At 55.3% G+C, this 135800-nt stretch overlaps 6 protein-coding genes and 1 long non-coding RNA gene across 36 annotated transcripts in view; 4 read left to right on the plus strand and 3 right to left on the minus strand.

Moving 5' to 3' along the window:
* Positions 1 to 216: 216 nt before the first annotated feature.
* Positions 217 to 11669, minus strand: MTCH1 (mitochondrial carrier 1). Of its 2 annotated transcripts, XM_037410391.1 has the most exons (13): positions 11475 to 11669; positions 10628 to 10712; positions 9168 to 9274; positions 8645 to 8722; positions 8273 to 8330; positions 7776 to 7827; positions 6917 to 6976; positions 4041 to 4175; positions 3679 to 3772; positions 3276 to 3323; positions 3029 to 3096; positions 2241 to 2316; positions 217 to 1814 (listed from the first exon to the last, which is right to left on the minus strand). In XM_037410391.1, the coding sequence occupies exons 1-13, from the start codon at positions 11655 to 11657 to the stop codon at positions 1740 to 1742; spliced, it is 1119 nt and encodes a 372-aa protein (XP_037266288.1). In that variant the 5' UTR covers positions 11658 to 11669; the 3' UTR covers positions 217 to 1739. The 2 variants fall into 2 exon arrangements, with proteins under 2 accessions (XP_037266288.1, XP_037266289.1); XM_037410392.1 differs by lacking the exon at positions 4041 to 4175.
* A 120-nt stretch (positions 11670 to 11789) lies between these two features.
* On the plus strand, positions 11790 to 27488 carry FGD2 (FYVE, RhoGEF and PH domain containing 2). Of its 7 annotated transcripts, XR_005107906.1 has the most exons (20): positions 11790 to 11913; positions 13308 to 13562; positions 15533 to 15803; positions 16469 to 16549; positions 17067 to 17215; positions 17602 to 17758; positions 17888 to 18026; positions 18587 to 18645; positions 19028 to 19174; positions 19551 to 19643; positions 19968 to 20047; positions 20127 to 20157; positions 20266 to 20358; positions 20557 to 20682; positions 20882 to 21028; positions 21438 to 21581; positions 21666 to 21923; positions 24215 to 24357; positions 25919 to 26501; positions 26969 to 27485. XR_005107906.1 is itself a non-coding variant. In XM_037410673.1 (17 exons), exons 2-17 carry the CDS (start codon positions 13351 to 13353, stop codon positions 21894 to 21896), a joined length of 2160 nt encoding a protein of 719 aa, XP_037266570.1. In that variant the 5' UTR covers positions 11790 to 11913; positions 13136 to 13350; the 3' UTR covers positions 21897 to 22344. The 7 variants fall into 7 exon arrangements, 5 of the variants coding, with proteins under 5 accessions (XP_037266570.1, XP_037266571.1, XP_037266569.1 ...); XR_005107905.1 differs by having other exon boundaries at positions 25919 to 27488; XM_037410673.1 differs by lacking the exons at positions 24215 to 24357; positions 25919 to 26501; positions 26969 to 27485 and having other exon boundaries at positions 13136 to 13562; positions 21666 to 22344.
* Positions 27489 to 37103: 9615 nt separating this feature from the next.
* Positions 37104 to 40906, plus strand: LOC119158491. Its single transcript, XR_005107872.1, has 3 exons — positions 37104 to 38458; positions 39407 to 39505; positions 40008 to 40906. It is a non-coding gene; the product is annotated as an uncharacterized LOC119158491 (long non-coding RNA).
* A 10036-nt stretch (positions 40907 to 50942) lies between these two features.
* Positions 50943 to 55365, plus strand: PIM1 (Pim-1 proto-oncogene, serine/threonine kinase). The gene is made up of 6 exons (XM_037410642.1): positions 50943 to 51222; positions 51318 to 51424; positions 51521 to 51571; positions 52383 to 52749; positions 53455 to 53631; positions 53958 to 55365. Exons 1-6 carry the CDS (start codon positions 51141 to 51143, stop codon positions 54113 to 54115), a joined length of 942 nt encoding a protein of 313 aa, XP_037266539.1. The 5' UTR covers positions 50943 to 51140; the 3' UTR covers positions 54116 to 55365.
* A 6180-nt stretch (positions 55366 to 61545) lies between these two features.
* On the plus strand, positions 61546 to 82559 carry TBC1D22B (TBC1 domain family member 22B). Of its 2 annotated transcripts, none has more exons than XM_037410527.1 (13): positions 61546 to 61768; positions 66793 to 66849; positions 67793 to 68106; positions 68975 to 69154; positions 69654 to 69724; positions 70211 to 70339; positions 70898 to 70963; positions 71889 to 72003; positions 78847 to 78953; positions 79486 to 79561; positions 79870 to 79997; positions 80184 to 80335; positions 80807 to 80915. In XM_037410527.1, the coding sequence occupies exons 1-12, from the start codon at positions 61713 to 61715 to the stop codon at positions 80292 to 80294; spliced, it is 1410 nt and encodes a 469-aa protein (XP_037266424.1). In that variant the 5' UTR covers positions 61546 to 61712; the 3' UTR covers positions 80295 to 80335; positions 80807 to 80915. The 2 variants fall into 2 exon arrangements, with proteins under 2 accessions (XP_037266424.1, XP_037266423.1); XM_037410526.1 differs by having other exon boundaries at positions 61552 to 61768; positions 80240 to 80335; positions 80807 to 82559.
* Positions 82560 to 86767: 4208 nt separating this feature from the next.
* On the minus strand, positions 86768 to 121622 carry BRPF3 (bromodomain and PHD finger containing 3). 8 transcript variants are annotated; one of them, XM_037410517.1, is made up of 14 exons: positions 116162 to 116465; positions 114728 to 114898; positions 109182 to 110584; positions 107964 to 108120; positions 106376 to 106507; positions 104268 to 104396; positions 103583 to 103895; positions 102218 to 102484; positions 101549 to 102049; positions 98690 to 98783; positions 96129 to 96226; positions 94078 to 94175; positions 91896 to 92050; positions 86768 to 89161 (listed from the first exon to the last, which is right to left on the minus strand). In XM_037410517.1, exons 3-14 carry the CDS (start codon positions 110564 to 110566, stop codon positions 88978 to 88980), a joined length of 3513 nt encoding a protein of 1170 aa, XP_037266414.1. In that variant the 5' UTR covers positions 110567 to 110584; positions 114728 to 114898; positions 116162 to 116465; the 3' UTR covers positions 86768 to 88977. The 8 variants fall into 8 exon arrangements, with proteins under 8 accessions (XP_037266414.1, XP_037266413.1, XP_037266412.1 ...); XM_037410516.1 differs by having other exon boundaries at positions 114109 to 114898; XM_037410515.1 differs by lacking the exons at positions 114728 to 114898; positions 116162 to 116465 and adding an exon at positions 121548 to 121622.
* Positions 118848 to 135800, minus strand: part of MAPK13 (mitogen-activated protein kinase 13) — a 21530-nt gene continuing 4577 nt past the window's right edge. For 2 of the 15 annotated variants that reach the window (XM_037410537.1, XM_037410536.1), the window contains exons 3-13: positions 133983 to 134112; positions 133554 to 133612; positions 132338 to 132446; positions 131272 to 131301; positions 130798 to 130845; positions 129720 to 129834; positions 129268 to 129339; positions 128670 to 128749; positions 128134 to 128212; positions 126678 to 126854; positions 119559 to 122256 (exon numbers count right to left, since the gene is read on the minus strand). In XM_037410537.1, the coding sequence (XP_037266434.1) occupies positions 122114 to 122256; positions 126678 to 126854; positions 128134 to 128212; positions 128670 to 128749; positions 129268 to 129339; positions 129720 to 129834; positions 130798 to 130845; positions 131272 to 131301; positions 132338 to 132446; positions 133554 to 133612; positions 133983 to 134112 (1042 nt within the window). In that variant the 3' untranslated portion in view covers positions 119559 to 122113. Of the gene's footprint in view, positions 122257 to 126047; positions 126353 to 126677; positions 126855 to 128133; positions 128213 to 128669; positions 128750 to 129267; positions 129340 to 129719; positions 129835 to 130797; positions 130846 to 131271; positions 131302 to 132337; positions 132447 to 133553; positions 133613 to 133982; positions 134113 to 134615; positions 134748 to 135800 lie in introns of those variants that run through there. The other 13 variants (XR_005107883.1, XR_005107880.1, XR_005107882.1 and 10 more) reach the window with 13 other exon arrangements.

Consider the following 135800-nt stretch of genomic DNA (forward strand, 5'->3'; position numbering starts at 1 on the left):
TTTGCTCAGCCTCAAGCTGCTGACCTTCCATGGAGGTGAGGAAGATCAGAGGGAATCTGAGTTTGCAACAAGTGGTGTAGCCCCTGCTTTGGGGAAGAAACCAAGGGAAGTGCCCGTCTTAAATTGAAACCTTCCCTGAGAGAGGGAGCCTGTTATGCAGGGGAAAAAATAAAAAAAATAAATAAAAAAAAATAATAATAAAAAAAACACCCAACAGTTGTTTTACAGCTGTATTTTGGAGCATAGTTAAACCTTCTTTGAAATAATCTCTGGTGGTAGGGAACAGGGCCATGCATTATTTAACTTCTGTTACTGTAACTTAAACTGTATAGGAGGAAGGGAGGACAAACGGGACCAACTTCACCACACTGAAGGGAGCTGGGTGGGGACTGCCAGTCCCAGAATGTTCCAGCACCATCCTGCCAGCCCTGGCTGGGAGGTGCAGATCAAACCTCTCTGATGGAGGAAAACCCCTGGGCGATGGCAGGCTGGGGTCCCCAGAGGACCAGGATGAGATGTGACCCCAGCTGCTGCTCCGGCAGCACACGGGAACCTGCTCAAGGACCGCAAAACCTCTTCCCAGAGAGTGCAGCAACCTCTGTGCAAAACTGCTTCGTGGGGGAACCAAAACAGGAAATCTGTCTGGCTGCTGTGACAGCACAGACCGGTGCAAAAAAAAAGTCTCATCTGGGCAGCTGAGAGTAAATCCTGTCCCGCTGCCACCAGTGAGCTCTGCTGCGCTGAGCCGTGCTCCTGTGTGCACCAGGAGCCCTTCACCCCGATGTCTTACAAGCCTCTGGCCAGCTCGTTTATTCCAGACAGCAACGGACCGAGTGCCCCTCCTGCAAGTCGAACCCTTCGGGGTGTAGCTGTTATCATCAGGACGCTGCCACGCGCGGCTCCGTGTCCGTCGGTGAAGCAGCGACGCCGGGGTTCGGAAGGAGCCCGGCAGGTTCATGGTGAGGCTCGTGCGATGCAGTCACGCCAGTCGAACCCAGGACCCATCTCCCCTGAGAAACGCGTAGGGGCTGCCCGTCCAGGTTACACCCAGCAGCTCCGTCGGGTGTATCCTCAACGCAGCCTGTCCCGCAGCAAAAAGCCTTCACGGAGCAGCTGGCGCAGCGCGCAGCCCTCCCCGCGTGCGCTCTCCACACCGAGCCCATACCCGTCTCTTTGGGACTGCGCTGCTCTTTGTAGTGGGACTCTGATTCCCTTTTGTGTTTTGATAACTGTAATTTCCCTTTCGTGCCCGTGGGAGGCTGAACCCTCCCTGGTGTTCTGGTACCCTCAAAATATTAAATAAGGTTGATCTCGCCCAGGATGAGCCACCTGCCACAGCACTCCCAGCAAGGCGACCTCGGATCTCCAGCTGCTTCTCAGCTCGGGCTTTTGTCCCTGCACCTCAGGGCTGGCTCCTTCAGTACCTCGGCATTTTCTGGTTTCCTGGACTTTCCCAGTGACTCCGGAGCTACAGCCTGGACCAAAGAGACAAGACAATGCCCTCCTGCTTTCTCTGCTACGTGTCCCGGTTGAGACAGCCGTGAGGATGGAGCTTTGGTCCAGCTGGAGCCTGAAGCCAGATGTCCAGAAGCCAACTCGTTGCTGGCCTTGCTGGAGAGGAGGTGTCTTGCTCTGGCACCACAGACTTTGGATCAAAAAGAAAAAAAACAGAAATCTATCGGAACAAGCTTAGGGTTTCTTTGAGAAGTCCAAGTCGATCGCCTCTCCCTGCCGAGGAGTCAGTCGATGGGGAAGCAGGCGGCTGGCACGGGCGCTCTGCGGAAGAGCAGGCTGGAGCCACGGAACAGCTGCCCCTGAGGAGGAGAGAGCACAGGGTCAGGGCAGCCGTGCCCAGACCCGGCCAGGGGACCGCAGCTGGTTTAACAGGGACCAGCTTGTGCCGGCCGCAGGGCCTCAGCACCCTGGGCTGCTACAGAGCAGAAAGGGGTTCAGCCCCGTGGGCGCTGGGTACTCCCCCCAGGGCTGACCGATGGCGACGGGCAGAGCCACCTCGCTTTGCTGTGTGCAATGTCTTGGTTACAAGTTTTGCACACAGCAAGTTCCGGGCATGTAACGGGCAGACCAGTACTTCCATGCCTGGTACCAGTGCAGAACTGGAAGGATTGAAGTAGGTTACAAAGCGCATCGAGGATGCAGCACAAGCACTTTCTGGGCAGTGCTGGAGACCCCGGGAAGGAGCAGAGGGAGCCCAAAGCCCCGTGTGTGCCCCACCCCCTCACCTGAGCACTGAGATACCTCCAGCAATGGATCCAGGATGGAAACGCAGGAGCATAGGGCGGGAGGCCAGCGCGCAGCCTGTGTGGCAACAAGAAATAGCTGAGACGGTCTGTACAGATCTCACGTTATCCAGACGGGTAACACAAGAGCAGCAGTTAAGTGTAAGCAAGGACACGGAAACGGTGTCCACGCTGGGCTGAAGGCCAAATGACCAGCTCGTTATTTACAATGCAACAGATCATGTAATTTAATTACCCCTGGAGTGTACAAACAAGGAGCGTTACCTGGATACGTTAAGAGTGCAGGACTAGATGCTGTATCTACACCTTCAAAAGCCAACAGATATCAAGAAAATACTAGTAGCAGCGGCTTGGATCCAGTCCCCGTCCCGTAAGCGTGAATGCAGAATTCCTGCGGCGGTGGGACTGGGAAAGCAAGCTTGCTCCTGCTCCTGCCTGCACCCACCACGACGTTAACGGCTTTGCTTTCCCTCGTGCCACCCCCAGAGCCAGCGCGGTCCCTTTGACGCCTTCTGCCTCCGGTCTAGTTTGGATCAGACCGCACCACCACCACTCTCCCTATTTCTCTCCGCTTGAGCTTTTACACTGCTCTTGTCTGTGCCCTCTGATCTAAAATTATAAGCAACCTGGGACAGGGAACGAGCCAGCTCTGCAAGGTGCCATATAGTTTAGGGTTCCGTATGAAAGCTTTGCGATCGTTAGCAGAGGATTCAGACAAGGGACTGGAAGAAAGGAGGGGAAAGCCTCAGATCTCCGTGTGACGGACGTACCCACAGTTGTTCACTGCCATGAGATCTCCCACGAGAAGGAACGGGTACGTCAGCATGCTCACAGCGATCTGAAAGCACAGAAAACTGGTAGCCTGTCTAATGTTCACCGTGTCAAAGCTATTTCCAGCTTGCATGCTAGCAAAGGTTTGTCATTTGGATATCAAGTACAAACCAGCCTTTGCCCCCCGACCGTGAGCTCTCACCCCACAGGTGACAGGAAGGGGAGAAACAGCAGTTGCCTACGTACCCCCATCACGAATTTTGTGTAGCTCCGGATCACCGATGCCTGGCTGAACTGAAAGGAGAAACCAAAGGGATTTGTGGAGGAGGCAGATGACACCAGGCTGTCACTCTCACGTGGCATCCCTCCGCGCCCGAGACAGAGGGCGTGGGGCAGGGGAACAAGGCAGAAAGCAACAGCAGCAGCACTGCATCCCAGCTGAGAATCGGGGAAGACTTCTGCTATCAAAACTGATCCCCTAAACTGCAGTTGAAACACAGCCCTGAGCAGACACAGCATCTTTAGCACCTTCATGGGGCTTTATCTAAAGCCCAGTGTCCTTTCTGTATTACATTAGCTCCTGCTTCCTATAGACTCCTCCCAACTGCAGGTGCTTGGTATGGGGCCCCCATCAGGCGCTTCCACTCACGTTATCATCCACCGCGTAGGTGTTGATGAAGTGAGCCAAGAGGTTGCAGCACCAGAGGAAGATGACATCCCCCAGGATGTGAGGGACCAAACCGCTGCAATGGCAAAAAGAGGGTGTGAGGTGGAGAATGATCCCAGCGATGCTTCCTGAGGTGCCCACCCTCCCTCCACCAGCGCAGAGGAACCCCGCTCCCCCAAAACACATCTTTGCTTTTGGAAGGAAATGAAAGGGAGAAGGGGAGATTGGAGGGCAGGGCTCTCCCAGCCTTCACAACGGTTCTACGTGTGCGGCCAGGGACGGTCTGGAGTAAGAAGCTTGGATCTGCCGTTTGGGCACGGCTCTGCCAAGTCCCCTTGTTCTACCCCAAATTCCTCCTTGGTCCAACTCCTGCTCTGAAACCCAAGCAGGACGCTGATGAAGTGGTGCCATTAAGCACATCTTGCAGATGCTCTTCTGGATGCAGAATGAGCAGCTCATCTCTTTGTGGAATCTCTCTCCTAGAAATTAAAATGAGGGGTGTTGTTCCTGCAAAACCCGTTCTACTGCAAACTGGGACTAACTGGGGGCAGCACTTCAGCCCCTCCATTTTTCCCAGTCCCTGCTGCCACCTGGGAGCGCAGCTGCTTTGGTTTATGCCTCTCATCCATGCACAAGCACCTCCCAGCAGCACAAGCACCCCCAGCTTCTGCAGCTAATGGCACCAAAACATCAAGAAAACATTTCTGAGGGTTCCTCCGGTTTGTCAGTGCTTCAGCAGCATCTGCTGCACCAGTGCAGGCATCGAGCACAGGGCCTCCTCCTCTGGCTGTGCAAAAGGATCCGGGTGTGCGTTAAACCTGTTTCACCAGCAGATGTGCTCAGACAGTTGTGAAAGTGAGCCTGTTAAGAGCCACACGAGTGCTTGCTGGGCTGGGAAGAACAACCTCTGAGCACGCCAGGGCCTGAGTCACTCGTTGCTTCCCAAACATGATGCTGCCCCTTTAGAGCAGGGGACCAGTTTTGTTTCTGGGACTGCGTGCTCCCATCCAGCCAGCTTCACTTGCTTGGAGTCAGGGTTAATACTTTTTGGAGACAACCTGTGTACTGTTGAGGTCCCAGCAGCTCTGGAGATGTAGGTCTTGCGGGGCTAGGCACAGCAGAAGTCTTCAATAGAAGATCTGCTGGCTTAAAAGATGCAATACACAAAGAAATCAAAGCTCTGGTCTGCTTTGCAGTCAGCCTTTAAAAAAACAATCCTCTCTCTAACTCAAAGTCAAGTCTGAGGCAGACTCCTGAGCTGCTGGAGATACAACAGGGGCGTAATAAAGTCCAGAAACAGAGGGCTGGGCCATGGAAGCCACGCAAGTAAAACCCTACTTATCTGTTGATACACTGGCTTGTTTGTTTGATTTGCAATAAGGATCCCACCCCTCCCCCTCCTCCATCATCGAAGTTACAATGGATGCTGGGCCTGAGCTTATGAGATGCCTGGAGACCAAGAGTCTGAGTGAGCTGCAGAAAGGGACTAAAAAAAACCCGAATTCATTTGTGCTACAACTCCCACGCCTGGCGAGATGTCCAAGGAGATCTGGACTAGGAGTATTTTTAGAAAATGACAAGTCATTAAAAGCTGAAATGGCAGCAGGCAGATGAGAAAGCCTGCGTGATGTATGGTGATGCAACCCAGCAGGAGAAACCCAGCGCTGGGGAGCTGGGACGAGGCATCTTTGAGCCGACGGCACGCAGCAGCTTCAGGGCCCAGGGAGCACCTTCCTGGCCTGCTGGCAGGCAGAGGACCGCTGCAGATACGTGGGGAAGCAATAAACCCATCCCCTGCAAAGTCTTTACCTCTAGCCAGGCACACGCCCAGGGTGAGCGTGTGCCGCTGTTCCTGCTGCGCAGAGGTTCCAAGGCCACGAGCAACAAGCGCACCACAATGATTTTAAGGGAGTGGATGTGCTGGGACTGGGTTTGGAGGGCTGAGAGCGGAACAGCAGCGGTTTGGTCCTACAGATGCATTTTGTGTTCCCTTCGCAGCAGTGCGATTTCCTAGCGGGGTGGCAGAGCACGTATAACTTCAGAGCCCTCCTGAGACATTCTGGGTTGTGTTAAAGCCTTTCATGTGAACTATTAAGTTTAATTAGGCTACCGACAGTGTTTATTTTATGTGGATGGAAGGGAATGTGGCGGCTCCCTTCACTTAACTTCCTCGGGAGGTGGAGGAGAGGGAGGGCTGCCGGGCAGCCTGCTCCGGCCATGCCCCGTGTACAAGGAACATCCCAGAGGAACCTGTATTTAATGGAGGAGGCTCGGGGCTGCACAGCTCGGCAGAGAAGCTGTGGGCTGCGAAAGGAAGATGCAGTAACACTCAACTGATGGGGTCTCTGCAGACCCCTTGCCTTTTCCCCTGGGGGAAGGAGGGGGTGAGACCCCCTGCAACTGCTTGCCTCTTCCTGCTGCAGGTATGTTTCATCTGGAGGCCCAAATTTTGTGACTGCAGAGCCAAAGGCATCAGGCCTGAAAACCCCTCCTGACGTTTCAGAGCTGCCTTTACTGTTATCGACGTCACCAAGTGAGTTATCTCCCCACCGGGAGCAGAGGCAGCAGCTGGCTCTGCTTTTATACATATAAGTGAAAGAAAAGGAAGAAGCGTTAAGGGTTCAAGCAGAAACATGTCTGCTAGACTTCCACTTCAGCAACACCATGTCGCTTCACCACACTTCCTAAGAGCTGGAAAGGGGGTTTGGCTCCTCCTGGCCCAGGCAGCAATGCCGCTGACCCGGGCAGCATCACGCTCCCTCCTCACAGGCAAACCTGCTGCTGGCACGAACCACCTGCTCATTACAAGCACCCGCGGTGCTCCTCAGAGGAATGCGCTTCTTATCCAGGCCCTGGCTTTGATTTCAACAAGGGGTCTCATTGTTGCACTTGATCTTGGTGCCTGTTGCACAAACAAATGCTTTAAATGGCCCTTCACTGAAACACAAAGAAGCGTCAAGGGAAAATGAAAGGTAAGAAAAAACACGGGGTTTTCTCTGGGCTCTGCAGGTTTGATTGAAGATAAGATCTGGGGCCACCTTAATGGTCAAACTGGAGCGCTGTCAAAGGCACAGATTTAATCTGCGCTCTGGGAGCGATGAGAGAGTCCTGTGGTCAGACAAGGTTTCAGATGGGGGAGCTCAGTGCGACTCTGAGGTGGGCAGGGCAGCCAGGAGAGCCATCGGACTACGGGAGAAAGTATTTAAACAAACTCACGTACACAAAGAATCCCAGGATCCCTTCTTCCTTAAATATCCTGCCAATGGCGCTGAACACACCGCTGCCAAGAAAGGAGAAGAGCTGTAAGTGTGCCGGGGTTGCTCCATCTCTGTCCTGCGCAGCTTTGCATGCGTTCTGCAGCCACCAGCCAGCAATGCAGCGGGCAGCTCTGCTCTGCTGCTGCTTCTCAACCCACGGAGCATTGTGTCTGCACTCTGCCAGGCTGCAGGAACACCTGGGACAACACAACTTGCTGATAACTGGTTAAATGCTGAAGCTAGAACTCTGCTTGGCTTTGCATGAGCGGATACACATGCCACAGCCACGGCACGTAATATGCTTTGATTAGGCTGATTCTCAGCCCAAGAACCCTGTCCTGCCTCTGGGAACTCGCACTGGCTGTTGTTGGTTAGTTGCAATCGTGTCCAGCATGCTTTCACATGGCTGCACGTGTACTTTTGCCCTGCAGAGAGGCAGGTATTACTGGAAAAGGTTTGGAGAAAATCTTGCAGACTAGCAGGGCTGCAGCAGCACTTTCTATCACCTAGTCTGCCTCTCTGCTGACTTCCCTTTCTATTAACACCTAAAGCAAAAAGGCAGGAGAGTCACCATGTTATCAGCAGAGGTGAGTTACAGCACCAAAATCCCCATGAACACAAGCCAAAACACAGGGAGGCTGGGGACAGAGCCCAGCCCCACCATGTCCCGTCACCCACCCTCTAACCACAGCCCAGATTCACTTTTCTGTCTCCCAAACCTCCTGGGTTGCCACATCCCCCACTGCAGGGAGCACCTGGCACCGCTGACTCCTGGACTCCCGCTTCTGTGTGCCTAAACCCTTCAGCGCTGCAGCCACTCACCTGTATTTTACTTCCCGGCCCACGAACTGGACCATGCAGCGCATAGAGATCACTAGGAGGAAAGAAACACAGGGGCTGACCAACAAATCCAGTTTGGGTTGCAATGGATGTGAAGGACAATGCACCCTGACCCTTCTGCCCTCCCTTCCCTCTGCTCACATCACCACCAGTTCCTCTCAGCGGTCCTCAGTGTTGCAAGACCCATCAGAAACCAGTGCCCTCCCCCTGGCTGTGTGATGGGAAGGATCTCTGGCCCTAACCCCAGTGGGATCTCTAGGACAAGCTCGCGGATGAATGGGAAGAGCGCACCTCACTGCTCAGCTGGGTTAGTCCCTGAAGGCCAACCCAAGCATCTGCCTCCCTAAGCAAGGGCTCAGACCTGCGTCCGCTCTGCGGTTTCGTACGAAGCCGTTTGTGAGAGAAGCGCGTCAAGTCAACAAGGTTTCGGGGTGATCCTGAGCCTGGAGAGGGCTGCCAGGCAGAGGGACAGGACTCACCGTGCAGCGGGTGCGAGACAACCCGGGACACGCACTGCATCATCATCTCGTGAGATGTCTGGGAAGGAAAGGAAAAATCACACCTGTACAAGGAGCTGTGCTGCTCCACCGGCACAGATCAGGCCCTTTCTCTTAGCGTGGTGAAACCCATTTCAGGTCCCTCTTTTGAAATCTGTTCTTGAATAAACCTCTGTTCCAACAAAATATTTTATAGCTGGACACAGAGTAGCTACTGAATACCACAGCCTTTTCACCTACAGTTTCTCTTCAAATAACTTCACCCGCAGCCCACGGTTTAAGCTTCCTTTGCTCTCCAGGCACATCCCCAAGGCTGTCTCCCTGGTCACTCAATGTGCAACATCCACCTCTCACCTCCTTCACCACTTTCCTAAGGGAGGTCTTCACATCGTCCTTGTTAGAAACATGCTCCATGTCTTCCAGTGGAAAGGCCTGAGCGGAGAGAGAAGAAATATATGGTCAAAACGGATGGAGATGCTGATCCACAAACCCTCAGTGTCTGAGGACAGGAGGAAACCAAGAGCAGTTGCGCTCTAGATGGGAGGAGAAGAGAAACAGGCAAGAAGGAACATACGAGAAGGATGGAAAGTAAAACAGGAAAGGAGGGGTCACGAAACTGCTTACAAGTGATAAAAAGCAAGTGGTTGTTCAAATTAAATCAAACTTGTTCAAAAAAAACCCCAGCTTTTGGGGATATGGGCACTGTTCTCCTGTCCTAAGGATTATTCCAGGCCCTTAGGAGATGGAAAGGGATGGGTGCTTTAGCCCTCCACGTGCAGTTGTGGCTGGGCATAGGCACATGCAGACTCCCTGGCTCCCTGCGGTAACACCGGCTGACCCAGCAAGCTGATTTATGGAGAGAGAAGCCGACCTTTACCTTCTTCACGCTCCCCCTGGTGATGGTTGATAAAGTGCTTGAGATGAGGCGAGGAGTAAGACCACGGAAGAGGCCTCTTTTCCCATCCACTTCCACAATGTGTCTGGCTGGGTAAGAAAACACCAGGCTGCCGTCAGCTGGGAACTGGCCGGCTCACAGAAAGCACCCCAAACACCTCCAGCACCCCAAACACCTCCAGCGTTCAACCAAAACCACGCTGGAGCTCAGCGTGGCACGGCAGCCGCGCTGCGGGCCCCACCAAAGTGATTTATTATAACAGCGATAAATAAACTTCACATAGGATGCAAAGAATCCTTCAGTGTTCCCTGTTGTATCTGTCTAATCGGGAAGGATAGCTCCGATATTTTGGGCTGCTACTCGTCTTTTGGCTGGTTTGCTCACCTGAAAGGGCTACGAGGCAGTCTGGACTGAACCAGGGTAGGGAGGGACCTTCCCATGTGTTGTGTGGTGTCACCTCCTCCCTCCACCCCAGGGGTCGGATTCAGGCTTAATATGGATCTCTCCAACCCCAGTTCAGCTCCTGCCCCACCACCTTCTCCCAGGCAAACTTCCTTAGGTCTCCAGGCAGGAAAACAGCCAACAGATCCAATTTCTCCCTGATACAACAAGGTGGAACACAACCCACTACATGCTTGTAGCTACTCACTACTCCTGGCCCCCATCTTCTGCTGTCCCAAGTGAAGCCAGGAAGGCTCTGCACATCTCCATCACCCAACGCTCTCAACCTATTGGGAAAATGCCTCTTCTAAAGGGCAGCACCGGCGCGTTTCCTTCCCCCGGTGTCCCAGGACAGGTTTGCAGTGCTTTCCTACCGCTCCTGCACTGGCTGCCCCCACCCCACGGGCACTGGGACCAGCCCAACACTCGGCTTTCGGGACTGTGTACTCCCCTTCCCCACAGCAAAGCCGCTGTGAGAGCAACCCCCAAGGTCGCAGAGTATTCACCTGCCTCTCCTGTGCTGCTCTACCTGCAAAGAAAGAAAAATAGTACTTTTTTTTTTTTTTTCTTTCTAAATAGACCTTCCCTTTTCTTGGTATTTCTGTTCCTTTAGGGCTCCATCTACAACACAACTGAGCAGGGCAGGGAGCCAGGTTATTGCAGGGCTGTTTTAGAGAAGGAAGACGCTTTGCTATCTCCAACCCACACAGAACCCTCCACCACCAAACCTAAACCCCCGCCACCCTCTCCGCTAGGGTGTAAACCCAGAGTAACGTGTGCCACGGGAAAGGGGATGCAGCACCAACGCCAGGGCTGCCACCTCCTTGTCCCCAACAACAGGTAGGTAAATCTGATGGCCTTACAACTAGGTGTGATGGTTTATGTCTCGCCGCAGCCTCAGGACGATCCCAAGGCGGGGTGGGAGTGCTGCTGGAGGTCGGCAGCTCCCAGCCCCGGTTTTGGGCAGGACCCTGAGCAGGAGGGAAGGGACGTTCACTCACCGTAGGTGAAGAAGCCGGGCAGGTACAGGACTTTCCTTCCCAGGACGTTTCTTCCAACGGTTGGAGGTAGTGGCTCATGTCCAACCTAGAAGAGAAATCCCATGAGCAGGTCCCCGTCCCGGCATTCCCGAAGCCCCTGGGCCACACTGCCTCGAGCCCAGCATCCGTGAGCTGCCAAAGGGCCACGTTCCCCCCATCACCCCCCAATCAACTGGGGTCCCATGCCACAGGCTCCCTAGGGTACAGGGTGTCCTCAGCCCCCCCGTTTTTGGGGTCCCTACTAGAGACATTCAGAATACCCATTATACTGGGGGTTCCCATCCCTCCTTATACAGAACCCCCCATTGCAGGGGGTAGCCTCATCCCCCCTGTTTTTATGGGGTCCCCCCAGCACTTGGGGTCCCCATCCCCTGTCAGGAGGGGGTCCCAATGCCCCCACTGTAAAGGAGACCCCACTGTATAGGGGTCCTCGTCCCTTCATTCTATAGGGGTTCCTATTCCCTGCTATATAAGGAGTCCCCATTATAAAGGTATCCTCGTCCTCCGATTATACAGGCTTCCCCATTCTACAGCTGCCCTCACCTTCCCGTTACACAGCGACCCCCGTTATACAGTGGGGCCTCATCCCCCGTGACACAGGGGGCTCCCCCATTCTATAGGTGCTCCCATTGCTCAGGGGGTCCCCTGTTATATGGGGGGGAGGGTATATATGGCAATCCCTAGTGCATGGAGGTCCCCATAGGGGGTCTATATAGGAGCCCAACACCTCCCGTTATAGTGGGGTCCCGGCCCGCCGTTACAGATGGGGTTCGCGTACCCCGCCCCCCCCCCCCCCGCGGCCCCGGACCTGGACGAGCAGCTTGACGTAGAGCAGCGGGTGGCTGGCGGCGGCGAGCCCCGCTCCCAGCACCACGAACAGCCCCTCGGCACCCTCAGCCCGGGCAGCGCCCCCCGGGCCCGCCGCCGCCCGCCCCACGCCACCGCCAGGGGGCGCCAGGGCCACCGGGGGCAGCGGCGCCGCCGCCGCCATAGCCGCCCCCGCCGCCGCCACTGCGCATGCGCTAGCTCGTGCTGCGTCTGACGTCACCGCGCCGGGCGGAACCATTGCCTGAGGGGTGGGGGGGAGCGCGGGCGGAACCATGGCGGGAGGGGGGATGGAGCCACGGTGTGAGGGAGGGGACGGCGCGGCCATGACAGGCCGTGACAGGGGCAGCGCGGCCGGGCGAGGGCTGCGGCGGGGAAGGGAGGAGGCAGCGAGGCTTGGGCACCGGGCGGGATGTGGCGAGGTGGGGCCATGCCCTGTGCCTGTTCCGCTGTGGGGTCTCCTCAGAGGGTGGGCTGCAGCAGCAGGGCCGTGAGGGGCTGGCAGTGGGGGTCTGGCTGTGGGGTCTGGCAGTGGGGCGCTGGCTGTGGGGGTCTGGCAGTGAGGGGCTGGCTGTGGGGGTCTGGCTGTGGGGGGTTGGCTGTGGGGGTCTGGCAGTGGGGGTCTGGCAGTGGGGGTCTGGCTGTGGGGGTCTGGCAGTGGGGGTCTGGCAGTGGGGGTCTGGCTGTGGGGTCTGGCAGTGGGGCGCTGGCTGTGGGGGTCTGGCAGTGAGGGGCTGGCAGTGGGGGGCTGGCTGTGGGGTCTGGCAGTGGGGGTCTGGCAGTGAGGGGCTGGCAGTGGGGGGCTGGCTGTGGGGTCTGGCAGTGGGGGTCTGGCAGTGAGGGGCTGGCAGTGGGGGGCTGGCTGTGGGGTCTGGCAGTGGGGGTCTGGCAGTGGGGGTCTGGCAGTGGGGGTCTGGCTGTGGGGGGCTGGCTGTGGGGGGCTGGCAGTGAGGGGCTGGCTGTGGGGTCTGGCAGTGGGGGTCTGGCAGTGGGGGTCTGGCAGTGGGGGTCTGGCTGTGGGGGGCTGGCTGTGGGGGGCTGGCAGTGAGGGGCTGGCTGTGGGGGTCTGGCAGTGGGGGTCTGGCTGTGGGGGGCTGGCTGTGGGGGTCTGGCAGTGGGGGTCTGGCTGTGGGGGTCTGGCTGTGGGGGGTTGGCTGTGGGGGTCTGGCTGTGGGGGTCTGGCAGTGGGGGTCTGGCAGTGGGGGTCTGGCTGTGGGGGTCTGGCTGTGGGGGGTTGGCTGTGGGGGTCTGGCAGTGGGGGTCTGGCAGTGGGGGTCTGGCAGTGGGGTCTGGCAGTGGGGGGCTGGCTGTGGGGGTCTGGCAGTGGGGCGCTGGCTGTGGGGGTCTGGCAGTGGGGCGCTGGCAGTGGGGGTCTGGCTGTGGGGGGCTGGCAGTGAGGGGCTGGCAGTGGGGGGCTGGCAGTGGGGGGCTGGCAGTGGGGGGCTGGCAGTGGGGGGCTGCCCGTGAGGTGAGGGCTGGCAGCTGGGGGTGGCCGTGGGGCCTGTGGCACTAGCACACCCCTCGCCCCTTCCCTCCCTCCCCCCCAGCCCCTCCGGGCAGCAGGACCCGCACACAGCCCGTGTGGGCTCCCGGGGCGCGGAGCACGGGGGGCTGCAGCTCCCCTGTCCCCGGGCTCTTCCCCAGGCCTCCTGCCCAGCTTGGGCCCTTGCACCGTTCCCGCTGCCGCTCTGGGCTCGGCTCTGCCGCCGCTTTGGGGCACACGGCAAGGTCCCTCCAAATGAACAAACTCCGCGCGTTTTCTCAGCGTTTCTCCTACTTGCAACCTGCTGCGCTTCCTCTTTCCTCTTCCCTTGAGGCCAACCCAGAGCCGAGCTCTCCTGCCACAGAAAGGACAGCGGATGGTCTTTGCCTTGTGCAAGCCCTCATCCCCAAACAATATCCTGGGTGCCAGAAACACCTCGAAGCAGAGAGAAGAAGGGAGCCACAGCCATCGGCACCTGCCCCTGCAGCTCCTTCACACCCAGGACCCTCTCCCAGCCGGTGCCATGGAGGAAAAGGCCGATAATCACCGGAGCGTGTTGAACCTGGCAGCTATGTTTGAAGGGCAGTGGTAAGGAGGGAGGGTCCTGGGTGCTGTGGGTGCGTTAGGGCTCCGCATGGCATGGGTTTTGGAAGGAACAAACCACAGAGGTGGTTTGGAGGCTGTGGAGAAGCGGTTTGCTAGGCGGTGGTTTGCTCTTCTTTAGCACCTGGATCTGCCCCAGCGTCTTCCCCCTGCTGCAGGCGGTGAACAGAAGTGTGAAAACCTCAGCAGGCTGTGACTGACTTAGCTGGAGGTTTCTGTGCCTGGCTTAGGGTTGGGTCGTGGCATGCTGGTTGCCTCCACGCTCGGCACCTTTGCAGTCAGCCTGGCTGGCGAACGCTTTTTCTCCTTTTGCTGTGGACAAAAAGATTTTGGTTTGCAAGTATGTAGGCAGGGCTCTTCCCTGGGAATTAACTGCTTGAGCATCTGGGAGGATCCAAGCCTCAGGCACCAGCCTCGGACTGTCTAGTTGTTTGCAGTGATGTGGATCCTAGGGAGGAAAGAGTTAGGTGCCAGGGTCAGAGCAAGGGGATCTGCCTGGCCCCTGGTGTGGGAAATAATTCTGAGGCTTGGGGCAAGTTATCGTGGTCCATGCCTCAGTTTCCCCATCGGTTGAATCGGGGTACCAAATCTTGCCTTTCCTTGGGTCAGTGAGGTGCTCTTAGTGAGCTTTAATGAGGCTGGGTGGTTAGGCAGATGAGTTTTGCAGCACTTCCTAAAGATGGTCAGCCACAAGATTTCCTTCTGCTCCAGGAGCTTTGCCTGCATCTCTGCTGCATCCTTTGCCCTGGGCTTTGTGCTCTGGACCATGGTTGTCCCTATGGTCCCACAGTTGAAATTTGGCCAGTGATGTTGTTGTGTTGGAACTGTTTGCAGCATTTGATCTGGCTCCATTTCCCTGCTGCAGCATGTTTGTTGTTTACCATGAAGTGTGTGTTTGATTTAGAGGAAATAAAAGTAACGTAGAACTTTCAGAGGAAGCTGGAGAGCCTGGAACAGAAAACAGTTTAGCCCAAGTCAGTGCAAATAGAAAGGGAGAAGTTCCCTGTTGGATCTCAGCTGTGTGCTTAGGCTGCCACAGATCTGGGAGGCACTGGGAGAGACAGAAAAGCCTCTGTGTCACGGAGGGTTATGCCAGCCCCATGGACGGGAGGGGACGTGTGCGTGGCTGTGGGTGCACTCCTGAGCTCACAGATGTGTGCTTATCAGTGTGGGGATGGACCTGCATCCCTCTTCAGAGGAGTGTCTGCCCCTCAAGTCATCTCCTGTCCTCAACTTCGCAGTTTTATGGCCAGTTTCGTCCCGTTTTTCCCCTCCTCTTCATCCCACGCCTGTCTGCAGGCCACCAGTGGTTGTCTTTCCAGTTTCTGCCCAGAGCAATTTACCACAGACACCAGCTCAGATGACAGACCACTCGCTGTCATCTTCACAGCCTGCGCCCTGTGTGGCATCTTCCCCACGCCTGCTCTGGACCTGTTTTCCTTGTCTTTGCCAGAAAAGGGAAGAGAGAAAACTGCCAATAAACTACCGCTCTGCAAAACCACCTATGCAAGCCTTCCTCTTGGCTGACACCTCTTGGCTCTTTGGCTTTTAAAGCTTCATGCCCAAGGCTGCTGGCTCCCCATTTTTGCTCCACGGTGGCAGCAGGCAGAAAGCCAGAGCCGTGCCAGCACCGCAAAGGGTAGGGCTGTGCTCCGGAAAGCAAATAGCTGTGGGTGGGATAAATGGCAGAGTCGTGCTTTTCTAGAGCAGGACGGGGACTGACCACATCAACATGAGGCACTGGGAGAAGAGAGGCTGGATCCTGGCCCCTTGGAGGATGCGTGGGCTGTGGGACCCCGGTCTGTATCAGCGGGGTTGTAGCGGAGCAAAGCAGCATCGGTGCTGGGATGCTGCTGTGCCTGTTGTCTTTGCTTGAGGATGGTGGCTCTGAGCTGGGTGGCTCAGGCTGTGCTGGGGGAATGGGTGAGCTGATCATGCCGATTCCTCTCTGGCAGGGCTAGCAAATTTGCCCGGAGGGAGAAGCAGGCTCCGCACGACCAGACTGCTGCTGCAGCCAGCCAGCCTCAGCAGCTTCCAGCATCCCCTGCCAGCCAGAGCTTCTCCCAGATGGCTGCCAGGCACCAAGCAGAGCAAGAGAATGAGGAGGAGGAGGAGCAGCAGGGTCGGCGGGGGCTCAGCTTCAAATGCCTCCGTTCTTTCCGACAGAAGATCAGTGAGGACAACTGGAGGAGGCAGCAGGACCCAGGCCTCACGCCTGGCAGCAAGGTGAGCTCTGGAGGCACCTCAGGCAAGGCTGGTGGGTGCCCACGCTCAGGCAGGGAGTCACATGGGCTGGGTGGGTTTGGAGGTCTCTGCTGGCCCTGCAAGGGCTGGTGCATGTGGTGACAGAGGAGTGGCCCCTTCCCTGATGCTTCAGGCACAAATTCCCCATAGTCAGATAGACCCAAGCAGACCTTGTCTCTTCCAGCTCTGATATAACTACGTTGTGGGGGTCAGATGCACAGGTGAGCCCAGCCAGGTCCACCTCAGGGCATCCCTGGGGCTGTGCTGGCCTTTGCCATCTGCAGGCAGGTTTCTGCAGGACTGCGTTTAATTACTAGGTGCAATTATAGACCATGGGGTTAACCCACCTCACCCTGCACCGCTCCTCTGGATCTCTATCCCTGTATTGCTCTGGGAGAAACAGGCAGAGAGGAAGGGGTGACCCAGGAGGCCATGAGCCAGGCTTCCTGACAGCCCCCAAACGACTTTGTTTTCACCCTTGTTTTCACTGCATGCCTTGTAGAGGTCCTTCCCTTGCCCTCACATGGAGCAGGGTCCAGTTTGATGCTGGGCTGTGGTCTGTGAACAGCGGGGAACAGAGCTGAATCCCCTCAGGCTGGTGGGGGTCACGTCTCTGCCCATGAAATTGAGCCCTTCTCCCCTTGCAGGAACCAGAGGAAAAGAAAATCGCTCTGGAGCTGCTGGAGACAGAGCAGGCTTACGTCAACCGCCTCCACCTTCTCGACCAGGTGAGCTGCGGAGCACAGAGGCCCACGCAAGCCTGGGAAGCGATAGCCCTGCTGCCGTCTGCCCCCACCAGCACAGCTCGGCCACTCTGTGCTGACAGACCAGGCAGTACCACAGCGTAGCTCCGCACTCACCGATTTTCATGCACTCTGCAGTGGGGCTTGCACCCTGTGGCAGTGTGTGGGCTCGGTTCAGGGCACGCACAAGCCAGGGGCTGTTTGCTCAAGATATGAAGGGAATGAAGCTGTATAGATAGGAGCCACGTTGGGCTGCTGGTCTTCATGGCGAGAAGATGGGTCTGGCCTTTGCCTTTCTGATACCCCAGAGCTCCAGGGAGCACCTTTGTCCCAGCAAAGCCTTCCATTTCCCTCCTGCTTCTCCCTGGAGGCCTGGGATTTCCCTCCTGCTCAGAGTCAGGCCTTTTCCCTGGGCGATGTGCGATGTGCTGGTCTCAAAGAGGGAATGGAGGATCCTCAAGTGTTTTCCTGACCCTTTTTATTCACCCCTTCTTTCTTCCAGATATTCTATGCGGAGCTCATGAAAGAAGCCAAAAATGGGAAGACAGTCCCAGAGGAGGTGGTGAAAATGATCTTCTCCAACATCTCCTCCATCTACCAGTTCCACGCCAAGTTCTTCCTGCCGGAGCTGCAGAAGCGCATGGAGGACTGGTGAGCTGCGGAAGGGGAGGGCAGGATGCCTGGGTGGCTTTGCCAGGGTGGAGGAGCAGTGATGAATTTGGTCTCCTACCAGGACCAGATCTCAGCTCCAAGTGCCCTTGTGCTGAAAAGCACTTCCTTAAAACACTCCAGCCGAGAGCAGGGTATTTCTGAAAAGGGGGGTGACATTTCAGGTGGTTTAGGGGTGTGCCCAGGCTGGCTGCAAGCTGGAGACATTCCCGTTCTGGAGAGCAGGAAGTTGTAGGGGGACACAGCGGGTCACAACGCTAAAAACCTCTGTCCTCCACCGTGCACAAGCCGTCCCTTCGCTTTATCCCTCGCTGTCTGCCTGCCCCGCCGGACTGAGGAAGCTGGCGGTCTGTGGTTCCATCCTGCAGGAGCTGCAACCCTCGGATTGGGGATGTGATCCAGAAACTTGCGCCGTTCCTCAAGATGTACGGTGAATACATGAAGAACTTCGACAAGGCCGTGGAGCTCATCACTGTCTGGTCAGAAAAATCGCCACCCTTCCAGGAGCTCATTGCTGACATCCAGGTAACGGGCCGTGGCAGGGTGGGGGACCGCAGCAGTGCTCCCCAAAATCTGCTTGCAGGGGGGAAGCAGCGGGGGGTGGGAGCTGCCTTGGTCACTGTTTCTCTCTCCGTCTGCGGTGGCTCTCCCCAGAAGAGGAAGGTCTGTGCTAATCTAACGCTGCAGCACCACATGCTGGAACCTGTGCAGAGGATCCCACGCTACGAACTCCTGCTGAAAGAATATGTCCGAAAACTCCCACCCAAATCCCCAGACCGGGATGATGCAGAGAGTAAGGGCTCCGTCTGGCTCTCCCCGCTGTGGGGGTTGGGACAGTGGGTTCACAGGGGAAATAACAGCCCCTGACGTTGCACGTGGGCATTGGGATACCTGGATTCTCTCACCAGCTGCCCCGTGCCCTTGGATAAACCTCACAGTCTGACCCTTTTCTAGCAGGGAAGGGGGTTAATCTGCCCTTTCGGGGTCTGTGGAAGCCAGCAGGGTGGGTGGGTGGTGTTTCAGGACAAGGACAGTCCCTCCAGAGCATCCCCCAGGGAGACCTGCAGGGGCCGGGGGGCCATCAGACCCCTACAGATAACAGGCTCCCAGTCCTGCTGGGATGGAGTGGTAAACGAACTGGATTTCTGGGTCCGGGGGCCCGACTGTAGCCCACCGCCCAGTCTGGCTGGACCCAGGGGCTTGTGCCGCGTTCCAGGGCCGTTGAGGCTGTGTCCAGGGGAGGACAGCAGCCACCACAGGCGGGCCTCCCCCCCCAGGGAGAGACCCAGGGGCTGTCTTCCACAGCTCCCTAGCAAGTGTTTAACCTCCACCCTCTTTCTCTTCTTGTTGCAGAGGCCCTGGAGATGGTTTTTATGGTGGCCAAGCACTCAAACGCAGCTATCGCCGAGATGGTGAGTGCCTATCCCAGCTGGCAGTGTCTTGTGGCTCGTGGCACAGTGATTTGCCGGATTTCCTTGTGGCCTCATTGCTGTGCGACTCAGTGGACACAGCCATGCCCTGAGCAGGACAGGAGCACTGTGGGTTCAGCAGAAGAGGCTGGATTCTGTTCTTGATGACTGACCCCATCACCCTGGGAAAGTCATGTCTGCAATATCAGCCAGGATGTGACCGGCTGTTTGAGGCTGGGAGCTGCTCTCGAAGATCAGTCTGGGGTGAGAGTGCTGTGCCACCTCTCCCAGTACTCAGCAGCTGGCCTGGGAGGCGGGGATGGAGGGGACCCAGGGTTGTGGCTGCTCAGCTCCCCACACGGACAGGTCCCTCTGCCTCCCTCAGGAACGGCTGCAGAACCTCTGGGTGGTCTACCAGCGGCTGGGCCTCGAGGATGACATTGTGGATCCCTCCAACGAGCTGATCAAGGAGGGGCCGATCCAAAAAATCTCCACCCGCAACAACAGCACATCGGAGAAGTACCTGTTCCTGGTGGGAGCTGGGATGCCCAGGGAAAGGGGCAGGGGGCAGATAAGATGGGAATGGGGAGAGGGGCAGCGCAGCCTGGACGGGGTGTCGCTGGGTCATCCCTGCACAGAGGGGATGAATTCAGAGCTGGGGGATGACATCCCCTGGGTGCAGGGCACCCTGTACGGGACGTGGTTGGGAACATGCTGATCCCTGGGGGTCTGCCACGCTCCCAGAGTGCTCTGCCTCTGCGGGGGGGAGAGGGCTGGGGCAGGAGCAGTCACTCGGTAGGCTGGATTCTTCCCAAGGGCCTGCTCAGCCCCAGGGGGGTGGGGGTCCTAGGTCCCAGGGAAGCCCCCAGCCCTGAGCACCAACCAACCCTCTTCCCCTCCCTGCCCAGTTCAACAACATGCTGCTGTACTGCGTGCCCAAGGTCATCCAGGTGGGCGCTGAGTTCCAGGTCCACCTCCGCATCAACGTGGATGGCATGAAGGTCAGACAGGCACCTTGTCTTTGTGCTTCCCCCAGGCCGCGGCTTCTCCAAAACGCGCCCTGCTCTGGGTGTGATGTGGCTGCTGCCCTGCGCTTCCTCGGAAAGGAGGGAGGGGCTGGAGCCGGGGGTGGCTTTGTGGGTGAGGAGGGCTGGCTGCTATACGCTGATCTTCTTAAATAGCAGCGAAATCTTGTGCTTGTGGGATTGAAGGGACTGAAGGGCTTGTGCCTGAGGGAAGTCCCTGTCCCCCGCATCATGAAGGAGGGTCCCTGTGTGCTGGAGGTGGGTTCAGTTGCTCCACATCCTTTCTTCGGTCTCTCTCAGGTGCAGGAGCTGAATGACACACAGTTCCCTCACACCTTCCTGGTCTCGGGAAAGCAGCGGACGCTGGAGCTCCAAGCCAGGTAAGGGTGAGGGGGGAGGGTTCTGCAGACCCTCAAGGAGGAGGGACAACGGCTTATCCACCTCCCTCTTTGTACCCAGGTCTGAAGAGGAGATGAACGCCTGGATCAAGGTACCACCGAGCGCTGGGAGAGGCGGCACACCTTACTCACCCCAGCTGGATGTCCTGTGTCAGGGGCAGCCCCCACAACTGCCCCTCCAGCCCTGTCTTCCCCTCTAGGCCTTCCAAGATGCCATTGACAGGAAGGAGAAGAGGACTGAGACCTTTAAGACAGCAGTACCTGGGCTGGAGGCGGGCACCCCCGCGTTGAAGGTAACCCTCCTGCCCTCCTCGTGCCTTGTCTGCCTCCAGCACCCCCTCTGCACAGCAGCTCAGCAGAGCCCACCAACAGAGCTGGAGGGAGGCTGCGGGTGGGGAGAAGGACTGAGGAGAGGAAGGGGTGAGAGCAGAGGGGCTAAAGCCTCCTGGCCCGTGGCTAGCAGGCCCAGCAATGCAGTCTCCCACCCCCAGACAGAGGAGCTGGGCCGCCGAGCTCCACAGTGGGTGCGAGACAACCTGGTGACCATGTGCATGCGCTGCAAGGAGCCCTTCAATGCTATCATGCGCCGGAGACACCACTGTCGAGCTTGTGGATACGTGAGCTGCCTCGTCTCCCCCTCTTCCCTCCCTCCTGGCCCGCTCAGGTGCTGCTGGGGCAGGAGCTCACCTCTCCTACACCTTGGACCCCTTTCCCCGGGCTCAGGGTTGCTCCTGCCCCTTGGCTCCTCCTGGAGTTGTCTCTGGGATCCCCCAGCCCTGCGCCAGTCTCACCAGTGTCCCTGTCTGGTGGTTGTAGGTGGTGTGCGCTCGCTGCTCTGACTACAAGGCCGAGCTACAGTATGATGGGAACCGCCTGAACCGCGTGTGCCAGGAGTGTTACGTCTTCCTGACGGGCCACTTGATGCTTGAGGACCGGGAGGGGAAGCACAAAGGCATCCTGGAGGTGAGCGCTGCCCCTCTCTGCCCACCCTCCCTGGGCCCTACTCCCCTGTCCCTGTCCCTCTGAGCTCTGCCACCCACCCTGGTCCCCAGCCTCGCTGGCACAGCCTGGCTGCGCGCCTGCAGCGGGAGGGGTGGGAGTCGCTCCTGCAGCACTTGGAGGGTCCCTGCTAACTGCGGGGCTGGTGGATGAGCTGAGCGCCCTCCCTCCTGCTCTGAGCCCAGGACTGGGCATCCAGGGCTCCCCCCGCTACAGGATCTCAGCGGGACCCTCACAGGCAGGACCACCCCTCACCTGCCCCTGGTTTGGGGGGTTTTGTGGAGCAGGCGGTGAATTCCCTAAGAAAGGACCTTCACGCCCTTTCTGCTTCCCGCACTGGCTATTTAGGGATTTTGGGGGGGTTTTTTGACAGAAGGGAGCTGCAGAGGTATCAGGCAGGAGTTTGCTGTGCAGTTCCCTGCAGCTGTTGGACAAGAACGGCAAGGGGGGCATGCGGGGCTGGTTCGTGATCCCACAGGATGATCCCCTCGTGCTGTACATCTACGCGGCCCCCCAGGTAAGGCCCAGCTCAGCACCACCTGCGAGGGACATCCCGGTGTGCCCATCCCCTGCCTCTCACCGCCGTCTCTGCTCTTGGCAGGACATCCGAGCCCACGCCTCCATCCCGCTGCTGGGCTACGAGGTGAGGGACCTGCCGCAGGAGCACTCCCGCCACCTCTTCCAGCTGGCACAATCCCGGCAGCTCTACACCTTTGTGGCCGACACCGAGGAGCTGAAACGGCGCTGGATGAGGGCCATGGCGCGCTCCGCCGCAGGCATCACGGACCTGGAGGAGGCTGAGGACGTGGACTCCTGCAATGAAGCAGAATGAGGCCGTGGCCACCTCCTGGGCTGCCTGGTGGGTCAGACCTCCCCCTGCCCGTCCCGCTCACGGCTGGCTTCGGGCAGGTCCCGAACCTCTGCGTTTTGGGGTTTCCTCACGTAAAGGACAAGGTGGGGGCACATTTGCCACCGCACAGACGAACCAGATCCCCCTTCCCCTTCCTCTATGCTCTCTGCACCGGCCGGAGGCGATGGGGGTCCCCGAGCCGTGAGGTGGAGGGAGAGCCAGGGGGTTTTGGGGGGCCTGCGCCCCTGCGGCCCGGCTGTCCCCAGCGCGCTGTGCTGTGCCGTACCGCCGGCTGCCGCGCGGGGGCAGCACCGCCTCAGCCTTCCTCCCGGCCCGGCTCCGGCCGGGGGATGCCGCAGGGGGGATGCCCACCTTTGGGAAAGCATCTTCGGAGCTGGGACTGCTGCGATAAATCCTACCTGCAACCCCCCTGTGCGGTCCAAGGAGCATTTTTTTTTTTTTTTTTTTTGGGCGGGTGGGAGGGTATTTACCAGAGCGCCCTGTGGAATTGTCACTGGGGCCCCACATCGCCTTACCCATAGCCAGCCCCGGTCTGGCACCCTGCAGAGACCCAGTTTGTAGGTCACCCTCACCTGGCTCAGGGCCCCTAGTGCTGGATTTGGGATGTCCCTCTCCCAGCCTGTCACCGCTCCTGGCCTCACACTGCTGCAGTCCCACGTGTGGGGGTACCCCTTAACCACAGACACCCCCAGCCTGCGGTGCTGAGCCAGCCCACGCTCCCATCACAGACTTACCGTGCAGCCCATCCTGCTCACGAGCACCTTCCACCCTCGTATGTCTCTTGGTCACTCGTTTCCTCGGGAGGAAATGCTCTGGGACAAGGCTGGGTCACACAGGTGATGCTGCTGCACTGGTGCTGAGCAGCAATGCTGGGGCGACACGAGGGAATTCCCCTTTCCATCGTCAGCGTAATGAGCACCTCTGGTCATTTCACACAGCGCTGTGGGCTGCAGTCCCACGTTTTTCTCTCTGCATCCTCCTTAGCTCCCAAAAAATGTTGCCCAGGCAGAAGTTGCCTCTTCTGAGCCCAGCAGAGGCTGAAATGGGATGCGGGAGCCTGGTGCGTGGAGCTGCGGGAGCCCGCTATCCCAGGCAGGCAGGGAGGGCTCTCCCTAGCAGGCAGGGCTTGCTGCCTGCACCCGGATCACGCAGCGGCTCCAGCCCACCAGCCAGAAGCACAGCACCCTCGGGCAGAGCCCAGCAGCGTCACAGGCTAAACGGATCCATGGGCAGTGGGAAGCGAGTTGGAGCCAGACGCTGCAAATGGGGACAACCCGCAGGGAAGGGATGGGGGCGCAAAGGTGAATCGTAGCCATCAACACTCTGGGGGGCTTTGGGAGCCTGGAAAAAGCTGTGAGCATCATCCTCCTCTATCTACCCATCTCAGCTCATCCCAGGAAAGGGCAAACTGGCAGCTTCATCTCCTCCAACTTGAGAGACACCATCATGGAAGGGGGAGAAGAGCTAGATGTCAGGGGGAGAGCTCTGCCGAAGCAGTTGTCCCTCAGGGTGCCACCCACTTTGGGGCTGAGCCCAGAAGCAACCAGCTTCCACCCCAAACCCACCCTCACCTCCCACCACCGCCTCATGTGAAGGGGAATCCCCAGCACCCAAGGAAAAGCCGGGCAGCACAGGGTGCTGGTTGGGGAGGGGGAAAAAGCAGGCAAAGGGGAAGCCTGCGGGGCTGGAAGGCTCTGCATGGTGGCCTTCCGCCTCGGCGTCACCTCTGTGTCACTGAGGAACAAAACAAGCCTGGAGCGTGGAGCTGCCCTCAGCCTGCAGCTCATGAATGGGCCTAAGAATAGATTTCCTGTTTACTGACCAGAAATCACTTCTGGGGCAGAGGGCACCTGGGTGCTATTTTTACCACCTCCTGCCCTTCTCCTTCCCAGCCCCCAGCCACCCTCGAGCACCACTGCCCCGCTGCAGCACCCATATGTGTCGCGGGAGAGGGGTTGCTGGGGACAAGAGGTGACCGAGGGGTGATGGGGCACCAGGCAGGTTACTCAGCATCGTGCCATCCCCGAAGGCACCTGCCTGAAGGCAGCGTCACCCGGCATCCCCGAGCATCCCTAAAAGAGGCTGGTGGGAGACCCACCTCACTGGGGAGGGATGTGTGTGTGTGTGTGTGTGTGTGTGTGATTCCCCTACTCTGCTTTTCTAGTTAAATTTAAAAAAGGAGGTTTTAGCACCCCAGACGTGGTGCAAACGCACTGATGGATTTTTCTCTTCCTGTGTTTTTTTGGTCCCCTGGCTGCGTCGCGGCGATGGTCAAGCAGAGTGGTTTGGCCTCTCACTTCCCCGCGTAGAAAGTGAAACCCGGTGCAGAAGTCGCGCAGTTTCCTATTCTTGAGAATGAGGAAGGCTCCGAGGCCATTTACTGGAATCCCCCCGGCCGCAGCCCTCCCCGCAGCCTCTTCTTGTAAGCACTGACCAAAATACCCCATGAAACCCATGCGCCGCCGTGGGGGGCCGGGCCACCCCTCGTTGAGAAAACCCAGCCCACGGCAGGGGAACGGGCGCGGGGCAGCCGGCACCTTGGGAGGCGTCACTGTGCCATGCTCATCCCAAATCCCGCGCTACGGGAAGGGGGATGCGGAGAGGGTCAAGGGCATGGAGCGAGCAGAGAGGGGGCCGCCAGGGGCACGGAGGAGTAGGGGTGTGCCGTGGTTCCCCCCGGCGCCCTGCTGCGGGGCTCGGTCCGGTGTCACCTCCCCCTGCTCCCCACGCACGGGCTCGGCGGGTCCCAGGGCCAGTTCCCCCACGTGCCCCCCAAGCGCGGGGGCAGGATGGGGACCACATGGGCCTGAAGGACCGCCTGCCCCCAGCCTGCAGGGCTGCTTGGGAGCTGCTCTGTGGGGCGGGGGCTTTTGCTCTATAGGGACAGGCTCTATAGGGGGTTTCTTTACAGGGTATTCACTCCCTCTCTATAGAGACTGCTCTATGGGCGTATTCTCTTGCTAACTGCAGGTCCCTATAGGGGCTGCGCTCTGCTGTGTGAGATGGAGTTCCCTGCCCTATAGGGGCTGGTCTCTAGGGGGTTGCATCGCTGCGGCAGCTCTGTAATGCCTGGGCTTGGGTTGTGTAGGAGCTGGGCTGCATAGGGAGCGGGGGGGGGGCTCGTCTTTTCTAGGTGTTGGGCTCCACAGGTTGCTCTGCTCTAGAGGGGCTGTGTCCCCCACAGGGGCTGTGCCCGCCGGTGCTGAGCCCGCAGCCCCACGGGCTGTTCTGGCAGCGTGGCCCTCGCCGCAGCGCCGCGGGGCTGGGGCTGGGGCTGCGCAGGCCGGAGCTGCGGCAGCATGGCCTCTCCCCGCCGCGCAGCCTCGCCAGCCCATGGGGGTTCCGCTGCGCCCGCCGAGCGCTTTAAATAATAGATACACCGAGGCCGAAGGCAGCCGCAACGCAGCCCTGCCCCAGAGCACCGCTCCCGCCATGCCCCAGGCTGCGGGGGGGCACCTGGGACCCCCATCTCCCCCGAGGCTGGGGGCACCCCCCTGGGTGGGGGGATTTAAGGATGGGAGATGATGCTAAATGACGAAAAAATATCTATGATGCCCTCTCCCCCCAAAAAGGGACAGCCAGGATTGTGCAACCTTAGGGCTGGGGGACCCTCACCCTGCTCTACACCCACCCCCCCAAACCCCCCAGGCAGCAATGCAAGGCAGGAGGGGGTTCCCCAGCATCCACCCAGCTGCACCCCCTCTTTGCATTGCAGGGTGTCCCTGGGCGTGGGGGGACCTTGGCGGGGGGTGTTGCATCTTCCACCTCCTTTTTGGGGGCCCCCGCGGGCTGCTGGCAAAGGGCGTTTCATGCAATTGAGAACCAGGTCGTGCATCTCGCGTCTGGCGAGGCGGGAGGTGTTTCCCAGTGGCGCAGGAATTTGCTGTTTGCGCCTGTGTTGCAGGAGGCTGGGGGAAGGAAGGAGGGGGGGGGGGCTGCTGGCAGTTGTTATTATTTAATTTTATTTTCCTGCCTCCATCCAGGAATCTCTGCAATGTGCCGGCTGCTCCCCGGGAGGCTGGGGCGGCCGTGAGTCACTGCTGCTGCTGGAACGTGACTCAGTCCTGCTGCTCTCCCCGGCAGGACATGACCAGACTGCCAAAGCCAGGGAGAAGCCCCAGCGCAGCCGCCTGCCCGCGCCGGTGGGCGAGGACACGCGAAATCCCCCTGGAGAGCTCAGCCCCTGCTGAGGATATCCCTGCTGGGGCTATCGGCCCATCGCCGTGGAGCAGGACTCAGGCTGGGGGGGGGCCAGAATGGCCTCTTTTATTTTTTTATTATTTTTTTTCCCGCCCCCTCCTTTTTTTTTTTTTTTTTATATTTTCCCAGCCAGGAAAACCCTCTCCACCCACGCCAGCTCAGCCAGCCGTGCATCGCCATGGGGCTGTGGGTACCTCCCTGGGGTTTTGCTGCCCCATCTTCCAAGCCGGGCCCTATGGGAGAGCAGGGAAAGCTCCTGGCACTGCTCCTGCCCCAGTTCCTGTGCCTCAGTTTCCCCATCCGATGGGGAGCGGAGATTTCCCCGTCAGGGAGCGGGATGGGGGTTACTTCAGGTTGCGCTTCGAGGTCGGTGAATAGCAGCTGCGGGGGGTTATTATTAATATGAACAGCCAGGCTCGGTCAGGGCTCAGGTGGCGGGGAGGGACGGGGGTGACGTGGAGCAGCCCTTGAGTCACGGGGCAGGAGCAGGGGGTGGCCGAGCCCTGCGCTGAGCCCCGACACGCTCGCTGCACCCCAGGGCTGTGACAGCCAGAGGCTGAGGCCACCCCACTCATCCCACCCAGGGCTGGGTGGTGCCGGGCACGAGCCCTTCTCATCCTCCCGCTGCTGCTGCGTGGGGAAAGGGGCTGCGGGCATGGGAGAGCAGCGGAGGCGGCCACGGGGCAGAGCTGAGCGCGGGGATGCTTGTCACACCTCAGGCCCGCCGTGCCTGCGTGGCCGCAGCTGCCTCTGTCAGCCGTGATTGAAAGCCAAGCCAGGCTGGCAGGCCTTCTCTGTGATCTTGTTAATTAAGAAATACATTTAATTAGCAGCACCCCAGCTGTGACTCAGCTAATCATCATGATCGAAACAAGAGCCGGACTCCAGCACCAGAGCACGGCAGCGCCAAACCCCCCCACCGGCCGCAAGCCCCCGGCTCTGCCGTGGGACCCCGTCGCCCGCCAGGCACAGCCCGATGCCCCCCCGGAGTTTTGGGGTGAGTTTTCCCCTGGGCAGGTTGGTGCTGAGTCCATCCCCACGCAGCACCGCACACACAGGCAGGGTGTCAGCCCCACCGGGGGCAATTACCCATTGCCACACTGCAAATAATCATATTAATAACGCATGTACCGTGCTATAAATAGTCTCGATAATAACACCCTGGACTTTCCAGGAATAGATCATCAAAAATGCGGGGAAAGCCATTCCCCACAGCCTGGGTTGCAGATGGGGAAACTGAGGCACGGCCGGTTTGGGGCACAACTCTCACCCACTGCACCCAGCCGTCTGCCAGGCAGCTGTGGAATTTGCTCCCGAATAAACCGTCATGTAAATGAGCCCTTATGTATATTTATGGGCACCGTCCTGCCAGCTGGAATCTAATAGGGGAGAAAATAAACTGGGAAACTGCCTGGAACAGGAGGGCGGCGCTTCACACCTCGGCCCCACGCCCCGCTGGCGCTGCCAGGAATGGGTGTCTGTCTGTCCTGCTCCCTGGGGTGGCTGTCACTGGGCTTGGGTACCCAGCCCTGCACCCTGGGGTGCCCAGCCCTGGTGCTGAGCGCCCGGGTCCCCGGGTCCCGGGGTGCCCAGGGAGCTGATAGCGGGTGCTCTGCAGCTGCTGCGGGTTTGGGGGGCTGGAAAACGTGGGGGTGTTGCGGCAGGTGAAGCTGCAGCACATTTGGCATCCTTGGGGGGTGGGGGTTGGTGCTGGCACAGGGGTCCCTCCCTGCTGCAGGTGGCACCGCTGTCCCCAGCGCTCCTGACGGGTGCTCCTTCCCTGCTGCGTGCGCGACGCGCACACGTGTGTGCTTGTGCATGCGTGTGCATGGGGGTGTGCCCATGCCTGTGCACGCAGCAGTGCCACGCCAGCGCTGCAGGGTGCAGAGCACCCAGGGGCGGCCGCAGCAGCGGGGCCAGCGGCAGCACCCATGGCGGGGGGGCAGAGCCGCGCACCCAGGGGTGCCCTCGCCCGGGTTTCCCGCAGCCTCCGCAGCGGCACCGGGCGGGGGAGCGGGCGGCAGCCGGCGGGAGCGAGGCCGATTAGGGATGCAGACAGCGCATCGCCTGATGTCTTCCCGTCTCAAGAAGACAGCGCAGGCCCACGTGGCCACCCCGCCACCAGCCTCCCCTCGGCACCCCACACCTCGGTGGGTGCCCCATGCCGGGGGCAGCCCCACTGCCCGTGACCGGCTTTTCGGGGCGCGGAGGCAGCGGGTGGCACGGGGACGCGGTCCCTTGGGTCCCAGCAGGTCATTAAGGGATGCGATGGTGCCAAGGCCGGGTGTCACCCTGCAGCCATTTGGGGGGGGGGATTCCTCCCTGTGAAGGGAGGTCGGCAAGGCCGGGGGGGTCGGAGCAGAGATGCTGGCGGGGCTTCGTGCTGCAGCACCTCTCCCTCCCTCCCTCCTGCTGCTCCTGAGCGCTCGCCGCCGTGATTCCCTGCAGCAGGCTAAAAATATCCCCGGGAGCTGCCGCCGCACACCGGCACTTGGAGGTGGTTATAAATAACCGGGGGGGGGGAGCTCGTGCTGGCCCCGCATCGCTCCGGCCCTTCCCGGCTGCTGCGGGAGGGGGTTGCAGCCCCCGTCCTCGCTGTGCTGCCGGGGGGGTGGATGGACGTGGAGGCGTGCGGGGAAATGGAGACGGAGTAGCCTCTGCCCCTGGGCTGGGGGGGGAAACTGAGGCACAGGTGGGGCTCTGCTGGGGTGGGGGAGGGGAAGCGATGGGCCCGTTTGCCGTGATGCCAGGGGAGAGGGGATCAGCAGGGCGGGGGGGACACACACACACACAAACCCCTGCGCTTGTGTCACCCTGAGGCACATCCGTCTGCCTCAGCGATATCCCTCTGCAGCAGCTCCATCCCCCTGCAGCAGAACCGGCCTCCAGCACCCAGCGAGTCCCTCCGTGCTGGATGTGTCCCTTTGCACCAGCTCCACCCTGCTGCCTTGGATCCATCCTGCTGCCTTGGATCCCTCCTGCTGCCATGGATCCCTCCTGCTGCCTTGGATCCATCCTGCTGCCTTGGATCCCTCCTGCTGCCATGGATCCCTCCTGCTGCCTTGGATCCATCCTGCTGCCTTGGATCCATCCTGCTGCTTTGGATCCCTCCTGCTGCCATGGATCCCTCCTGCTGCCATGGATCCCTCCTGCTGCCTTGGATCCATCCTGCTGCCTTGGATCCATCCTGCTGCCATGGATCCCTCCTGCTGCCGTGGATCCATCCTGCTGTCTTGGATCTGTCCCCCTCCATCCGATCCAGCCCCAGACCACGACTGCCTCTCTCTTCCCACACCGCCCTCCCTGGGGTGGGGGACGAGCTCTGGGGACCAGCTCGGGGGATCTGTCCCCTTCCCTCCCCCCTCTCCCTCCCACAGTGCCCCGCTCCCACCTCTGATCCCTGCACCGAGCTGGGGCAGTTCTCATGCCTGCGCACCTCGAGCAGCTCCACATCATGGCCAGCTTCCTCCAAGGCCACTGGAACGGGCTGCAGGAGGGGGGTCCCATGCAGGAGGGGGGGTCCCAGTTCGGTCCCATCACCCTGTTAGGGCTGAGCATCCCAGGGGAGCCCCCTCCCGCCGTCCCTCCCTCCTCGCTCCCGTTCTCGACGCGTCCCAGCCCACCCCGGCAGAGCTGCCAAGGCACAGGGCAAACGGGGACAAGCCGGGAGAGAGAGTGATTCTTGCGAGCGTTTATTTTCCTCCATCAAAATCCACCAGCCGGAGAAAGCAGCAGGGGGGAGGATGGGGAAACCCATCAGATTTCACGGGGGATGCTGCCGCCCCCCGTGCCGCCGCTGTATTTATTTCCCCCCCCTCCCCGTAACACATTTCATGTCGGCCCCGTAACGAAGCAGAGTAATAAATATCAGGGTGCTGGTAAGCGGTGAATCACCGCCTGCTCCCGGCACTGACACGCCGCGGCTCACGGCGCTTCTGTCCCCAGCTCTGTCCCCCCACCAGCCCCCCGGGTCCCCAGGCAGCCAAGCCCCCCCGTCCCCGGGTCCCTGCCACAGCCAGGCCACCGGGCAGCTGCAGCCACGCACAAACATGTTTGGCCACATTTCCCTGGCTCCCGCCCCAGGCTGGTGCTGGGAATCGGCTCCAAAAAACATGTTTTGTGGGAAGGGACCCGCTCGGTAGGAACATTTTGCCAGCTGATGGGAGGCTGCGGGAGACCCAGGGATGCTCCTCCCTGCCCGGGATGCTGGGGGTGGCCTCATGCTGGACCCCGCAGTCGGTCACCCCATCCCAGCGTTGTCCCCAGTGTGCCTAACTGGTTCCAGTGGGTTCATCCAACCCTGGGGCAGATGTCCCGTTTTCCAGCCCCACAACCCTCCAGCCCCGGGTGCTGCCACCTCCCCGCACCCATCCTGCACGCCTTGGCCTCAGCCAGCTGGTCCCTGTGGGATGGAGGGGGTTTCCCTCCCCGCCAGGTCAGCATGTCCCCTGTTGAAAAGCCGAAGTGACACATCTGTAAAGCGCAACCACTGGCAGGACGCCCTGGGCTCAGCGAGCACCTCCCGCCAGCCTCCCAGCACCGATCCCCTCCAAAGCAGCTCCCCCGGGACCTCAGACCCACCCTGGACCCCACTGCTGCAATGGGGCCAGCACATCTGGGAGGCACATCTGGGGCCGTGCAACTCGGTGTCACCCTCGGTGGCGAGTGACAGCCCATCCCAAGAGCCGGGGAAGTGGCATGGTCCCTGCGAGCTGGAGTTCAAAGTCCCCCCAAGCGGCTGATCCCCTCCACAAGTTACAGAAGGTCCTTGGACCTCGTGAGCAGCTGGTGTGAAGCTGTAATTACCTTAATTAGCTCTGGGATTGCATTCCCTCCCCGTGCTAATTTCGTTTCTACAGTAACCAGCCCGAGAGGTGTGCATGAGCTCGGAGTGAGACGGAGACAGGAGCCCCAGCAGCCAAACCAGGCACCCCGAAACCACCCCGAAACCAGGGGCCACCCCCACACCCCCACCCCCCCACCCCCCAGGGGCTCAGCCAGCCCCGCTCTCCCCACGCAGAGGTTCCAGAGGCTCCTCAGTGTTTCCCACCATCTCAACAGCGTCATTTGCTGCTGGGAGCATCCACCCGGCTCCGGGAAAGGGACCGGCTGGGGGGAGCGGGACTGGAGGCTGATGGTGCCCAGAGGCACAGGTGGATTCAGGAGCAGGCAGAGCCTGGGCTCCTTCCCTGCTGCTGGTATTTGCTGTAACCCAATATCCCCCTGATGTAAGAGCCATTTGGGAGGAAACCATAAAAGCTTCAGGAAATGGGTATTAATTCACGTCGTGGCAATAAAAGGGAAGGAGGGCTCCCGGGCAGCGTGGCCGCCTCGGGGCAGCGAAGGCAAGTGGGGCTGGGGAGCACAACCTCTGCTGGGCAATCTCGGAATGGATCCCCCCATAACTGGGAATTACCCACTCACCCCCCGAGTGGTTTCGGACAGAGAGGGGGTGGCTGCAACATGGGAGCACTGAGGTCTCACCTGGCTGACGCATTGCCGGCCCCTTGAGCCGAGGATTTGTTTGGAGCTGGAGCGTGGCTCGGGGCGACTTTCTCGCCCTGGAAATTTGGAGTGGGTCCAGCTCTTCCCCTGCAAATGCCAAACCCTCCGCTGACCGCATCCCTCCCTGATGCCAACCGGCCTTGGCACGGCGACAGTGACCCCCCAGCACGGGCAGGGGCCGGGGCTGCTCCTGACCATCGACTGAGCAGGGGGAAGCCCCACGCTCCCACCCTGCGCAAGGGCAAGGACCAGGCGATTCCAGGGCCATGCTGGTCCGTTCCGCAGCCGTCCCTGAGGCGGGCATCATCCTGCAGCAGAAAAGGCCCCTGGACTGGGCAGGATCCATCCTGCTGCCTGGGGAGGGAGTGGGGCGATGCCTTGGGAGCCCCAGGAGGGATGCGTGGGGGGGTGCCCTCCCCTCCACCGCACAGGGAGCCCTGGGCTTGCCGTGCAAGTGGAGCTATAAATAGTGCTGGAAAGCAGGTTGCCACTCTCCTGTCGCTCCACAAAGGATTCGGCAGCCCAAAAAGCCAGCAGGGCCCGGGGAGGGGGGGCAGGAGGGTGCACAGCAAGGAGCACGCTCCTGCTCCCTGTTTCAGGCATCCGAGAGCAGCATTTCCCGGGACGGATTTCTCCCCGGCGGCGGGCAGCAGCAGCAGGACGGGCGGCGGAGGCGAATTTCGCTGAGTGGTTGCTTTTTAAAAATAACTCTGCCTTTGTCAGCAGGTCAGGGTTGCTCCAGATTGAATAATCGCAGCCGCCCAACCCTCCCCTGCTCCCGGGTGCTCGCTGGCAGCCCCAGCCCAGGATGCATCAGGCAGCTGCTGGACCACGGCCGCTTCGCCACCATCAGTGTCCCCAGGGGCTGAGCATCTCATGGGGGACAAGATGCTCTGCGTCCCCGGCCCTGCTTCCCCGCAACCCAGCCCAAAAGCTGCTGCTGGTGGTGATGCCCTGAGCTGGCATCCGCAGGGCTGGGCGGGGGGGGGGAATGGGGGAGCTGCGGGAGGAATCAGGGCGCGTGGGGACGGAGCCGTTGGGTGTTTGCTGAAATGACTGACTCATGCAGTAATTACGCCTTAAATGTGAGCACGTTTTTGCAGGGATGAAAGCTGCTCACATGAGCCGAGGCAGAGAGCTTGCCCGTTCTCCCCCCACCGAAGGCTCTGCCCCAGCCGCCGCCGCAGCAGGGAAGGAACAGATCCAGGCACCTTCCAGCGGGAATCGGGAGCAGGGAACGTGCCCCAGCTCTGGGGCAGCAGCTGAAGGATGGACAGGAGCGGGGTGATGGGGGAAACCTGGGGCAGAACGGACAAGTGGCTGGGGAAGGAAGGTGAAATCCTGCGAGAAAACCATGACGGCAGAGCGGTGCCTTCGGCTGAATTGCAGCGAAGCCAGTGATGCTCCGACTGGGCACGGCACGGCACGGCACAGGGACACCTGCGTGGCACGGTTCGAGGGCTGGGCTGGCTTCCAGGCAGGCAATGTTTGGAAAGAGATGAAGCAATTTGGCGGCACCAGCTGAGACTGGACACCTACGGCGTTGGGAGGGGGAATAAAGCACATGGGAAGGAAAAGCTGAAGCGCCAACGGCAGCGAGCTCAGACCGGGGCTGGCTTCTGGCAAAGTCGATTCCTAAATTCTTGCAACTGGAGAAATACTGCCTGCTGTGGGGAAAATGGAAACGGGCTCTGTCTCAGTGGCCAAAAGAGGGGCTGAGGGCAGGAAAGCAGCTCCCTGGGATCGTCCTCGCTGCTGAGGGCACCAGGGATGCTGTGCTACCTGGGGCTACGCCACACCGAAAGGATGCTAAGGAAAATGGGGAGGGGGGAATGAAACCCCCCCAGCCACATCCCTTGTCCTGTCCCAGGCACGATGGGGACAAGGGGCTGAGCCACCTGCAGAGGCCAGACTGCCTCTGGACACCTGGGGACCCCCCAGAGAGCCCTTGTCCCCACCCCAGTCTCTCTTTGGGGCAGCTTGGGAGCAAACGCTGGTGTTGCGCAGATAAATCCCGGTCGGGGAAGGAGGCGGGTGCAGCGCAGAAACTGCAGGTGCCTTATTGCTCCCTACAACGACACAGGCCATGGTGGCTGGGGAGATGCCTGCTTGGCTGGGACTCCATCAGCGGGACACAGGAGGGTGGAAAACAGGAGACACTGCAAAGGGGTTCAGCCTGCTCGGAGCTGCTGTTTGGGCTCCCCTGGGGCATCTTCCCCTGATAAGAGAGTGGTGACAGGCTCAGCATCCTCATGCAGCCATCCTCATGCACCCTTTGCCAAGCTGGCGGGGACGCAAGTTCTTCCCGTCGTGATGCTGTCGCCAGAGTGAATGCCAACGGCGGGGCCAGATCTCACAGAGAAATCATCAGCCTTGTTCAGGTCTGATTTACACCCCGGAGACGCTGCTGCACTCGGTAAAGCTGCCACTGATTGATAGCAGCGCGACAGCATCCCACCCCACGCCATCTGCATCCTCCCCCGGCACCCAGGGACAGCCCCACGCCACCCGCCCTCCCGCAGCCCCATCTGCCCGTGATGGCATCGCCCCACGGAGCCACCCCTACCCCGCCACTGCCACCAGGACACGGGGGTGATGCTCCCCAGCACCCTGCAGCACCCTTGGCTGCCTCCATCCCCATCAGACTGCGGTGGGACTGCACAACCTGCTGCAATCCCTGCTCGGAGGAAGCATCACCAGGGTCCACTGGCCCCCTCGCTGCGGTACCCGGTGGGTACCGGCTCTGCCAGTGGCTGATCCAGCAACGAAGCCGCGGGGACCTTTCCACATCCCCATCACACATCTGCAGGCGCTCCCTCCCTCATTGCAAAATGCCTCCCCGAGACCTTCCCATTAAAATCAAACCCTTCAGCACGTTGGCGTTTGGGGTCCCCACTGGGGATGGGGTGCACTTGCCCTCCCAGCCCTCCTCCTCACCCACCCAACCCCCCCCCCACCATTTCAGAGGTGAGAAAGGAAATCGCAGCCTTGGTTTTCCTTCTTTTTTTTTTTTTTTAAAAAAAATATCATAAAGGCAGGGAGCAATTTGGGATTGTGCTGCTGGTGGAGGGGCTGGCGGCATGCCGGCGCTCTCCAGGCTGGTGGGGAAAAACGGGGAGGGGGGATATAAAAGGTTTCATGCGGTGAGCTGGGCACTCAGGGAAGAGGCTGAAAGGGGGCGGTGAGTGCTTTGTATTTCATGCTTGAAGGCACCAAGGCTTTTACCAGCCTTCCCGCGATGATTTAAGACCGGCTGTGCGGTTCAGGAGGGGATCGGAGCCTCGGCTGGCAGCTCGGTGGGACCCCCCAGGTTTGCCCAGGGGGAAGCCTGGTCCCAGCCTGGAAATGCCCCAGCTAGGCAGGTACCAACTGGGTGCTTGTGGGGCAGCTGCAGAGTCAGTGGGGGCATCTCTGGGCCACGAGCCTGGTTTAGACATCTGCCCTGGGATGTGCCTTATGGCAGCGGTGACAAGCCCTGGTCACCGCTGTGCCCCCGCAGCCCTCCTGCTCAGCACCTCGTCTGCAGAGCGGGGGTCTCATCCATCCCTGCCCGCAGGGCTCATCCCTTCTCAGAGGGTTATTTACTGTTAGCGAGTGCGTTAACCCTATAGGGGTGGGTGGACATGGGTCGTGGGGTCTCTCTCACCCCCAGGTCCTCCCGAGCCGAGACTCCAAGAGGCAGAACCCCCCAAAAGCAGGTTATTGCCTCCCCAGGAGGGCTGTGCAAACGGGCACGGAGGGGCCTGCAGCCAGCTGCTCCCCGGCACAGGGACCTGGAGGGACCAGCTGCATCCCCCAGACCCATTTGCTCTGGAGGACGGGGTGCAGCCCACGTTTTGGGGAGCACATGAACCTCGATCTCACACTCCAGCAGCAACGCGTTTGGGACTGAGGTATTTGCTGCTTTCGCTGGCACAGCCCAGCAGCATGGGGTCCGTCAGACTGGTCCGTGCCCTGGGACCTGGCCCCTTGGGTCCCCCGAGGGCCCCCCAGGGCAGGAACATCTCCTCCAGGCCCCCTATTCCCCACCCTCCATCCCAGCCCCCTCCATCCCAGCTGTGGATCTCACAGCCCTGCCCCATCCCACCTTCCCAGCTGGCCTGGATCAGCCTGATCCCCCTCACCTCACCCACCCGGGGCTACATAAGCCCTGAGCAGCCCCAGCTGATTTTACCCACTGTGGACTTTGCTTTTTTTCTTTCTAATTCTGCTTTAAACCAGGCCTGTGGCTGCTTGTTGCCTGTGCCGAGGCTTTTTGGCTTCATCCTGGGTAGGATGTGGATGGGAAAGGGCTGGAAGAACCAGGGATGCTGCAAGGTAGGGTCAGATTGTGGCAAGCGAATGGTGCAAGAGGCAGCGGGTGCGTGGCTGCGTGCTGTGCTGCAAGGGGGCTGAGAGCAGAAAAGCTCCTGAAGGGGTGGCAGGTTTCTCTGCAGCTTGTGGCGGGGGGGGGAACTGGAAAGGAGAAGTGGGGGTGTGAGCAACGGTCACGCAGGACCTGAGGTCTGCTGGGGACAGAGGTGGGAAGTGTGAGCTCCCGGTCCAGGTTTGGGGGTGAGAGTGGCCGAGGATGGGGCTGGCAGCAGGGATGCGGGTGGGGGTGGTACCTGTGCGTGCGGGGGAAGCAGCAAGGGAGCACCTCGGTTTGGGATGCACCAGGATGGGGAACGGGAACAGCTCAGTGTCAGGGGGGGAACAGACCCTTGGGACACCCCCAGCGCCGCCAGTGCCTCCCGGCAGCCTGGGAAAGGGCACGGGGGCTTCAGGCCACCGCGGGTTTGGGGCAGGCAAGGAGCCCCGTCGCCGCAGCTGTGCTGGGGGCTTTATTGCAGGGAATTAAATGCCCGGTCGCTCCTGGCCAGCAGCAGGTGGGAGAGCCCTGGGTTCTGCCCCCCACCTCAGCCCCCCGGTGACCGCGCAGGGTGGGGATGCAGGGACCCCTTGCCAAGGGACAGGCAGAGCCGATAACCCCTGGCTGCCCTTCCCGAGCAGAGGGAGCCGCAGATAAAAGCACCGCAGGCAGAGCAGGGCTCAGCTCCAGGCCTGGCTTGGGCTGATACTGGCCCCAAAGGGCGACCTCTCCCCTGGGCTTGGCTCAGCCCTGCGGACTGGCCGCCTCCCCCTGCTTCACCCCAAATTCCCCGCTTGGTTCCCCCCTGGATAAGCAGCTTGCACCGCTCGGATTGACTCAGCTGATACCCCAGGCATGCCCTTCCCTGCTCTTCCTCAGCTTTGCCCACACTTTGGGGGGGGGTGTGTGTGTGTGAAATCCTCCTTATTATAAAAGGGAGAGGGGCAGCAATGCCCGGATCCGCTCGCAAACCCTTGCGAAAGCCTCCGGCACCGCAGGTCGAGCTGGCGAGGCCAGGAGGAGCTGGAGGGGGGTGAGCAGCTGCTTTGGGGATTATTAATGAGCAGCGAGTGATGGGAAAGGCGAGGATCAATTGAAACAAAGGAGTTCAATGGTAAAAAGAAACGTTTGTGGAGTAATGGGAGTCCATTTCTCCAGCCGACTGTCGGAAACGCATCCTGTTAAACATCCATCAATTATCCCAGCTTGCAAATGCATTAGAGTAATGAGGAATTATCCATCAAATACACTTAAAGCCAGTGCCCCCCTCTGCCAGCCGCCCTGCAAAGAGCCACTTCAGGAAGGGAAAATAGCCTGAAGGTGGATGGAAACTCAGGGGGGGCAGCGAGGGCTGTGTCCCCTGGAGCCTGGTCAAGCCCAGAGGATGCTTTCCCAGCTCCAGGGTCAGCTTCTGGGCCTGGCTGCCTCCCTCGGTACCCATATGCCTTCAGAAAACTGTGGTGACACTGGCTGGTGTCCCCCCTGGGCAGCCTGGATACCTGCTTTGTGCCTCAGTTTCCCCATCCCTCCTGTAACACTACCTGGGGGACACCCATGGGTGCTGCTCTGGTCCGTGCCATGTCCCCCGTCACGTCTCCTCCCAGGAACAGCAGTAGCGGTGAGCATGGTGTGTTTTCCGGTAGCTAAATTACTGGGAAACCCATCCTTTGTCACCACCTCCCCCTGCATCACCCATACCCCTCGCACCCAGCACGGACCCGTGTTGGCAGAAGGGGTTGTGGGGGGCAAAGGGCCTTGCAGCCCCTTAGGATGTCAACCCCTCAGCTGGGCTGGATAATCTGAGCAAAAATTAAAAGCATCTGGCAGGCAGGACCCTGCCCTGCCATCAGTGGGAAGGGGGTTCCCAGAGCCTCCATCACCCTGCCGGGGGCTGGGGAGCTGGGGGTCCGGTCCCTGCACATGCTGGGATGAACCTGTCCCCACAGCGGGCTCGGAAAGCAGCCAGGACACTGCCATTGAATCTGGGAAAATGAGGGATGTGTCCCGGCACGGGAGGCTGGAGGGTCTGGGGCTGGTGGTCCTGGGTGACTTTTTGATCCCTTTGATGCTGGATTTGGGGCCAGTTCAGGAGTTTTTCAACCCAGGTGATGCAACCTTGCAGCCAGCCCTTGGCCGAGGTTTCAGTGCCATGATGCGAGGGGACACGTCCTCCTCCCCAGGGACGGGGCTGGGTTTATCAGGGCGTTCCCCTGAAAGCAGGACTTGGGGAGCCGGGGCTGCTGTGTTGTGCTTTCGTGTGGATTCTCTGATGTCTGATGCTGTGGTTGTGGGCAGGCTCCTGCCGCTCCCTGCGTGTGGGGAGAGGACTGAAGAGCGAAAGTTGGAGTTTCTCCTGTCTGTGCACCTGCCTGGATCTTCTCAGCTCTGCAGGCACCGCTCGGTTTGGGGTTGGAAGTCTGTGGGAGGAGGCAAGTGGACAACCCGCTCAGTCGCAGCCTGTGTTTCTGTAAGGAATGGGGGAGACAAAAAACCAGAGTTCCTGGGCTTGTCCTTCCCAGAGTTGATATCTCCATCTCTCAAACCCCTCTGGCAGCCTCATCCAGGCTCAGCAGTTCCAGCCTGGGCTGGGTGCCAGAGCATCCCTCAATCTGTGGCTCGGCGGCAAGCTGAGCCTTCCTGGGAGAGCGCTGGGTCTGCCATTAGGTGTCACAAGAGCATCAGGTCTTTGCTCTTCCTGGGAAGATGAGCGGTGGCACGGGACAGGAGGGACAGGATGATGAAGTGGCCCTTGGGGTGGCACCTCAGAGCCGGAGATGCCCCGGGCAGGGGCGGTGAGCTCCAGCTGCTGGGAAGGGACCGCATGTCCCTCATGATGCCACCGTCATCCCTAGAGGTCACCAACCTTCTGCATGCAGCTGCTGCCCAGCTGTCCCCTTCCCCATCACCTCCTGGGTCTCCTGCCCTGGTGCTGGGGACAGGCGGGAGGTGGCAATGGGTCCCTTCTGTCCTGTGCTTGGCCCTTCGATAACCCGCTGGGGTTTATTGCACGAAAGCAAAAGCAGTGGCCGCTCTTGAGGAAGCGGCCGGCACTGGTGCCTCGCTCAGCCACGCAGCTCCTCCCTGCAGCCAGTCCCACGTGCAGCCAGTGTCCTCCCAGTATCCTCCCAGTATCCTCCCAGTGCCCTGTTGACACCAGGACTGAGACAGCTGCAAACATGCAGCGTGGTCCTCCCTGTTCAGGATGTCTCCAGCCGTGGAGGCTGTGAGGGCACGGCCAGGCAGGCTCTGGGTGCTCACCTGTGGAGGGAGGGATGCTCTGGGCTTTGTCCCCTCCTGGGATTCCTGCTCCGTGCTTGCTCCCGGCCCTGTGCCACCTCCAGGTGCCACACTCAGATAATCCTCCAGGAATTTGCAATTCTTCCCTCCAATGCCATTTCCCTCTTTAATTTTGCAGCACGACCTGAAACAAAGCTGCGTCCAGGGCTCAGCGCTTCGATAAGGCACCGCTGGGAAAAGCTTTTCTCTCCTCTCCAACGCCGGGCACAAAGCTGCGGTGAGCTGATAAAGCTGAAAACACCGGCTTCCCTGGGGGAAGGACGGGAGCAGGAGCCGCCTGAGGAGCATCTCTCCCCCTTCCCTCCCACCAGCTGGAAGGGACGGAGGTGGCCAAGCGGGAGAGCCCTGAGCACTGGGCTGGGACAGCTTCCCAGCTCCGGGTGACCTCCCAGCATCACGTCATCTCTTCCCCACTCGGAGAGGCTGAGTTCATGTCTGGCCTCCCTGGAGCTGGGGACTGCTCCTGGCCTGCCCGCCCCATCCCGTGCCCAGACGCCGGGGTGACGGCCACCTCGGCAGCAAGCAGCGTCTCGGTTGGGTTCACACCCCGGGTGGGCACTGCATCTCCCTCCTGCGGGATGTACCATCCCGGGGCGCGCTTGGCTCACCCCAAAACGCAGGACTCGCAGCCTCGAGTCGCCATCCCCTGGCACAGGGTGCCGCACGGCGAGGGGCTAGCGTGGCCATGCTTTCCCCGTGACTCACAGCATTCCTTGCAGGTCAACAGCAGCGGCCAGAGGACACCCCGACGACGGCCCTCGCCATCCCTGCCCTCCGCCTGAACTCTGCTGGAAAAGCAAACCTCCCTCTGCACCAGCTGCCGGGGGTCCTCAGCCCCACAGCTGCAGCGGGGACCCCCGGGGTGGTCCTGGGGGAGGATGGGGATGGGTGACAGAGCGCCCGTGTGGGTATTCACGCTGGCAAACCAGCCTCTCCGCAACCTGCACGTTTCTTCCTCCTCTGCCAGTTCTGCAGAAGCCCAAAGAGGAACGGGCTCCCCACAGACACCGCTGGTGTGGCCCCAGGCCCTGCTCTGTGCCTCAGTTTCCCTATGCCAGGGCGGTGAGAGAGTTCCCACTGCTGCTCCCCACCAGGTCTTTTTGGGACCACCCCATCCCCTTTGCAGCTCAGGTCTCCCCCTCTCTGAAATATTTCCCTTTATCTTTTTGACTTGAGTCCCTTGAATCCCCTGCTGGGGACCCTCGGGGTGCTCCCCCCAGCATAACCCTGCATCTTACCATGTCCCACCACCCCCAGCCATCCCATTCCCATCCAAGTTGTACGTCATGAGTAGGTCAGTTCTCTTCACTACTACAGGCACCACTTCCCAGCCAGGACCGGGACCGGGACCTGGCCAGGATGAGTGCGGAGGAGCAGAGCCAGCGGCACTGAAGCAGCCCTGCAGCTTGTGAGCACCCACCATGGCCGTGGCCCGCCGGCTGCCCTGGTGCTCAGCACGCAGGAATGCCGTGAGTTTGCAAAGTGGTTTCAGCGAGACGTTATCTAATGGAGGAGGAGGAGGAGGGTGGATTAAGCCAAACCCACAGCAGCAGCTTTCAATTAAACCAAACGAATTTACGGCTTCTCCTGACACAGTAAACACACGCTCTGAGCAGCCAACGGGGTCCCGACCCGGAATTTTGCCTCTGTGCCCTGGCAGAAGGGAGCAGCATCCCACGGGTGCTTGCCCTGTGGCAGCAAGAAGCCCTCTGGGCTTTGCATCATTTATTGCCACACAAAGTGATGGGAAATGTGGGTGATGCCGTGGTGGGCACTGCGCCCCAGAGCTGTCCCACCTCGGGGACCTGGGCTGCAGGAACAGGGAAGGGATGGGGGGAGAGATGGAGACCTGGGAGAAGAAATGCCCCAGCAGCATCCACTGGATGGGAGAGATTCAGATGGCACCAGGGCTTCAGGTAATGCAGCAGCACCCTGGGATGGAGGGTGCTGTGGTCCGACGGGTGGGTGATGCTTGGTGCAGGCAGCCCTGGTGCCAGTCTCAGCCCTCCCTGGCTGCCCAATGGCCTCCCCCAGCACCTCCCCTCCCCATCCCTGTATCAGTCCTGCACATCCTGGTGCCTCAGTTTCCCCTTTGGAGCAGGGAAGGGTGCAGACTGTCTGGGTGTGGCTGGAGAAGGGCGAGCCGCATGAGCCAAGACAGCATCTCGCAACCGGGGCTGGGAGCATCCCGCCGGCATTGCGGACCAGGGCTGGGTGTGAGGTGCACCCACACGTGTGCCAGGGCATGCCCAGCACCCGCCGCCAGCAGCCTGGCCCTGCCCACCTGCCTCCTGTGCCCAACATGGGGGAGGCAGCAGCAGCCCCCTGCCCCACAGCAAAGTGGTCCGGCGGGGCCAGGACGATGCATCCTGCCATCCTGGCCCCAGCGCTGCTGGGCAGCCACGGCTCCCCAAGCCCTTTTGGGCATGGCAGAGGTGACCTGGGCATCACGCTAATCCCTGGCTATGGGAGGTGGGGCCACGGTACCCAGGTCGGTGGCACGGAGAGCAGCGCAGCCTGGCCATGCCGCAGCAGCACCCGCACCCCGGATATGGGCACTTGGCCAGGAAGGTGATGGAGGAGCCCAGCAAGGCTGCTGGGGTGACGTCCCAGCACCACTGCTGACGTCCGATGGAAGGGAAAGCCCTCCCTAGAGCAAATAAGCATCCAGGCTGTGCAAACCCGGCTCGGTGGGTGTCTCTGGGCAGGTATCTGGGTCCCATCTGGCCGCTGTTTACCTGCCCGCTGGAATCCACCCTGCAAACTTCCTCCTCGCACAGCCCAGATAAGGCGAAGGAGCCACGCTTGGTGCACCGGCCTCGCAGGGAGGACCCCAGCACCCCTGGCCACTGACCCTCAGCTGGGTGTCCCAGGGAATGGCGATCCCCTGGGGATGCCTTGCTCTTTGCACGGAGCAGGGCTGCGGGCAATGGAGTGGATCCCAACGGGGTTTTGGGTGATCTGACCACCCAGCCCCCAACCCTTGCTGGGTCCTCAAGCCCCAGGGCTGAACCCTGTTAACACCAGCCTGGCTCCAAGCAGCCCCAGGAGCTGCAAACCAGTGCTCAGCACGCAGCCAGGGCTGCTGGGTCCCCTGCCAGCAGGATTCAGGATCCTCTTGCTGCCTCAGTTTCCCCCTCAGCCAGGCTCGCCTGTCCCTCCCTGACCTGCGGCAGTGGCTTCTGCGGCGTGCAGGGACCTGCCGCCACGCAGGGAGGGGACCGCAGCAGGTACGCACCCGGGCTTTACGCTGCCTGACTCAGGCAGGACCCTGCCTGCCATTTCCCCCGCCGGGATTGCTCAGCCCCTCGGTGCAAACAAGGGCCACCAGCTGCTCTGTCCTGGGCACAAGGGGACCAAGGCGTCCCCGGTCCATTCTGGTGCCATCTTGCACTGAGGTCCTACGTTTGCCTTGTGGGACAGGGGGCCAGTGTGGTTCAGCATCCCTGGCCCCACCAGCCCTTTCTTGGGAGATGCAGGACCCCCGCTTCTCCTTGCTCCTCCGCTCCAGGTTTTGCAAAGGGGAGTTTCCAGCCCAGCCCTCGCTACTGAGGTGGCTGGATGGAGGGGGAGTGAGGCTGAGACCCAACGCACTTTGTTGCACCTCACAGTGAAACATATCCACGCTCTGCTCTCACCCTTCTTGTAAGCAGCTGGGGTTTGCAGCACTTGGGGCTGTGGTTCCACCTCTACGGAGAGGGGAAACTGAGGCAGGGCAAGCAGGTGCCCAGGGAGCGATGCAAGGCAGGCAGGAAGGACAGCGGCGGAGCGGGGAGTGAACCCGGCCCCGCGCTTGCTGGTGTGTTGTGAAAGCAGCCGGTTATCGGAGCACGAGCGTCATGCTTGGAGCAAGTGGCTTCCAGGAAAGGAAGGAAGTGTGGGGTCACCCAGCCCCGCTGCCGCCCTTTTCCAGCAAACAGCCCCGGCGTGCTGATAATGGGGCTGTGCCGCTGGCCGCGCAGGAATTTGGGGCCACCAGCCACACGTGTCACCCAAAACGTGAGATTCCCCCCCTTTTCCTCTCCCATTAAAGCTGGCTGCGGTGCTGGGGCAGCGGCGGCCGGTGCTGACGCCGCCTGGCTCTCGTGCAGGGTGCGGAGTGGCATCACACATTGGCAACTCCCCAGTTCCACCCCAATGCCCTTTACTGGTGGGAACTGGGAGTCACTGGGCTGGGTTTGCTCCTGGGCTTGGGAGGGTGCTCAGGGACGTGTTTCCTGCTGGGTTGCCTGGGCACAAGGCGGGTAACCCCGGTGTGAGGTCAAACCGGGACGCGGCGGAGCAAGGGGGTGCGATGGGGAGCTGCTGCTCCCACACACCGGGGGCCTCTCCCACCACCTCCTGCCAGACACGGTCCTGGAGGCCTGCACACCAGCAGGACACTGGGCAGTCTCTGGAACTAACAGGGCCCCAGAGCAGCATCAGGGCAGGATCTGACCCCCTGCCACCATCCCACATGCAAAGTGGCCCAGGAGGGAGCAGCCTGGAGCCTGCTCCACCCCGATACTGAGAATATTTACATGATTATGCGATTTGGAAGCAAAGTGGAGATTAATCTCTGATCTCGTTAGTCTGTGTTTTACCATCTGCTTTGTACAGGCAGGAGAAGCCCTCACCCCGCAGCGCAGCCAGGGAGAGGTGATGGAAAACCCTGGGGAGAGCCGGAGTCCCATGAAGCAGCAGGACCTGGGCGCATCAGGACCTGGATGCAAGGTTTTTGCAGGAAAAAATGCATGCGTTTTCCTAAAAGGAAATGGGTGCATCAGGACCCAAGCACATTAGGACAAGTGGGTGCCACCCAAGGCACCAGCTGTCACCCACAGCCACCTGCCCCAGCCCCGATTCCTGGAAACCAGGCTGGATCCGGCTCGGCGTGGGGCAGGGTTGCACTGGGACTCCTCCTTTGACCAACAAGCGCAGGAGAGGACAGGCCAGCACTCCTCCGGGGGTGCTGGGAGGGTGATGCTGGGGTTCAAGCACAGGGAGGGGTTTATTATAGTCCAGGTGGGATAACGAGATGGAGGGATCAGATCGAGGGCATACAGGGGGTCTGTGGCAGAGGAGGGGATGGCCCCACATCTCCTGGGCTCCTCAGGGGTTACCCCACCTCCTCCACTCAGGATTTTTTTGCCAAGCAGACAGGGAGGGTGAGATCTGCCTTTATTATGCTCTTGCCAAGAGACCTGTGCCTGTCCTGGCAGCCCAGGTGCAGCATCAGGCCCAGCCTTTGCACCAGGGCTGCTCCGAACCTCCGTACCCAGTGAGGGAAGAGTCCAGTCTGCAGGCTGCTGCCCTCACTGGTACGGGGCTGGGTTTCCACCAGGATTTCTCCAGGCTGTGAGCAGCACCCTGGCCCGGCTCCGTCTGGCAGCCAGAACCCCCTGGGCTGATGATGGGGCAGTGACTGGTACCCAGGAACCATCGCGTCCCCAGTGGGGCTGAGCCACCAGCACCAATAGCCAGTCCCTGCATGCTGTGGCCATCGTGGGGGACAGTGCCCCTTCGTCCCCATCGCCCTGGCATGTGGGAGGTCCCCTGCGCACAGGGATGAAGGCCAAACCTAATTGCCCATCACCTATCCTAGGGGTCACCGCTGTGACCCATCCGTGCCATCTCTGCACTGTCCACCCCACGCGGCGACTCAGCCTCCGCCAGCTTGGAAACAGCATCCAGCTTCCTGGGAGTCTTCCCTTTTCCAGGCGCAGACAAAACCCTCTCCTGCTCGCTCCACGCGCTCCTCGGCCGCGTGTCGGCTAAAGGCCCGGGAAAAGATGAAAGGGATTTCCCGGCTGACCTCCTCACCCCACACTATTTGCACCTCCTTTCCCGCACGCAGACAGACATTTTTCCCATGCTCAGGGGGTCAGCGCCCTCCCTGCACTCCCGGGGCTGGAGCAATGCCAGGAATGTACCTGGGAATAGGCAGGGCTTTGCAGGGCGGAGGGGGAAGAGGAGAGCCAGACACCCTCGGGTCCCCCATCAGCCACCAAAATCATTTTTATAACCTTTAAAAAGTGCTTTTCTCATGCAAACGCTCTGCAGAAAGAAACCTGTGATGCTAGCCCAGGCTGGGGGTGTGCAGTCAGCCTGAGCTTTGCATATAGGTATATTTTGTCTCCCCAAGCGATGCCAGCCCATGGTGCTGGTCCCCAGGCCAGATCCTGTGTCCCCAGGCACGGTCAGGTGCCTGCCTGGGTGCAGTGTCTCCCCCGGCACAGCCAACGGTGCAGGTGCACCCGCTCACGAGCAGCACTTGGGCTGATCCCATCTGCACCTTCCCTGGTTTGCAAACCAGTTTTTGCCTTTTCATCCCCTTTTTGGGGCAGAATAAGCCCACCTCCCCCCTCCAGCCTCACAGGGGCTCCATAGCCTGCTCGTGCCTCAGTTTCCCTGGGCTAAATCAGGGAGGACAGCCTGTCCCTAGCGCACACTCCCTGGAAGTGAAGCCTGGTTGCCCACAGCATGTGCCGGCATCTCTGCCATCCCAGGGTGGGCAGCCAGGTTGGATCCTGCAGCATCCCTTGGCCCAGCCTGGGGGCTGCATTTGCACCCTGTGATGGTCCTTTCCCAGCTGTCCTATCAGAGATGGGGGATAACAGGGAATAACGCAGGAGAAATGCATTTCCTTCCCCACCTCCTCACCTTGACCTTGCATCACCTGAAACAGCAATAAAGGGGAAATGAAAATGAGGTGTTTTGGGGCAGAACCTGGACTTCGGCTCAGGAGGTGGTGGGATGATGCCAGGAGATGCCCAGGTCTGGAGGCCCCCCGCACAGAGCCCTGTCTCTCCGGCTGCCCCCTTCCCGCTGCTTGTGCCCCCTCTCCCTGTCCCTTTCCCAGGGCAGCCCAGCAGGTAGCACAAACGCTCTTGGAAAAGCGGATTTTCCTGCCTATGCACAGGGATGATCCAGGGACCTCACTGCAGAGGGGCTGTCAGGGAGGAAACCAGCCAAGGGCCGGGGGCAGCCGCCCCGCTGCGCCCACCGGGGAAGGGATGCGGGCGATGCGTGGCCCAGGGTCCCCACCGTCACCCCGAGGTATCCCTCTTTCCCCTCTTGCAGAGCAAAAGGGTTTGCTTGTAAACAGCAGCCCCTGGGTAACACTTTTAATCCCTCGCCTCTTGGCTATTATTCAGCCCCGGCTAACCTTAAAGCCTCCCCCTTTTTCTCGGCGAGGCACCCCCAGAGCAGAGGAAATTCCTCAGCCCTGACGTGATGTGAAACACGAGCGGCTCGGCCCCAGCCGCCCCCTTCCCTGCCCCAACCTAGCCGGGCCATTTCCCAACCCAGGTTTCCCTGTAGCATCCCATTCCCCACCCACCCCCCGCCCGCCCTCCCATTTTTTTTTTTTTTTTTTTTTTTTTTTTTTCCCCGACCACCCTTTTCTGCTTTAGACATTGTAACCCGAGAGGCTGGAAATGCAGCTCCTTTCATCTTCCATTTCCCACATCCTGAGAGTCTGGGGAGAAGGAGCCCACCCAGATGAAGGAATCCCAAATATGTGGCTCCCTCCACCTCCCCGATCCCCTCGGCCGCCCCCCGTGTGGCTCCATTCACAAAGCAGATTAGCCATGCTGCCGCCTCCGCGCACACCTCTCCCAAAAGCCCGCGCTAAAAGCCAGCGTACAACAAAAAAAATAAATAAAATATTCAAATTCATAAGAAGAAATCCCCACATCTGCTCCTCCCAGGGAGCAGGATGGGTCCCTGCATCTCCTGCCCCGTTTGCGGGCCCCATCACCTTCCTGAGCTGGCAGGGATTGGCACCCAAAGGCCAGGGTGCTGGTTTAGAGGGGTTTTGGGGTGCTCCAGCACACCAGCAAGGATCTTTCTCCTCCCTGTCCTCGGGTGACTCCAGCACCAGCGTGGGATGTGCGTTCCCAAGCTGTCACCGCTGCCTTGGGGTCTCACCTGGGTCTGGGGGGACCCCTGGGACCCAGAGGATGGGGCGGGAGGGGAAGCAGCACCCAGCCAGCACCCTGTGGCTGCACTGGCTCTTGGCACCCATGATCCCAACCCACAGCTGCAGGCAGAGCCCAGCCCCTCCGCAGCCCCCCAGGAGCCTCTGTGCACCCCAGGACTGGCCGCATCCTGCAGCGCAATGCCCATCACCTGCACCGCAGTGATGCTGGGGGAGACACAGACATTTATCGCACTTCCAAAGTCACCAGTGAGACACGAGGGCACCTCCTCGCTGGTGTAGAGGTGACTTCGAGCAGGCGATGGCACGTTGGGGGTGTCCCTACCGCAGCACCCACTGCCTGGCCGAGGGCAGCGCCTGCTTCCTCGCCGGTGTGGCTGAGGATTGCTCACTGCGCGTAGGCGGGAGCATCTTTGCTGGCCTGACTGAGGAAGGTTTCACGCTTTCCCCAAGGACCAGCAGGTCTGTGCCACTGCTTCGCCCCACGCCCTGGGCCAGCCGGTTCTGCGGGCAACTGAGCCCAAGCGGAGGGAGCCACGGGCAGACGCAGCCAAGGTCACGCAATGACTCAAAGCTCATGCTAGGAAAACCACGGCCTTTCTGTGTCACGGCTTTAATCGCCCCACAGTCCTCCCCTCCCTCCTCCAGGGATGCTGTCCCCTCCGGAAGGGGGACGCTCGTGGAGCTGATATGGGGTTGCACTCCTGGTTTGGCATTGACCTTGCTATTTTGTCTGCAAGACACCGGTGGAAACCTCAGTTTTAACCCTCCACTGGCTACAAATCTGCTGCCTCTCCACCCCAGGGACCCCTGAGCAGCAAGTCCCCCCTCTCTCCCCCTTGGGTATCAGCTTGGCCCTCCCCATTTTCACCTATTTGCTAATTGTGCTGGCAGGGAAGGCGAGGGGGAGGAAATACAAAAAGTAAACTGCGAAAGCAACACTGCAGCTCCAAGGGCCCAGCACAGCAATCAAGCGATAAAGCAGTAATTAAGCCTGATTATCATGCAAGGCAGCCCCGGTTAGACTGGAATGCCGCTGAAGAGCCCGAAAGCTGCCGGGATTGTTTGCAGGGCTGAGAGCTGATCTTTCGATGTCTGCTGGGAGCTCCTCTCTCACAGACCTGCCACCAGTTCCATGTGCCACCCTGGGGTCCTGCATCTCTCCAGGCATGGTTCTGCTTGGGTTTTTCCTCTTTGCAAGCCCTGTGCAATCTCCTCTGAGCTGCAAACCGCTTCCCCAGGGGCTCACATCAAGCATTGGGTTTGACCCAGGGGTGGAAAGAGGCAGCCTGGGCCAGGGATGTTGCCGCCTGGTTGGGGCAGGACCCGCAGTCCCGCTTGGACATCCATGTGTCCGTGGAAGCGCAAGGTGTGCTAGAAAAGGTGGGCTGCTTTCCTGCCCCTGCCATCCTCGGCGGCTTTCATCCCGCAGGAAGAGGGCTGGGAAAAGCAGTGATGCCTACAGACGAGGGTGAAGTGGGTAGCAAGCAGGATGGGGTTTGTTTCATGTTAGCTTGAATGTCTGACACATGCCAATGGCCTCGCCCGGGCTGGCAGGGGAAAGGTGAGTACGTGGGATGGGCCTGGGGGGAAAAGGTGGCTCCTAGTCCTGGTTTGGGGTCATCTGGGGAACAGGGATGCACCCGGGTGGGTTATTCTGGGAAGAGATGGATACAGCCGGGAAACAGGGTCACATCCCTGCTCTGCACAGCCAGGGCATGGAGAAATGTCTCCCCATCGCCTCCAAGATGGGGGGGTTTCCCCAACCCAGAGGGGATACAACCCCTTCACGCTGGCAGGAAGAGGCAGCCGCTGACTCAGTCCCCTGGGGAAATTAGCAGTTGGACAGGTTTACGCACAAGGATGATTTGGCCCCAGATCATCCGAGTTGCAAGACACGCTGCTCCCTTCGACACTAATTAGCAGGTTTGGGCAGAGTGAGGAAGGAGGCTGCACCTCCCACGGAGGTCAGGGGAAGGCAGCCCCCAGGAAAGCCCTGCCACTCCCGGGGTGAGCTTTGTTTGTCAATAAAGAGCCAGGGTTTCCAGGGCAGCCCCTCCGGTACCTTTCATCATCCCGGCAAAGCATTTGATAATGAGTTTGGGGCCAGATGCTAAGTCACCTCGTCCCACGGCTGAGCACCGACTGGCAGAACCAGTTGTCCCGAATATGCCCAGGCGTCGGGTGGCAATAAGGCAGGAGAAAGGCGCTGCCTGCCCCTCTCCTCCACCCTCAGCTTGCATCACTCCAAATAACAACAATAATATATTAAAAAAAAAAAAAAGGCACAAAAAAAAAAAAAAGCATGAAGCCTGCTGCGTCAAGTTCTCCACACTTTTCCTCAAATAAAAAATGTCATCTTCTGGGTAAAAATCTGTGTAGGTTTTCCAGGTTTTAGCTGTCTCAGCCCCTGAAAAAGGATGTGCCATGTTCTCCGTAAATATAACAGAGGCAACAGTGGAGGTGAACCCTTCCCGGTGGTGCTGAACCCTTCCCGGTGATGCTGAACCCTTCCCGGTGGTGCTGAACCCTTCCCGGCCGGCACGACAGCTGAGCCACAACTCTGTAGTCCACTTTGGGGGTTGCATTTGGGTTATGTTTTATTATTTTTATATATATAAAAAAAGAAATACTAAAGAAGCCGGGAGCTCACCAGCATTTCCAGTAAGCCCCATTCGATTTCAAGCAATTCATCCCACAAGTATGTGTGGGATGCTGGGAACTCCTCGGTCTCACTCGGGAGCCCAGATGGGCTTCGTCTGGAATAATTCAGCTCCTGGTGGCTGGAGCTCTTTGCTCTAAATGCTAATAGACTGAGTAATCAGAGACCTCCATCCAGTAAATTATTTATCTTATCTCTGGAACTCGGGAAAGCATCTCAGCCAGCGACTTCTGCGGAAAAAAGAAAGAGTCGGGGTGGGGGGTGTGTGGATTTTTTTCAAAAAAGGGTTGTTGGTCAAGAGTCCTCAGCTGGAATTGCTGCTTTGACTAGAAAAGGGAAAAGTTCAGACACCGGTTTGGCCGTGATGAAGTAACGGCAGCACGGGGCGAGATGGGGTCTGGGGGGTGCCGAGCACCGCCAGGAAGTTGTGAGGCTGCAGGAAAAAATATTAAAGTGAAGACGAAGTTTAAGACCGTTGGGGTTTTCGCGGGGCTGCAGGAGGAGGAAGAGCTCCGCCGCTCCCACCCGGCTGGGATGCGCCGGCCCGGCCGCGGGGACGCTGCGGCCGCCCCGGGAGAGCGTTCAGGCGGCCCCGGCCCGGCGAGCCGACCCCGCTGCGGTCGGGCCGAGCCCCACGCAGCCCCTCACAACGCGTTTTCGGGTGGGCGTTACCCCCCGCCATTCTTGCGCGCGCTTAACGAACAAGCGCGAGTTCCACCGATGCCGTGGCAACCGGGGAACGCGGCGGGACGCGCGCTCAGAACCGGGTAACCGGTGGCAGCGCGAGTCGCAGCTGCAGCTCTAGGCGCGCCGCTCGCTCTTCGCGTCCCTGCTCTCGCCGGGGGGATGCCGCCCCACGCCCCCCGGGCGCCTTTGGCGCCTTTTCCTTCCCGCCACGTCGTGGCGCGGCGCGGGCAGCCCCCCGCCCGCCTCTCGTACTATTGGCTGTGGCGGCGCTGGGCGGGCCGGTGCGGCTGGGCCTGCTGCCTCAGCGCCGCCCCCTGGCTCCACCGGACCCGCCTCCGGCTGCTGCTACTCCCGGGGCCGGCGCGGGGCGGCCGCGCCATACGGGAGCCCGGCAGAGCGCGGAGCAGCCGCGCCGCGGCCGCTCCCCACCCGCCCAGCTGCCGGCAAACCGCCGCCTGCTTCCCGGGCTCCCCCGCCCGCCCGCCGCTGCTCGGCAGCCCGGGAGCCGGCCCCGAGCCGCCGGTGCCCGGTCCGGCTCGGGAGGTGCCGGGACCGGCCCCGATACCGGGCGCGGGGGCCGGGATGCTGCTCTCGAAAATTAACTCGTTGGCCCATTTACGTTCGGGGCCCGGCGGGGAGCTGCACGCCGCCAAACTACAGCCAGGTAGGAGAGCTACGGCCCGGTTCGGCTCGGCGCGGTTCGGTTGGGGGACGGTTGGGGCCCCGGGCGGAGCGTTGACGGCCGGGTCTCGTCCGCAGGAAAGGAGAAGGAGCCGTTAGAGAAGCTCTACCAGGTGGGCCCGCTGCTGGGGAGCGGCGGCTTCGGCTCGGTGTACTCGGGTATCCGCCTTTCAGACAGCACCCCGGTAAGTGGCGGGGCTGGCGGCGGGGCGGAGGAGGAGGAGGAGGGGAGCCGGCGCGGCGGGCGGCGTGCTCAGCCCGCCGCTCCCCTTGGCTTGCAGGTGGCCATCAAACACGTGGCCCGGGAACGCATCTCCCAGTGGGGCGAGCTGGTGAGTGACCGGGGCCACCGGGAGAAACCGGGACATCACGGGCGGGGGGGATAAACCGAGGCCCGGGAGGGTGGAAACCGGGACATGGCGCGGGGGCAACGGTTGTGGGGTTATTGGGACGCGGAGCATCACGCGCGGGGGGATGCCCTGGGGCCGGGCGGGGGGCACCGGAGCGTCCCCTGGGCAGGGGGGATGCCCTGGGGCCGGGCGGGGGGCACCGGAGCGTCCCCTGGGCAGGGGGGATGCCCGGGCACCGGTGGGGCCGGGCAGGGGGTTGCCCAGGCACCAGTGGGGCCGGGCAGTGGGGCATAGGAGCATCCCTTGGGCAGGAGGGATGCTCAAGCGCTGGTGGGGCTGGGCAGGGGGCACCGGAGCGTCCCCTGGGCGGAGGGGATGCCCAGGTGCTGGTGGGGCCAAGCAGGGGTGCATCGGAGCATCCCCTGGGCGGGGGGATGCCCAGTACCTGGTGGGGCTGGGCAGGTGGGTTGCCCAGGCACTGGTGGGGCTGGGCAGGGGGGCACCGGAGTATCCCCTGAGCAGGGGGCATGCCCTGTACCGGTGGGGCTGGGCAGGGGGGTTGCCCAGGCTCTGGTGGGGCTGGGCAGTGGGGTACTGGAGCATCCCCTTGGCAGGGGGGATGTCCAGGCACTGGTGGGGCCGGGCAGGGGGACATTGGGACGTCCCCTTGGCAGGGGGGGATGCCCAGGCTCCAGTGGGGCCGGGCAGTGGGTCACTGGAGCACCTCAGGCAGGGGGTACCAGACCCCAGGCGCAGCATCAGCCCCACTGACTGCATTGTGGTCCCTCCACAGCCCAACGGCACTCGTGTGCCACTGGAGATCGTGCTGCTGAACAAGGTGGGCTCCGGGTTCCGCGGCGTCATCCACCTCCTGGACTGGTTTGAGCTGCCCGACAGCTTTGTGCTGGTCCTGGAGCGGCCGGAGGTGTCCCAGGACCTGTTCGATTTCATCACCGAGAGGGGGTCCTTGTCCGAGGAGCTGGCGCGGGGGCTTTTCCGCCAGGTGCTGGAGGCCGTGCGGCACTGCCACAGCTGCGGTGTCCTGCACCGTGACATCAAGGACGAGAACATCATCGTCGACCTCTCCACCGGCGAGCTCAAGCTCATCGACTTTGGTTCCGGCACCTTCCTCAAGGACACGGTCTACACCGAATTTGACGGTGAGCCCACACCCGGGGGGATGCTCCTGGTACCGGGCATTGCACAGCCCAGCCTGGCCAGGCACTTGGAGGATCCCCCCTTTGCTGGGGGTGTGTGTGTGGATTAATTATTGAGCTGCTGCCAAGTTGCTTTTTGGCTGGGGCGGATGTTGTGAAACGGGAGCCGACTCCTGGCCCTGCCACAGCCTCAGCCACCCACCCTGCCCCGGGCTGGGGTGGGGGGAGCCAGGCAGACAAAAACAAACACCCATGGGGGTAGCGGGATGGGGCGGGGTGGGGGGCTTGCAAAACCCGTGCGCTGGCTGGTTTGGTTGCCGGCACGGAAAGGCTTGGGCTGCTCTGCTCCCCTTGTTTGCCTTGGCTTATTTTTTTAAATTATTATTATTATTATTATTGGGTTTTTTTGGCCAAGACGGGGAGGGGGGTAGGCGTGGTTTTTCCCCACCCGTGGGGTTTTCTTTTTTTTTTTTTTTTGCATGTAACGGTCGGCCTTTCCCGGCCCCGTGCTGCCCTCTTCCGGCACCGTTGGCTTTATTTCACAACCCAAAGTTTGTAAACAAGAGTCACGTGCTGGCGAGGGGGCGGCGGGTCACACCGTGTGTCCGTCCCCCCCCCCCAGTGCTGCCCCTGCATCCCTGGGGATGCTCAGGCGAGGGTCTGGGAGCAGGCAGCATCTGCCTGATGAGCTCTGCCTGTATCCCATAGGAACACGGGTGTACAGTCCGCCGGAGTGGGTCCGCTACCACCGCTACCACGGCCGCCCGGCGACGATCTGGTCCCTGGGCGTTCTGCTCTACGACATGGTCTGTGGGGACGTCCCCTTTGAGCAGGACGAGGACATCATCCGGGGCCAGCTCTTTTTCCGGCGGCGGATCTCTCTGGGTGAGTACCTTGCTTCGCAGTGCAGGGGGGATAACAGGTTTTGGGAGATGGCACCAGGCACGTGAGCATCCCGCTCTTACGGTATGGGGGAGGTTCGTCTCCGTGGTTAGCTGGAGGAGGTGGCGCAAGGAGCTTGATTTTCCCTCCCATGGTTAGCTGGAGGAGGTGGCACATGTCCTGCCATCCTCTGCTCCATAATGGATGACCGATGGGGAGGTTTGGGCGCAGCCCTGAGCACACCCAGCATGGCCTGGGCTCTGCAGACAGCGGTACAAGGTGGACAGGAGCCTTCTGTGACCGGTGGTTTCTGTTTTCTCTTCCCCCAGAGTGCCAACATCTCATCCGGTGGTGCTTGTCCATGCGCCCCTCGGACCGGCCGTCTTTAGAAGACATCTTCAACCATTCCTGGCTGCAAGACATCCACCTGGCCCAGGAGACGGCAGAGATCCACCTGCACAGTTTGATCCAGGAGCCTGGCAAGTAACAGCTCCACGCATCTCCTGGCCACAAGAAGCAAAGAACACCGGGCTTCTCCTCATGACCGCAGCACTGAGCCGGAGAGCATCGAATGGGGACACGCACACCTTGTCCTGGAGTTGGGCTGGAAACCCAGTCTTGCAAGCGCTGGTGGCCACCATCCAACCCAGCTGTCCTGGACTTCCATCTGAATGACCCTGTCTCATTTGATGCTTTGCCAGTAAAGTTTTTTGTTGTTTTGGTTCTGTATTCGGAGGCTTCCAAGTGTCTTTTGGGACTGCGAGAAGATCGGAGACCTTATTGTGAGAAAAGCTTCAACGGGGGAAAACTTACTTGGGGGGAGGGCAGGTGCTGTGGCCAAATGGCTGTGTCTTCTCTGCTGTCACCGTGCCCGAGTGCCTTCAGTTACAATCTGGGCTGTGCTGGAGGAAATACTTGAATTTTCCTACATTGCTGCTTTTCCAAGACTCGCCTGGGTATATAGTTCCCTTTCCCTTTTCAAAAAGAAAACAGGTCAGAAGACACCTGGGAGCCAAGCAGGCGATGCCTTGCCTTCTGTGCCTCCATCTCGCGTGGATTTTCTGGGGTTCTTTGCTTCCTTGTGCCCTCACGAATGCACAAACAATGCAAACCAACAGAGCTGTAAATGTGTACAAAGTTATATAGGAGCAAAGCTTGATGTACAGTTGTTAATAGTTATAACATTTTACCTTTTTTTTTTCTTCCAGTTTTTTGTTTTTAATTTATTTTTCATGAATTTGTTCTTGTTTTTTAAAGGAAGAGTTCTAGCCGGTAGGATAACTTATTTATTTATTTATAATAATTCATGTGGGTTTGCAACCCACGCCTTGCTTCTACAGCTGCTGATCCCCCCCCCGCCCCAGTTTTCTATTCGGGTCTTCCCTCCGTGTCTGTCCTGTGTCCGTCCCTGGGCCCGTAGTGTTTCTGTCGGATGTCTGGCGGAGGTGAGGAGTGGCTGCCTGCTCCCCAGCTGTCTGTGTACATACTTCTGGTTGCTGTTGTTTCCTTGCCACGTGCAGATCTCAGTTTGCAGATGAGTTTTGGTTTTCCTCACGGGTGTCTTGTTTGGGGCTGGGGAGGGGGGAGCTGGCCCAGGCTGTCCGCGCTGTCGTGTCTTTACATGTAACCAAGTGTGTAGCCGGCGGGTTTTTTGTTAATAGTTAATATTGTACAGGGGAATTCAGAAATCTTATTTTTTTTATGCGGTTTTAAATAAAAATGAACTACTTGATGTGATGGAGATGTCCCTTTATTGTGGGGTGGGATGAAGGATGCTCTGAGGGTGCGGGATAGCGGTGACCACACCATGGCTACTGCGGGGATTGCTGGTTTGTCCCCAGCTGAGACTAACTCCAAAGGTGCTACCCAAAGGCTTGCCAAACAGCACTAACCAGGACCAGCCAGCCGAAAGCACCAGAGGGAAGGCTGGACCTGTCCCTCCGTAGGGTGTTTCCAGCACCGTAGGGTGTTTCCAGCACCGACTGCTCCTAGCAGGTCTCCTGGGAGAGATCAAAGGGGTGTGGAGGAGCCCTTTTCTTTTCCATTCATCCGCAGGCTGGTGCCGAGCATGTGCTGGGGATGGCGAGTAAACAAACATCAAAGCAACCTTACAAAACACCGGATGTTGTCAGCCAAATTAAATTTTGGTAAGGCAGATCCTGTTGCTCCAGCTCTGTTGGTACAGAGTGGGTGTTGCATGCTGGGTGCTAGTGGGTGAAGAAAGCCACCGGTGGGCTGTCCCCACCTCCAGCTCCGCTGCAGCTAACGCGGAGTGAGAGGAAGTCGATCTTCGGATTACGAGAAGTTGGTCGCTATCAGTCAGCAGCGGTAACGCTTTGCTTGAGCTTTTACCCTCCAAACTGTCAAACTCCACTTCCCAGCTCTGCAGTGCTTCGGCTTCGGGGGTGGTGGGTTTGGATTTTTTTGTTTGCTTGGGTTTTTGTTTTTTGTTTTTTTTTAATTAGTGTGATGAATTTTGAAGTCCTGTTCCTGCTTGACCTCACAGAGCACCTGCTGCTGTGTGTACACTAGGACTGTGCCTGCTCTAAGGAAGGGGCATGTTTCCCTCTCCGCAGGTTACTTTGCACGTCCCTCTGTCAGATCTGACACAGCAGGACCATCCTTGCCTTGCCTTGCCCTAGGCTTTTCTTGTTTAAAACCCCCATACCTGGGAAATGTTCCCTTTCCCCAGTTCATCCCGGGCTTGCCAGCACTGCTCTCCGAGCTGTGGGGTTGCTGTCCAAGGGAACAGGGGCCCTGGAGCCATGTCCCAGCCTCGTGTTGTGATCTGGTGTGCTGTGTCACCACAGCTTCTGCCTTCAGCAGAAAGTGTTAACTCTGTTTGTTTTGCTTTTTTCTTTTTTTCTTTTTTTTTTTTTTTTTAACTCAGCTGCATCTTTGGTCTCTTCCTCAGGCTGCTAGAAGCAGGAAGCGCAGCTCCAAACGCCTTCAAAGTTTAGGCCTATTTTGAGATGTGGTTTGTATTTAACCTCCTCTCTCGCTTTTTCCCCGGACCATCCGGGAAGCTGCTCTTACACGAAAGCAAACCTCCCCGTCACGCTGCCTGCTAACACAAGAAGCCCGAGCCCCTCAGGCAGCCACCGTAGTGTCCCCCCCCCCGCCCCCAGCACCATCGCAACACTATCGCGGCTGTCCCGGCTGCAGGCTGAGTTTGGCCCACCCTTCCCGTAAACACTTGCAACTGCTGCGGTGTTTCTTAGAAAACTCGCCACAGAAAGGCCGTCCAGGTCCAGCATGGGGGCTGGCTTGCTGATAGTCACTTTGCTTCCGCCTGTTGTTGATGATTTTGTACCCACTGGGCTTGTGCTGCAAGGGGGGAACAGTGCCATTAGTGTCCCCCGGCAAGATCCCGCCGCCCAGGTACCATCTTGCCCTGCCAGGGTAACTGGATGCATCTTAAGTTTGGGTGTTGGAAAAGGATCGGTGCGTGTTTGATCACTGTGCACCAGCCTTCCTGGGCAGTAAAACCTTCACGAGGCCAAGAGCCACCAGATTCATGTCCAAAAGCTCTGTCACAGGGAAAGGACCGCAGTAGACACGATGGGAGACTTGAAGATGAGCAGCCACAGCATCGGCTGCACGTTGCTCCACTCCATGCTATCTCCATTGTGTTGTGGCACAGGGACTGGCGGAAAAGAAAAGGCCTTTTCACTTCTTGTTTCTCCTTAATGGGGGGGGGGGGGAATGTTCACGGCCCTTTGGGGCTGTCAGCTATGATAGGATGAAGACACAGGAGTTATCCAGTGGAAGCGAATCAGAGCCAGCATTGCTCTCCCACCTCCCTTCCACAACTGTTTGGTGTCAACAGGGGAAGCACCTGCAATTCAGAAAGCAGAAAAAAATGATGAAGCAGGACCAGGTTGAGATTTCAGGCCATTGGACCTCCTGTTCTGGAAGCACTAGAGACTTGCAAAGGGCTGGCACTCATCACGCCTGCTGCTTCCTGTACACATCCATCCCTGACTAAGGTGCTTGGTGATGCAGAAGGGACTGGCCAGGGGAGACCGGAACCACAGCAAAAGGGACATTTATATTTTCCACGTCCCTTTCTGGGAATGGGAGATGAGCAACAGCCAAATGCCTGCCACAGTTGGAAAAACGCAGAGGAGCACCAAGGAGAAAAGCCACCTGGGGAGCAGGGGCCAGGCTCACTGCAGGGACCTGAAGAGCTGGAGACTTGGAGGTGGCATCTTGCCCTGTGTCCCTTCGCAAGGAAAACATCCAGCTGCCCCTGAGGCGGTGCCTGAAACCCTTGGGCCCTTCTCAGCACAGTGAGTCACAGGAGCTATTTTAAACACCTGCCTTAGGACGAGGTGAATTATCAGCAAACCAGGTGTCCCATGGCTCCAGCTCCCCAGTGGAAGTCAGTCTCCAAGCACTTTGCCGACAGCCTGTGTGGCAATAGCATTATCTCCACGGGGCATGTGGGGAAACTGAGGCACAGTGACCCAACTCGCTGGAGATCTTTTGTGGTGGAGCTTAAGCTTGCCTGCCTTTCCCTGCCTCATCCCTCCTTGGGCTGGGACTGGCCACAGAGGAGCTCCTAGCTTCAAACCCCCGATGCCCCCATGTTCCCCAGGCAGGGGATGGGGTTCTCCAGAAACCAAGACCGAAGCCTTACGTCCCTCTCAGAGTGAACTTGGGGTGAAACAAACTTCTGAAATCACACCCCATGCTGCGCTGCAGCAGCAAGGGGGCCAGGTGGTGGTTTCAGGCACCTGGAGACCTGCTTGAGACCAGTCTCATGTTTTGGGGTTTACACCGATCTTCCTGAGGGCAGGATCTGCGCTCACCCTGCCTCCGTGACACATCGAAACTGCATCACTCACCCTGAGAGTTGGTGGGGGTTTTTATGAGGAAAAAACCACTTTATTCACTGTAAAAAAACAACCGCAAAACCTTTCCAGTGTGTAAAGTTGAGTCAAATTTAGCAGCTTCAGCTAAAGAAACATATTTTTAAAAGGGGTAATCAGGGTGTTTCTTTCATCCTTTTCCAAGCTTTTGGTCCTCTTCCTCCAGGGTAATATTTTTGTGTCCTTAATCACAGTGTTTATTACAGTTAGGAGGGGGTTAAGCAACCCCAAAAATGAAACAACAGCTCCTGTTTCAAATTGAAGCAGCCACTTCAGTTAACCTGAAATGACACACAGGCACGCGTGTGCATTTGAAGGGCGAGCAGGTTGCAGGGACGGAGATCTCACCCCACTGCAAAAGCTGTGAGAAAAACAGAAGCGGCAAAATGTCACTTCAGGTCAAGCCTCACTGAAACTTCATCTTCCCTCCCCGAAACGGGCAGGCAGGGCTGGGCCCCCCGGCACACGCGTGGGGCCTCCTCAGCCGTCGGTACCGACCCCAACGGAAACCACCCCCGCGCTGCCAACCGTGCCACGGCAGCCGTAATCTCAGTGCCAGGCTACTACTCGTAGTAGTAGATCGCTCACTGTAGCATCCCTGCATGTGCACATGGGTGTAGATCCCCCCAAGCACACAGATTTGGTTCAGTTTAGCCCTCTTGGGCTCCTGCTGCTGCCAGCTGAGACCTGAGGGCAATCAGGGTGCCAAGGACTTGGATTTCAGCCCTTTCCCCCACCCTGAGGGGGGGTGTTGGTTCTTTTCTTTTGGGGAGAGGAGCAGGATGTGGGCAGAGCAGAGACAATGAGCCACCCTCCCTTGCCAGGGTGGAGGGGTTACTCTCCTGTTGCTTTAGCAGGGTGTTTCCAAACAAAGTCTTTGATAAAGCCAATAAAATGAAGCATAGGGAGATGATGTGTGAATTGCCATGGAAAAGCGGGAGGAAAAACTCTGAGGAGGATCTATGCCTCAGGCTGAGAGGGAACAGCAAAGCCAGGCCACCCTGCCTAGACGGAGGGGACAGCAGGCATCCAAAGGAGGCTTTGCAGGGATGCTCCGATGCCAAGAGTGTCCAGACGTCCAAGAGTGTCCAAGAGAGGACAGACGGACAGATTCTCTGGTGCGCTCAGCCTCACGCTGACACCCAGGGCTCCCGCTTCGATGTGGGATGCTTTCCATTTCGTGGAGTTTGCAGTCATGTTATGGGATGAAGTGATCTGCGATAACCCTGTTTGTTGCACCTTGTAGCCCACAGGTTTCTAATTCTGGGTGGAAGGAGTGTTTTTTTCACCCTGGATGGACCAGCAACTTTCTGGAAACTTTGCTAGTCCAACACAGTACCTCCTGACCAGGAGGGCTGTGATCTCCCTGCAGCTGGCTACCTCAAAAATACTCTATTTTTCCCAGCTCTTAAGTTTCCTTTCTCCGCTTCAGCTTCAGGGTGGGAAAAGGAACTGATTCTTCTCTCTCGGCTTTCGTTCTCGTTCAGAATTGAAAGCTGTCAGAGATCCTGGGCTCACTGCCAGAGGTACTAGGTGCGCTACCACGGTCCTGGGCTCGCTCTGCCCCCCAAAATATCTCCCTGTACTTGGAGAGCAGCTGCTGGAGAGGGAAGGAGCAGTAACAGGTTGTGTCAAGACAAAGCACCCAGGTGCCAGGCCAGGCCCTGCCGTGAGGCACCAGTGTCGGGCCTGTGCCGCCCTCTGCCGTCAGCCCTGTCCTCCCAAACCAGCCTGGTTTGACAGAAACGTGCCTGCTTTTTATTTTTTCTTCCTTTTTTTTGGAGTGCTCCCAACCCTCCCGCCTCCAGAAAGGCTCTCCAAGCCTCTCCTCAAGTGCTTGGCAGAAGCCATGATCCCGCCAAGCCGGGACCTGACCCTGAGGGGATGGCGAGAGCCGCATGTCCACCCTGGCCGGGAGGCTGAGCTGGGGGTGATAATTATCCCTTTTCCGATGACCCCAATGCCTGAGACACCCCGAGGGACACTTGGCTCCCTCCTGCCATTGCCCTGCCCTTTGCAAACAGGGGAAACTGAGGCGCCGAACTGACTCGTGGGGCACAGCCCTGCCGGCGGCCTGACTCTGAGAGGCGGCTGCTAATTCACCGAGGCCATCGCACGTTACCCCCAGGAGCAGGAGGTCACCATGTCCCCACAGCGCGGGGACGCTGGTGACAGCAGGCCCTGTCCCTCTGTGCCCATTCCCGCCGCCATCGAGGCCCTGTCACTGCTGGCCACCCCTGCGATGGTGTTTCTTCTCAGGGCATGAGAGGAATGGCAGTGCTCTGAGGGCTGGCAGGGTCCCACGTCACCAGGGAAGTTTGTGGTTTTTTGATATTTGTGAAGTTTTTCCTCAGTTTATTCCCGTGGTGACCACCTGCGCCTCACGGTATGCCCCATAACGGCAGCTTCTCCCTCACCCCGGGTGTCGTTATGAGGGGACACCTGGCACCAGGGCTCGGCTGGGAGCTGGAAATGGCCCCAAATGGCTTTACATTCTTGAGGGGACCATGACAGCCATGGGTGCCAGCAGAGCCACCCCGGGGTGCCACGGGGACCCCGCTGGGCCCCGTCACCAGCCAGTGTGTCCCTCCCGCCCCGCGCACGACTCCGTCCACCAGCTCCCCCCCGCGGCCCTGTGGGTGGTTTAACCCCCTTCCCCCCCCGCCCTCTCCCGATGGTTTCACCCAGGTACTTGCTGGGCGTGTCTCCCCCCCGCAGCGTGAATGGTCTCTCCCCTTCCCCAGGGCGGTGTTTAACTCCACCCGCCCTCCCCAATTCAGGGCTCCCCCGGCCCATCCCCCGGCCCACGCAGGCACCGCCGCCTTCGCGCCCCACTCCACGCCCCACGGTGCTAGTGGTTTGCTCCGCCCGGGGCGCGACGGTTAATCCCCTCCTCCCCCCTCAGATGGTCTCTCCCGCCTCACACAGCCCCGCCTCGAGCCCCGCAAACCCCGCCTCCTCATACGTCACTCCCTCCTCCCGCTCACGATTGGCCGAACCGCAATGCCTTGCCCGAAGCGGCCAATGGCGGCGTTCTCCCTGCCCGGAGCCAAGATGGCGCCGCCGGGGGTTGCGGGCGGGCGGCGGTGAGGCGGCCTGCGGGGGGGCCGCCGCCTTCCTCCGCGTTCCGCCGCTGCGCCGCGGGGCCGGCCGGCCGGTGGGCTCGCTCGCTCGCTGGCTGGCCGGCCGGGCCCACCCCTCCCCTCCACCATGGCGGCCGAGAGCGGTAGGCAGTTCTGGAAGCGGAGTGCCAAGCTGCCGGGCAGGTGAGCGCGGGCCTGGCCCGGCCGGTACCGGCCCCCCACCGTCCCGCTCCCCGGGGAGGGGGTGCAAGGGCCGCAGCCCCCCCTCCTCAGCTGGGGGCCTTTGGCAGGGGAGCTGGAGCAGCTCCTCTGCCTTGGGAAGGGGTTGTCAGGGGCACCACCCCCCCAACGGGGCTAGGGGGCGCGGGGTTCCCCCCCGCAAAGGTTGGGGGGTGCTAGGGGTGTGCAGGAGAGCTGGCTGGGGCTCCTGGGGTTCCCCCCTGCAAGGCTCGGGGGGTGCCAGTCGTGTCTGTCTCGGCTGTGGGGCAGGAGAGCTGGCTGGGGGCTGGGGTTCCCCCTGCAAGGGTAGGTGGGTGCCAGGGGTATCTACCCTGGCTGGGGGTCCTGGGGTTCCCCCCTGCAAGGGTGGGGGGGTGCCGGGGGTATCTACCCTGGCTGGGGGTCCTGGGGTTCCCCCCTGCAAGGGTGGGGGGGTGCCGGGGGTATCTACCCTGGCTGGGGGTCCTGGGGTTCCCCCCTGCAAGGGTGGCGGGGTGCCGGGGGTATCTACCCTGGCTGGGGGTCCTGGGGTTCCCCCCTGCAAGGGTGGGGGGGTGCCGGGGGTATCTACCCTGGCTGTGGGTCCTGGGGTTCCCCCCTGCAAGGGTGGGGGGGTGCCGGGGGTATCTACCCTGGCTGGGGGTCCTGGGGTTCCCCCCTGCAAGGGTGGGAGGGTGCCAGGGGTATCTACCCTGGCTGTGGGGCAGGAGAGCTGGCTGGGGGGTCCTGGGGTTCCCCCCTGCAATAGGGCAGATGCCAGAGGCACCCTGCAGGGGAATCTTGCAGGAGGAAAGCCCCCTGTGTAAGGGACAGGGGTAGTGTCAGGGTTGCCCCCTCACCTATAGGGCAGGGCAAGGCTGTGTGGGGGCTGCGGGGACCCCCTGTGTGCATCCTCTGCCCCGTGGGAAGCAGGGTGGAGGGGATCAGGACCTTGCAGACTCCCCTGGGAGCCAGGGTTGTACCGTCCTCCTTTCCAGAGATACTGAAGAAACCTCATCCCTTCCCAAAGCCCTTAGAGGTGTCACCTTGGGTGGCAGCAGCTCTGTCCCAAATAGGTGCCCCTGCCAGCGCACGTGCCCCCCCATTATCCTTTTCTGTGCTGGGTGTCACCCCTGTTCCACATCTGCTCGGATCAAGGGTCTGTGGGGGCTCTCTGTGTGCACCTCCCCTGCTTTGGTTCCTCTGGCTGGCATGTCCTGGTTCCTGCTGAGGCACTCACACTCACCCAGGGATGGAAGAAGCAAGTGAAATGTCTGAATCGAGCGGGGTTTAGGAAGAAGAGGCTGGTGGTGATGAAGGAGGTGCTCTCTACTTCTCCCATGGGGAGAGGGCACCCACCTCTCTGCGACGAAGGCTTTCACAAGTGCTGTTCCCGTTTGGTGTGCCTCACGTTTGTCTCATTTGCCTTATCTGAACCCTGCCCTTCCCCTCCTGGTGCGTGGACGAAGTCTGAAATGCTTAGTTGGCTTTAAATCCTGCTAGGCCAGTTAAATCTCTTTCTAATGTGCTTTCACTCGGTTCTTTGTTGCCGCGCTGGCTCCCTCAGGTTGGTGGGACAATCCAGGTCTGTGGCAAGCAAAGGGAAAGCAGTGAGCACTATGGGTTCCTCGCCTTCTGCTCAGGGGGGAAGAAAGTGCTCTGCTCGCCCTGGGTCATTTTGTCTCCTGCTTGCTCCCATCCCTTACCCGGTGGTCACAGCCACGCTTCCAGCTGGTGGGCTTAAGACAGCATCTCTCTCCTCTGCAGCGGGTGACTTGGAGCTTTGGCTTGGAAAACTCAAACCAGGTGAACCGGTCTGGGAGGCAGCCAGTCCTGCCTAGACAATACACTCCAACGTCAAGTTTTTGGCAAAGTTCTCCCCTGCTCCTAGCTGGCTGCTTGGCAAATATCTTGCTGTCCAGGAGCCTTGTTACGACCTTTAAATACCCTGCGTGCTGGTCCTTTCCAGGGACGGTTACTGACAGGTCTTTGGCAGCACATCCACGAAAGGTGGAGGTGGGACGTGCTGCATCCATGGTCGCTAGATCCCTTTCTTCTTTTTTTGCCTGACCTTTGAGAGATCTTCCCGTACAGATTCTTGGCTCCCTCCTTTCTTTGCCCTGACAAGCTGGCAGAGGGAGGCTTTGTAAAGATTTGGAGACTGTTAGCTTCCTTTTCTGTGACGCTTTGTGCATTTGGTCGCTTAGTTGTATTAGCTTTTAGTTGGTGCTTTTGCCCTGTAGATTTAAGGTGGCACAACGAGTAAATGTTTCGTGTTTCCAATACTATTCTGTGGTTTTTGCATTGCGAATTCTCAACCCAGTAATTTTCTGGGGATGCGTTGGCCGCTTGGTCTAGTATGGTATCCTGTGCGATGGGTTGTTTATTTCCTGCTCTTCAGGGAGGTGGGCAGCCAGGCTCCAGGGGAAGGTAATTTAAATGCTGTTTTAAAAGGAAAGAAACAGAATCTGCTAGGAGTAAATACGTTCTGTGTGGCACTGAGGTTTCACGGATGTGCTTTCTGCTGCAGTGTCAATAACACACCCCCTGCAATGATCTCCTCAGGAGCAGCGTAACGCAGATACTGCAGCCGTTGTCCCAGGCACTGAACATAGGAGTAACAAGAAATGCCTGTCCCAAAGAGCTTAAACTGGGACAGGACAGGCAACTCATCCAGTCAGTTTGGGAGCACAGCATCAGCTTAGTTCTCGGCTCCTGACGCGGTGGTGTGTTTGCTGAGAGGCAGTGCCTGCCCTGAGCTTTCTGTCCCAGTAAAAGTCAGGCAAAGACAGCTTCAGACGGGGAGTTAAGCTTGGAGACAGCAGATTCATCTAGCTAAGCTGCATCAGTGCGTGTGAGTAAGTGCAGTTACTGAACATCACTTGGTGGTATCGCTCCCCTGCCTCGGTTTTCTCAGTGGGATGTGCTAATGCAGCTTCGTGGGGAGCCGTAGGATCTGCTGGGAGTCAGCTGCAGGGACGTGAGCTGGAGGAGCGGGATCACACATCGAGGTTACCACAGACACTACGGCACAAACCTGTCATCTGCAGTTGTGCATATGCTCGTGGATCTTAGAAGTCACCTGTTGCGCTCCTCCTGCCCAGCCTGTTGCACCCTCTGCATGGGTAGATAGGGCAGAGAGTCGGTGAAGATGGGACAGACCTGGGGAGAAGAACCTGCTTCACGCAGCAGACCTTCAAGCTCGCCGATGCAGGATGGTGGTATTCAGCCCTGCCTCTGTAGCCTGCTGGAAAGGAGACTGTCATCTGCATCTGTTTGTGTGGGAGCACAGGCTGATGGGCTGTGCAATTAGATCAGCTCAGGATGCTTTCTTTGGAGCGAGGAGCCTGGGTTCAAATTCTTTAAAAAATGCTGCTTGGGTGGTGGGACCTTCTGCCCTTGTATCAGCCATTAGCCAGTGAAGACCTCGGCCGATTGCTTCAGAGCCCCAGGAAAGGGTTTCCTCACCCGGAGCTGGCTGCCACATCCCCTCCTCTGTGTCTAACACACATCGTCCCTTTGGCTGGTAAAGTTCAGGCCTTTGCATGTGGGTCCCTGTGCAGAGAGGAGCAGCGCTGCGACTGCCGTCACGAGACGGTGCGAGCCCGGTGCTGGCTATCGGAGAGGCTCTGCCGGCTCCTGTGAGGAGCTGCCATGAGTCATTGGGAAGCAGCGATGATCTGGAGGGGTTGTTTTTCTTACTCCTGATAATCTGCTTGCTATGCCCACCCACGGGGGTGCCTCTGCTTAATAGCTGTCCTGACTCCTAGATGCTAATTAGTCAGCAAACTCTTTCCTAGGCTTGATCGCTGGTGGGTAAACACAGTGAGCCTTTTCAGCGCTTCCAGCCACGAGGGACGGCTGCTGCTGCGGCGAGCCCACCCCTCGCCAGGCTTCACCACCAGGATCTCTCTGTGCTGTAGTTGTTTCCAGCCTCTGCCCTGGATCTCTGCGTCTCTCCCCTGCCAGCTGGGCCTGTTGCTGCCACCTCCCCAGCATCAACTGGTTCCCAGCGCACTTCCCAGCTGCATCAGGCTGCCATTCCCCTCCTACACGGCTGGGCTCTGCTCGTTTTACTGCTGGGCACCATCTGCAGCTCCTGGAAACCAAGCCAGCTCTGTTGACCCAAGGGGAGCCTGTTCCTTGTGTGACAGCTCTGAATGGGCCCTTGTCTCCGCCGTGGGATGCGGGACTGTGCCGCGTACCAGGGGATGGGGAGGACTTGCTTTCTGGCGATGGTTTTTCAGGGTGGGGTGCCTGTGAATGGTTACCCAAGCGGAGATGATAACTCAGGATCCCTGTCTCGCATCCAGAGCCTGTAAAACTAGTGATGAGCACTCATCTAGTAGCTCCTCTCTGAGGTAATGCTTCCCATGTAGTGCCTGCAGCCCTTGGGCTCCCTGTCCCACTCCTGAAACATGGTGACTCATGTTAGGCCACATAGGAAGTAGTTAATTAAACTGGGATTTGGACTTGAGTCAAACTGTGTACCCTACCAGATGCTGCTTCGCCGTGGCATTTGCCACGAGCCTGAGAGCCAGCGTGGGGTTCAAACCCTCAAGTGTGCTGCAGAGGAGCCCCAGTGTCACAGGCTGGAGTCCCCCCGTGTCCCTCAGGGCTCAGAAGGGTGAATTCCCAAACCTGGAAATCCCCTTGGTGGAGAAGAGAATGAACATCAGTGTATGAGGCAGGGGGACTGAGACATGTGGTCGCTTGGAGTAAATCGGTGGTACAGAAAAGAGCGGATCTCAAATCCCAGCTCAGGCTGGAGAGAGCCTAAGAGTTTAAACAAGGCTTCTTTTTGCTTTGCAAAGCGCAAATCTTCAACTGAATGTGGCACTTTGGCTCTAAGGCTTTGAAGACAGAAGGTTATTGAAGTTGCGTTTGGTTTGGATTTAGCTCCTGACAGCAGGCAAGAGGCGTGACCCCAGTCTAGGCTGAGGGGATTATTCGTGGGTGCTCTGTGGCCTTTTGCATCGTCGTCTTTCTTTTCTTTCCCCTTCCTGCAGCATTCAACCTGTCTATGGAGCACAACATCCTCCGCTGGATCCCCGGCTCACCAAAAAGTAAGTGTTTATCTCCTGGAGACGCAGGCCGCGAGGCTTTGCAGGTTTTTGGCTCGGTCCTGCACTGGGTGGAGATCTCCAGCATCCCTCCCCACTGTGATGTTCCAGCAGAGGAGGACAGCAGTGGGGTGCAGCGCTGGCTGGAGCTCTGCGAAAGCTGGCAGGGAAAGCGTATCTGCTGGTGCCCTTTGTGGCCCGAAATCCAGATCGGCCCAGCCACATCAAAGGAGACGGGCACGTTTTTTAGCAGTGACGCCTGAGCCTTCTGCTGCCCTTCAGGGACAGAGGAATTTAAGGAAGGGTCGGTGACCTGCCTGGCAGCTGCGAGGCTGGAGAACCGCAGCACCCTTCCCGGCAGGAAAAAGCAGAGCTGCTCTGAACTGCCTCCTTGTCCCTGTCTCGTGCTGTGTGGCCGTGAAGGCTTTCCCCCTTTTCTGTGACGCTTCAGGTGGTGGACTTTGACTCCTGTAGCTTAAGGGAAAGTGCAAAGGCTCCTCCTGTGCCTGAAAAAAAGAACCGGGCTGATCAGTCTGAGAGCGATCACTGCTGTACCAGGAGTGCCCACGAGCCCGGAGCAGCTCTGTCTACCCTCTGACATGCCTCTCCCCAGGTTGCAGGACTGTTTGGGTGTTGATTTACCTGTTTTCTGTAGGGTAAGGGGAGGTGGAGCCGGAGAAATGGTACATCTCTCCCCCTTTGCCCTTCTGAACCGGGAGGCCTGGCGCCTCTCCAGCTGTCTGTGGCCTCCATGCCCGGCCATCTCACCAGCTCAGGCTCTGCCTCCTGGCAGCCCAGAGAGGCGTAACATATTCCTTGGGTTTGGGAGGAGGAACAGGGAAATTGGAAAAAGGGACTGGCTGATTGGAGTGAGGACATAGGGAAGGAAAGAAAATGGACCCGTCTAACAGCATAACTCCGCCACTGTTTTTTCTCTGGCTTCCAGCTTCATCAAGGACCGCTCCAAGGCCAACGCGCTGCCTATGAAAAGCAAGAAGGCCTCCAGCTTTCATGAGTTTGCGCGCAATACCAGTGATGCCTGGGACATCGGTGATGATGAAGATGAGGACTTCTCTTCCTCCTCTTCTTCTCTGCAAACTCTGAACTCTAAAGTGGCCAAGGCCACGGCAGCCCAGGTTCTGGAGAACCACAGCAAGCTGCGGGCAAAACCTGAGAGAACCCAGTCTGCTCTCAGCGACATGCCCACCAACTGCAAGGTCATCAAGTCCAGCAGCGAGGCCCAGCTCTCCAGGACGTCTGGTAAGAGCTGTCTTCAGGAGCAGCCTCTTGCTCCGCTGCTCTCCTTGTTGACCGCTGAACTCAGCCGCTTGCTGCTACTCACATGTTATGGGCGAGCAGCTATGGCACAGCCCGTAAGCTCAACAGGGGCTTTCACCTCCTTGTAGTATGCTGTACTCCAAGGAGCCATTTTTGGAGGGTTGGCCTTAACGCTTCACTGTCCTCTGCTGCTCAATATACTGCATACAGGCACGTCTGTCCCAGAGGATCCCGTGTTCTGGGTGCTAACAGATTTTGGACATCTGTTAAGCTCTTGCTCAGGGTTGCTCACTGTCTGCGTCCTTGGTGGCCCAGTGTGCTGCTCTTAGTGAAGGTCTGGACAAGGTCCTGTTGGCCCCAGGTGGGTGCAGCTTGGGCAGGGAATTGGGCAGCGTCATTCCCTGCTCACTGTGCCTTGTCGCAGGCTGTGGAAGTAACCCAGCTGGTCCCTGCTGCCAGCGGGTGGCATTGGCAGCTCAGCGCCTCCTCGCTGTGCTCGCAGTTGGCTTGATCACTATTTAGATCAGTGGCGAGCAGAGCAGATCTGAAGGTCAGTTCTGGGATTCCCACAGCTCTTCCTGCCTCATCTCCTGTGTCCTTCTGCCCATGGCCTCCCATGTGAAGAGGGGAGTCTGGATGCAGGAGGAAGGAAGGAGAAATGATGGAAGAGCCGCAGCAGGTGCTGTGAAGCAGCTGATCCATCAGAGTGGGCCAGTGATGCTCTGTTTGCTGGGGAGGAGAGGGGTGAAATCTGCGGTGGCAGGTCTCTTGACAGCAGCCAGAGGAGCGGGGTAGGGTTGGAGAGGTGCGGTGGTCTTCCCCACCTAACTGCAGCATCTGCTCCTTGCAGAGGAGGCCTGTGTGCGGACCCCCCTCCAGAAGCAGCAGTCCCTTCCCCTTCGACCTGTCATTCCGCTTGTCGCCCGAATCTCTGACCAAAATGCTTCGGGTGCTCCCCCCATGACAGTGAGGGAGAAAACCCGCCTGGAGAAGTTTCGGCAGCTCCTTTCCAGCCACAACACAGACCTGGGTGAGTGTGACAAAACGGGGGTGCCTGCGGGTGGGAAGGGGAAGGCAGAGGGGCCTGCTGCCTGCTTCAGGTTGTAAACGGGTCTGCTCCAGGGTGGAAAAAATTACTACCTGCAGTGGCGCCAAGTGAGACGGTTGCACAAACCGCTCTGTCGGCAGACGGTAACGTCCTCCACCAGCTCCCTGTTTGTTCCCAGCCTTTCTGCATCTCGCAGATGATGGTTGTCATCACTGGGGGCTGCTGGGCTCTGGATGAGAACTGAGGTTGCAGCACACTGGAGCCCCTGCAGCCACCAGTTCTGTGCCCAGGCTGAGCTGAAATCATCTCTACTCCCCTTGCCGCAGCCCCGCATCCCCAGTTATCGCTAATGTGGAGCTTTCCTGGAGGCTCAGTGTCTCCAGAGCCTGCAGGAGCAGACTGGGCTTTCCTCTCCTTCTAGGTGTAGTGGTGCCTGGACGTGCCTAGGATCTAATCCATTGCCACCACTGTCCGTTTGCAGATGAGCTGAGGAAATGCAGCTGGCCTGGCGTGCCCAGGGAGGTCCGGCCTGTGACGTGGCGTCTCCTCTCAGTGAGTACTCGGAGCTGTGACGCAGGAATCGGGGGGGAATGTGCCGAGCCAGGGACGTGCAGCTCTTAGACCTTCATGTTAGCCCGTAACCACGTTTGCTCTCGTTGTACCTGTGCCTAGCCTATGGGTGAGCTGTAGCGGTGGGTTTTTTGTTCTTTGGTTTTTTTTTTTTTTTGGGGGGGGGGGGTTGGGTTTTTTTTTTGATCAGGAAATGTAATTGGAACATCTTTGAGCACAAAGCCCATCCTGGTGCTGGGAACGTGTGGTTCACTCTGTTTTGGGAAACCGGGTCCCCTGAAGTTGGGTCGCTCCAAGATTAGTAAAGGCATCAGGGGCTGGGAAAGCCAAATCCCGGGAAAGCTCTTTCCCCAGCTCCTGTGTCTCTGTGCCTGATGTTTCTGGGTGCACAGCCGACCGGCAGGATTTCAGAGGATGGTTTGTGGTGAGGGAAGAGGGTCTGCCTTGATGTGGGTTTTCCTGCTACAGGGTTATCTCCCCGCAAACATGGAGCGGCGAAAGCTGACTTTGCAACGCAAGCGGGAGGAGTACTTTGGTTTCATCCAGCAGTATTACGATTCCCGGAATGAGGAGCACCATCAAGACACCTACCGACAGGTACAAGCCCTCTGCTTGTCGCCTGGATTCCTCCCTCGGTTACATCCCTTTCCTCCCTCGGTTACATCCCTTTCCTCCCTCGGTTACATCCCTTTCCTCCCTCGGTTACATCCCTTTCCTCCCTCGGTTACATCCCTTTCCTCCCTCGGTTACATCCCTTTCCTCCCTCGGTTACATCCCTTTCCTCCCTCTTGCTGCTACTTGTCCCTGCAGCTGGGGTCATGCTGGGGCTTCCTCTAGCTGTAACTAGTAGGAGTCTCCTTGGGGACAGGGTACCACGTTTCTGTCCATCTTCTTATGGGTATTAGTTGAAGTCTTCTCTAAATTAATGTCATAACTAGATTTCAGACCCCAAATCTTTCCCAGCTCTGGCCACCTGCCCACACCTGAGCAGAAGAGACTGGAGATGAAACTGTAGATGATTTTCTCGGTGCAGCTGTCATCTGTAGCCCTTGCTTGAGGAGACACTGAGGGGTGGATTCTTCTCTGGTAGCCTGTGATGAGTTATTGTGGCCCCGGAAAGCATGGCTGGTGTATATAACCCACCTTCTCTTCTAGATCCACATTGACATTCCAAGGACCAACCCGCTCATCCCCCTCTTCCAGCAGCCACTCGTCCAGGAGGTAAGGGGGAGCGAAGCTCCTGCCCCACATTTGCCGTGGGGTGTGTGGGGGGGTTAGATCTCACTGCCTAGACATCCCTAGCTTTGCAGGGAAACTTCCCTGGCTGGCAGCTCCAGATGCAAATACCTGCTGAAACTGTCTGGTCTTGTCCCACGTTTCTGAAAGACATCAGATTTGGAGCTCAGGGGTTAGGAGATCAGCTCTTTCGTGGCGAGATGTAGCCAATGGTTGATAAAAGACCTGAAGTTTTTTGTTTGTGTGGGTTTTTTTTTTTTGTTTGGTTTTTTTTGAGACAAATTCAAGGCATCTGAACCAGAACAGAAGATCAGTTCTGTGTTGCTACGAAATCTCCTTTGTGCAAAGCAGTATGTGAGAAACCCAGGCAGGGATGGGTTTGAGAGGTGGCCAGGAGGCGTGGGCATCTGTCCTCTTTGGAAATAAGCTCAGCATGTGTATGTGATATGTCAGAGCGTTGTGTCCTGGCACTGGGACAGTCTGGAAATAACACATCGATTGCAGGGGGGAGGCTGCTCTGTGGGGAGCTATCCCAATCTGTGATGTGAGTACCCTGCTGATAACAGCCTTGGCTTCCCAGGTGATCGGCCAGGCGTGCTGCTTTGCTGATGGGCAGCCCTGGCCTGGGGGTGGAAGGGGTCTCAAACCACCCGCATCTTGAAAAGTTGGGTCTGCGTTTCTTTGATGAGGAGCCTGGGCTGCCTCGTTCTGTGAAATCTGGCCTGTCTGTGGGATCTGTGGATCGTACGGAGTCTCTCCGAGGACCTGTACGCTTCATATCTTACTCGTATTGCTGCAGAAAAGCCTGTCAGCGCATGATCTCTGCTCCCTGAGCTTAGCAGTTACACTTTTCTGCCTTTCCTTTGTGCACGGCTAACGCAGGTACCTGCTTTCCCTCATTCTTCCCTAGATCTTTGAAAGAATCCTGTTTATCTGGGCCATTCGACACCCGGCCAGCGGCTACGTACAGGGAATCAATGACCTGGTCACTCCGTTCTTTGTTGTGTTCCTCTCGGAGTATGTTGGTAAGTGACATTTGCCGCTCGAAGCACGGTGCTGCCTCTTGACCACGGTGTTTGAAATGGCGTGAAGTGCTGGCAGCAGCAAAGCTTGCCTTGCTGGAGGGGCGATGTGTTCTTCCTTCGGTGCCTGTGCCAGGCTCGAGGTGCGTCTTGACCTCTTCTTGTGTCTTTGCTGCCTGGTTGAATTGACTTCAGTTTCCTCATCTTGCTGAGCTCTGCAGAAGCTGAAGCGCGAAGGGTGGATTTCCATTGGAATGCGTTTCACATCCTTACAGCTTGGAGGAAAGTGGGGTCTTTTGGGTGCTGAGGGAGTTCAGGCAAAGCCCTGATACGCAGCTGGGGAGGGGAGGCTCTCTCAAAGCTTGAGCTTGGAGCTAGTCCTTGCTCTAGGAAGAATGAATGAAGTACAAAGAGACCCTGCTGAGAATGTAAAATAAAACTATTGAAATAAAAATTCCTGTCCCGTGCTGCTAGTACAGGCGTGTTTCTCAAGCTGAGGGTTTGAGAAGGCAAATTGACTTCTCCCTGCTGCTTTTGCCTTTCTTGTCAGGCAGTTGCTTTTAGCTGGAGCTCAAGGCATTTCCACCCGTAGCAGATTTATTCTTTCTCCAGCTCTAGCTGTGGTTTGGGGTTGACGTTAACGCTGGGATGCCGTAATCCCTATGCCTAAAGGCTCTTAACTTTCACTGTAAACAGAAGGACAAAGGAATTTATAAGACGCTACTAGCGACAGAAATCCTGTTGAACAAATATTTTTAAGGTCTGATCCAAAGCTTATTGATGCCACTGGAAGCCTTCCACTATCCAGCTAAGGCTTCCTCTTCTGAGGACGTTACAGAGAAATAAGCCATCTCGCTTTCTACCGTAGCCGCCTGTGTGGTCAGGATTGATCCCTGGGAAGTGCTGTTGCTCCTCACAGCCTGAAGGAGAAGGCACAAGATGTGGCTCTGCTGCCAGCTGGAGTGAATTCCCTTTCCTGGAAGGTCAAGAGCCTGTTGAGTCGGGTCTGAGTAGGTTCCCTTTGAGTGGTTTTTCCTGTGCCTTATCTCCTGAGTAGCACTGGTGGCACTTCGTCTTGGTGCAGGCTGGTTGCTCAGGATTAATTCACTGGGTTGGAAGCACTGCTGTGCACAGGGAGTTACCTGTGCCAGAAGGGAGCTGGCGTGAAGCATCAGAGCTGCCTGTGGGTACCTGGTGTGACTTCTTGCAGTCCTGTACCGTCTTGGTGTTGGGGCTCAGCGCTCTCTACATGTGGCTGCAGAGGCTGTGCTGCATTGTGCCTGTCCACCTGCTGCTGGTCGTGCTTCTCGCCACCTTCCAGGGCAGTTTTCACCCCACACTGATGCTTCCTCTCCTCCGAATGCCGCCTCCCTGTTTCCAGCTAGCTCTGAAACTTGTGTTGGATGAAAAAAACCCTCCGTGTGAGACACGTTGAGTTGAATTTGGCCAAGCGACATCGTGCGTCCCCTTCTGTCCCCAGAGCCTGGGATTCAAAGCCAGCCTTTAGGTCACGGGCTGGCTCGGTGGCCACCTGCTCCCTGGTCTGTAGCCTTCAGAAGTTCAGGATAAGATCACTAATTGCCTGGAATGTAGGTGGGAAAGGACTAGCTGCGCTCGGTGTGACGTAACCCCTTGTGCAACAGGACTGCGGTCGCTGGTTTGAGCGTTGCCTGTTCTCTACAGCTGCCTTTGCTGACAGGGCCCTGGAGAATGGTGCTGGGCAGGGCAGGTCTGGAGGTTCTCCGTGTTGGATCACCAATTCCCAGGATCCCGGGATTAGCCAAATCTGTGCTGCTCCCCAGCCCGTGCAGCAGGAGAGCTAAAAGAAGCCTTGCACAGTGCGGTAACCCTTGCGCAGCACGTGCCAAGGGGCAACTTGCCGTTCGGTGGCAATTCTCTTGCTCAGAGGAAATCCTGCTGCTGTTTCCCCAGCTGTATCCCCTTGGGAAGGGGGATGATCTGTATGGCTCGGGCAGCCCCTGCGCACGGAGCCGCTGCGGGCCGGCATACCTGTGTGTCAGCTGAGGGTATTTCCACGTTCCACGGTGTGCGTACAACCGGCCTGGAAAAGTTTCCCTTGCCTTTCCTTGAAAGCCAGCTCTGGGAAGTTGGCACCAGCACTGGCTCCATCCTCAAACCTCTTGCGCTTGCTGCCCCTGCTCTCCTTTCAGAGCGGGTGGTTTGTTGACGACAGGATGCTAGAAGGACCCGCTGTGCTGCCAGCTGGCTCCTGCGCTCGCCGCCTTCCCGGGGACGGTTGTGTCGGAGCTTTCGGAGGGCTGTCTCCCGCAGCGGCTGACTCAGCAGGACCCTGCAGCTCTCCAGGGGCTGCGGTGTGGTTCAGAGCTCACGGGGGGAGGCGGGGGGGTTCACAGGCTGTTGGCTTTGGTTAGGTGTTCAGCGCAAGGCCAGGCTGACGCCCTGGTCTCCTACTGCTCAGCCTAGTGGCTTCTTATAAAGCAGTCGCGCCGCCGGTAACAGGGTGATCCCCAGCTCCCAGTTCACTGTAGGCCTCTAACCCATCATCCCATGCTTTGGGCAGGCATTGCATTTGCAGACGACAAATCAATTTTTCCTGCAAATCCAGTTAAAACCTCTCCTTGGTGCTCTTCAGCTGATTAATGTGTCTGGCCGATAGCATCTCCGCTATACATCAGCTACTAGACCAAGGTCTAAAACATCCCTCAGAGGGCTTGTCTGGCTTCCACCAAGGGCTAGAACGTGTCCATGGGGACACCTTTGGGCAGGGGGATGGTTTGTAGCTTATCGAGCACATTCTGTAGCTTTTCAGGCACGTTCGAGGAACAATTTGGCAGCTTCCTTTTGTTGGAGTTGACACGAGCAACAAACCAACAGTCAGCATTAACCCAGCAAACTCCCAAGCCCTTGTGCACGGAGGGAGTAAACACAGCTTGCTTGGGGGAATAGTTAGAGCCGTTCGGCTGGCCGTGCTGCTGTGTCTTTGACTTGATGCCTTTCCGTCCTCACCACAGAAGCTGTGGGGAGGAGGGGTGTACGCCCCTCCGGGTCCTGAAGGAGGTAATGGGACCAGTGAGTGAAAAACGTTTGCAGGAAGCGGTTTCTTCTGCCTGCCCTGGGATGCTTTGGCAACTGGATGACCCCTGCCTCTCCCTAGCCTGACTGAAAGGGTCCTGCTGCTGATGTTTCCCTCTTTCTGGGCAACGCCTGGAGTCCAGCGTCTGTGCCCCTTTGACCAACTTCAGAAAATACCAGCTAGGCTGAAGCAGCAGGGAGAAGCAGCTCTTCCCCAGAGCTCCCAGTCCCCGCTTCTGAGCCTCCCCTGCCTCCTCCTCCAGTGCCAGCTGGACAAGTTGCTTTTTCTGTGCACCCAGTCTGGATGCAAAATTCGTGCTCCTTCCAGGTGCTGGGCAGACTGCTGTGAGCCCTTGGCAGACGGGGTAGCAAAAACTGCTGCGTTTCCCCCTTTCCCCCAGCGCGGCAAGCTGGCTCACCTTCTGTGATGCTCTACCTGCCTCCTGCGCGAAGACGGCTGCCTTCAGCTACTTGGCAGCAAGCACGGGCGCTTTGGGCCCCTGCCACTGCCAGATCCGTAGCTGGAGCGATTCCTCCTCCCGTCTGCTCGGTGGCTTCTGCCCCAGATTGCTGAGCAGCGCTTGTTTTCAGCTGGTGCTGCCATGAGGAAGAGCTCGAGGGAGGTGCTGAGGCTGCAGGGGCAGCTGAGCCTGCTGTTGCTGCCCTCGGGGTAGGACGGGCGCAGGCTGCCAGCGCTGCTGGGGCGGTGAGGATGGAGAGAGGCAGTCTGGCGTGCGAGGAACCGGGGCAGGGATGGCACCTTGGCACCTGCCGGGGAAACCATATGCCCCTTTTTCCAGAGAGGACCCAGCAAGCACAGGGATGCTGAGCTGTTGGTCCTGCCAAAACTGCCTCCCAGCTCGGGTCCGCAGCCTGTCCTGCTGCAGAGTCACTCCCAGCTTTCAGGGCTTGCGTCTGCGTTTCAAATGGCAGTGACAGACCTCAGAAAGGAGCTCAGCATCCCCAGGTAGTGTCCGGGCCGGCCCCTGCACCCTCTCCCAGCGCTCTGTGCCCATCTCGGTGTATGACACCGCCTCCATCCCCCGTTCAAAGCCTTGTATGAGGGGTTGTCCCGGCTTGGGGACCTGTTTGGCATTTCACTGAGTCTGCGGAGGGGAGCAGTGCCATGGGAAGTATTGATCTTGCTCACTCCTAGCTGGCTTTGTTAGAATATATGTATATATAAATACTAATCGTGGTTAAATTAAGACTCTGTTTCCATCTGAGCAGACGTGGAGCTTGGGTGAAGGGACAGGGAGCCTCGTAGTCACACCGCAGCCAGCCCAGCCCAGGCTGCCACATCAGCCTTGTTCTGAACTCGTTTTGCCCTGGACGTGTCGCTCGCTGCACGTGGGGCAGACTCACCCCTGACTCTGCAGAGCTGCGAGCCGAGACCGGGCTGCGCTGTTCTCCGCGTGCCTCGTCCTGCGCTGAGCCCCGGCTGCCAGAATACGGGGAGCCCTCGGAGCTCCCCTGTGGGAAGCCGGGGGGGGGGAGGCTGGAGCCCTGGCTCCTCGGCTCTGCTCCAACCTGTGCCCCGCCTGGCATTTGAGGCAGGGGTTCAAGTGGGACTGTGATGTCCCTCTCCTCTGCCCACCCTGAGCCCTGTCGAAATGTCGCTCGCAGGAACTTTGCTCTCCCCGAGCCCCAGCTGCCCTTGGGCACCCTGTGACGCCGCCAGCAGTGTCCCGACTGCTGTCACCGTGCCGCTGGCTGCCTTTCAGTCCCCGTCAGAGCCATATGTTGAGTATCTCCCTCCTTTCCATGTGGCCTCTTTAATGATGCTGCCGAGCAGATGTTTATGCTGAGCCACGCACTCCAGAGACCTGGGTGTTTTTTTTCCAAAGCTTCTTGCAACGTGTGCATCGGCTCATGCTGGGGATCTCCTGCCACTCTTCTGCTTTGACATTGGCGTGCTGGCAGTTGCTCCTCTTGTCCCCATGCCAGCGCAAGCAGTGGGGTGTTCCCCGTCACCCGGGCAGGTCACCACGTCCCCTTCTCCATCACTGCCCTCATGCCTGGAGCTCCGTGGGGGAGGCCTTCTGCACGTGGCCCCGTCCTGTTCCTTTGCCTGCCTGTCCTCCTGTCTCTGGGGGGGGGGAATTATGTGGGGAAAATGGGTATTAAACAGATTTTGCCTGCCTGTCTCGTTACCCGGAACGTTTGCGAGTGGCTGCAGCGAAGCCAGCAGAAGTGTGCTAGTTTGGGATGATGACCTGCAGCTGGAAAACAGCTTTGCTGCCCTTTCTGCAGTACAAGGTTGCCAACTTAATGCAGGGTTAAACCCTTGCTTGTCCCTAAAGCTCCTGGTGGCAGTTTGCCGTGGGTCTGAGCTCTGCCCTGGAGGAGGAGCAGAGGTGAGAGCAGCGTCAGCCACTGGCTCTGACCTTCCCATCCTGCAGCCCATCTGTTGGTGCCAGCGTTCACAACGCTGCCAGCCTGCGACAGCTGCCCTGCGGCGTGTCTGAGCCAGGAGGGTGGCCCGGCTCCATCCCCAAGCCCCATCTTCCTCTCTTGCTCTTTTCCAAAGAAGATCAAAGACACTTGTTAGGATTTCCAAGCCTCTGGGTTTGGAAAGGGGCCAGTTCAGCCCTGGCATCTGTTGATCTGATCTAGTGGCACGACCGCAGCAGGACGGGTGCTCTCCTCCTGAGGAGGAAAGGGAGGGAGCTGGCAGGTCAGGGGGACCAGATCTGTGTCTCCTGCCTGTCCTCCCAACCTTCCACTGCCTTCCCGTGCCTGTTGCCCTCTGCAGCCTCCGGGTTAAGGTGAGCCTGGCCCAGAGCCGGTGATCTCTGCTCCAAGCTCAGCTAGCATCGCTGCTGTCCCACCCTTGAGGCACTTGATCTCTCCCTTGCCCTTCCTGGGGGTGGTTCGTAAGCCCATGTAAAAGCAAGGGCAGCCTTTTGCACTCTGTGAGTACCCTTTGGGGACAGAGCTGCCACTAACCCTTGTCCTGGCAGGCCCTCAGGTCACTGGGTTTGAAAAACAAGCTTGCACAGATCTCAGCAACGGGGCTGCTTCTGCCGGCTGGAGCTCTCCGGTCGGCTGGGCTCGAGGAGGAGGAGGAGGAGGAGGACGAGCAGCTCTCTGAAGCTGAGCACTCTCCCTGCTCTCAGGCTCTGCGCTGGATTTAACTCGGAGCCTTTTTGCTTTCCAGGAAGATGTTCACGTGCTTTTGCGTCCTTGCAACTGTGCCCGAGAGTCCTGCTCTCCTGTAGAGGTTTCTGAGGCTTTGGCAGTTCTTCTTCGTGGGTTCTCAGAGCTGGCAGCCACTTTTTGGGCACCTCTGTTGGGCTGCAGTCCTGGGATGATGCTGAATCTGACTGCGAGGGGGAACCGAGCTCCCTTGTGCTGCCCCAGGCCAAGGGCAGCGTTTCCTTCCCTGGTTTCTGGCTGCAGCCAGGGATTCGCTTCTCCCCGTGGTGCTGCCAGCAGGCAGAGACCTGCCGTCACCCACGGGGGGATGCGCTCCAGCTAGAGGGGTCCCACGTGCTGGGAGCTTGGTGCACGCACAGCCCTCGTCCCAGAGGGACCACAACAGCGGCAGCGCTGTGGGATCCCTCCCACGGGGAGCTGGGCTGGGTTCAGGTCACCGGCGCTGAGATTTTGGGGGTCCTTTAACCCCCTGGGTTAGTTATCCTGCGTCAGTAGGTCAGCGCGTGGGTGCTGTGCGCCAGGCAGGTCGCTCACGTCGCGCAGGGAGCCTTGTAGTTATTCTTGCCCTGCCTTGGCTTGATGAAGCCCCTCAGTGTCCCCCATCCTCCTAATGCTCTTCTCTGTGTTTTGCAGAGGAGGACGTGGAGAACTTTGACGTGACGAACCTGTCACAGGATGTGTTGCGGAGTATCGAAGCCGATAGCTTCTGGTGCATGAGCAAGCTGCTAGACGGGATACAGGTGAGCCTCTGGGGCCAGGGAGGTTTTTCTCCCCTTGCTGGGGTAGCAGTGCAGGCATCTCTCTGTGTCTATTACACATATAAAGCGCCTATCACCATATTGATAAACATTCTTTGGAACCACTCTTGGCGGCAGAGGTAAGAACAGGAGGCAGTCTGTTAGTACCTCAGCACTCCTGTTTCCAACCGATTTAAAAAAAACAAAAAAAAGCCACAAGACTTTGCTGCCAGCTTGCCTGCCTGGTGTTTAATACTGCCGCCCCACCAGGGTTGATGTCCCAGCATCAGGGAGATTTTGCTGGTTTACTGAGGTAAATCTGTGGGTAAAATCCTGGAGGAATAAGATGCTGCGGCTGGTGGGTGGGTGCTGCCCTGACTAGGGATTTCATGGCAGGCAGATGATCCTGGTGCTCAGGAGCCATGTCTCCTTGGCTCATGGTGATCTTGGCTCCCTGTGGAGCTGGGAATCTGATTTTGGTCATTTCTAGCTGTTGTGAGAGCTGCTGCTTCTGACTCCTGGCCTCTCCCTGCAGGATAATTACACCTTTGCACAGCCAGGGATCCAGAAGAAGGTCAAAGCCCTGGAGGAGCTGGTCAGCCGGATCGATGGTAGGTGACAGGGGGATCTGAGGAGGTTGGAGTCACACCAGCAGGAGGCCACCTTTGCAAGCAGTGTGCTCAGGGCAGGGGTAGACCCTTGGCTACAAGACGTAAGGAAGCAGGGCAGGGTAGGGTCAGCAGAAACCTCCTGGGGATGGGCTTTGGCTGGCCCGGTGGCCCGGGGTGGCAGGTGGAGGTGTTTGGGAGAGCAAGGTCTCAGCCTGAACGTGCATGAACGCGTGTGTTGAGGGCAGTGCCGTGTGCGGGAGCTGGGGCACCGTGGTCCCCAGGTGTGTAAGTGAAATGTGCTGTTTCAGAGCAGGTACATAACCACTTTAGGAAGTACGAGGTGGAATACCTGCAGTTTGCCTTTCGCTGGATGAACAATCTGCTGATGAGGGAGCTGCCTCTTCGCTGCACCATCCGCCTCTGGGACACCTACCAGGTACGCAGGCTCCCGCTGCCTTCCCTGCCTGGCTGGTGACGGGGGGGCCGGTTCCCTGCACCTGGGGGACGGGGGTCTTGCGGCAGCGCTGCGCAGCTGGGGGGATGAGGGAAGCAGAGCAGTGTGGCCCTGGGACATTCGCAGCCGGTTGGGTGATGGGTGGCCCAGCAGGACATCTGTGTCCAGGGAAGACGTGCTCCAGCTGAGCTGCAGGAGCTGACCCGGCGTTTTGCTGTCCGCAGTCGGAGCCGGAAGGATTCTCCCATTTCCACCTGTACGTCTGCGCCGCCTTCTTGATCAAGTGGCGGAAGGAGATCCTAGATGAGGAAGACTTCCAGGTAAGACCCTGCAGTTGGGGGTAATTCCCTGGGGGGTAGAGGGGAGGGAATTGCTCTGGCTGGGAGCTCAGCATGGACACGTCTCAAGGCTGGCTCCGACATCATCCAGCCCCGGGGGCTTTGTCTAAAATTAACGGCTGAGCCTCAGCGCTCAGGACAGAGCGCTGCTGGAGGTCCGGACATCACATCCCACCTCTTCCCCGGGCTCTGCCCACGGTAAATCCCTTGTGTTTGCCTTCTGCTGTCTGGCTGTACCGCTGGGGTGGCAGCAGCCTTTATCTCAAGCGGTTTGGAGGCATCTGAGGCGCTTCACTGATGCAGCTCCAGACGCGAGCACATCTCAGCGCTGCCTCGGAGCCTTTCAGACCTGCGAGTGTGGGGGGCAAGAGTTAGTGCCGCTGCCTCCGAGCCTGCTCCGGAGCTGGGCTCTGCCTTCAGCCTCCCCAGCCATCGCGCCTTCCCCTCTTTCAGGGCCTCCTGATGTTGTTACAAAACCTGCCCACGATACACTGGGGTAACGAGGAAATCGGGCTCCTGCTGGCCGAAGCCTACAGACTCAAATACATGTTTGCGGATGCCCCCAATCATTACCGCCGATAGGTGCCGGGACTCGACTCCCTCCTCTCCCCCGTGCCCACCCCCTCGTCCTGGCCCGATCTGATCACTGTGGCATTTTTGTCGTCCCAAGTCCTCGGACACTCCGGCCGGGAGCTGCTCCTCGCTGTACAAAGCTCACATCGACTCTTGTCTTAACTTTTAACGTGTGCCTGTCTGCCACTCCATGCGCCTGGATGTGCCACTCCACTGACCGTCAGTATTTCACGCTGTGCCCGTGGCTCGAGCCAGGGAGAGAGGCTCGAAGGGGCTGGGGGAGGACGGGGGAGGGGGGGGCAGCTTTACAGATGAACTGAGCCGAGGATGAAGCCCTCCTGTCCTCTCCACCCCCGGCCCTGGGCTTGTCCGGCTGGGACCACCTTGGCTTCGCTGCCTCGTGTTAACCTGCCACCGCGCGCACTGCTCCGGCTGCTCCGGCTGACACCGCTCGCTCCAACTCCCAGAGGAAAATGCCTTATCAGAGACCCGCCTGGCCGGAGACGCCTCCCCCCGAGGGCAGCAGGGCAAGAAGTTTCTCTCAGGGGCCGGCTTCGCTCCAGGGGGCCGGAGACCCCAAGCACTTTGTGGGGTCGCGAGGGAGCCCCTCATGCCTGCCCTCTCTCCTCTTCCCCATCCTCCTCGCCTCCCTCTCCCCCAGGGCAGCGGGGTGGGCACGGCGGCGGGGGGGGACACAACCACTCCTTTGAGGGGACTTTTGGTGACTGATGTGCCGTCGGTACAGCCCCCTCCAGCACGGGGGGAGGCGCAGGGGGCCGGTAGGGGAGCAGCATCTCCTGAAACCCCCTTGCGAAGCCCCCGTTCCTCCGAGGCGTTCTGTGTATATTGTGTTCTTGTGTATATGGGTCAAAGATGTACAATATACGTCTTCTGTTTGTAGCAGATAATGATTTTATATTTATAACGTGCACCCCTTGTTCTCCCCATCCTCTCCTCGCCTGGGAAGGATGCCTGGGTACGGCCTCTGGGGCTTTGGACCCCTCCAGAGGTGGGGGGGGGCACTTTGAGCCGCAGGTAATTTCTGCCCTAACGTGTTTTTTTGCAGTGTTGGGTCTGCCGGGAAGAGGTGGGATAGAAACGTGTATCCCAAGGCTTCCCCTGCAAGGGGGATTTGGGCATTTAGAGGAGAGGGGAGCGCCCAGCGGGAATCAGGGTATCCGGGCTCGGCGGCTCCAAGCGGGGCGAGGGCAGAGCCCTACCAGTGCTGCTGGTGGGACCCTCCAGGGAGGAACGATCCGGGACCCGGCGCTGGCTGCCCCCAGCGCTCCCTGGCCCTGCCGGGGCTTCTCCCTGGGGGAGGTGGCAGGGGCTGGGCTGCCCTCACCGCCGGCTGCTGCGAGATCAAACCAGCGGGGAAGGTTTTATTCCCGTGGGGAGGGAATAGACAACCGGCCGCGTGTGCCAAGGGCTGGGTGCAGGGGACCGATCCGGGCCAGCCCGGGTTTCTCCCGTGGGACCACCTGGGCTATCTCGGTGGGGTGCGGAGGCTCCCGGTCCCTCCGCTTTCCACTGCTGTTCTCGGTGGGAAAAGGCAGCGGGCCACGAGCCGGGACCAAGCATGTGAAAGGCAGAGCCTTGTTGCCAATAAAACTCCGAACAGTGTCTCAAGAAATGGCTTTCCTAACCTGGCGTTGTTTTTCTCAGGCATTTGGACTTTTTCCTTTATTTTTGTGCGTGCCTTTTGTTGTTTTCTCCGAGAGACAGACCTGGTTGCTCGTGATTAATTTAAAAAAAAAAAAAAAAAAAAAAAGGAAACCCAACAAAATCCAAAGCCAACAACCGAACCTTGTGGTCTGGCAAGGGTTTGCGGTGGGGGTGGGGGCGGCGAGTCCTTGCTTGGCCTCCTGAGGGGCTTCAGGCAAGCCCCCCACCCCTGCGTGTGCCTCAGTTTCCCCACCTGAAACACGAGGGGGGTGGGGGGTGGGTGTTCTCCTCTTGGTGTCTTGCTGGGGGGACTCGGTGGTGTCCGAGTTTGCTGTTGCCCAGAGGAACAAACCTCCCTCTGCTGCTGCGGACAAACCTTTAACCTCCCCCCCGCCCCCAGTCGCTTTCCATCCCCTATTAATTACTTTACAAAGTTCAACCGAGTGGAACAAATATAATTACTTCTGGGTGAGTCTAATTACCTGTGTTTGCTGCCCAGGCTTTGTCGCCGTTGATTGCGCGGGGCTGGCTCTCCAGCTCCGGCCCCTGGGTCCCACTGGGGCCACACAAGCCCTGTCCCCACGCAGGGTTTGGGGACACCTCGGCTGTGTCCCCAGCACGCAGCTGGCCCCGCACGCCCCGCTTCGGGTTGGATTGGGGAGCATTTAGTCCGGGGCGGGGGGAGTCCATCACCGTTGTTTCGGGGCTCAACGCTGGCAAGAGCTGCTCCGGGTGTTGGACTGTCTTCCCTGCCCGGGCCGGATCCTGCTGCAGGCTCAGCACCTTTTTCAGAATGTGCCCCCTGTTGTCCTTTGGAAACGGAGGCTGTCACACCCTGGGGTGACTGTACCCCCGATCCTGCGAGGTGCTGAGCACCCCTGTCCCAGGGCAACCCAGGATGACCCCAACCCACCTGAGCGGGATTCCTCCTCCCAGCCTGGAAGCAGCGGCGCGGCCCTGGGTCCCTGCGGCTGGTGGCACTGGAGGGTGGCATCAGCAGCGGCACAGCACCACCTCCAGCCCCGGGGACCAGGCACCCACCAGCAGCCGGGGTTTCATCCTGTCTAGGATGGAGCAAAAGAGGCAGGAGCCCACAACAGGGACTTTATTAACTGCAGGGCTCATTAGTTCTCCTTTAATTATCACCGTTAACGCAGCACCACGGGCTCAGCACCGCAGCTGCGTGTGATCCAGCGATGGAAATACAACTGCCACGGTCGTGGGCTGCAGATGAGCAGAACCAGCATCGCTGGGCCTGGCGGGGAGGGAGCGGGTCCCCGGGGCCACCCACTGCTGCAGTGACAAGGTCCAGGTCGGTGCCCGTGTCCTGGTTTGTCCCTACCAGCGGGGACCTTCCCAGCTCACCTGTGTCCCAGCGTGGTGCAGCCCCTCTCCTGTCACCCGGATTCCAGCCCAGTCTCGTGAAATAAAACACTTCCAAGTGTCAATGGGAGCAAATTCTCCGGTCCCGGGGGTGGCGGCAGCGACTTTTCTCCACAGGGAAGCCGGGATGTTCCAGGGCTGTGGGCACCACCAACCCCAGAGTCAATTTTTGGTGGTTTTTCCTCTCCCAAATGAAATTTTTTATGGAATCCCCAGGGGAAATGACATTACGTACCTGGCTGTCTGTGGCAATAAAAGGTGACGCTATCCGCCAGCGTGTTTCTGTTGGGTGCCACCAGGGTTTTAGTGGAGCGTGGAAGCCTGAGGGGACGGAGGGAGTTGGGGACAGGGATGGGATGGGGACGGAGGGAGCTGGGGAGAGGGATGGGGATGGAGCAAGATGGGGAGAGGGTGGGGATGGGGATAGAGGGAGCTGGGGAGAGGAATGGGCATCAGGATGGGGATGGAGGGAGCTGGGAACAGGGATGGGGATGAGGCCAGTGATGGGGACGCTGGGGACAGAGAGGGGCTGCAGACTGAGCTAGGGACAAGGCAGGACCCTCACCCGGGGCAGCGTGGGACCCCCGGCTCCAGGGGCTGCTGCTTGCGGACACATCCTGCAACGCACAGCGCAGCGAGCCAGGGCTGTTCTGGGAGGCTGCAGCAGGAGAGGATCAATCCTCAGCACGGTGGCACTGTTCGGTTTTGTCACCGGCCATCACCACCTGCCCCTAAGGAGCTGCCCCCACGCCGCTCCTTCCCTCCCCTCGCTTCTCCTCACACAGAAAAGCCGGAGGCCAAACCCGCGCACAGCACCCGCTGCAACCCGCCCTGTCCTCACCAAAGGGGACTTGGACCCCCACCCCCCGGGGTCTGGCTGCGTCACACGCGGAGCAGAAAGCTGCCCCCCTTTTCTCCTGGAGCACGTTCGCATGGCATAGGTACGCTCTGTCTATATAGAAAATGCTGATTACACTTACAATGGTAATGAGGGTGCAGAGAGCTGTCCCCTGGACGTACCTGTGGCTGTGGGGGTGTAAGTCAGTACTTACAATCGGAAAAACACATCCTCTGTGGCTGAGGAAGCAGCACTTGCCCTAAGGAGACCCCTCCCACAAATAAATGCACGTGTGAGCACCCACCTGTGGGTGCCCAGGGCTGGCCGTGGCCCCTGCACCCCCTGCAGCGGCTGGAGGGGCACCGAGCATCCTGCGCTTGCATTTCGTTCTCCTCTTGATGCTTTCTGAAGGGCATGTCCACCAGCAAGACCCTCCTCTGGGTCTGGGACACGACTGGTTCTTGGCCGTTACCTGCCATTGCCGTGCCCAGCACCTTGGCAAACACCCAAAATTCAGTAAATTAGGGATGGCTGCAGAAATCCCACAAAATTCCCTTTCCCTTGATCAAAATCTGCTGGCCTTCAGCATCGCCTCAACGCCGGATAAAGAGCCGTGTCCTTACCCAGCAGAGTGCCACGCCAGGGGATCTTGCCTTCACTGATCCTGTTCCTTCTATTTTGTGACTGAAAAGAAGCAAAAAGAGAAACGAAGAAGCTCTTGCCAACCCCAAGCAACACGCATCACATAATAAAAGGGAAATTAAACTTCTCTGCCAGGAAGTTTTGCTTGCAATGCTGCAAATTAACTACTGGTGTCCGACAACGATGCCATCGGCGGTGGAAATGCTGTTGCACCAGCTCCGGTGGGATGGTGGATCTCAGCAGCTCCTGAGGATGCTGCTGCCAGGGCCGGATCCAGGCAGGACAAACCCAGCTTTGCAAACAGGCAGACTTGCCTTGCCTTCAACTTAAAGGCAGAAGCATCCAAAAGGAAAAACTTATTAAAGGCAGAAGCATCTGAAAGGAAAAACCTGTTAGGAGGAAAACAGGAATTTAATTACTCAGTATTCCGGTATCAGTTGGAGATGAGGGTCAGGGACTACGACAGCGCAGCGGCTGCTGGAGATGGGAGATTATTGGAAAACGGGGCTTTTCGTGGCTCAGGCTGACAATTGCCTGAGCACAGGAGGCAGAGGAGCATGAGCCAGGATGAGGCCTCAAGGCAGGTGACCGCATCAGTCTCCTGCCAAATTTGTGGTGCTGGGGCTGACAATGGGATGCGGGGAAGGGAAAAGCATCCCCTGGCTGCCGCCGGGTTTTGCATCACGGCAGTGGACCTGCACCTCTGGCCCCAGAAGGGCTTCGTGCTCGCGGTGGATGGGAGCGATACCTGCGCCCTCGGGGAGCAGCAGCCTCCAAAACACGGGGTCTGCACAGAGGGGCTTGGGTCCTGACGGTGCACCGCTGCCTGCCGCAACGTGAGCCTGTGCAGGGAGGGAAAACACACCTCAGGGAAGAGAGAGAAGGCAAGAGCCCTGCTGAGAGGAGAAACCCTCCCCAGCCAGGAGCCAGGGACCAGCCCCGCGGCCGCTGCCATCGCCCAGCTCCCACCTCCGTCCAGCTGGCAAGTCCCACTGCCCGTGGCCCGTCACTGCAGGAGCATCACCAGGAGATGGGATTCAAACCCCAAATTCCCAATTCCCATGCCCCGGGGGCTCCTAGCCACCCCCCCGGGCAGAGGGCTGCCATGCAGGGGGCCGGGTGGGACCCCTTCCTGCAGCACCCAGCCCCACTGCCCACCGCACGGGGAACACTCACCTCCAGGAGATGTTCAAGGCGGCACAAGAAATCCCTCTGCGTGCCCCTTCCTCCCCATCGTTGCTCTTTGCAACAATCTGGGATGACTGGGATGAATAGAAACCATCACGGTAAGCGATGTCCTGAACCCCAGGACAATGCTAGCAAGGAAAGACTCTTTTGGCTTGTTTTGGGGTTTTTTTTATACATTAGAACATTTATTTCTCAGAGAGAAAATATAGTCTCAGACAGTCAGGTTATAGTAGGTAAAATTAGCATTTTTTTTTCTTTACAAGCATAGATTTTCTTATTACCTCTCTTATACCATCTGATATAAACAATTCTAGAAAGCAAATAAACTCACTTTCTACAATAAATAGAGCGATCTGTGCTTTACAGCAGACTGACAGTAACGTTTAGGTCCCGTAGCAACAGCAGGATATTAGCCAATTCAAATTCTAAAATGTCATTTAAAAAACAAACAAAACAAAAACCAAAACCCCAAAAAAGCCCCAAAATCCCAAGATCTTAAAACATGTTACACAGGTCACAAGTCCACAGCTGAGCTACCACCTGGAAAAGTGTATGTTCCTTTAAATAAATTACACTGTGTGCATATAAAAGACCCAGCAACACAACTGAGGACTTCAAGAATGGTGACAATAGGTCTAAATAATTTAGAACAATATTTTACAACTATATACACAACATCCTTCCCTAGCCACACTCCATTAGGCATTATTATTATTATTATTATTATTTTTACAAAATCCTATGCCCCATCTCTATATGTTACAGGAATCTTCCTTAAAGTGTGGTTCCATGTCCCAATGTATAAGAAGTGGTATTTTAAAAAAGTAGACCAAGTAGAAATGGCAGTGATTACTCCCCACTATTCATTATTATTATTATTATTATTATTATGACCCAACATTCTCTTCAGTATGAAAAAGTTAAAATAATAAAAAAATATTGAGTTAAAAAGCGAAATGATGATATTCAATCTACAATCTTGCTCTGCACCTTTGGTTCTTAAAATGGGAAAGCAAAAAGGGATACACAACAGAAGAGATCAGAGAAATCATAAAGTCCTTGGCTAATAGAAAAGGTTTTGTCATCAGGTTTCCAACCATCGGCTGTCCCCGTTTTTTTGCAACGCAACCCCCCCAAAAAACCAGGGATTGTCTGCAGAGCTGGGTTTACTTGGGATTTAATGGATGACAGCGCTGGAGACCCCCACACCAGGGCAAGGATATGCGTGTGTGGGAGAAGGCGAAAAGGCAAAATGGTTGTGTGCTCTAGTTAGTGCTGTGTTCCAACCCAAACCGAGTCAGAGGAAAACCTTAGAGAGACAGAAAAAAAGGGAAGAAAGGAAGAGGAGCCGTACACCAAATGTGCATAAACCAACACAAAAGATGTATCTCCCTCCAACCCTGATCAACCTCAGTGCCTGCAAAGCTGCTCCAGCTCATTAGACACCTCCAAAATTAGTTTTGCTTCTAAAAAAAGGAAGTTATCTTTGCTTAGACTCAGTACTGTGCTAAACCATGATATGAGATGTTACTGGAACAAGCACAGTCACGGAAGTAAGAATTTAAATGTCAAACTACCAAATAAATTTCTAGGACGTAATACACACACACAAACAAAAAAATCAGGTAATTTGCTTTTCATATTTAAAGCTCTGTGCATCTGTGCATGTAAGTGTGTGCAGCAGAGGGGAAGGTTACCAAAATATCTCAAGCTTTTCTCAATGCAACGAGAGAAAATTTAACATGAAAACACTATGTGTGTAGGCAGGAAAATCGTAACACCAACTCCCAGCTACGATTTCTTTTTTTTAATGTGATGGGACAACCAATGTCATTTAAAAAAAAAAAAAATAAATGAAAAGGCCAATGACGGTTAGGGTAAATTTGGCACAAGAAAGTCCAGTTGAGATTTCCGTAAAGGATCCTGGTTCAGTTACAGTGGTGACGGGTTCCTGGGAATTACTCGGGGCTGGCCGACGACTTCAAAACCCCGGTGGCACGAGGGAAGCAGGGCCGAGGGAGGGTGCACGAGGTCCGAACATCCGAACGCTGCGCTCTGCTCACTGCATCAGCTCACCCTGGCTCCCGTCACCTGGCAGCTTTCCCCAACCACCTTACTCCTGGCCCTGTAGACTAGAGATTTCATCTGCCAGCTCTTCAGCGAGACACATTCAGAAAGAAGCTGGACAGGCTTTTTGGCACGTTTCAGGGTACTTTGAGGAGTGCTGACAGCTGCTGGGAACGGCATCCCTGGCTGGGCAGTGCACGAGAGTCCGCTCTGCCGACGCAGCGAGCGTGGGGTCTGGAGAAAAAGGAGGACCGGCCACCCCGACCCCTTACAGGTAACTGGAGGTCACGAAGGGATGATCTCCCCGCACGCGGCTCATGTGGATCATGGCTCGGTCATACGCCACCTGCACAGACTTGCGGATGCTGGTTTTTCGTCCTTCCATCATCTTTAACTTGTCCACTGTGTCGTCCACGCCGAGGGGATAGACTTTGTCACGCGGAAGCCACTGCCTGCAACAGAGCGCAAAGCCTTGTCACCGAGGGCATCGGCAGGGAGACGGGAAGGAAGAGCAAACGCCCGGAGCCTCCTGCCCTCGCAGAGGCCTGAGCTCTCACAGCAGGCTGACTGCTCCCGTGTGCCTGGCTCTCACACCCACTGCACGGCTGCTCCAGGCCACGGAGTTTGTCCCAGGAATTTCCAAGACACGGGCTAACACAAGCTCCACAAGCGTTCCTCACACACCTCAGCAGCAACTACTCACTGGTTGTCATCTCCTCCCCAGGAGCAGCTACACTCGTGTGATCTATCTGTTTACAATTAACACTCCACCATGATGCTACCGATGTTTAGAGACCTGCATTTGACATAGTGAACCCCCCACCTGTAGCCAAAATACCTTCCTGCACGAGCAGTTTTCTCCTTCCTTGGAGTCCTCCCTCAAGGCTTTCAATGCTCCCTGGAGCTCCAGGGGAAACTTGGAAATTCCTGTGCTCCACAGAGCAGCAAATACAGGGACTTCCATGGTGGAAAGTTAAGTTTTTATCTCCGAGAAAGCTCTGCCTTGTCCCAAGACACTGTAAGCATCAGCGTTTGGGTGGGTATAACTACCCGAGTATCATCCAGAAACAGGCAGCTTCCAGTAGACACGTCCCAAGCCCAGGCTGACTCCAAGTGGTGACTTAAATTGCAAGTGCCTTATCTGTGGCAAGTTTTTATTGGGCAATCATTAGCCCAGGTTAACTAGCACACTCAGGTACATGCCATCCATCTTTCCTAACAAAGCCCAGCCCCTAGGAGTTCAACCTCAGCCGCTGCTTGCACAGGGCAATGCATCTCCCAGCCAGCCAACGTGGGCAACACGGGGCAGCTCAGCTCATCTTCACCACAAAGACGAGGGACCGATTTTCAGCCTTCGTGATCCTTCTGCGGCACCACTGAAGTCAGCAGAATTCGGATCTGGCACCAAGAAGGGGTTTTATGACTTTTCTGAGGCACCTTAGCTTCCCACAAACTGCAAACAAGGCTCTAAGCGGCCACTTGAGAGTGTAAACACCCACCAGAGCTTGTCTTCAACAAGAGCAGGGCAAAGCCGAAATGCTGATTTTTATTGGGAAGGTAGTTTCAATTCCAAGTCTGGATTTAGATTTTTCAAAACCAATGAGTACAGCAACAGCAAGCATAGCACTGCCATTGATTTTCCACTAAAAATCATTAGTACCTCTTTGAAGAACGTGCCCTGTATCAAGTGGTTCTGGTAATCAGGGGCAGTGAAACAATGCCGCATGCTAATAAAAAGCCTCAGGAGTGTGTCCCTTGGCCCCTCTTTTCCCCAGAGGACACAACCATACTCATCAGGTGATGCAAACGTGATCCCCTTCTCAGCTTCCCAAGAAGACAGCACGTACTTTTCCTTTGCCTCTGTTGCACCTTGCTTCCATCTCTTTGGACTGCATAAAACACCGTAGCAGCCCCAAATGTAGGGGCAACAGTCCCCCTTGCTGCTGTACCCCGCTGGGGGACTGGCTCTGCTTTTTCCCCGTGATGTACCCTCCCTCCAGCTGTGACACAGCCTCCGGGAAACATTCACCTCCTTCCTCCAGCACCTCGCCCTTCCCTGACCTCATGGTTCCCTGCTCTCCCAGGGATGCCTGCAAAGACCTTCCTCAGAAGACTAAGGAGGAGAAGGGCTGTTGAATACCCCCAGGCTCATTTTAAATGCTTGGAGAAGAGCTGTTGAATACCACCAGGCTCCTTTTTAAATGCTTGGTATGTTATTTCATAGAGGCAGCAGCAGAAGAGGCAAGCTTGTTCTCTCCTCCGCTCCCATGGGCACCCCAATGGCCCAGCATCTGCCTTGTCCACAGTATAAACTCCCTGGATCCCAGGGGATCCCAGCTGCACACAGGTGTCACCTCCTGCCTGACAATTTATTCGCTTGGTTCATGTCCCACATGTGGCATCCGCTGGTTAAATAATCCAGTGGGTTCAGCACGCAGCTGCCTGACATCTTCCAGGATAGTTCTCCAGTTTTCCAAGTTTCCAATTGTTTCATACACGGATTTCAAAGCCTTATTGCTTATTTTTAAGGCACGTCACTGGTTTGTGACATATTATATCTGGCTGGGATATTGTTGCCACGTGAGCGTGGTCAGCCAACGATACTAAAATCAGCAGATTCAGTCTGCCTGAGACAGAACAGTAAAAAGCCTTGAGATATTTCACTCGCCCCGATCCAGGTGCTTACACCTACATTTTCCATCTTAAACAAATAACTTGATTTGAAAGCTGCAGGCACTTGTCACCTCTGAAAAAGCAGGCAAGTCTAAATATGGAATAAACCCAGCATTTTGCAAATGTTACCGTGGAGATTTTTGGCAAATCTTTTGCGCAGCAGTGGAACTGGCTGCTCAGTCTGCTGGTGTTTTAGAGTCAAATGCTCTTTCTAATTTGCTGCAGATTTAGACTACTAAATTGGCTCTTCACGTGCCTCAGTATTTTTGTGGTGATGCGACCCCTGGGTGAAGGATGCTGGGCTGCTCACCGTGGAAGTGCAGCAGTAAGGTGTTGTGCTCTTGGGCCAGGAAAAGCAGGCTGGCTTCCTTAGTCAGACTTTTCTTGAGTGCTGCATGTTTAAATTTTGCCCATTTCCATGTAACATGATCAGCATCATCCCTGTATGCTCCCATATATCAAAGATTATGTTAAATCTTCTCTCTCGGCACCCGCCTGTCTGCACACACTCACCAGGTTCTCTTGTTGTCAAAGAAAAGGACAAGGAAGAGCTTCTCTCCTGCCTCTGTCTGCCTCTGCTCCCCCAGCTTCAACACATCCATGGGTGGGACTGGGATGGGGACTCCATTGTGGAGCAAACCCTCACGTGGCATCTCGGGATCGATTATCTAGGGACACAGGGAAAGATATTTAAGCACAAAACCCTTCAAGTACTGCAGAGAATGCATTTCCCCACCCCTGCCCTGTTCTTTCAGTCTATCCAAGTTAAGAGAATTAAAATCTACTTAGGATGGGTAAGCAAAATTGCTTGTTCTGTCTCAGAGGCTCTTTTAAAAAAATTTTCCTGTCCTCAAGGCTTCCTTTGTGGAAGGGAAGCCAATCCATCCAAAAGCCAAGCACCTGACCTTAAAAAAGAAGGACATGAAGTATGTGGTTCTGTGTGGAGGTAGATGCATTTACATTAACTGGCAATTTCGTACAAACTCAGCATTGTTGTATTCAGCGAAGGATTTCCCTCCCTCCCTCCCTCCCTCCAAACTCACACAATAAATGTAACACCGCTTCCACACTCTGCCAGCACCCTGCGATATCACAACAGCTTCATTCTGCTGCAATCCGGTTGACTTCAGCGGCACTGCTCGGATTTATACTGCTATTAGATCAGAATCAGGCCCGATATTTTGAAAAAGCTGACGAGCAGTGCCAGCTTTATCAGGCTAAGGGAACACAGACTACAGTAATTTTGGAGAGAAGTAACAGATGCCTCGATTCTCCCCACATAAAGCAGAAATGTCAGCATCCAACATTTGTGCTATGTGATCACAGGAGGAGAATGAACAGCAAAGGGTGGATGCAGTACGTGGTCTACTCTTCTTCATCTCCTGATCTCAGCTCCTAAGGGCTTGAAAAAGCAGCTTGGCTTTGATATTGGCCCACTGTAAGAATTTATTAAGACATTTTACCACCACAACAGACTGCTATAAAAAAACCCGCCTTTTTTGGGGGCAATCCCAGTGTTTAAATCCACGCTAAAGCACAGTTTAACTTTGGCTGTAGCCATGCAGAGATCTAAAAATGCTTTGGCTGGCAGATACACAGCTGTTCCCTCCTCTGGGCTCCCACTGAAGAGTAAGCGCAGGGATGAGGGTCACGCTTTTAGCAAAATCTGCCCTTTTTGACGGCATCAGACCTGTGCTCAGCTATGGCCTGGCATACACGCTGCGTCAGCTTACGCCTGGTTTCACAGCTCTGCTGCTTGGATGTAGAGACTCGTGTAATTTCCGTGATGACTACACTTGCTTTCACCCCCTACAATTTCTCATCATTCGCAAGGCACAGTCTGTCCTAGCGATCCCAACCATAAGGGTACTTCAGGGGATGGCTGCAGCCATGCAGAAATTACACGGAGCAGAGACGGCACAAGAGCCACGGCTCAACGGATATATTTAAAAGTAGTAGAAACAACAAACTGTAGTCAGCCTATCTCACATTCCTACTGATATACCCACTTCAGCAACTTCGGTTGGTAAGTTAACAAGCACTGCAAAGCCTGCAGTGGTACTGGCACTTCCTAGCACGGGCTGCACGTCACGGCTTGCTTTGGAACAGAGTGCGGTGCTCACTGAAGCCAGGTTTATGGATTTCACCTTAATAGTCAAATACCCAAAGATGGATAAATATGAAGGAAATATTGTTTGAAGGACTAGGTGCAAACACGTGCATATATTCTCATATTTAAATCAAACATATGGTTATTGCAAGAGGATATACACATCACAAGGCCAGCTGGGCACCTACATATGGAGTTGTACTCACTACAGATAGGAAAATGTGTGGGCAGTTAAGACACCAGTGGATCCTGGTGCCTGCCTTTATAAAATTTACATCTTCTCATGCCAACAGGACTGATGACTTTCCCCATAACTGCAGAGTGAACAGCAAAGGAGAAGAAAGATCTCCTCCTATCCCTGGCATTGAGAGACCAATGTTTTATGAGTCCTCTGCAATGCTGTGAAACAATGAGCAGAGGGAAAACTAACTGTGCGAAGGGGAAAGGAAAAAAAAGCAAAAAAAGCACATATTGCATGACTTTGGGAAGTTTTCCTTTTCTGTCTGGTTACACTGCACGCTAGCACTGTGCCCTGGGCTGCCTGTGCTGTGGGTACAGGCTGGGAGAGAGCAGCAGGGTACTTACCAAGGCAGGGTAGGAGGGATAGCCACGGCACTTGGCCCACACAAGCTCCAAGGGCTCCAGCTCAGCCTGATTTTCAAAGGACATGAGGAGAGCCCTGCCTAAGGGACAGAAGGAAACATGGTTTAGCAGGGCAATTGCAAGCAAGGGGGTTGGATAACACAAAAAACCACACTGCTGTTTAACCCAGGCATGACAGCTTGCATTGCCTCACCAGCAACCAGCTAGAAAAGATGAGCTACTATTGTGCTTAAAACATACTGACAAGGTTTCTGTTTTAATTTTTCAACCTATTGGCTTCCGCAGCAAGCAGAAAGCTGGAATTTCACCTTTTTTTCATAATAAACCTATCGTTCAGCTATTCGTCACGCAAGAGCACACATTTAATCATCACTGCATGCACATATGCGTAATTCCAAACCATTTCTCTTCATCAAGAACTAGAGGAAAATGGAAAGCCACTTATCATTTGTCCCTATAGGCACTGGGTAGCCAAACCAGAGGTGGTAAGACACACATCTCATCTCCATTAAGTTTAGGATAAAATTTAATGTGCAGTGAGACCCAGCCTGGCCATGGTGAATGTCCAGCCTTCTTTATCCTCTGTCACTACAGTAATGTTCCACGTTAAGACAAAGCCACAGTCTCCTAAATCATGAGTCTAAGTCTGTGCATGCACATAGCTTCACATGAACTCTTCAATATGGAAATAGCAATCAAATTCAGCTCTGGAGTGAATAGCTGCTATATCGCTGAAATCAAATGGGTATACGAGCGATGAATTTGGTCCATTAGGCTCCACCAAGCCAAATCCACCCTCAATGGCGTTGATGAAGCTTTACCTGAGATTAATTTGGACCAGTGTTCAGAGAGCTCCTTTTTATTCCTCCTAAATACAGATATCTAGACTATTCTGATGCCAGATACCTTGGGGCTATTTGATCTCTGCAGGAAGTGCCTGGTTCTAGCTGACAGAAGCCTATTAGCTATGAATTTTTTTTCAAACTGATGTCAGAAGTATTGCAAAAGATCCATTCCAGACATGAATAACTAATCTGCCAGCTCCTGGTCCCCAAAAAGGAGTCGTCTTCGTTAATGTGAATTTTACAGCAAGTAGTGTTTGCTCTGGGGGGGGATGGTCAAACACTGCCTTTACCAGAAGTCAAACTGCATCTAGAAAATGCAGAGCACAACCCAAATGAGCACCCTGCCAAGACGACCTGATGTGCTCCTCCACTATTGCATTCCAGATGTATTCCTCCATTAATGAAATTAGGTACAAAACCACAGAATTGTCCCACTGAGTCTAATTCTGCCGGTACTAGCCCCGCTCCGTAAGTTTATTTCCAGAGTGGATTGCTGAGCGCACAGGGTCCAGGATAATAACGGTTCCCAGGGAGCCAGGAGCCGTACAGGGCACAGGCGTGCCAGGGAGTCAAAGCTGAATTCTGATTTCAGTATAAACCTGCAATAACTCTGTCATTGATAGACTGTAAGACAAGAGTCTGGTCGTGTGAGCGCTGGAAGAGTGGCGTAGTGCCTTGGGTGGTATTAGAGGAGTGTGGCGCAGTTTTACAGATGTATAGCACGGTCTGACAACGACAACTTGACAAAAACAAGACACAGACCTTGAAAGCAATGATAGCAACACAAGAAGGAACAGCTACGAAGTCATCTCCAGAGAAACCCCTCCTATAATTATGATTTACTGTTTATATCGCAGCATCATGAAAGAGAACTAGTCCCAAACCAGGAGAAGACAGTGCCAGGCATATTACACACACCAGACCTACGGAAAGCACCCACCTGAGGAGAACACAGAGCACAGGCAATCAGCAAAAGCGAAAGCAGGAAAAACCTTTAATGCACTAACCGAAATTTGTAACGAAGCAAGTTAATAATGCCCAGGTGTCAGCAGCCTGGTTGTACAACCTGGGTAGCTCGTGCAGGACTGGTTCCTGGCACACGTGGAGACCTGCGACCCCCGGTCCAGAGGCTGCCAGCCCTACGGCGCGGTGGGACCGCAGCAGGGCGTGCTGTGCAGCCATTCTCACCTGAGCTGCTGTAATCAGAGTCTCCGTTCACACCTTCCAAGAAGGGCACCCGAGAAAGAGCTGGCTTCCCTCGACTTCGCTTGGGAGGCATCAAACCACTGGTAGAAAGATAGGAGAAAACAGGTGACCCCTGAACACAAAGCCCAGTAAATGGATTCCCCAGCTCTGTTTAAAATACTGGAAAATTACTGTACAGGGGCATCACTGACATGAAAAGAACACCGAATACTTGAGCAAGATGTCACCAACACACCTCTTCTGGTGCAAGTACGCTGGACATCATCCCGGCTTTGCCATGAGTGATGAAAGGGGCCCAACAGAAACGGAGCTATGAACATGAGGAGGAAATTCAGCAAAGGCTTCACACCGCCGAGCTGACGCGGCGACGCCTGGAGCCTGCCTGAGCTCACCCAGTTGTGCACGGACTTCAGAGATGACAGAGCAGCCCCCCAGCACCACTCCAATACATGTACAACTGCACTCTTATCAGCCCACGTCCTGAATGTCCTTTCACCTCACTAGTACAAACATTTCAGAAAATGGACTATCTCCACCTCAAGCAATCGCATTTTTTCACTTACTGTAATTATTTTTTTTTTTCTTTTATGATTTTCTAATAAGCAACCCATTCTGAGTGAATTTGGCGCTCAAAAAGAAAGACTGGGGAAAAAGCAGTAAACAGAGCTGTTCCTAAATAGAATAATTGTACAAGTTATCCATGAGACATCAGCTTGGTTTTAATTCCTTGTTTTGTGGGTGTCACACAGCTCTAATGTAATTTTTGCTCTGTGAATTGCTTGCAATTATTGTAATAAGCACTTAGATCACACTTTTCATCTTCAAAGTACTATACAAACATCAACTAACAAATCCCCACGCTCCCCTGTGAATTCAGATTTGTCTCCCTCACCGACAGGTGGGGAAACAGAGGCAAGCACGGTGGGGCCATACAGACAAGACATGGTTTGAAAGGGAACTTTTGGCTCCTGGTCCTGTTCTGACAGCATCCTCTCCCCACAAAGGATTTCTGCGTGACGCAAGGGCCCTCATTTAAATGACACTGCAACTATGCTCGAATTCAGGTCCCTCCTTTTTGTTCCCTTTGACGCAGCTCCTTGCTTTATGAGAGCTGATTGCAAGAGCTTCTTGTGAGATCTGCACGGAGGTCATGGTGGGATCCAGCTTACAGAAGAGGCAATGACTGACCTGAAGATCTGGGCACACAGCCCAGAGGAGAGGGGAGAGATGAAGAGGTGGGTGGGTGTCCCATCCCAGAGAAGAGCTGGAGGTCCTATGCCTCCAAGGGGCTCAGCATGTGCTAAGAGATTAATTTATCGGGGCACCACGTGCTTCTCTCAGGCTGCCCAGCATCTGACTGTGGAGATGGGATCACCCTGCCACAGGGAAAAGCCCTGGCACTAAAATTGCTTCTCTAAATCCAGGGCCTTGCCCCTCATCATGGGCACAAAAGCTTCTGCAAACTGATTTCTAAAGGAAACACTCATCAAACCTTAGCTACAAAACTATACAACTCTTTTGGCAGCTAACATTTACGATCACTCTGCACAGCAGAGTGAAGTTTTCATTCGAAAAATGCTCCTGGGATTCAGCCCCGCTGCAGAATAATTTGTTATGCAGCTGATTAACAGTTTTAAACTGTAGCTTCAGTCCTGAGAACGGGTGTGCATGGGGAGCTTTATAATTTCAAGCGTCCAACTGACATTGCAAGCTTGAAGTCTTACAGGACTAACTGAGCACCTGCATTGGAAGCATTAAATGTCTGAACATATTTCTCAAGTGACAGGTCATCACCCCAAGGGTCACCAAAGACAAGCAGAGGGCAACGACACGTTCAAGGCACTGAAAATATTACTAAGAATATCAACTAAGAAAGCCTTGCTTCTGCCTGTTCTGGATGATCTTACCCATCAAGGTCAAACGTCCCCAGCCTGTCACTCTCAACACACACAAACGTGATTCTGGCATAATACAGGTTTTACTGTGCAGTGAAAGGGCTGTGAAATTACTTGAGTCAGTGTTCAGAGGGCTGGACAGGTAGGTAAGACCAGAAAAACGATATGGTACCCACAGGTGCCTACTGCATCGGGCCAAAAGATGACAGATGTTTACTTTAAGTCTGTTCAGTCCTGTTTGAAGTGCCCAGTTCTGCTTTTAAACCTCTGAGAGGAAGAGAGCAGCACTTCAGTAGGTGGCAGAAGTTCAGCTTCACCGGCAGTGCTGATCTGGACATTAGAATTCACGGTTTTTCTAGCTTTGGCTCTCAAGAACCGCAAGGAGGTATGCATCAGCAGGGAGGATGTGTATGCATTGAGGAACAGAAGTGGAACAGATAGCCATTTGCTTGAAAAGTCACGCACCGCTTTTGAGACCTATAGCTTAAGAGGACAGAACAGAACCTCAGCAGCTTTTATCTTTTAGGGTGAATGCACAAAAGAACTAACAGTTCGGCTGGGTTTGAAACAAAGAAGTTGAATAAAACTAGGTAGATTAATTCAGACACACAAGGTGTTCTAGGGGACAGTTTCACAGGGGGCACTTACCTGCAGGCTTCAAACACCAGCCCACCGCCCAGGCCAGAGCTGCACTCGGAGTCAGAGCCACTTTCCATGTGCTTTGCAAAGCCGTTAGTCACTCCTGCCCAGGAGACAAACGGGAGTCAGCCCAAAGAATCACAGAATGATGGAATGATTTGAGTTGGACATGACCTTAAAGATCATCTGGCTTCAACAACCCTGCCACGGGCAGGGACAGCTGCCACCAGCCCAGGTGGCTCCAAGCCCCGTCCAGCCTGGCCTTGAACTGTGCCAGGGCACCCACAGCTGCTCTGGGCACCCTGTGCCAGCGCCTCTCCACCCTCACAGCAAAGAATTTCTTCCCAATATCTCATTTAAATCTCCTCTCTTTCAGTTGACAACCGTTACCCCTTGTCCTGTTGCTACATGCCCCTGTAACAAGTCCCTCTCCAGCTTTCCTACTGGTCCCGTAAGGTCTCCCCGGAGCCTTCTCTTTTCCAGGCTGAACAACCCCAGCTCTCCCAGCCTGTCCCTAAGAAAGGTGTCCCAGCCCTCTTATCATCTTTGTGGCCTCCTCTGGACTTACTCCAACAGATCCTATGTTGGGGGCCTCAGAGCTGAATGCAGAAGCAGCAGCAACACATAAAGATGCTACCAAGGCTCAGGTAGGGTCACTATCCCACGACTCACAGACACAAAGATGCTGAATACTTCAACCAGAGAGGGGAAATCCTGCACAGAGATCCCCAGACTCAGCTGCAACCAGGTGGGGACTAATAAAAGGTATTTTTACCCCCAGCACACAAAAAATTAGGCTGTCTCTGAAGAAGCAAGTGGTGGAGAAGTGCCCAGGGATGGTCGAAGAAAGCTTTACGCAGCACCTAGCTCGCCAGGGAAGCCTGGAGGCCAGAAAATGAACCACCTGCTCATCTGGCTTCAGCTGTCGTTGGGAAAAGACATGGAGGTTTCACGCCGACGGCCACAGACTTCTCCCTGCCTCTCCCCAGGCCTGGCTGCCGGGCTGGTCCCTCCCTGGGGAGCAGGGATATAAAACCAGAGCTCATTTGGTTACAGGTTCCTTGCTGAAAGAAAACCGCTCTGGGAAAAACTCACTGCTTCGGTTTCTGGAAATGAGATTTTCCAGTGAACGGAGCAGACACTGAGGAAGCAAATTCCCCCTGGGTAGAAGAAGGTTTCCCACCACCTTCCTCTCTGGCTGGCACGAATGTCACTGTAGCTGTAAGTGGAATATTTCACTTCTTTGCCCCAGATACTGACAGTGCTGGAAACCTTCTCTTCACTGCCAGGTTTACTGCTCCGTGCACTGGAGGGACACCTACACAGAAAGCTGGGCTCACCTCCAAGTTTAGACAAGATCCTACAACCAGGGACAGGCAGAGGTGGACAGGGAACGAGCCCCGAGTGTATCCCCAAGCCCAGAGCAGGCTGAAGAAGCCAGATGACCATGGCCTTCCCCCCCCCAGGGACCCACCACCCCCAAGTTCCCCACCGAAAGCCTGTCAACCATACAATGGGCAAATTCATGCCAAAGCCACTAGTGGTTTTTTCGAGCTGTAAATACGGCACTGCCACAAGAGGCACATTTCTGGGAATCACCCTGTTCCAACAGTCCCGATCACACTGACCTGCTCCTGCAGTAACACAGACTTGGCACGCCAGAAACTCCCTCCAGTTAGGAGAAATTGTGTTTGAGACAGTGGAAGGAGCTGAATCACAAAAGCAGCGCTGCAACTCATAGGAAAAAGCCAGCAGTGCTGCTTCAGCAGAGGGAAGATGTCACTGCCTAGTCATCAGTGATTTTCCAGCATCCTGCCTTTATTTTCCCTTTTTTAATTGCAGCCTCTCATTCTGACCTGTATCCACTGTGGGCAATTCCCCTCTGCTTTAATTACTGGCAGATGACGATGGTGAGTCCCTCAACTCTTTGGAGAAACTGTCTATGTGTTTCCTTTAACCTGTCCTGGTAAGTCAGTGCCCACATTCATCTGCTTTCCTCCTCCTCTCGATTTGCTAGCAGCCTTCTGACAGCCAAATAACTTTAAGATAATATCTGAGGTGTGGGCTAAGTCAAGTACAGATGGGAACTGTCCCACAACGGCTGTTAACACAACTAAAAAGTAATCACATTGTTGTTACTCGGATGTTCCCGGCATCTTTCTAAATTTCATCTCAGCTGCTTATTCTCATTTGCAGATCTAATCTGAAAAGGAACCTGCTTGGTATTCCCACTAGTTTTGTTTAAACTCCAGAACTGAGGGTACACATGTTTAACACCTCATCTTTCTTACATGGGTGCTGTGTTACTGGTCCACTGCACACTTCCAACCAACTGCACCATTTCTGCTGCAGGGAACTCTTACTCCTAAGAGTGGCCGAGCCAACACAAACCCTTCCACAAGGGCAGGAATGCCAGCACCTCTCAGCCCTTACTGGAGAGTCTGGAGTCTCCAGTCAGGCCATTCAACAGCTCTGGAAGAGGCTGGGCACGTTGGCTTTACGCAACAAAAAATGGCAAACCCTCTCTCACAGCAGCCCTGCGGACTGGCAAAGAGAAGAATTACTTGTGACCCCCTGGGCTTCATCTTGGTACCTTTAAATGTCTAAAACGGAGGTGTCTAGAGCTGAACAAAGTTGCCAGAAACTCATTATGGACATGTTTTGTCTGCCCTATTTTAGAAATGTGTGGAAGAGACAATGCTTTTGTCACACACGTCTGCTTACGGCGACTGTATTTCCCCCCAAGCATAAAATGAGTTTCAGGTGAGTAGTTTGGATGCAGATGTCTCGGCCCCAGGATTTCCACTCCCTCAGCCCCATCTCGCAGTTTCCAAGTGTTCAGAAGGAAGAGAGATCCCAAGGAATTACCTCTCTGCCCTGCCTGCCTGGGTGACTTCTCTCCATCGCTCTCGCTGCAGGTCCTGCTCTGGGGCCGCTTCCGAGCTTGTCGCTCCCCATCCGGGCGGGAGGGTGACAGCTGCCTGCTCTGCCTGTGGTCCTCCCCGTTCTCCAGGGAGCAGTCCAGGCCTCTCTGCAGCTTCACCCCGTTCTTAGCTTTTTTAAAAAGGACAGATGTCCGCCGGCCCACGCCGCTGAAGGGGGGGCTGGCAGGGGTATCCGCAGGTGGCAAGGCCAGTCCGTTCAGGCCATTGTCGCTGAGCAGGCGCTGGAAGGCTTGGCTCTCCCGCTGCAGAGCCTTCTTGTCAAAGAGCTCCCTGTCCGGCCTCACCCTCTTCTGCAGCTGATTCAAGGACTTGCTGTCACTGATGGGTTTGAGCGTTGGAGGGTCCTGCAGAGAGTCCAGCTCCGAGAGGGAGGGTGCGGGTCCTGTGGGCTCCAGGGTTGGAGGGTGCGGGGGCTTGCCATCATCTGTTAAAGGAATAAAGAATCTGCTCTAACATTTCAGAAAGAGTTATTCCCAAAACCAACAACAGCCGTTCCTGTCTTTCACTAGGGCCACAGACAGGAGAAACAGCAAGCCTTGACTGTCGATATGCACTAGAAAGCTGGAGCTAAAATCCTGCTGAAACCTCTCACCTTTCTCCCCTTCCTCGTCCCCTCCCCTTGATGTTTTATCCGGCCCCTCTTCCCGTGGCACAGGCTCCCCGTTGGGCATGCTCTTGTTCTGCTGCTGGGCCAGCTTCTGCCGAATGGAGTTGATCTCCCGTCTCAGGAGCCGGATGCGTCGCGTCCGGGCACCACTGGACCGCATGGTGCTCACCATGTCCAGCTTCTCCAGCAGCTCCTTCAGCTGGGCCTCCAAGGAAAGGTGAGCCCGGTTCTCCGGCAGGAGGATGTTATCCACTGCATCAAAAGAGATTGAACCAGTGAAGGGAAGGAGTAAGGCTTCCTGAAGAAGTATTTGGGACCACTGCCATGCCTCATTCTCTTTGATGCTATTCAGGAACCAATTGCTTTAGTTTGGGGATTTGGCAACTGCTGACCTTGGAGCTCGGTCTTCCTTCCTTTGGGTAAAGCGCAGTTGAATTAATTTGCACTGCCCTCCAGCTCCTGCTACTGTCCCAGGGGCAACAGTGAAAGGACATGTGTCTGCACCCAAGGCAGCTCACAGTCCAGGTCCATGCCAGAAACCTATTTCACTGCCAGGTTAAATGACAAAAATCATACCACAAACAGAACTGGCCAAAACAAAACACGTTTGCCATTCTCCTGGCTCTGTTGAAGGGCTGGCATCCACAGGAGCATGGCAGACAGCTGAGAGACATGCTATCCTACACCAACACCAATTTTGTTAACAGACTGTCCACGTGCATCCAAGAAGGCTGCAACATTTAGGAACTGGACAGCAGACTGCAGGCTCGGCGTGCTGGATGGCAGCGGTACCCTGTACTAAGTTTAGCCAAGTTATTCAACCAGTGCCTTGGGGCTGCATCTCAAGACGGCTGTGGGAATGGAAGTGGTCATGTTGTGAACGGAAAGCCTCAGCTAGGACTGCCTGGGTCCCAGTACCCGAACCCCACATCACCCGCTCCCAGGCCTCAGGGCTCCACGTAACCCAGTTGCTCTGTACCTTGCCAACTGCCGATGAAATGAATGAGCTTTCCTCAGAGCAAAAGATTCTACAGCCACCTTCGCACTGTTCTTGTAAAATACCAACAAATCAAACAGCACGGGCAGTTACAAGGCTCTTCAGAGCCAGACATGCACTAGGAGAGCTGGAGCTAAGCTGCACCTAGCTCAGAGTGCCCCACTCACCTGAAATCCTGCCCTTTGAGGCTCTAAAGGACTTAGATATGTGCTAATGTAAATACATCGATAGGAAAATTCTTGTATGCTGAACAATGGTTGTGATTTCCATGCAGGCTGAGTGACATGCTCAGAACAAAGAACACAGTTACGACCTGCCTGTAAAAAAAAAAAAGGTTAATAATAAAGACTCACCATCCTCCCAAGAAAAGCGGTAAAAGTCCTCGGTTTTGGGCGACTCAGGCAGGTGAATCCCCACATCAGTGTCAAAGCCGATGTTTTCAGCCTGCCGCCGTGCATGACGCAATATCGCTCCTCCGAGGTCTCTGAGCCGGACAGCTGCTCGGTGGAAAATCGTGTCTTTAGCATTATACCTCATGCAGTTGGTAACTATAAGGTTAAAGTCTTCCTCAAACTCATCCAATGTTCGGTACAGGTGGGACTCCAGCTTCCGCCTCATGGTGGAAAAATCCATTGGGTTGGAAATGAATTCCAGGTAATCTGGAACCTAAACATATAAAACCTGTACAATTACAAAAACCATTTACTAGCCAACTAGAGCGTATCCATCATAAGCACTCTTAATGCCCTTTCCACCAGCAAGGGGCAGCGCCAGCGGGTCATTTTTGTGTCACCCAGTCAAGGCAGACACATCCTGGCTCTGCAAAACATTACTTGTCTGAGACGTGCTGAAGCTTCCAGAAAACAATACCCTTTTTTGGCCCGGAAGGATACCCACATTGGGAGTCCTCTTTGAGACATTCCACCAGCAGCTTGGGACAAGGTGGTTTGTGCTTCCAGGATTATGACAGCACATGAGCTTCTGCCCAGCGATAGCTCATCTACAACCCGTTAAGACACCTCTAGGAAAGAGACTTGCCTCGTTCAGGTTAACAGGCTCTGCGAAGATCTGGGCAGCATCCTTCTCCTGCAGCAGGTCCAGTGTTGTGCGCAGAAGTACGTTGAAAGGGGTCAGCTGTAGCTCCAGAGCAGCCTGCTGAACCTTGACCTGGGAACGGGAATACACAAATGAGCACAGTTATCGAGGACAGGACATAGGAGTGGCGTCTCCCTCCGGTTTCTCCCAAATCATCACCCAAGCTCTACTCAGTGGTGGAAATCTCAGGTCATCACAGCACTAGCCTGGTAGACTCATTGCCGAAGAATTTCTGGGAAACACCTTGTCCCCTCCATGTGCAGGATGCACGTGAGACAGCACTTTGCAGAGTCTAACTGCACAGTCCAGTCCTCTCGTAAGGGGAACTCCTGTTTATCCCATCTCATAAAGCCAAACCAAGAGGAAACCACAGAAAATTAAAAGATAATACAACCGAAAATGAAAACAGGAAGAAGCTATTCATGCCCGGTAAATTATCCTGTAGGACTCCCTCCCTCAAGATATTATTATGCCAATTAGCAACACTATATAAAAGTTAAAAGCATGTAGGCGTTTACATGAACAACACCCATAATTAGGCTAGAGAGCATAAACAAAGTTTAAGATATAAGCTCTCACACTTCAAGGCAGAAGCCAAACAACAGTGGTTAGATGTCTGCAAATTCCTCATACGGTTTCTTACATCCTTTATGAAGTCTCTAACACTGATTTCAAGCAAACAAGTTGTAGCACTGGTTTGATCTCTCACATGAAACTCTATTCAAAGGAGACTGGAAACAGAATAGAAGTATTTATTTCTCCTTTAACGTTTCAATGTCTTTGATCTTATAATCCCTCATTATGTCATTAAAGCAACCACGTCAGTAGGAAAGGAAAGCAAGTCTGTTTACATAAAGCAAACTGTTGCTTAGCACATCAAATACAAGACAGCATCAATAAGACAATGAATGAAGATGGATTTAAAGACCACTCTCTCCCCCACAAAACGGGAAAGAAGCCGAACAAGGATTCAGGACTCTAGAGCATCCTTCTCCACTCACCTAAAAGCTGGACTAGGATAGAGCTCCAACTAGATACACTCTTCCGTGATATCTTATCCTTTCATAAAGCACATCATTGTTTTAACAAGCTTTTATGGATTTAGCCAACTGTGATAGGGATATATCAAGATACCAAAAGCAAACAAAGCCCAAGAGTGATTTTTTTTTTTATCCTCCTATCTAAAATATGTCCACACAGCAAGCAGGTCTGAGCAACTGCTGTAAATCAAGGACAACGCAGCAAATGAACCAGTGCTGGCATCAAAAGGACTCCAGAAAAGCTGTGGGCAGTTTCTGGCCACAAAAAACCAGCTTGCACAGAGGAGCTGCGATCACAGAGGATGCCGCTTTCCCTCTGCCTGGCTTCCTGCAGCCAGCCTGAGAACACCCAGGGAATGCCTGAGGCCACATGTACCTGCTCACTCTATGCAGGGCGAGTCTTTCATGAAGCTGGCCTTGAAGATACTCATGCCAGACAGCACAGTTGTGGCTGCAGTGACAAACCAGGTACAGCACGCAAAGACCCTCAAGAGACAAAGCTAGCAAGCAGGGGAAGCAACCTCAACTGGTGCAACTTTGGAGAACTGCACACAGATCAAAATGGAAATTGGAAAATTTAGTAAATGGTCTCCATCGTAAAGCTTTTTCTTCTAAAAAAAAGTACTTAGAGGGAAAACCAGGAATTTTCAGCTTTAGAAATGAAGAGCAGAACTCCTATTTAGATGTCTTTTTGGAGTAGGTGTTATCAGACTCCTGAAATAATCATTAAAGGAGATCTAATTTCTACTCTGCAAAACACCCAGTCCATGCCCAGAAACAGAAGGGGTGCTGCAGGGCAGGAATCAGTTTTGCTACCAGTTATGCAAATACATCTTCCCAGCACCCTGCAGCCCAATCCTGGTTCTGAGTAATGAAAGGAGAGTCCATCCAACCGTCAGACTCTATGGAAAGGGGACAAAACTCAAGAAAAACTGCTTCTGCCTCCTGCAGCACAGAGAGCTTGCACGGGACCGAAGCCAAGTGCAGCAACTCAAAGCCAGAACTCCCTACCTGCTCCCGTTTGAGTTTTTCCCTCTTACGGATCAGCTCGATGAGCAGCCGTGCCCGCTCCAAGTCATGCCGCAGTTTCTGCCAGTACTTCAGCTCTTCCTTCACGGCACTGGTCTTCTCATCCTGCTCCTTCTGTAAGACACAGCAGTGGGGTGAGATGAAACACACAAGTGGCTTCCCCCCCCGTCTCAGCGTCTCTGGCAAATAGCTCTGATAATCTTCCTCCTGTCTACTTGTCTCTTGCTCAGACTACTTCCCCTCCTTCCTCAGCACTTAGCTGCCTCACAAACACAACACCAGCCTTTCAGGATTTCACGTTATTTGTGAAGTTAGGACTAAATCGTGCTGTAGCTACACCCTGGGAACACACCTCAGTGCATGCTCCTTCACTCCCTCCCTGCTTTTATATCCAAGTTCATTACAGAGCCTGGAAATTTTTCTGTTGGCTGCTGTGCATTGAAGAGGCGGCCCAAAGCATTTGCACTATAAAGGCAAGGCGAGCGAAAGCATGGGAGAAAAGCGCTGTTGTTACCCTCTTTGTAACCAATAAGAGTGTCACGGAAAGAGATTTACCAAAACAGAGGAGCAGCCACTGCGGGGAGATGAGCTCACACCTTTCAAGGCACAGTTCAGTGGCTTTGCAATGCAATCATCCTTCCTCTCCTAAATCTGTAGCTTTTTACACGGTTTGGAGGATATACCTGAAGTGTACACACTTTTGCATGATTGCCAAGAGAGGACAATTGCTTCACAAGATCTTGATGGTTTATATTGATAGGACATTGGTTTTCAAGAACTTACTTCTGGTAAATGCCAACTTAGTACATGAAGGAAATGCTGTGCTTCCCCAAGCTCCAGACTGATGAGTGGGAAGTATTTTTTTTATTAATCACCCAGAGCAGTCTTCACACAAACTGAAAGCCTATAAATTCCTCCAACTACATTAAAAATATACGTGCACGCACACCACCTGCTGACAGGCTATGTTGGAGGGTAGAGTCCGACTGCTTGATTGCTTCACCAACTACTTCTCGTGCCAAAAGCAGTACTGTTTAACAGCATCGAGATCGAGTGACTCTGGATGCCAGCTCAGAGGAGGAAGCAAAGGAGTCCAGAGCTGGTGATTATGTCTAAACTTCCATATGAATCTGCATGGGAGGGTCAGAACTTGAAGCTGCAGGGAGAATGACCCAAACTGGAAGATGGCCAGGACTCTGGAGCTAACACCCATTCTGTTGGGGAGGGGATCTTTAATCACTCGTGAGGAACGTGGGTTTATGATGCATCTAAGAGATCAGTGCACCAAGGGCCCATCACACCCTTGCACAATTTTGGGTCTCCTGACTCAGGGGAAAAACTCTTACCAGCTGCTTCATCCACAGCAATTCTAGCACAAGGGATATCCCACTGATATGCTAACGCAGCTCTTCACGCATGAGCGTACCAAGAGGAGACCAAAAGAGACTTAAATCTGGTCACCCTCTGGTCCTTCCACCCTCATTCCCCTTCCCAGCCATGCATCAAGCGCATCTCCCCCTGGAATACAAGCTCTCCATCCTCCCACACAGGTTCAGCTGGGGACCAGTACCTGCTCCGCGGTCCTCTGGGACTGGAGGTGCGAGTGCAGGCGCCGGATCAGCGGCACCCCGTTCCTCGCCTGCCGCTTCAGCAGCCAGTAGTTGTGGAGCCTCTGCATGAACTGGTTCTTCCTCTGGAGGGGGAGGCCACTGCAGATTTTGTTCAACCTGAAGGAAGCAAAGAGGTGTCAGGGAGCCAACCGCAAAGCAATCGTGACTCTGTGGACCGTGTGATACCATCAGGTTTCCCGACGAAGCTCTGCAGTGTCGTGTCAATGCACCCTCTGAACTACACATGCAACTGGTACAATGTGGGATCTCCCCACCGTGAAGTCACACGTGCCTAATTTTCCCAATATATCCCTACGTTAGTAGCAGCTCAGCTGGAGGTTCTCACCAAGCACTTGGCACAGCACGGTCAAAGTACGCAATCGCCTACTTGCCTCCAAGCCTTAATTTCAAAACTACTTTCAGTGTCAAGAACTTTCCTGGGGGTCAATTAAGCCTGGTGTTAGTAAGCTGGAGCCCGGGAAACTAACTTGGCAGGAGTCCAAGAATAATATCTCACCTATTCCAATCTTTTCGAACCATTCATTAGATTATATGCAGTGCCTTATCAGCAGTTCTCCAGAGCTTTATCTGTTAAAATACCAGCGACGCACCATTACACTTCCTAAGGCACCGAACAAAAATTCAGCACTACCTAGTTCTGCATGAGAGAGAGCTGGGAGAAAAAAAAACCAACCCAGCCAAATTCAAAGCTGCTTGCAATATGGACAGGTTTGACATGCTGCGTAATAAAAGGAGGAATTAAGAAACTATGAAATGAGGAGATTAAAAAAAATATGTAATACTGGGATGACCCCTATCTGTCTGCCAACCTGCAATGCCTGAAGTATTTGAAAAACACCTTCACAGCCATCTGTCTGAATTCAGGTGCTCGGTGGGTGTTTGCTGTTAGGGGTTAGGGACCACCATGGGTTCTGCGTTACACAACAGTTTGGGGTGGCTGCTCGGCAAAGCAGGGAACCACCATGCACCAGCGACACTCCCACGGAAGAACACTGGTCAGGAATGACTCTGAACACAGTTATTGCTAGGTCTTGACTGAAGATTCAGTGTTTCCAAGGGAGGACCTTGGAAGGGTCCCCCAAGAGGGACCGAGTCCTCAGAAAAGACCCTGTCCAGCTCCAGCTGTCCAGCTCCTTCCCCAAACTTGCAACACTCACCTGTAAGAGGGGATTTGTGCAACGGTCACCATGGGCACAGACGAATGCCCGTTGGTCACACCACCAGGCTTCTTTTTGATCTTCTGCTTCAATTTCACTCGGTTCTTTTTCAGAGACCCTTTGGGAGGGCCAGAATCGGCTTCCTCCTCTCCCTGCTCCTTCACAGTGTCCTCCTGCCCCCCGCCGCTAGCAGCTGAAGACCCTTTTTTCACCATCCCAGGCGGGGAATGACTCTCACAATAGGCAGTCTTGCGCACGGTGAACGTCGTGCCGTTGATGCTGGTCTCCCTCATGGGTTCGATCTTCATGAAGAGACCAGCCCGCTGGGCACAGGTGACGTGGAAGGCAGTGTAACAGTTCATCTTGTGGCACTGGATGGCAGCTCCCATGCCCTTCTGCTTGCAGATACAGCATGTGAGCTTCCACCGAGCCGGGGGGATGTTATTTATCCCTTCAATGGGCTCCAGGAACACAGTGTTTGCAAAGCAGACCTCGGGGATCCAGATGGCACAAACCACGTGAGCCCAGCGGCCATCGCTAGTCTGCTTGAAGGCTCCACCTTTGTTTGGGCAAAGGACACAATCCACAGGGCGAGAAGGGGACTGTAAGCAGCAGCGGCAAAGCCACTGCCCCTCGGGGATATAGGGCACGCCATAACACTCCTGGTGCACGGCCAGATTGCAGATATCACAGAACAGGATGACGTTGCTGTTGTGACACTCGTCGTCCATGCAGACGCAGCAGAAGGCGTCCTCATCGACGAGGGACTGCTGAGCCCCATTGTTGCGGCTCTCAAGGTACGACTCCTTTTCCAACCGATCCACCAGCAGCTCAAAAGTGTCTGGGGAAACTGTCCCATAACCATCGTCCCTTCTCTTCTCGTTGATCATGTCCAGCCACGCCAGATCCTCCTCATCCATGTCATACTCCACCTCTACATCAAGGTCCTCGGGAGGCTTTTCAATGTACCGGTAGTAGGCAGCAGGGAGAGGAGGGGCGTCTGGCTGGCTGAAGGAGTCCACCACACGGAAGTTGGGCTGGGGTAAGTGTAAAGATGTCCCTGGTGCATATTTGGAGCAGGACTCCTTCTTCTTGCCTTTGGAAGGTGTTTTCTTAGATTTGGAAGGGAAAAGGGGCTGCTCGCTGTTTTCCTTGTTGCTGTTGCACTCTGTGATGTCCTGGGCTGTCAGCTCGTCCTCCGTGATGATTTTTAAGGGATCGTAGATGCTGATGCGATGAAGCCGCCCATCGATGTCTACCTCCACGATCCGCTGGGCCTGAGCATAAGTCAGTGTCTCCCGAGTCGGTGAGCACTTGAGGCTGTAGGGCGAGGGAGAGCGCCTCCCCTCCAAGTTCTGCCGGGACCTCCTCCGAGGCTTCCTCATCGCTGCAGTTCAGAGACCCTGTACCAAAACAGGACAGAGGATAGCATAAGCCCAGGAGACAAGCAAGGAGCAGCACAGATTCAAAAACTCACTCGGTGTTTCAACAAAGCAACATTTCTACTAGAGACTCCAGCAGTTTCAGGCTTGCTGACACTTTACACCGCCTTAGATACAAGCAGGTAATGGATATATCAACCACTTCTTGTAATGTGTGTCAGAGCAACGCACAGCACCCTCCAACCATCTCCATCTACATGTCAGGACATGTACAGACCCCCATAGCGCCAGATGAGAAGAGCTCAAATTAATTTTACAGCATAGCATCCCAACACTCTGCTGTGCGTTCAGCTCAGCAAACCGTTCAGATCCTCTGAAATTCAAACAGTACTTAACACATCTGCTTGCACCGTTCACATACTAAGTCCACACCACCCAAGGAGTTCTCCTCTGTTCTTTTGCCTCTGTGGCTTTTCTTTTATATCCCCAATAGCACACAAAATGTGCTGGATGTTTTCCAGGTGGAAAGGAAAGCACTGTTCCTGTCCTATGAAAGCAGTTCCCAATTTTCTTTTGTTGCTGAGCTCCATATGAGAAAACTAGCAGTGCTCCCTCAGTCCAGGAGACTGCTTGCTCCTCCAAGTTTCCCACCTCAGGGCTGCCACCATTCTTCCTTTCCCACACTGTGGATGCAGAAGGTCCCATAGTGAAAAATCACCCTCCAGCTTTGCCTTCCCTTCTCTCACAGATGTAGCTGTTCCTTACAGCCCTCTCCAGACAGTGCACTGGATGGACTGTGTCCTTCCCAACACGCAAAATGGGTCACAAAAGCCCAAACAGAACCAGAAGATGAACAGAGCAACGCAGCTAGATGTGCATCCCTTCTGCTCTTTGGTGGGATCCATGAGGAAGTGAAAGGGAATGAGCACAGGAACAAGCAGCACGGATCCAGACAGACTCGATAGCTCTGGCTCAGCGTTAGTCCCTCTGGAGCCACAACCCACGTTCACAGACCTGAGCTGGTTCTGCACGGAGGATCCACAGGGGATTGAGCAGGAAAGCTGCAAGACAGCTCCTAGACCGCACCAGGAACTGTGCAATGGTATTTGCTCCAGCCTTAACAAAAAACCCAAGCCAGCTCTGCCCTCGCAAACTGCTAATCAGCAACCCAGATAATTATTTGAGAGTCAGCTCCTGGCATTAAGGAGGTGCCTGTCAAGGGGGAGCGGAGAAGAAGCCTGGAGCCGGAGAGATGACCTGGGGGAGGATGGAGACATGGCGGCAGGAGCCAGGCGATCTGAGGGTGAAGGAGGGAGGCAGCGAAGAGGGAAAGCAGAGAGGAAGCCAAGTGAGTAATACAAGCGAGAAGGGCAGTGTCGGGATGGGAACATGAGTTATGGGAAGAAATGGGCTGAGGCTGAAACACGCTGGAGAGGAGACAAAGAAAAGCAAATGTAAAATCTCCCCGAGAAGATAAGCCAGCCCAGAGCTTATCTGTTGCTACACAGAGGCCTGAAGCAGCAACTCACCCTTATTTAGAGCAAACCACACTTCCAGCCCCTTTCTGTGGGACCCGCAGACAAGAAAACATAGTACAAACCCATAATTTGTACTTAGCCATTGCATTATTTCTGCTCTGTGAAGGACATGGCTCAGAAACCCTCAATCATGTGAGTCAAAGCAATCAGCACCTCGCAGGACCAGGACCTACAAGAAGCCCCACGCTTATTCCAGAAAGAAGTAACGATTCCAGGAGCAACACTTTTTCCTGAAAAAAGTACCAGTTCTGTGAACCACGAGATTAAGCCGTGACACACGTGTCCTAAGAAACAAAACAGGCTTTAAGAAAAGTTTCCAAACTCTCTTTTGCATCCACAGAAAGAAGCTACAGGTACCACTTTCAGTACACACACCCACATCGATGGAGCCTGCAGGCACAGTTTAATTTCAGATGCAAAATAAGAGATGACAATTTCCACCTGCAAATATAGGTACCACAAATTTCAGGACCTTTGCCTTAAAACTCTCATCAGCCACTTGATCAGCAGACTGCAGACACCCAGCTCCACTTGTCCCAGCTGAGCCCCAAGGGCTTCAATCAGCAGGAAAAAAGGATTTTAAAATAAGGGTATAAAAGCAATTTGATCATCAAATGAAAAACCTAGAAAATCTTGCTGGCAAGCAGCTCTCTTACAACTCAGGCAGGTACGAGCAATGAAGAAACCGGAGGCAAAAAGATATATGAGCAAAAAGATATTGGAGAATAAAGTAATTAGCATGAGCTGACCACACATAATTAGTATTGTGTTCAGGAAAAATGAAGCACTAGCCAACTGCTGGGAGTGCTGAGGGACGAGCCATCTGCAGCAAAACAAGCACCTGAAGGAAGGGTTACTTTACCTGTTGAAAAATGGTGCTGAAACAATCAGTATATTGTCTAAAGAAATTACCCAAAGTGGGTTTTCCATTGCAGCAATCGACTGCCATAAAACAACCCATCTGTAAAACACACAATTACTTAGCGCTATGTAGAAGCATCTAAAAACGGCGTGGAAATTGCTGCCAGCAAAGAGCTGAGTGCCTGGGATAAGACATGCACCTGGTTATTAGGAGAGACACAGCTACCCACCTCCAAAATACCTTGAAAGCACCGATGAAATGAACTGGGACACACTGAGCTGAACATTGCAACCTTGTCTGCAACAACAGAAAGTTCTAAGCGGCAATCTAGGAATGTTTTTATCTTCTTGGCACACTTGAAAACACCTCCCAGCCACGGATAACAAAGAATCCCTCTGCAAACAGCACCCACGCATGCTGTAACGCTAAAAAGACTTGACTTCAGTGGGGTTAACTGCTATTTCAGCCCATGCTGATTCTTTGTCCCACCATGGACAAAGGTTGCTGATGTGAAAGCAGAAAGTTCAGTCAGTCACCCTCTCGCCGTCACCACAGCCTGCTCAAGGCTTTCCAAAAACCTCCCATCATCCAGTTCCGCTGGGTATTGCGCCAGGAGCAGGGGGTGAGGTTCCTAGAGAGCACAAATGAGCAAACAACGTGGCTACAATGCACAAAGCCACTGGGGATGAACTTAATTCTACCCCAGGAGTTTGCTCCGGAGTGGTTCAATTCTCCTGAGCAGCAGCTTTCATGTCTGTGGGCCAGAGATGCCTGGGGGGCTGCACAAGGCGACTAAAAAACCAAGCTCGACATCAGGAGACTTAAATTCACTACAAAGGGGTCAAAAGTGCCACTGAAAAAAACCTGAGAGATCCACATATTGAACAACATCACAATAGAGGCCCCTATTATGCACGCAACCCGAAAAAAACAGCAGAAGCAGATCCTCTAAGGGGCAGGCTAAACATTTTATTTACACCCATGCAATGCTGCGCTGGCCATTTCCAAGGGTCAGAGGCACCCTCTACACCACCAAAGACCTCAGTCTCCTTCCCACCCCTCCCTCCCATGGCAGTCCTTCTTTCCAGCCTTTCCACGCTGAACAACCAAAGATTTTCCTTCCAGCACCAGGTTTCTTTGCTGACCTGCAGAGGACACAAGGCTGGAGCTCAAGGCTGCTGGGGGAGTTTCCTGGCCCCTTCCAGCATGGCTTGGGGATCCCAGTGAAGAGCTACGTCGCTCAGCGATGAAGAACTTCAGTGATATGCAGCAAGGAGGAGGTCACCTGGACCTTGGTGGGCAGCAGCAGATGGGAACAACGTGGTTCTTGTTCCACCGGAGCGCCGTGATTATTGGCAGTGGCTTCAGCTCATACAGCCCCAAACAGGCTGGGGTTTGATGTTACCAAGCTTTGGAACATCAACCACAAGGTCTGGAGACGTACCCTCACGTCCCTGTCCCACGCTCGCAGCCACCTGTTGCTGTTTGCTGGGATTTAAATCCCATTCCTGCACAGCGAGGAACAGATGCCTACGGAGCTATTTAAGAAACGCATCCATAAAATAAAAGCAATGGATGCCAGAGGAAAGAAACAGCCTGGAACAGTCACAGCCCCCTTTCCACCTTTGTTCTGCCAACCAACAAAACTGCTGCCCTCACCGATGTCCCTCCACGTTCCCACCGCATCTGTGCTTGCCATGGGCCCATATTCCCCTCGTGTGCCCGACGAGGGTTTACACTCCTCACGCCTGCGATGACACCTACAATGAAGCGCGTCTGTGCTCCGAGCTGCCTGTCCCTGCGATGCAGAGATCGATGCGGAGACCCTTACCGACCCCCTGGCACTCCTGTAACCAAGCCGAGCTGACGGGGGATGCCCCAAGCCATGGGAGAGGACCTCCCTCTGGAGCGGGAGGGTCGAGGCGTCATGTCGGGCTGCGGAGGAAGTTTAAGGTAAAGCCTGGGCTCAGCAAGAGGTGGTGTGTGCCATGAGCTGTGCCCGGCCTCAGCAGCGCTCTGAGGGGACCATGGCACGTCATGAGCTGTGCCCGGCCTCAGCAGCGCTCTGAGGGGACCGTGGCACATCATGAGCTGTGCTCAGCCTCAGCAGCGCTCTGAGGGGACCATGGCACGTCATGAGCTGTGCCCGGCCTCAGCAGCGCTCTGAGGGGACCATGGCACGTCATGAGCTGTGCCCGGCCTCAGCAGCGCTCTGAGGGGACCGTGGCACATCATGAGCTGTGCTCAGCCTCAGCAGCGCTCTGAGGGGACCATGGCACGTCATGAGCTGTGCCCGGCCTCAGCAGCGCTCTGAGGGGACCGTGGCACATCATGAGCTGTGCTCAGCCTCAGCAGCGCTCTGAGGGGACCATGGCACGTCATGAGCTGTGCTCAGCCTCAGCAGCGCTCTGACCATGGCAGGTCATGAGCTGTGCCCAGCCTCAGCAGCGCTCTGAGGGGACCGTGGCACGCCATGAGCTGTGACAGATGCCAGCCGGGAGCTCCTCTCAGGAGCTCCCCTGTGCAGCGAGAGCCACATAGTCCCTGCAGGGACCCCCAGTAGCAGCCAGCGATCTGGGTCAAGACATAGCAGGGACCTGGACAGAAATAAAGCCACCCCCGGGGGCGTGGGGAAGGCACGGCGGCCCTCAGCACCTGGCCCTGCCAGGCGAGCCCACCGCCCCGGGGCGCGAAAAGAGTCCCCAAGGAGAGAGGGACTAGGGCGGCGCAGAGCGAGAGAGCGCGCAGGCAGCGCCACGCGGCTATTGGCTATCGCCGCCGCCCATCCCAGCCCCACCACCAATAGCAACGCGAGGCTTTGCGGGTCTACCGCGGGGTGCTCTCGGCCCCGCCTGGGCCAATAGCGTGGGAGAAGGTGGGCGGGGCCCCCACGGGCGCCGCGGAGGGGGGGCCCCAAGATGGCGGCAAGGGGGGGGCCCGGTTGACACGGCGCTGCCCGTTCCCCCTCCGCAGCCGCTCGCCGCCGCCGCCCCCTCCGCGGCGAGGGGTCGCGGGCCGCTCCCGCCGCACCGGCACCGAGCAGGGCCGCGGGGAAGGCCCGCAGGCTGCGGTGCACCGGGCTGCCCCGGCTCCTTCCCTCCCGCCCGGTCACCTTCCCGCGACCCCGGCGCGGGGGTGTGTGAGGGAGGAGAGACCCCCTGAGGGAAGGGTGTCGCGGCCTCCCGCGCAGCGCTTTACCTGGCCGCCTCAGGCGCCGCCGCCGCGGCGCTCTCCACCGTTGCTGCCGCCTCCTTTTGGGTTGTTTTTTGTTGTTGTTGTTGTTTTTTTGTTGTTGTTGTTTTCAGGGTTTGGGGATTTTTTTTTTCTTTTTTTTTTTTTTAAATCCTCTCCGCCTCCCCCTCCCCTCCCCCCTGGGGCGGACGGGCTCACCCAGCCGGCGGCGGGAGGGGAGGGCACAAGATGTCGGCTCCGTCCGCTCCGGCTACCGCCGCCTCCTCAGCGCCGCCTCCTCATGCCGCTGCCGCCGCTGCTCCCGCCGCTGCCGCTCCGGCCCCGGTGCCGCTTCGCCCCCCACCACCCTCACCTCCCCCCGGGCCCCCCCCCCGCCGCTCTCGGTGCTGTGTGGAGGCGAAGGGGGGGGGGGGGGGGGGGGGAGCAGGGGACACACGCACAAGATGGAGGCGGCGGTGGCGGCGGCGGAGCCCGGCCGAGCGGCGAGGAGAGGCGGCAGCCAGCGGGCAGGCGGGGGAGGGGGCTGCCGCGCTTCGCTCCCCCCCGCGGGCAGGGACCGCCCGCCCCTCCCCGGTCCCTTCCCACCCCCGGGCCGAGCCGAGCGGAGCGGGAGGCCCCGGGGGCTGCGGGGTGACGGCGGGGGGGGGGGTGGGGTGTGGGTTGGGGGGTCCCTCGTGGCTGGGGGGGGCGCGCCACGTGCCCGGCGGGGGTCTGCTTCTAGCTGCGGGCCCCCCATTCCGCGGGGTTGGGGTGCACCCGTGGGGGTCCCGTCCTTAGCCCCCCGGCCGCTCGGGGTGATCGGGCTGGCTTCCAGCCCCAGGTGCGTTGGGGTGCCTGCATCCTGCACCCGCTTTATTTGCAGGAGGGCTAGGGTCCTGACCCCCAGGGACCCCTCGGCCTTGTCTCTGCGCCGCTAGCCCAACGGGCAACAACCACCGAGCTACGGGAATGGGAATATCTCATATTTATTCTTTAGCCTGATCCTACAGGTCCAGATGGGCTTCCCAGCGCGCAGAGGTGTGATGGGTGAGGGACAGCGGGCGAGGAGCCAGCGAGGAAGAAGTTACACTTGCAGCTGAGCGAAGTGGTGGGATAGGAACTACAGAGGCTCCTACACTTACTTTTTATAGAGCATACCGCATACTCAGGCATATGCACGCTCCACCTTCCACCGAGATGGTGTTCCGAGATTGTGCAGGGTATTGTGTAATATTACCACCTGAATTTACAGAATTAACTGAATTGTTTTCAAAAGGAAAAAAAAAAAAAGCATGCTATTTTTCCCTCATTTACTGTCCAACTAGAGATCTTTTGTCTCTTAATGTATATTAACAAGCAGCTGGTCTATGACAAGTCCATTGCAGAGTGCTGGGGTGGGACCTCATCTTCCTGAAGCCTTAAAGCATCGAAAAACACGTTACTGCTGAACAGGCTTACATGCCAACCTCTACCTACTCCTTTCTGCGTATACTTTTTAAAGAACCTACTGTTAATGTATCTGAACTCAAAAATAAGTAATAATATATTCTGTTCTCATCCTGCATAAAAAAAATAACCTATCAAAGATTTTCTGTACCATCTCTCAGGATCTCGCCTCACCCTGAAAGAACAACATGCAACAGCATGGTCCTGTCCATGAAGGATTGAAAAAAAAATATTTATAGGTGTTTGTGCTTCTGAGTTGAGTGTTGGGAAGACAGTTAAACCGTAAAATCATTTAAATAACTGATAAGCGATTTCACTATCTCATTTTCCCTTATGCAAGAACTTAATTTTAACAGTGGGTGTTACATTTTTCTCCTAGCACTTCTGGTGTCCTTTGTTCTTTTTATTACGACACATTTTTGTAAAGTCTTTCATTTTGATCTCAGTTTTGAAACTTTATACTCTTAGATTCACACTGGAAGTGGCTTATTATAATCACGTTAGGTTCCAGTCTTGCAAAGATTTGCATACATGCTTAATGTCAAGCATGTGAATAGCCCTGGTAAGTTCAGTAAGATGACTCGTGCACAAAGCGGTGTACAGACATCTCTGAAGAGCGGGGACCATGTGTTACAACATCAAAACAAGTTATCCATCATTTAGTTTTATAACAGAGCTGTGGAGCTAATGTGTTATTTGAAAAAACATTCTGAACTTATCTCACATCCCAGAGGCACAACTTAATTCAATTTCTTTGCTCTCCTGGTTTTTAAAGGGTGCAAGTTCAAAACCAGCAATGTTGCTTCAAATGAAAGCAGCAGTCTGGACAGCTCAAACAGGGCTGGGCACCTTCAATCATTTTATAATTTTCTTCATTTTTATTCAAGTGAATCAACCATAATTTTCTCCCCTTTTAAAGTGTAATTTGGAATTGAGAACTGACCTTCTTGTTGTTGATTCATTAAGCCTCAGAAATGCGTAATGTTTGTTCTGTGGCCATTTTTTTCAGAATTGTTGAAATTAATGCCATTGCTAAACAGGACCTGTGTGTGTTAAAGGTTAAAAGCCTGGTATCTCAAAGCGATTAGCCTCAGCTGCCATTTATTTCAGCTGGATTTGCAAGTGCTCAGCTGCAATTTCTAAGACTCTAGCATGTTCAGTCTCACTAACTTCAGAGGGGTGACACAAGCACCCAGCACGATTGCCTCAGTGTGTTCTTTTTTTAATCTTAACATGCAAATCATAGTTTTAAAACTTTTTTTTTTTTCAGGTGAAGTGTTCTGGAGACGGATCTAAAATTATAGTTGATGGTGGCAGTATTTTTATTTTTCCAACCAAACTTGGCTAAAAGGAGTTGACTCGCTTTCATTTAACAGAAAATCAATGAGGGTTGAAGAGATATACTAACCTTTCAGTATCATTTAATAGAGCGCAATCCAACAAAAAAGGAGTTATCAATCAGCCGAAGTGCTGACTGAATCAGTTCTGAAGCAGCACTGGCTGAATGTCACGTTACAAGCTGTATAAACCCGTGTGGCTCAGAAAACAGCCTTGTAGAGAGAAATTGGGGAAAACATCCCATAAACCACATTCACCTGGCAACTCTTGACATTTTCACAGTGTACAGTTGAACTCGATGATCTTAAAATGTCTTTTCCAACCTAAATGATTCTGTGATTACTGCAATTAGTGCGGCGAGTGTTCATCCATTTGGGGAAAAAAATGAGTTACTACTGGCTACTTCGGTCTTCATTAAATCTTTCTCTTTGATGTCTTGTTTCTCTTAGTTGGGAAAAGAAGAGCCATAATCACGTTACCAGCCAACACTCCACTGACCCACGATACGGGAACCGCAGAGGATTAGGAATGCTTTCCCTGGTTGCTCAGGCAAGAGCGAGACATGGAAATATGAAAAGGTATTACCACCCTTTGTACAGTATCTCACTGGAGTTCTTAGATGTGTTTATCATTTTCTATGTTTCTCTTTTCTCCCATTATCACATACTTAAAGCCTGAGAATTGCGTAGTCTGCTACCTAGAATGTGAAAAGGTTATATATGAAAACAGATGCTCTTTCTTTTTCCTGTAGGATGAGTGTACAGTTTTCTAAGAGGCTGTAGATACCTTCAAGGCTCTGCACAGAAAGGTTTCTAGGTGATGTCAAAACACAGTAAGTATTGTGTCGCTGAAAAAAATCCTGATCGTTTTGTGGTGTCTCTTAAGAAAAAAAAAATAAAAAATAAAGCCCCACATATTGCTTCATCTGCTTTTTCTTTCCCACTTACATCTGGAAGTACCTAATAAATATGTCCCACAAAGTTGTAACTTCACAGACCTAATTAGCTGTCAAAAACAACTTACACAGAAAGATTGTTTACGACAAAGGCTTCACTTTCCAAATAAAATAAACAGCTTAGATGATAAACTCCGAAAGAAATGTAGGATTAACAAGTAAATAGTACTTCAAGGTAAACATCTGTATGTTATGTGAAAGGCACAAAAATTCTACCCGTATAGATTTTTATCATCCGTAATATAAACAGCAAACTTATTCCTGGCTGGCGTAATTCACAGAATTTTGGATGTTCACTTAATGGCTGGGTGATTTTTATCACTCAATTTTGTGTTTTTAAAGTATGTAAACCACACAAGGGGGAAAAAACAAAAGTAACAAAAGGAATGTAGATCAAATATGTGCCAGCGTGGGTCAGCCACCAGGCACACCTGCGCCTCAGTGCAGGATAATTTCTTCTTTGACTGACAGTGTCTCTCAGGGTCACACACCCCCTCTGCTTTCTGGTGCTGATTTTGAAGTATTTTAAACCTCAGCCTGAGTCACCGGCTCTGCTGAGCAGGTGCTTTTCAAGCTCCTTTCATGAAACGTGACTGATTTTTTTTTTTTCTCCTTCAAGTAGCTCGTTGCTGAAGCGTGTCCTCAGATGCCATACGAGCACCAGGATGGTTGGTCTTTACAGACAGACGCTGCCTCTCCACTACCAACCTGCTACATTTCCTGCCATTTAGTTTGAGTTCCTGGCTGGTGCATACCACAAAAACCAAATACAGGTGTAACTGCAGGGCTCCTGGCCTCGCAGAGCACCAGCTCCATGCCTTTGTCAGGACATGGGGAATGGCAGCAGAGGTAGCGTTTGCCTCTCGGGCACTGTGTTGTCACTGGGTGAATGAATGAAACCAGAGCGTGGAGCCCTCACACCAGCTGTCGAGGTTGCTCTCGTGATTTCAGAGTGTTTGGTGTGAGCTCTCACAAGAGAAAACCTATGGAACTTCCCTGAAACACAAAACACTTTCTGGAAGTATATTCAGAGGAACAACTGATACCAAGGAGGCTTTCCATGTTATCCATGAAACAAAGGGGATTAACACTTGCTCCAACAGCAAAATGAGTATGTACCCAACACTTGTTCTTACACCCATGAAGTCCCCAGCGCCTCTTCCGTGCTCGTCCTCTGGTCAGACAAACAATTCCCAAAGGGCATCTCAGGTTATTCTTTAGAACTACAGAGGCCTTTTCAACCACCAGCAGACTGCTCGGTAACATTATCCTGACGAGGAAGTTTCTCCCCCAACCATCATCAGAGAGCCGGCAAACTCTAATCCTCCCCAGCTCTGCCTGTCCCGTTTTGCAGAGGGGCCAGATGATTAAATCACACCCTAAATTCCCATTTAAAGTGGTTTATGAGTTCTGTCCGCACAGGTTCTTCACCTTAACAGTTGACTTTCTCAAGGAAAGCTCTATACTCCAAAAGTCTCCATAAATGTACTTTTTTTTTTTTTTTTCTCTGTGGTTTTTTTTTTTTTGTTTCTTTTTTTGGTTTTCTTTCCCTACAAGACTGAGCTTATAAAACTTATCTCTGCATCTTTACATCCACAGTTACACGTAGTCAGGACGCCACCCTGCCTCACCCACGCTCCTGAGCCATCTCCCATGGTGTTTGCAGGCACTCACCTGGATGACGACCCTCCGCCGCTGACCACCAAGCCTCATCTCACCAGGGCACAGGCAGCTCTAAACGCCCACAGCTCTCCACGATGCTTTCGGCAGCGACAGCGGGCTCCTCTCTCACCTCTGTTAAAGATCACACAGCGGACAAGGCAGCCAAGCCAGATGCCAGGGTCAAGAGGACAGTATTTTAACTGCTGCTTGACTGATGCAGCTGGAACTTCTCCCTTCCACTGCTCAAGGAAAATGCAGGTTGTCTTACGCTTAGGAAGAGGAAAGGATGGTCCCTTACCCTCATCAAACTGGGGTTCTTCAAGGCAGGGGCAGCAGGATACCACTGCATGTCCTCCAGCCCACCTTTTCATAACAAAAACATTGAATTTCAAGGGAATTGAGGGACTGTCACAACGGTTCTGTGCTTGCTGTTGCTACCTAAGTGCGGAGTGACCCAGAGAGACAGGAGCCAAGAGAAACCAGATCTCATCAGTGTGGAGCAGCTGTGCAGCTACAGCGGAATAACATCAACACCGTCATATCAAAAAGCTACAGTCGCTGGAGGGTCATCCCAAGTACTAGATGGCAGGAGCTGCAGCAGAGAGAGCCAAGAAACGCAACGTCTCCTTGTCCAGATCCCGGTGGAGGTGAGAGCTTGGAAAATTCTGGTAATGTTGCAGTTTTCCCTTGTTGGAGGTCTGTGCGGCAAAACTGGGTATCGCTTCAGGCAAAGAAGAAAATTAGAGATACTGAAAACGTACATCCCGGCTAAACCCAACCAAAAATGACTCAGCAGCTACAGAAGCGGGGGAGAGCTGAGAAACGCTGCATGCCTTACTGGTTCACGTGCCTGCTCAACAAATACTTTTCTATAGCCCTGGGGACTGCGTGCTCTGAGCTCTCGCACAGAGAAGACGCTTGTCTCTTGCCACACATCCCTTGGGATGGACTTAGGAACGACCGGCTGAACCGGACTGGCCATAATAGGGAAGAAGATGCCAACTAAGAAGGTATTTCTGCTGCAGTCCAAAGGTGTTATCACAACCAACAGTCATCCCTGCCTAGCACTGAACTATCTAGCGACTAGATCGCTAAGCCATGGAGCTGAAGACATTCAGCACAGGCTGAGCAGCTTTCTGAAGATCCTGAGCAAATATTCAGACTAACTTGTGCTGAGCTCCTTGCTCCTTTAGACTGTGCTGTTAATACCAAGCTCAGTAGCTTAAAGCTAGTGCAGATAGGCTTGCGCAAGCCACAGTCACACCTCTGGATTGCAGGGTGGGTCTGCCCGTTGCCATCACCGTCCAGGGAAGGATTTGGGATGCGATTGCAGGGTGTATTTCTAGTTTTTGCTGTCAACAGCAGGCAGAATACACTGGCAAGAGATCTTACAGGCTGGGCAGCACCAGAGTCACTGCGTACAGTGCATCTGCAAGCGAGCAGCTCTAGGGATAGTGCCTGCAATCGTAGGGAAAAATTGTAGGTCCAAGCCACAAATACAGATTTGCACACACACTGATTTTGCATCTGATAACCCTGTGTTACTGCTGGTGAGCCTTACGCTTGATAGCTTCGCAGCACACCTCTGCAGCAGGGACCGGCTGCGTAAGTCTGAGCTCCTGTGCAGACTGTCAGACCACAGAAGGGACCGAACCAGAGCAAGTCGTAGCCCCGTTACTGTTCAGGCTTTTCTCTGCACTAATGTTAACATGCAGGGCCATGTAAACTGGCCAGAGGTTTATCAGAGTCAGTTCAAGAAAATTAACAATTCCCATCCATCAGCCAAGCTGCAGGTAGATGCCCAATTACAGAATCGCTCTTTACAGATAGCTGTGCGCTTGTATCCTGCTCAGCAGAAAATTATGCCTTTTTTTTTTTTTTTATAAGCACCTCTATAAATTTTGAGTTAGCAATTAGCATTTCCAGGACTGTGATTATTAACCAGAGCAGTGTTTAAGGGAATATGTGACAGGTTGGGGGACGTCCTAATACCTACTTAAAGATTTTTTCTGTGGGAGTGAAGCGTACTCATTTATATATCGAGCAGGAATAAGTAGAGGCCTGTCAGAGGAAAAAAAAATAAATTCTGTAGCACTGCAGAGGGGGGATAAACAGCCCCCAAAGGCCCCATTGTACTTAGTTAATTGCCAAAGTTTCCGGTTTAGCACGTGGATGAGGAGAACTTACAAGCATAGAGGAGGAAGGGAAAAATTCTTCAAAAAATACTATCTGGTCTCCTTGTCTCAGGTGTCAAAGGATCCCGACACCACCTCAGGTACCAGTGGTCAGGCCCCAGCAGTTACGCTGCTTTAGCATAAGCCACACAAGCGCATACGGGCTGTATTTCATCGCGACTAACGAGAGGTATCGTCTACAAGATCATCAAGATGTATTAGAGGGCTGCCGTGGAGAGCCAGGCATTCACACTACAAAGCTATCAAACTTCAAAACTACCTTGGAGTTCCCTTACTCCCCAAAATCCTGCTCTTCCACATCTGCTATCCCGGCATATCCCACCCTGGGGATGAGTTACACTCGGTTTCTGAAGCACGAGCGTTTAGATGCTCGTATGAGACCCAGACTCACCGAGGCAAGAACCCGCAGCCACAGTTATAACACCGCAGTCACTTTCAGATCCCATTTGCTTATTTTGTGCTTGTAATTATTTTTCATCTCGCCTCTGTTCTAATGGTAATAACATTTACAGCAAACACCTATGTGCTTGAGTGGCAGCTTGGGACATACTGATGTGCACACATCAAAAAATGCCAGGCTTCAGATGGTATCAATATACCTCCAGTACATCAAATGACTTTAAAGATCAAAACATACTTTTAAATTTTAATGACTTCACATATTGTAGAACCAAAAGATGGAACAAACTTTCCCTGGAGGGAGGACCCAGATGACTGGCTGTTTGGTCTGTGTTCATAAAACAACCTCCCTCTGTTTATGTATCATGCTCCTCTCACCTCGATGCTATCCGAACACCTTTCCAAAGCAATTACATCCAGGCAAGTTGTCTGGATTTTCTCACATCATCTTATGTTTTTTCTTGTCCACACCCAGGAGCAAAAAAAGAGATTATTGTGTTGGTTTTCCTCTCATATAAAGCTCTATATCTACTAAAGAAACTGTGTCAGAGCAGGGCTGGCTGCAGCTGGCTGGGGACGCGTGCTCTCTTGTATCCACCCCGTCACACTGGGGGACTCGGAGCATCTCAGAGAAGACAATTTCTGGTAGCTATCAAGACTGACTTGCTAAATAACTAAACAAATTAAAATTTGCAGAGACAAATAAGAAATGCAAAAACTCAGTGGAAGCGCAGTAAAGGAAATCTGTGAAGTTCTTATTCAGAAGGACATCTTCTAGCCTGTAGCAGTTTTTGTCAGATAGTCTATTTAGTAAGATTATCTTAGATGCAATTTATAACGATGCTGACTGAAGGAGTGAATCCAATACCAATAAACTAAGATATTTGAACTTATTTTGAGTTCACAGAGTTGAATTATCACGTTCCTCTTTCTGCCAATGCTAGATTGTTTATACAACATACCTTTCTGCTTTTTTCCCCCCTCAATATGTGATTTTTTAAGATTTTTTTAGTTACTTTGAGAGCTGAGCCTTAGGACTGACAATGACTATTTCCCAAATGATCAGTTTAAGTGTTTCTTCATCTTGAAGGACGAGCAGCCATTAAAGAGAACTGGAGCAGAGGTCCCTGGTTTGACCGATCTTGCAGGGCAGGAGGAACGCCAGCGGAAGGGGTCACATCGCTGGGCTGTGCAAGAAAACACCAGCCCTGCTGAGAGATAAAGGCAGCCTGGAGCAGGCAGGGTGACTCCAGGGAGAGGGTGCCCAGCCAGAGAGAAGCCCAGGAAAGAGAAATCTGTCAGGAAAGCCAGGCTGAGTAGGAAGGGTGGGCAGCAGGAGTGTTGGATTGTAACCCAGCTCCTTGGGATACCCGCTCTGTAAGTGTTGGATGTGGCCTTGAATTCCCAGGATGTGTTTGCAGCTAGCAGGGAGGAGGAGACAGCAGTGATCAAAACCCAGGGAATGAAATAAGCAGAGAAAAAAAAAAAAAACCCAACAAAAACACAAACAAAAAAAGAGGAGGCAGCAGGTGTCCAGAGGGGGAAGGACCACAGCAGGGAGGTGTGTGGATAGCAAGAGTCTGGAGCTGCTCTGAACACAGACTGATCCCATGATCAACTGGATTCCCATGGTGTCCTGGAGCCGTCGTCATCCCAGCCACCTCACCGTGCAGGATGTTGTTTTGACTGCTCAGGGAAAGGGGACGCACTCATAGGTTGGATAAAGTCTTGTTATGCTGAACTTCACTATTTCTGATCGTTTTGCTTGGGATTCAATTCCCAGACAATTTTACCTTTTTCTTTGCCTTATCTGTAATTAATGTACTAAAACTCTGTGCTTGGAAAGACTAATGAGAAAGGGAGCATGAAATCCCTGCTCTCTCAAGTGGACAAATATGGAAAAAAAAGGAACACCAGGTAAAATTCTCCCACTTCAAGTTTCAATGAGGATATATTTATCTTTTGTGTTGAAAACTGTTTGGGGTGCTTCCCCCTTTAGTAGAACAAAGTCCAACGCCCACAGCACGGTGGCAGCAGGCAGAGAAGTCCCACAGGCCAAACAATGGCCACCAGCAAGGCAGCGCGCCGTAAATCCAATCCATCATCCAGGAGAAACGAATCCCAGCCATAGCCGCACTGCCTGCTATAATGACATCCCACTTCGCTTCTTTGAGTCCTTTCGCGCAATGGGACTGAAGGACAAGATCTCCTTGTAAATATGCTCTTGAAAAACAGAACAGAATAACCATGAATGCGTGATCTTAGGGGACATAAATGAAAGCTCAAATTTTGTATGTGCAGAGAGGAGGTATTCAGTGGGGAGGGTATGGCAAGTACAAGGTGGAAGAGATAGACAAAGCAGAGAGGTGAGAAAAGTCTGCCTGAAGGGCTGGGGGGATTCTTTGCTGCCTGCATTAAAGCAAGAGCAAGGCAGGGGAGATGTGCCCCAGCAGGCAACCGCAGCCTCCCTCAGCACATGCACAGGAAAGAGAGAGGAGCAGGGAAGTCCTGTGCTGACAAGGAGCTTCAAAGAAGATAAATTTCTTACTTCTCCACTCATTTATCGAAAGCTTTTCGTGTTCCAGAGAATCATCGTAGGACTGTTGCGCTTCCGTTTCCTCTTCGACGTCTCGGAACTGGTCAAAATAGGGGTGAGCCAGCGCCTCCGTCGCTGTAAGACGCTTTTCCACGTCAAGCTGCAACATCTTGTCAAGCAGGTCCACGGCTGCAGAAGAGAGGAACAGGGGTAAGCAAGGCATGCCGGGGAGCAGGCACCCTGTGCACGAACCCTGCAGGTGATGGGACCAGTGTTTCCAGTGCTACATCTCCAGACCTGAAAACAAAAGAGACTCCTCAACCTAGCCAGCCAAGGTAGCTCCTGTCAGCGGGGATGCAACGCCTGCCCAGCAGCAGCCTCAGGGAGCTCTTGCCAACAGAGCTGGAGGTGTAAATTGTGCAGAAAGAACAAATTAGTCTTGAATAAACCTTGCTGCACAGATGGGGCTGCGAGAACATAAAGAGCAAACCAATAACATCAAGATATTTTTCAGTTTTAATCATTTGCTTTCACTGTGACCCCTGCAACTCAAAGTAATCTTAACATGAGTAATCTATACAGAAATCTATACATCCCTGGTAAACAGGAAGGCAGGAAATTCAGCTCCTGACTAGTCTGCCAGCCCCGTTCCCCCTTGGTTTTAATGTCTTAATGCTTTCTTTTAGAAGAGTTTTGCTTGCTCTCACCACTAATCTACTTGGGAAAAGAGCTCCTTGCAAGAGATCAATTTTTACCCTGAAAACTGCACATCTCAGCTGCCTGTTTCATATCAATAGATCCAGGTGTTCAACAAATCATTAGGATCTAAGGTTTACTGTGGAAAAAAAAAAATTACCAGAGAGGACCGTGGGGCTCTCTCAGCACTTTACCAAGACCTATGATGCCTCACATGTGGCGCTGGGAGATAACAATGAACAAAGAAGAGGTGGTTTGTCTATCTAAATGCTACTGATCGTAATATCACCTGCTGGGCTACAAGCAACAGCCTCTGGAAGCCAGTATCAGCCAAAATTCATGCTAACTCTCATACCAAGTGGAGTCAATATGTGCAACTGTCCTAATCCCACAATTTGCATCCCAGAACCTAGACATCCTGTTATATCCAGCGCCCACCATCCTCTGGCTCACTGACACAACAGTCAGAAGTTTCTCTCTTCCTTCAAATATTGTGTGTTATGGGCTGTGCCATTTTAGAATAAAAAGCAAGAAAAAAGAAAGAAGTAAATGGCCAAGAACAGCAGAACGTTGCCATGGTAATGCAAATAAATAATTGTTTTGCTTTTAGTTCACACATATTTGTCCTGGGGAGGGGCAGGGGCACAAGCTGCAAGGGAGAAAGTAGCAAGAAATTAAGAGAAAGAGGAAAAATAAGAATTGAGCTGTCACAGTCAGCCTGACTCCTTTCCAGCTGTGAAAACTCACGAGAAACAGTGGGACATTGACTTACCCTGAGGATTGGCTTTGGGGAAAAGCCCAGACAAATCCTTCTTGGGGATTTTAGGAAGGGATTTGATATAGTTCTTTGCCTGAAAGAGAAAGGAAAGCACATTCACTGCACATGAATGAGAGGGCTGTGAATGCAGCTCTTGGGTCTCACAGCTCAGACAAGCAAAGGCAAAAGAAGAGAACAGCGAATCATCCCAGATGTCACGTTTCAGTGGCCAGTATGCAAGGAACTATTTTCATCCACTGAAATACAGAAATATTGCTGCTTTAAGGGCCAAACTGGCCAACGGAGGAGGCTGGTAGTTTGCTGGGGTATCAGACACCTCACCCAGGAGTCCCTGCAATCCACACCAGTTCCCAACGCAACACCAAATCCATCAGATGTGCCACTAGCAAAGAGAAGCATCTTCCTTGCCAAGGGGAAAAGACTGCCGTGGCTGCAAAAGCAGCGCCTCCCCCATCTCAAAGACATGGTTAACATGACCAGGTTAACCTCTCCCTGCCAGCGGGACCTGAAGTTGCAGTGAACTTTCTTACCGCTTTGTCCTCCAGCTTCTCCACGAAGTCTTCTCCAGGATGCCCCATCACTTTCAGGATCTGAGTCAGCTGGTCCAGGTCTGGCAGGCTGCGTTAAGGATCACACATCTAGGAGCGAGCCCTGGACCTACCCCCCGCGCCGGGGTGGCTGGAGAGCCCGAGGACCCGGGGGAGCTACAAGTAGGTTACGATACAAACCTAACAGAGCCACACAAGCAGAGGCTCATTAGACTGGCAAGAATTGCTCCAAGGGTCATTTTCATCAATGGATAATTCTGCTGGCACAACTCTGCCAGGGCATATGCCCGCAGGCTGTGGGGATACACAAGGGTTTGGGGACAGAGCTATGGCCACGGAAGGTTAGACTGCTGACGTAGAGCACCTGTGGCCAGCACAGAGGGGTATTTCTAAGGGGAGCTTAGCCCCCCTCCCATCTTCTCCCCATTTTCCTCACCAAAAAGACTGGTCCCTGCGATTACCTCCTGGAAAACCACACTGACACCTATTTTTCTCCATAGCCTCATTCATAAAAGCCCTTTCACACACACCAAGAATTATTACTCCCTCCCCAGGGAAAAGGTTCAGCTTGAAAGGATACAGTCTTTTCCTTTAAACAGCGTTTTCCCAGTCAGCATTTCTGCCATGATACAGCCAATAGACCAGATATCCACTGTCCAGAGAAAAAAAGGAGGAAATAAAATAAATTTTAAAAGACAGTAAAAAGGCAGCAATGATTGCTGGGGCTGTTGCTTGCTTTGTTGCCTGCAGCAGGCACTGATTTAAGTTTCACTCCCGTTTTCCACCCTCTCCTGTTCTTTCTGCACTGCTAAAAATCCACACGTTCATCATTTCCCACAGGCACTAGCTCGGGGAGCCCTGTGACAGCCCTGGGACTCGCTCTGCTCCAGGGAACACTGATGACAAAGATGAAAAGTGATGACAAAGATGAAAAGCATCTGGAGGATTACGTACGATTTGACCCAGGCGTGACAGCGGGATCCCCACATGCTCGTCACCGGACAGTCACACCACCGAAGCAAGGCAGCTCACCTGTCTGGTTGTAGTGCATCCAGTTGAGAATGACTTCAGGGGCTCTGTACCAGCGCGTAACCACGTAGCCGGTCATTTCAGCATCAGCGTGTCTGGCCAAGCCGAAATCCAAGATCTGCAGTTGACCAAAGGGAGAGGGAGAAGGAAGGGCAGGAAAGAAAAGAAAAATCCTACAGGCAAGTGAGAATCTACTAAGAGGAAACGAAGCGGATCCGATCAGATAATGACAAAGCTCCAACTACACCACAGCCACCCACGGGACAGTTCAACGAACTAACAGGTTTGTCTTAATTCCAACCGTGAATTGCAAGCTGACTGCAAAACCAGTTGTCGTGCGAAGACCCTGCCGAAAGGCTCAGTGCTGCATGCTACCCGGAAGGTCACTTCCTTTCTTGAAGCTTAAGTTTCAACTCCAGCAGCTTTATTTAATGGTGTTGGTCTATAACTTGGCAGCAAAGGCATGCTCCCAGGCCACCACGACTCACCCTTCCCTATAAAAACACCTTGCAGCTGACAGGGCACGGCCTCTCCCTCGGTACGGGAGATGAACATAGCTTGGCCCAACCTTTACAGGCAACAGAGCCATGCCCTGTAATATACATTACAGAAAAGCACTGTACAGAAATGTATATAATGTCATATACATTACTAGAGCACTGCAGCAGGGAGCTGCTAGCAAAACCTTCAGAGCCATACTGAAAATAACGTCTGGAATCACAACCGCCACATCAATGAGAACCAAAGGGCAGCTGTGATTCAGTCCAGTTATCCTTCAGGGATCGTTCACCGAACGCAAGTATTGCTCAGCAGCACTGAATTGATTTAGGAAGTCGTTACGAAGTGCCGTGCCACAGGAATTACGGCGACAGGATGTTCATTCCAAGGCTTAGACCCTGAGTCAGCAAGTTACATCAGCAGGTGAGGATTTCTCAGCGCCTGCAATCGCCGAGTAATGAAACACCTCGAATCAAGTCTTGGAAGGCAAGAGGAAACATGAGGGTGCCAAATTCCTGCTGGCAGAGCAGTTCCTCTACAATCTGATATCCTACGTGCTACAAAGTGGTGCTTTTCCACCTACCTTTAGCTGACAGTCCTCATTGACAGCCAGGTTACCTGGCTTCAGGTCCTACAAAAGACAAGAGCAGAATAATAAGGAAGTTTTGAGTTGCAACACATCAACAGGAGCCTCAGCCAAACCTCTGCTCGCCTTTGATGGGGCCCCATAACATCCCAAGTCCAGTGTCAATACCCCAATGACACCACGCCTGCTAGACTGTACAGCTTTAGGTTATTATTTCTTTTTCCGCAACTGTCTTAATTCAAAAAGCATCATAAAATGCTTCTTAGCTCATCAGAAAATACAGCATTTCCTCAAAATGCTGCATAAATGAGCAAATCCAAACACATCCAGTGTGTAGGAGGGAGAAGAGAGAAGACGCCAGGGAGACTTTAGAGCAGACAAGACTACTAGAGAAACAGTTATTAACTTTACGACCAAGCTGTGTTTCTTCTAAACTGACAAAAATCAGAGTAAAGGTGCACATGAACTTACCCTGTGGACGATGCCAGCGGAATGAATATACTGCAATAAAAAGAGGAGCCACAATGTGATCACCAGCAGACAAGACTTTCTGTTCTCCAGTAGAGAAACAAGAGCTACAAACAAGAACTTGCTGAGAACACAACTGCAGCCTGCTGCAGGTCCCCAGCCCCAGGGCACCGGTTGGAAAAGAAATCTCTACATGGAATTTCTGACAGAATTTGCAAGGATATTGCCAGTCTAAAGAAGAGGCATAGAGCAGAGGAGGAGGTATGGAGCAATCGTTCCTTAGAGCAAGCGCATGAATAGTTTCAAACTCTCAAAAGCATCAGGATTACAGGTAGAAACGTGGCCAGTCAATGACACAAAATCTTTGTCATTTTGGGTGTTAAACATGTGAAAAATCTCTCATCATTAAAACACAAAATGGTAAGAACCGACTACAAGCCTGTTATCACACCAGTCAAACCTTCTGTGTGTTCTTCCTCCTTTATTTAAACTCAAGATAACAGTGATCTGGGAAAAGGTGTTATTAAGGGCAGCTCATTAATGCCTGTAAGTCACTGACTCCAGCTGAAGAATGCCACAGAGGGCAGCATTAAGACATCTCGACATCCCAGGGCTTGCAGGGATTGCTGTCTACTCTCCCAAAGCCAGTTACAGCGTCTTTCCTTGTTCTTTTGTTCTATTTTGTTCTATTGAATAGAACATCATTTCTTCCACCTTCTCCTGAGAGCCTCCCTTAGAAACTCAGCAGAAGCTCCTGTTGCTACCAGCCTCTTACTTTCTACGCAGTTTTGCTGCTAAGGGTTTTGGCAAGTCGAAGAGTGACGTGTCTGCTGCCGTGGAAAAAACACCGCAAGGTCTATGGCTGCCGATTGCTTCCATACCCGACTGACTGATGCCAACAAGCAGTCATTTTATTGATGTGTACTGGAAGAAGGATTTGTTCTCAGGGGATGCCATAAACCACCAAATCTTCCTGCACAGCCTCAGAAGGGGGTTTAGTTATGGTCAACCCAGAGGTGATGTGTAGAGGAGACACGGGGAGTCACTAAACTCCTCCAGACCCACCTACCTTCAGCCCTTTCAGCATTTGGTAGACCAGGTACTGGATCTTTTCATCACTGAATTCATGTCCCATGATCTTTTGTAAATCTGTCCGCATGTATGGCATCACCAGGTAGCTAAAAGGCAGTAAGACAAGGCCCTGAGTCTAGAAGAAAAATACAGGGAAGCAGGCTAGCCTTGTTCTCACTTTGGGCTTGCTTTGGCCTTTTTTGGCTGTGTGCTGTAACGAAGATGAGTAGTTGTGACAGCGTTCCTGACTAACCAGCAGAGCCTGCAGTGATGCTGGGATTTCAACCTGCTCTGAAAGGTGCTCTTTCTCCTCCCCTTAAACTGGCTATCTGACATCAAGGAAGAATAATCTTCCAAACTTTAACAATCCTGAGCTAGTTTACTTTAGACCTCAAGTGATGGTCAGTTCCAGATGGCCTGACACCATCCGGGAGTGGAAACATCTTGCACAGCTTTAAAGAGTCTTGCAGAACTGCTGCGTTGGCTCCCAAATTTAATTTTTGTAACGTTCCCCGGCCCTAAGACGACAACATCTAGCTTCCTTCAGTCTTCAGCCTGCCTGCTGAGAGTGCTAATTAGTTGACGGTCTTCCAGCAGGAATCTGAGAACCTTCAAACACTTTTTCCTGCAGGCTGCTAAATACCCAGCCAGCAGCCAAAAACCCAACCCAGCCGCACGCTGCTCGTGCCCAGGGATGGGGAAGAGAAAACGACTTGTCCAACCTGATCATCAAACACTGAGGGAAATGCCAAAAACAAACAAAAAAGAGCAGCCGGAATCAACAGGAAAAGAAAGGCAGATTTAAAAATTCTCAGTTTTATGACCCTAGGGCCTGTCAAACGATATTTCTCCCATTCTGAGCGCAGCCTCTTAGCTCAGCAGACACACATTGGCACGGATCACGCTACATGTGATATGCCATGGAATATAACGACTCTTTGTTACATACATTGGTCCATATATACTGTGTTCTCCCAGCAGTGAGCACGGCACGGCGTGGGATCTGTTTATGTACCCTGGGTGTTTTAGCCATGGGAACTGACTTGTGCTTTTGACTCTCCTTGGTTTTGGGGATGTCTGGCTTTAGCCTGGCTCTTTTTCAACTCAGTCTGTTGGACTGCACCCCAGCCTGATCTGTTACCCTGCTGCGAAGTCACAGGTGTCTCTGGCCAACGGCTGAGTCTAGGTAGAGGGAATGCAAATTCCAAACTTACAAGTCCTGGAATCCCTGGTAGGAGGTGGCAGAGGTGAAGACATCAAGCAGCCCAATGACCTGGTGAGAAGAGAAGGGCACGTTTAAACCTGGAAAGCATTTGCCGTGCACATGGGACTCAGGTAGCAGCCCTCCCTTCGCACGCGCACACGGGTGAGCACCGAGAACTCCATCTGAGGAATCCGAGGACTCCTCGCTATGCTGCTTTTCCTCTTACTAATACACGGGAGTACCCATTACACATCGGTTTCAACCTGGTGCCAACTGGGTGCAGCAGACAGACAGCAGTTAAACCCCAGGACTGCCTGCACGTGCCAAATGTCAGGGCCTCTCAATTAAAACAAAGGTGATGCCACCAGAAAGGACTTGCTCCCAGGTGGCAGGAAAATCCCCCTTGTTTCAGCAGGAGAGGAAAGAAATGAGTACTTACGTTCTCGTGTTGCATGTGCTTCAACAGCATGAGCTCTCTGTACGCTCGCTTGGCAAAGATCTCTGACTGGAACGGGCGGCAGAGCTTCTTGATAGCCACCTTCTCCCCTGTCTTCTTGTCTACGGCTGAGCTGCGGCAGACAAAAATCAGTTCTGCTGTCAGCAGTATGTTTTAACAAAGTTTGCGATAGCCAAAGTCTTCTAGAAAAGAGCTAATTCCACAGCTCGCAGAGGAACAGCAAAGGGCCCTTGAGAAACCCAGCGGAGCCCTGCACATGCAGATGCCACCCTGTATGACCACTGCATGACCAATGTGTGACAGCGCAGACCACTGCCCGTGCTCTTTGGAGGACTAGGTGGGATACCAAACAACGTATCAGCGGCTCGTTGTTGTTCCCCTTAACCTGCAGAGGTGAGCTGGAGCTAACAGAGCCGTGAGAAGAGGGCAACGCAAATGGTTAAAAGTCAGGGTTAGTTCTAACTCTGCCCTCTCCTTCCCTAACGCAGAGGCAGAAGGGAATAAAGCATTTTCTGCTCTGCCAGCTGCCTGGAGGTTGCTGTCTTTTAAGTCTTCTGGAGTGACAACTAGATGCCACGCAATGAAAATCCAGGCTTCTGGAATTAATTCACCCACATTCCGGATCTTTGATGCTGCACGTATGCTTCCGCGTAAAAGCAGGTTTGGTTGAAAATGAGAGTCTTTCGTAAAGCTAATGAAAAGATGGTACAACAGCCGCTGCTGGAGACGTGACGTGTTATTCCCTCTGGTCACATTTGCTGTTTGTGGCTGGATAGGGTGATCCCGCGACACTTTCTCTGCTTCTAGGAGCTCTTTGATCAGATTGTGAAGGAGGCCCCAGGTTTCACCAGAGAAGAAGGGGGTCAGGGGGGTCCCCAGGCAAAGATCGCTGTAATTCGGGATGCTTGGTGGTGTTTTCCAGGGGGGATCTCAGTGCGCCCCATTACACATTGGTGCCTCAACCCCTCCTTGACCGAGTGGCAAACAGATGAAGAAAGGGTTCTCCTTTCCCAGAGCAGTTCCCACAGCTTTGTAAACCCTCATCTCATCTCCCGAGGAGATGGAAGTGCTATAAATCGGCACGTTCCATCCCACAGCTTTTAGCTGTGCAGGGTAACCGAGCCCACATGAATGCTGCCTTCCTTCTCCAAAGGGATGCACGATTCTCCCTGTCACAGTCCCCAGCCACCACTTCTTCCTTGAGGCTCCCAGGGGACCCGAGACAGGGAAAGGCAGGTACAACAATGCTGCAAAGCAATGTCACCATGACCTCCAGGGCCACCGCTCAGAGGCAAGACTTAATAAACAGGGAAACACCAGCTGTACTAACACGATCAAACGGTGCATTTTGCTGAGTTTAGGGCCAATTGCAACAGGGAAGGTGGGAATATCCCGCTCCGCGTGGCTTTCCCTTTGGCTCAGTGCTGAGGAGGGGCTATCAGTTCCTCGCTGCAAATCTGGGAAGTCTCTTGCCCAGCTTGTTTCGATTGCCAGCCACAAGCCATCAGTTGTGGTGTGTCCTTTGGCAGTCTGGGCTATCAACAGCTCTCACCAACCTCCCCCGTACCGCTGGGCAATCTCCCTGCCCGTGGCCACTAAGGTCCCTTCCAGTTGCTTTAAGTTGCGCATAATGAGAGCAAAAAACATCCTTTGGGAGCTTTGGTATGGCGGTGATTTCATTGATGCATTCAGCCAGGAAAACCAAATTAAGTGCAGGAACAGCTACACGAGGCAGCTTCAGCACTGAAGACGTCTTTAGGAGGACAGTGAAGAGTTGTCTCAGTTTCAGGTCTTCAGCAG

Source organism: Falco rusticolus, chromosome 17 (assembly GCF_015220075.1).
Source record: "Falco rusticolus isolate bFalRus1 chromosome 17, bFalRus1.pri, whole genome shotgun sequence".
Taxonomy (NCBI): Eukaryota; Metazoa; Chordata; class Aves; order Falconiformes; family Falconidae; genus Falco; species Falco rusticolus.

Coding starts and splice junctions, on each gene's coding strand:
- MTCH1 (XM_037410391.1), bottom strand. CDS start 11,657: ATGGCGGCGGCGGCGCCGCTGCCCCCGGTGGCCCTGGCGCCCCCTGGC. Junction 2,317..3,028: donor ATGGCAGTGAACAACTGTGG/GTACGTCCGTCA, acceptor GTTGCCACACAG/GCTGCGCGCTGGCCTCCCGC. Junction 1,815..2,240: donor GGAGGTATCTCAGTGCTCAG/GTGAGGGGGTGG, acceptor TCTCCTCCTCAG/GGGCAGCTGTTCCGTGGCTC.
- FGD2 (XM_037410673.1), top strand. CDS start 13,351: ATGGTCTTTGCCTTGTGCAAGCCCTCATCCCCAAACAATATCCTGGGT. Junction 18,027..18,586: donor AGACCGGGATGATGCAGAGA/GTAAGGGCTCCG, acceptor TTCTTGTTGCAG/AGGCCCTGGAGATGGTTTTT. Junction 18,646..19,027: donor ACGCAGCTATCGCCGAGATG/GTGAGTGCCTAT, acceptor TGCCTCCCTCAG/GAACGGCTGCAGAACCTCTG.
- PIM1 (XM_037410642.1), top strand. CDS start 51,141: ATGCTGCTCTCGAAAATTAACTCGTTGGCCCATTTACGTTCGGGGCCC. Junction 51,425..51,520: donor GCCTTTCAGACAGCACCCCG/GTAAGTGGCGGG, acceptor CTTGGCTTGCAG/GTGGCCATCAAACACGTGGC. Junction 51,572..52,382: donor TCTCCCAGTGGGGCGAGCTG/GTGAGTGACCGG, acceptor GTCCCTCCACAG/CCCAACGGCACTCGTGTGCC.
- TBC1D22B (XM_037410526.1), top strand. CDS start 61,713: ATGGCGGCCGAGAGCGGTAGGCAGTTCTGGAAGCGGAGTGCCAAGCTG. Junction 69,725..70,210: donor TGACGTGGCGTCTCCTCTCA/GTGAGTACTCGG, acceptor TTCCTGCTACAG/GGTTATCTCCCCGCAAACAT. Junction 70,964..71,888: donor AGCAGCCACTCGTCCAGGAG/GTAAGGGGGAGC, acceptor ATTCTTCCCTAG/ATCTTTGAAAGAATCCTGTT.
- BRPF3 (XM_037410515.1), bottom strand. CDS start 110,566: ATGAGGAAGCCTCGGAGGAGGTCCCGGCAGAACTTGGAGGGGAGGCGC. Junction 103,896..104,267: donor AGCCTGTTAACCTGAACGAG/GCAAGTCTCTTT, acceptor TTATATGTTTAG/GTTCCAGATTACCTGGAATT. Junction 92,051..94,077: donor ATCCCTCCTACCCTGCCTTG/GTAAGTACCCTG, acceptor CTGTGTCCCTAG/ATAATCGATCCCGAGATGCC.